Genomic DNA, 144179 nt, shown 5'->3' with positions numbered 1-144179 from the left:
GGCGAGCAGGGACTTTGGGGTTTGGATGGGGGGTCGGTGAGGGATCAGGGTCTTTGGGGTTTGGATGGGGGGTCGGTGAGAGATCAGGGTCTTTGGGGTTTGGATGGGGGGGGTCGATGAGAGATCAGAGCCTTCGGGGTTTGGATGTGGGGGCGATCGAGGGAGAGGGTTGGGGCGAATCAGAAATCATGAGGGGGCTTGGCCAATCGCGGGGTGTTTAAAGGTAAGCTTGGTTAACCCCGGGAAGCACTCCTGCCCCTCCTGGCCCACAAGCAGTGCAATAAAGGCACTTACTTCATGAATCCGTCCCGTCCCGTCTCCTTTTACCTGCCGTGATTCCCGCGGCCCAGGATTCCCATGATGGAGGCGTTAAATTCAATTTAAAATCGCCTCATTAACGTGCTGATGAGGTAAATTGCTCTGCTATGTTCCCACCTGCCAATACTAATTTTTTTTTATTAAAAATTATACTTCATTCATAAAATTTGCAGCAATACATACAGTACAGTTGTCATTTCACATTCCAAACATACACAATACAGATTATACAATTTGCAGGTTACATCAAGTACAGTTCAAATGATTCCAACAATACAGTTACACATTGTACATAATTACAGTTCATGACACTCTAGGGCACCTCATTGCATTACAATCAATACAGATTATTGATTACAGGTACGTTTAAGATTCATTACAGGTACATTACAGATTCATTACAGGTATCCTACATCAATTTGAATTTTACATTCTGCCTGAGGGGGTTTCTTCCTGATTGCGGCCCCTCGGTATACAATGGCGGGAAGGCTCTAAACGGTTGCCTTTCCCCACAGAGCCTTTGCGGCGGCCGCACCCAGCTTCAGTGCGTCCCTGAGCACGTGTTCCTGGACCTTGGAATGTGCCAGTCTGCAACACTCGGTCGAGGACAGCTCCTTGCACTGGAAGATCAGCAAGTTTCAGGCAGACCAAAGGGCATCTTTCACCGAGTTAATGGTCTTCCAGCAGCAGTTGATGTCTGTCTTGGTGTGCGTCCCCGGGAACAGCCCGTAGAGCACAGAGTCCTGTGTTACGGAACTACTTGGGACGAACCTGGACAGACACCACTGCATCTCTCTCCAGACCTTCTTTACAAAGGCACATTCCAGAAAGAGATGGATGACAGTCTCATCCACACCGCAGCCTTCTCGGGGACAGCGCGCGGTGGCGCTGAGAGTCCGGGAGTGCATGACGGATCTGACAGGAAGGGCCCTTCTCACCACCAGCCAAGCTAGGTCTTGGTGCTTGTTTGAAAGCTCTAGCGATGAGGCATTCTGCCAAATGACTTTGACAGTCTGCTCGGGGAACGAACTGACAGGATCCACCATCTCCTTTTCCCGCAGGGTTTCGAGGACGTTACGTGCGGATCACTTACTGATCGCCTTGTGATCAAAGGTGTTTTTTTGCACAAACTTTTCCACGAACAACAGGTGGGGCGGAACGGTCCAACTGGACGGAGCGTTCCGTGGCAGCGTGGCCAGGCCCATCCTTCGCAACACCGGGGACAGGTAGAACCTCAGCACGTAGTGACACTTTGTGTTTGCGTACCAAGGGTCCACGCAAAGCTTGATGCAGCCGCTCACAAAGGTGGCCACCAGGATGAGGGCCACGTTGGGCACTCCTTTCCTCCCTTTCTCTGGAGATTTGTACATCGTGTCCCTGCGGACACGGTCCATTTTTGATCTCCAGATAAAGTGGAAGATGGCTCGGGTGAATGTCACGGCATAGGAACAAGGTATGGGCCAGACTTGTGCCAAGTACAGCAACACCGAAAGCACCTGATGAACAGGTTCTTGCCCACGTTGATCCCACAGTCCCAGTTTCTGCTTCACCTTGGTAATACGCTCCTCCCAGTTTTTGGTGCACGCCTCGGCCCCCCCGAACCAGATCCCCAGCACCTTCAGGTAATTCGACCTGATGGTGAAGGAGACAAAGGATCGGTCGGTCCAGTTCATAGAATCATAGAATCATAGAAGTTACAACATGGAAACAGGCCCTTCGGCCCAACATGTCCATGTCGCCCAGTTTATACCACTAAGCTAGTCCCAATTGCCTGCACTTGGCCCATATCCCTCGATACCCATCTTACCCATGTAACTGTCCAAATGCTTTTTAAAAGACAAAATTGTACCCGCCTCTACTACTGCCTCTGGCAGCTCGTTCCAGACACTCACCACCCTTTGAGTGAAAAAATTGCCCCTCTGGACCCTTTTGTATCTCTCCCCTCTCACCTTAAATCTGTGCCCCCTCGTTATAGACTCCCCTACCTTTGGGAAAAGATTTTGACTATCGACCTTATCTATGCCCCTCATTATTTTATAGACTTCTATAAGATCACCCCTTAACCTCCTACTCTCCAGGGAAAAAAGTCCCAGTCTGTCTAACCTCTCCCTGTAAGTCAAACCATCAAGTCCCGGTAGCATCCTAGTAAATCTTTTCTGCACTCTTTCTAGTTTAATAATATCCTTTCTATAATAGGGTGACCAGAACTGTACACAGTACTCCAAGTGTGGCCTCACCAATGCCCTGTACAACTTCAACAAGACATCCCAACTCCTGCATTCAATGTTCTGACCAATGAAACCAAGCATGCCGAATGCCTTCTTCACCACCCTATCCACCTGTGACTCCACTTTCAAGGAGCTATGAATCTGTACTCCTAGATCTCTTTGTTCTATAACTCTCCCCAACGCCCTACCATTAACGGAGTAGGTCCTGGCCCGATTCGATCTACCAAAATGCATCACCTCACATTTATCTAAATTAAACTCCATCTGCCATTCATCGGCCCACTGGCCCAATTTATCAAGATCCCGTTGCAATCCTAGATAACCTTCTTCACTGTCCACAATGCCACCAATCTTGGTGTCATCTGCAAACTTACTAACCATGCCTCCTAAATTCTCATCCAAATCATTAATATAAATAACAAATAACAGCGGACCCAGCACCGATCCCTGAGGCACACCGCTGGACACAGGCATCCAGTTTGAAAAACAACCCTCTACAACCACCCTCTGTCTTCTGTCGTCAAGCCAATTTTGTATCCAATTGGCTACCTCACCTAGGATCCCATGAGATTTAACCTTATGTAACAACCTACCATGCGGTATCTTGTCAAATGCTTTGCTGAAGTCCATGTAGACCACGTCTACTGCACAGCCCTCATCTATCTTCTTGGTTACCCCTTCAAAAAACTCAATCAAATTCGTGAGACATGATTTTCCTCTCACAAAACCATGCTGACTGTTCCTAATTAGTCCTGCCTCTCCAAATGCCTGTAGATCCTGTCCCTCAGAATACCCTCTAATAACTTACCCACTACAGATGTCAGGCTCACTGGTCTGTAGTTCCCAGGCTTTTCCCTGCCGCCCTTCTTAAACAAAGGCACAACATTTGCTACCCTCCAATCTTCAGGCACCTCACCTGTAGCTGTCAATGATTCAAATATCTCTGCTAGGGGACCCGCAATTTCCTCCCTAACCTCCCATAACGTCCTGGGATACATTTCATCAGGTCCCGGAGATTTATCTACCTTGATGCGCGTTAAGACTTCCAGCACCTCCCTCTCTGTAATATGTACACTCCTCAAGACATCACTATTTATTTCCCCAAGTTCCCTAACATCCATGCCTTTCTCAACCGTAAATACCGATGTGAAATATTCATTCAGGATCTCACCCATCTCTTGTGGTTCCGCACATAGATGACCTTGTTGATCCTTAAGAGGCCCTACTCTCTCCCTAGTTACCCTTTTGCCCTTTATGTATTTGTAGAAGCTCTTTGGATTCACCTTTGCCTGATCTGCCAAAGCAATCTCATATCCCCTTTTTGCCCTCCTGATTTCTCTCTTAACTCTACTCCGGCAATCTCTATACTCTTCAAGGGATCCACTTGATCCCAGCTGCCTATGCATGTCATATGCCTCCTTCTTCTTTTTGACTAGTGCCTCAATCTCCCGAGTCATCCAAGGTTCCCTACTTCTACCAGCCTTGCCCTTCACTTTATAAGGAATGTGCTTACCCTGAACCCTGGTTAACACACTTTTGAAAGCCTCCCACTTACCAGACGTCCCTTTGCCTGCCAACAGACTCTCCCAATCAACTTCTGAAAGTTCCTGTCTAATACCATCAAAATTGGCCTTTCCCCAATTTAGAATTTTAACTTTTGGGCCAGACCTATCCTTCTCCATAGCTATCTTAAAACTAATGGAATTATGATCACTGGTCCCAAAGTGATCCCTCACTAACACTTCTGTCACCTGCCCTTCCTTATTTCCCAAGAGGAGGTCAAGTTTTGCCCCCTCTCTAGTCGGGCCATCCACATACTGAATGAGAACATGGCCTCGCTCTTGATATGATTTAGCCTGGCCCCGAGGCCAGTTCGAACTGGTCCCAGAAGCTCATCAATCTGCGGACCGACAGCTGATCCGAGCAAAAGACGGCGAGGTCATCCATGTACATGGAGGCCTTGACCTGAGAGCCTCCGCTGCCAGGGATCGTCACCCCTCTTATGCCCGCATCCCTCCTGATGGACTCGGCAAAGGGTTCGATGCAACACACGAACAAAACAGAGAGAGGACAGCCCTGCCTGACTCCAGATTTGACCAGAAAGCTTTCTGATTCCCACCCGTTGATTGAAACTGCGCTACTGATGTCTGTAGAGCAATTGGATCCAATTGCGGATTCCCTCCCCAAACCCCATTTTGGAGAGCACGTCCATCATGTCAGTGTGGGCCTTCTCCTGTTCCAGGCTGATCAGGCAGGTGTTCACCCCCTGTCCTGTACGTAGGCGATTGTATCCCTGAGTAGCGCCAGGCTATCAGGGATCTTCCAGCGGGTACAACGCAGGTCTGATCGGGGTGAATTACCACCTCCAGGGCTGACTTGACCCGATTGGCGATGACCTTGGACAGAATTTTGTAGTCCACGTTAAGTAGCGAGATAGGTCGCCAATTTTTGATTTCTTCCCGTTCCCCCTTCTGCTTGTAGATGAGGGTGATGATGTCTTTCGTCATGGAGTCTGATATGCTGCCTGCCAGAAGCATACCCCCGTACACTTCCAGCAGGTCTGGGCCTATCCAGTCCCACAGAGCTGAGTACAACTCCAGTGGTAAGCCGTCGCTTCCGGGAGTTAGTAATTACCGACCCGCCTCCAGCGAATAGGTTACTCCCACGCAGCCAAACCCACCTCTGTTAAACCCGGAAGTGGGTGCGTTGGAGCTGAGTTGAGGTCACGCTGCAAAATTCTATTATTTTAACATCCCACCCGCCCCCAACCCATCTGTTCTTGGGGGTTAAAACTCCCCCCATGGTCTCTGACTCATTCTGTAATTTCTCACCTGCCTCCTCCAATTCCTCTGTACCTACTAGTTTGGTATCATCTGCAAATGTAACTATTTTGCAATATGTTTCTGAATTAAAGTCATTTATGTCAATTAGAAACTGCAGTGGTTCCAACACCGATCCCTGAAACCCCCCCCCACCCAAGTATGTCAAGTCCACCACCCTGACAGAACTCTCCTAACGAGTACTCATTGTTTTATACCCTTCAGCTAATTTCCTATCCATTCCCAGGCTTTAACTTGAATCCCTAATGATTTGAGTTTGATTAATAGCTTTTCATGTGAACTCTGTCAAAAGCCTGTTGTAAATCTATTTACAACACATCATAGGGCTTCCCACAGTTCACTTGGGTTGTCATTTCCTCAAAGAAGTCAAGGAGGTGAGTCAACAGGATCTTCCTCAACGGAATCCAGGTTGACTGCTGTTTATTAGGTTATTGTGTTTACATAATCTTCAAGTTTACGCCTGATTACCAATTCCATTATTCTACACAAATAGAAGACTGCAGCTGTGTTAGTTTTGTCCTCCTTTTTGAATTCAAGCACCTGTTACCAATCTACTGGTACCGCCCGACTTTCCAGTGACTCTCTCATAATGATTGTCAATGCTTCATCCATCTCCTCCCTAGTCTCTCAGCACTCTGGGATAGGTACCATGGGGTCAAAAATTTGCAGAGCCATTAATGCTGTAGTAACACTGACAGGTGAGACTTCTGCCCACTAGTGAAGTGTGCCACTGACCCTGCTCGAATTCACAGCGTTTGCTCATTGCCATATTTATTGGCAGGCCAGGAGTGCAATTCCCATGTAATAAGTGAGTAAATTGCTGGGGAAGCAGAGAAGAAAACTTGTTGCTGTAGGATTTAAAAATCTACAGCCAGGAGAGAAAATGAGAGACAGAGAGAGAGAAATGGACAGGGGAGATAGAGGAAGCACATGAGGGATTAGAGGGGACAGATGATGAAGAGGGAGAGAGAAACGGGCAAAGAGAGAAATGGGGAGAGACAGCAAGAGAAATAGGGAGAAAGCAAGAGAGGGGAAAGAGAGCCAGGGGAAGATAAAGAGGTAGCAGAGAAAGATAGAGAGGGCAAAGAGAAGAAGATCAAAAGAGATATAGAGAATGTCTCTGTGTTTCACATTCTGAGGTAGGAAGAGTGAAAGAGCCAGAGAAGGAGTCAAAGAGCACTGTATGTTGACACACACACACACACACACACACACACAGAGTTTGTAATAGGGAATGTAACATAGAGACAGTTAGACCATCAGGCAGAGGCACAAAGACAGAGAAAGTGGCCTCTACAGATTCCAAATGCCTGTCAATTCTGATCTTGTAATGACTGGTTTAATTTCAATCCGTGCCCATGCTCTAGTCGCTGGTTCATTATCCTGAAGATGGATTAATATTTTTATTTTAAAAAATCAATGTGATCTCTGCAGAGTTTGTCCTGTGGCTGTAAACCAATCTGTAATTTTATTTGATTTTGCTCAACTGGTTCCAGATTGTGCTATATCAAATCCATTCCCTTTCCCTCCACTCTCCTCCTCCTCTACCACCACCCCCACCCCCAAACACACAGTCCAGAAATATGAATGCTTCAGTTTAATGTTGCACTGAAGCAATAACTGAGGTTGGGACTGGGGAAGGGCTGGGCTTCCCCCTATAGTTCATTGAGGCCCCAACACAATAACTAGGAGAGGAACATGCTGATTGTTTTTATCACTACCAACATAAAGCACCACCCAATGTGTAACTGAGCCCTACAGGCTAGAAGGCCCCAGATTTGATCCTGATTGATGCTGAGTTAGCTGATCTGCACCAGGCAGCTATGAGGGTGCTATGCTTGGCTTCAGTACCACTTAGCTATGGATTAGAAAAATCTTCCAGTGTTTCCACTCCTGATCGCTGTCTAGTGACCCCTGCTGGAAAGTTTGAGCATTTTGACGTTGGGTGAGAATGGGATTGGACTCAGCTGTGATACCTCCACAATTGAATAACCTACCAACATTCACCTTCTGCACTCACACATTAAGAAAGGCCACCTGATTGGGGTGAGGTACTGGAGGCTGGCCAGTTGAACTATAATGCAGTAACCTTCAACAACGGGCAAAAACTGTGGGAGAATAACTGAAGGCCTTATTAATTAACTAACCCTGTCCTTTTCCCTGTCTGTGACCCTAATTTAATATTTAGAAACCTGGTTTGGTTTCAGTTAGTATACTTTGAATTGGCTCAGTGTGGGTGTCACAAATTTCACATTAAATCTTAAACCGCTGTCCCTGCCTCCTCCACCTTCACCTCCAACAACAAGTGCGAGGAGTTCACGGATTACTTTGTCACTAAGATTGAGACCGTCCGTTCAGCTGCCTCTGCCTCTTCCCTCCCTTCTCCAGCCCACCAAGCCAAACTTCCCCTATGGCTCCCCCCAGCCCCAACCCTGAACTCGCATCTTTCGCTAGTTTCTCTCCTATCTTCCCTCGTGCCCTCTCCGAGCACATCTTGACCATGAGACCCACCACCTGTTCCCTCGACCCTAATCCCACCAAACTGTTGACCACCCAACTTCCCTTCCTGGCCCCCATGTTAGCTGACATTGTTAACTGTTGCCTCTCCTCGAGTACTGTCCCCCTCCCCTTCAAATCTGCTGCCATTACCCCCCTCCTAAAAAAACCTACCTTTGACCCATCTGTCCTTGCAAACTACCACCCCATCTCCAACCTTCATTCCTCTCCAAAGTCCTTGAACGTGTTGTTGCCTCCCAAATCCATGCCCAATTTTCCCGCAACTCCGTGCTTGAATCCCTCCAATCAGGCTTCCGCCCCTGCCACAGTACTGAAGGGGACCTGATCAATGTCACAAATGACATCCTATGTGACTCTGACTGTAGGGGTGAATTTCCACGAGGGTTCTACAGCTCATCCATCATAACTTTGGCAGAGGAGGCAATAGAAACTCTGGAAAAATCATGTAATCACTATTTAGCGATGTCTGATTGGCTGCACCTGCCAAGATGCCACCAACTATTTCTGTAGACCCTGGCACATCTACCTGGAAATGACTGCGGTGAGCAGTCTTCTCAGTAGGGGTCAGCAGACAGGCAGATGTAGTGTTGCACCATCTGCTGCAAAGACTCCAGCAAATGGAGCACAGGGCTAGTACATGCAATGACAGTAGTGGTCAGCTGTGGCCCAAAGTTTGGCTCCCCCTCCTTGCAGACATGCCATCCTATGGGAATGGTACCATGCAGTGACACAGAGGGCAACCACCTTGCACCCATCTCATGCAGCACCATGCCCACTTCACCTGCCATCAAACAGGTAGTGGGCTGCTCCGTAACTCGCCTATACACTCATGCGTGCATTTTGGGTTTTCTTTCCCTTCTGTCAATGGTTTGAGTTGCCTCCTGAGGCACATCAAAGGCTTTCACAATTTTTGTCACTTTATTGTAACATTCAGTAACCCAGGATTCGCAACACATTTTAAAATGTCACTCAGGGCTGCAGAACATACTTGTGATTTGTTTTATTAATTTTTTATTTAACATTTCATAATTATTTGAAAATTTACAGTTGAAGACATATTAACAAATTTATTTTAACCTCATTTTTAAAATTATTTCAGTTACCTTTTTAAGCTTCATCCCTTTCTTCCCAACAACATGACATGTTCCCACCCCACTCCCATTGCTGCTTGTGAACAGATCTGCTACCCCAAGTTAGCACTATGTCTCCATGCTGGAATTTCAGTTTTCCTCAACAGAAATTCCTAATATCTGTGTATCTTAAGACCCACATGCCCACTCAGAGTGTAAGCTGAATGGTTGGAAGTATTATCCATTCAAGAATAGTCAGTCAAATATTTAGTCTCTCCGAGCTCTGAACGACAGTCTTGTCATGGTGGCTGTTGGTAAAGAATCCCAGGATATGGATTTCTGTCCGAGAGTGTTCAGTGTTGAGAAATACAGTGGCTTTATTAATATTCTGATAGACAGTACTAGCCTCTGGCAATCCACGCCATGCATTTCACAGACAATCTGTATTCCCTTGTTTTTATATCAACATAAAATATGGATCTAAATTCAATATGATACATTGTACAGGCACACAGCCACAGGCAGTAATGCATGGCGAAGTACTCCCAGCTTTTAGCGCCAGTTTTGTGTTAGTTCTTCACCCAGCTAGCCACGTGGCCTGTTCAGGCTCGAATGGCTGATAGTCCCATGGCATCAAATTAAATGGCAGTATCCCATTGCTGGTCGTCCATTTTCTTCATCAGGATATCAGTTTTAAATTTTACTAAGACAGGCTGGACAGCAAAAGTCCAGTTTTGTGGTATATTTTTGCAGTGCCTACACAAAAATATCGAAAGTAGACCAATTCAAACTATTCCAAAATAAAGTTCAGTACTACCAGCAAAAAAGAGAAGTAACTGGACCAGGCTATACAAAAATATAAAAATGTAAACTGAGAAAGAGTCCAACTAAATACCATCGTAGCTCAGAACCAGGGGAATGAATCCAAATATATATTGAAATTAGTAAAAAGCTGAGCACAAAACTTAATACAAAATATAACAAAAGCATATCGAGCAATAATAAGCCAGAGGCACTGCTTTTAAATCGGCAGCTTCTAAACAAAAATCATCCTAAAAGGCATGAGGCAGGAAATCCTGCCAGAGAGACAGTGAGAGATTCTGCGTTGAAGTATATGTTCTAAAAGTTGAATTTTGAGATGACACAATAGCTGAAAAAAATGGTCTTAATACAATGTTTTATTTGAAATTGTCCCCTAAGCCATGCCCCTAGCCCAATCTTCTCACATTTTGGACTTGACAAAAGTTGGGCAACCCTACCCAGAAGTGTAGAAAATTAGAATCATAGAATCATAGAATGATACAGCACAGAAGGAGGCCATTCGGCCCATCGTTCCTGTGCCGGCTCTTTTAAAGAGCTATTCAATGAGTCCCACTCCCCTGCTCTTTCCCCGTAGCCCTGCAAATTTTTCCACTTCAAGTATTTATCCAATTCCCTTTTGAAAGTTATTATTGAATCTGCTTCCTCCACCCTTTCAGGCAGCACATTCCAGATCATAAAAACTCACTAACAACACTTAAATCTGTGTCCTCTGGTTACCAACCTTTCTGCTACTGGAAACAGTTTTTCCTCATTTACCCTATCAAAACCCTTCATGATTTTGAGTACCTCTATCAAATCTCCCCTTAACCTTCTCTGCTCTAAGGAGAAAAACCCCAGTTTCTCTAGACTCTCCATATAACTGAAGTCTTTCATCCTTGGTGCAATTCTAGTAAATCTCTTCTGCACCCTCTCTAAGGCCTTGACATCCTTCCTAATGTGCTGTACCCTGAATTGGACACAATACTCCAGCTGGGGCGACCAGTGTTTTATAAAGGTCTAGCATAACTTCCTTGCTTTTGTACTCTGTGCTTCTAATTATAAAGCCAAGGATCCTGTATGCCTTTTTAACAGCCTTCTCAACTTGTCCTGCCACCTTCAAAGATTTGTGAATGTATACCCCCAGGTCTCTCTGTTCCTGCACCCCCTTTAAAATTGTACCATTTAGTTTATATTGCCTCTCCTCATTCTTCCTACCAAAATGCATCACTTCGCACTTCTCTGCATTAGATTTGATCTGCCATGGGTCTGCCCATTTCACCAGTCTCTCTATATCCTCCTGAAGTTTGTTACTATCCTTGTCGCCGTTTACAACATTTCCGAGTTTCATGTCATCTGCAAACTTTGAAATTATGCCCTGTATACCCAAGTCCAGGTCATTAATATATATCAAAAAGAGCAGTGGTCCCAACACCAACCCCTGGGGGACACCACTGCACACTACCTCCAGTCTAAAAATCGACAGCTCTCCACTACTCTCTGCTTTCTATCCCTTAGCCAATTTTGTATCCACGCAGCAACTGCCCCTTTAATCCCATGGGCTTCAATTTTGCTAACAAGTCTATTATGTGCTACATTATCAAACACTTTTTGAAAGTCCATATACACATCAACCGCACCACCATCATCAACCCCCTCCGTTACTTCATCAAAGAACTCAATCAAGTTAGTCAAACACAATTTGCCTTTATCAAATCTGTGCTGGCTTTCATTTATTAACCCATATTTTCCCAAATGCCTATTAATTTTGTTCTAGATTAATGTCTATAAAGTTTCCCACCTGAAGTTAGGCTGACTGGCCTGTAGTTGTCAGGTTTTATCCCTTTCTCCTTTTTTGAACAGAGGTGTAACATTTGCAATCCTCCAGTTCTCTGGCACCACTCCCGTATCCATGGAGGATTGGAAAATTGTGGCCAGAGCCTCCACAATTTCCACCCTTTCTTCCCTCAGCAACCTAGGATGTGTCCCATCCGGACCAGGTGACTTTTCTACTTTGAGCGCGGCTAACCTTTTTAGTACCTCCTCTTTATCTATATTTGTCTTATCCAATTTCTCTTATTTGGTTCAAATGCAAAGACTGGAGTAGGATTTGGTGGCACTGATTTGCATTCCTCAGCTGTACAGTTTATTGTTTGGCTATGTTTGTCTCTAGTCACTTCAGTTGGTGAGGTTTGGTTTGGTCCATCACAGATTTGGTCTGAACATCAATGGTACCCAGAACCCATTACTCTGCATTGGTGGTGGAACTTCTATTTAGTTCCTGCACCGATCATTGTGGGTCCATCTAACTGTCAATATTGGATCATTAGACTAAAAATGCAGAGAATTCCTTGATATTTGCATCTGATTCAGCCTCACCTTTGGCCCTGGGTCAAGGAATAGGCACTGCCAGTGCCAACCACTGATCACCCATTCATTTAACGTCACATAATGTGCTTGGTACCGATCGCCGAACACAAGGTTTTCTCCTCAGCACCACATGCACAAGTTTTCCTCGATAATTGTCTCCAGCTAGGAAGTACAGGATAGGGTCAATACAGCTGTTGACACTGGCCAGTGGTCTCGTGATTTTGTATGTAAAATTCACAATGTTAAGTGCATAACAGTTCTTCTTGAGTATCCTGAAGGTGTAGTACATTGTCCTTGTGATGTGGAAAGGTACGAAACACAGGGAAAAGACAAACAACACAATGATGATCATTTTAATGGACTTCTTCTTGACATTGGATGAGGATCTGTTGGAGCCAGACACGTGGGTTTTGTTCAACTCTCTGGTCATTAAGCTGTAACAGAAGATAATGATGAGGAAGGGGATGATGAAGAGAATCACCATGGTAGCAGAACTGTATAAAACATATCGGGGAAAATCTTCCCTACGGGTCGTGTCGTGGCAGAGTGTGTCGTCATCCCGACTGCTTGTTGTGACGAAGAACAAATTGGGAATGAGGCAGATGATGACGGCTACCCAGACCAGCATGCACACAGCCCAGGCCTGCTTCACATTGATCCACTTGAGCGATCGGATGGGGTAGCACACACCCATGTACCTGTGCACACTGATGCAGGTGAGAAACAGGATGCTGGAGTAGAGGTTAGCATAGAAGAGGAAGCGGGTGAACTTACACAGGACCACACCGAATGGCCAATCATTCCGATTGGCATAGTAATATGTTAGGAGTGGCAGAGATAGCACATATAAAAGGTCTGACACGGCCAAGTTAAACATATAGATCACAGTGGCGTTCCATGGCCGCAGCTTACACAGAAACATCCACAGTGCTATGACATTGAGAACCAGGCCCACCACACATACTATCCCATAGGACACTGGCAATAAGATGTATTTGAACTCCTCATCAAAACGGCAACTGTTATTGGTGCCACCAGAACCACTGGCATCATCAGAACCAGTTACCAGGGGTGCAGACTCACTATATCCAGAGGTTAAGGACATTGATACAGTCGGGGCCAGATGATAGCTCAATATAATTCTCGCTGCCATTTGATACGGTCCAAGGTCAGGGACACACCTGGAAAAAGAACAACAAATATTGCTCAGAGATGCTTTATGAGGAATACAATAGCATCTGAACCCCTTTAGAAGCCCCACAATAAAAATAAGCTGTACTACAGTACTACAACACTCAGGCCTAAAAGGAATCAATCTTATAATAGACTTGTGCCCTGTCCAAGTGTGTAAGTGACATTGGTAATAGCTGGTATATCTCATCTACATCCTGTCACAGAGAGAGTTCTGTCATACTTCAAATCAAATGAAAGACTTTATAGGACCTTCAGAATTTGTTCCACCTGACCTGCACCCAGGCAAAGGTTGGGGAGGACGATCTACCCCAACATTTTATAAATATATGCGATTTTGATAGTTGCTTTAATTTTGCTTACTTACAGGCTTAGGTTCCCTGACTGGAAGAGAACCTACATTCCTCATGTGTGGTTAGAAATGCCATAGGACATTTTTCTGCCTTTTGTTAGGGAAGGTGACTGTAAGCAATCTCCTCATCTGTTTTGTTTGTTAATTCAATCATTTCAGGCATATTTCAGAATGTAACAGGCTTGGAGACCACAAACACATATCATTATCACTAATAGCTGAGCCATCAGAGTCAGATTTGATCTGTTTAAAGGTCAGCCAGATGCCATTGTGCCTTTTGACTGTTGCTTGGCACACCCAATTGCCTGCCTTGAGCTCAAGTAATCCAGTTCTCGTGACACAGGAATGCCACACAAGGTATCTCTGGGGGTGAGGCTATGCCCTGGCATAGAAATATATTTGGCAGCCTTGTTCCAATTCATGGTTCTTCCTTTTCTACTTTTCTACACCTCATGTAGAAGCGAGCACATAAAGGCTCTGTGAGAGCAGACTAAACCTCACATATAACTTTGTGTTATGGATGCTGATCAAGGTTCAATAGTATTAGGAGAGTTAGCAAAGTGTTGCATTTTTATTATTTTTGTATCCAAGGAAGTGCAAAATATTCTGTATACAAACAAAATCTGCTGTGTTAATCTCTTGCTACTGTTTAATTTTCTTACTTCTTTAATAAACATTTAACAGTTTGTACCCTAAATCATGTGGTCTGATTGAGCAATCATTCTTCCATTATCTAACCTATACTGTACCTGTCCTGGGAGTGCTTGATGGGACAGTGTAGAAGGAGCTTTACTCTGCATCTGACCTATGCTGTTTCTGACTGGAAGTGTTGATGCTGATAATGGATACTAAACTAATAATGTTTCATTCCCCTGACATCCCTCACCAATTTGAGCAAAAAAAGAAATCCACCATAAGAATTTTGAAACTTTTTTTCCTGAAATGTTTCAGATTAATGCTGGAACTTGGTTTGAATTAATTATATGTCCATTGACAAGGATGGATTCTGTGAGAGATCACGGATGGGGTGATGATGGTCACTCTACCTCACTCTGTTGTATTCAGATTAACTAGCAGTAAATTTGCATTCTGTCAGCACTCAGAGGAAAACTAAGCAAATTTATCGCATGAAATTGGATCATTGAGCACAACTGCATTGGCTGTAAAGTACAACCAGTAGAGAATTAGTCTTTCCAAATATGTCTGTCCGTCCATTTGTTGTGTTCTACCCTACAGCAGGACCTAACTCAAGCCTCACATTCATGATATTCTTCAGCCACTTACTAGGGAAAAGTTGCTGAAATGGCTTCCCGTGGCCTTCCTCACAGTTTTTATCTTCGGACTACCTTTTCCTACATGGACTACAATCAAGGCTAAAGAGCCCACCCTCACCCACCGGAAGCAAGTACCTCCACTGGATGTCAACCCAGTATTCAGAGCTGGCGTTCCAGTCTCTGCTCGCCAGGCCTATCTGGAACGGGGCCCAAACCCAACTCTTTTGTCTCAGATTCGGGTTCCAAGTATGTAGCAATTTAAAATTCCAAGCTCATTCTAAAAGTGCAAAATATCTCATGTGGCCGTGGTTCACTCTCTAATTCTACTTTACAATATTTGGTATTGAGAAGGTTAAAGAAGTAATGTCTGTTTATTTAAACTGCACATGGAGAGCATGATAAATGTGAAAGATATTAGGAGTGAGTTCATGTGGGGGTTGGTTTCAGGGCTAATATTGAGGTCAGAGTTAATGTCAAGCTTAGCCTTGAGGTTAGTGTCAGGATTAATGTTGAGGTTGCAGTTAGTACCATTATTAGAGTTCATGATTAAAATTGATACAAGTAATGTTAAACTGGAAAAAAATTCAGAATTTGGCCTGGGATCTGTACCACATGATAGGTTATCCAGCTCATGTGCTGTAAATCTCTTGTTTGTAGTGGTTTTTATTGGCATAATTAAGACAGTAAAGAATTATAAAATACAATACAGTTAGGCATAAAGCTAGGGACAAAGATCATCCTCTGTTAATGTTAATCCAAAGTGAGGTAAACAAGACTGTACAAGTGAGACATCTGTTAAATAATCATCATAAAATGCGCACTACTCCCCCACACCAGTACCTTGAGTGCTGAACTAGGAATTTATGAATGAAACCTGCCCAACACCTGGGAAGAGGGCAGTGACAATGATCCATCAGGTATGAATTTGCCTGTTTAGAGGATTTTTCTCACAGCAGGATTATTGTGTTAGGTTTGAACAGTTGGAGTTAGAGGACCAGGAGGTGTAGTCAACCTTTGGAGGAGGAGGAGGTAGAAATGGTTGAAAGTGAAATGCAGTCAATCATTGATTGACAGAGTGTTCACCTAAGTCTATAAGTTGACTCATGCATAAACAGTCCTATTTTATTGAGCATAATCTATGAGCATCATGTTGCCCATTCCTCCTCATAACCCCAATGCTAATGCCCAGGATTTCTACCTTTGTAAACTGTGGGCAGAACTCTCACAAAAACAGGGAGAGAAATTTGACCCATCTGTTGCTGAAATTCAACCCAGAGAAACAAACAGTACAAGCAGTTCAGAGTTATGGCCATCTGAAATTAACTTCATTTATCAGGATTTTTGCAAATTGGTCTCGAAAACTTTTATTTATACAGCGTTCCTCATGTTGAACGTTGTATAATGTCTCAGTCCCATTGAGCTTTCCCATCATAGCTGTGCATTGATTCTATTTTTGATGTTGACAACATTTACAGTTGTGTATTTCTGAAAAGGAGAAGCAAGATCTGACCCTCAGATTGGAGAATGGAAACAACCTGCAAGTTAATCCCAGGCACAAACAATTCCCCTAATGGCTCAATTGTTAAACTCATCAGGGCCGATTTTCCTTTCAGCTTTCTCCAGCTGTCATAAATACCTTTGATTGAAGCTTGTCCATTTAGGGGTGGGAAATGGTGTGCTACTGCAAGACTTAAATATTGCTGCAACTAAAAGCGACAGACATCATCATTACCATTTCTATACAGGGAAAGAAGTTTTGAGATTTCATAATGGCTGCTAAGTCTGCAGGAGGGCAGAAAGATTCCATGTTCCCTAATGGGACATTGGAAATATTGCTACAGGAAATGATGGCAGAAGAGTGATACAATTTTTGGTACCAAGCACTGTGGGAGGCCCAAGAAGAAATATCAAGGGGCAATGGTGGAAGGTGGCCAGGACAGTAATTACCAATGCCACCACCTCCACTCAGCCAGACAGTGCCAGAAAAAGTTTAATGACCTTACCAGGTCACTAAGGAAAGAAAAACAACTGCACCTTCCAAGAATGCACTGTATTAAGCATGCCAGCCATTTACAATGACCCCCTAGCCGCACCCCCCTCCCACCATCACACTATGTTAAAGTGTTTAAGGAGCTTACCATTAAAGCGTGTAAGATTGCACATGCCCTGAACTCATAGCTTTCACCTACAGCTGTTCCTTTACTCATTTGTTATATGCATTTATCCCTCAAAAGCCTTCTGTGGAATGTAAATGCTTGTTATGTGCACCAATCACTGGACCCATTGGGGGTTAAATTTGATAAAGCCCAATATAAGGCTCGGGGGTCGTGGTGCGCGGTTAACCCGTGCCCGGTGTTACCGATGCAGGCAGCATGCGAGATTCGTGCTGCATCCTCATTTCCATGATTTCCACATGCAGCCAGCGCTATCCGCGCTGTTGAATGGCTGAACGCACCAGCAGAAGGCCCGATATGGGGCGTGGCCACCATTAAGTAAAGGCAGCTTGCACCTCTTAAAGGGAGGTGCATTGTCAATTGATGACAGGCAGAATGGTTGGAGCGGCAAGACAGCGTGCCCCGAGGTTCTCCGACAGTGCACTGGAGACCTTAGTGGAGAAAGTGCAGGAACTGACAGCCATCCTGTACCCGTAGGGTGGCAGCAGACCCTCCAGACACCTGCTGCGGAAGCAGTGGGAGGAAGTGGCCGTGGAGGTGGATGGCAGGAGCATAGCAGAACGCACGAGGATACAGTGCCGGAAAAAGTTCAATGATTTGACACGAGTGGTCACGGTGAGTGAATGCAAGTGTCAAGTGGCACATCCTACCAACCACAGCACTGCTCCACGCACAAAACCCCCCCTCACCCACCGACCACCAACAGTGCCCATCCGTACAAAACGCTGCACTTCGGATGTGGAATCTCACCCTCACAGAGTACCACACTGGCAATCCACACACCCACCACTCACAGGTCGCACACACTGGCAGCTAATCAACCATGAGAGGCACATCCCCCAAACACATTGCAGGACACTCACTGACACACATCCCTCTGTCTTGCAGGAAAAGGTGGCACATCTCAGCCAGCAGATCGAGAGACCTGAGGGAGGACAGGCACGCCTATACGTCCTCACCCTCATGGAGGAGACTGTGCTACACATCACTGGGCGGAACATCGCTGCGGCCGTGGCCACTGGCGGCGCTGGAGGTCCCGACGAAGGGGGTCTCTGCATACCTAATCCTCCTTCTCGCTTCCCACAGCTCCCTTAGCCCACAATCTTTTCTGATGCACATGGTGAAGATGGTGGCAGCAGCCACGCCTTACTCACCCCTATCCCCACTCCACAACCCAACCCGTCTCCCTTTGTCATTGTAGGTGCCCAAGAACTGGAGCCGGCACCGTCCGAGGAGGAGGCGAACGAGGACACTGATAACAAAGCCCCACCGTCACTTGATCTTACACTCGCATCCACCAGAGACTGACACTGTGTGTCCTTTAGAGACTAGGTTAGAGGAGGGCACTGCATGTGGTGAGACACCGGGCACAAGTGCACAGGAGCCAGGACGGGGGGAACGGATACCACAGGTAATATATGGGTATGGTAGCATAGTGGTTATGATACTGGACTAGTAATCCAGAGTCATGAGTTCAAATCCCACCATGGCAGCTGGTGAATTTAAATTCAATTAATTAAATAAAATTCTGGAATAAAAAAAAACTAGTATCAGTAATGGTGGCTATGAAACTACTGGAATGTCATATAAAACCCATCTGGTTCACTGATGACCTTTAGGGAAGGAAACCTGCCGTCCTTACCCAGTCTGGCCTATATGTGACTCCAGACCTACAGCAATGTGGTTGATTCTTAATCGCCCTCTGACATGGCCTAGCAAGCCACTGAGTTGTAAAATCTCACTACGAAAAGTCATAATAAGAATAAAACCAGACGGACCACCTGGCATCGGACCACTAGGCACCGGACACGACAACGGCAAACCAAGCCCAGTCAACCCTGCAAAGTCCTCCTCATTAACATCTGGGGACTTGTGCCAAAATTGGGAGAGCTGTCCCACAGACGAGTCAAGCAACAGCCTGACATAGCCGTACTCACAGAATCATACCTTGCAGCCAACATCCCAGAGGGCGTGGCTCTGCGACCACAACATTGACTCCGGACCCCATGATATCTCATGGCATCAGGCCAAACATGGGCAAGGAAACCTCCTGCTGATTACCACCTACCGCCCTCCCTCAGCTGATGAATCAGTCCTCCTCCATGTTGAACACCACTTGGAGGAAGCACTGAGGGTAGCAAGAGCACAGAATGTACTCTCGGTAGGGGACTTCAATGTCCATCACCAAGAGTGGCTCGGTAGCACCACGGCTGACCGAGTTGGCCGAGTCCTGAAGGACATAGCTGCCAGACGGAGCCTGCGGCAGGTGGTGAGCGAACCAACACAAGGGAAAAACCTTCTTCACCTCGTCCTCGCCAATCTACCTGTCACAGATGCATCTGTCCATGACAGTATTGGTAAGAGTGACCACCGCACAGTCCTTGTGAAGACGAAGTCCTGTCTTCACACTGAGGACACCATCCAATGTGTTGTGTGGCACTACCATTGTGCTAAATGGGATAGATTCAGAACAGATCTAACAGCTCAAAAGTGGGCCATCAGCAGCAGCAGATTTGTACTCCAACACAATCTGTAGCCTCATGGCCTCGCATATTCCTCATTCTACCATTACCAACAAGCCAGGGGATCAACCCTGGTTCAATGAGGAGTGTAGAAGAGCATGCCCAGGAGCAGCACCAGGCGTACCTAAAAATGAGATGCCAACCTGGTGAAGCTACAACACAGAACTACATGCAAGCTAAACAGCGGAAGCAACATGCGATAGACAGAGCTACGTGATTCCACAACCAATAGATCAGATCAAAGCTCTGCAGTCCTGCCACATCCAGTTGTGAATGGTGGTGGACAGTTAAACAACGAACAGGAGCAGGAGGCTCTGTAAACATTCCCATCCTCAATGATGGCGGAGTCCAGCACGTGAGTGCAAAAGACAAGGCTGAAGCGTTTGCAACCATCTTCAGCCAGAAGTGCCGAGTAGATGATCCGTCTCGGCCTCCTCCCGATATCCCCACAGAAGCCAGTCTTCAGCCAATTCGATTCACTCCACGTGATATCAAGAAACGGCTGAGTGCACTGGGTACAGCAAAGGCTATGGGCCCCGACAACATCCCGGCTGTAGTGCTGAAGACTTGTGCTCCAGAACTAGCCACGCCTCCAGCCAAACTGTTCCAGTACAGCTACAACACTGGCATTTACCCGACAATGTGGGAAATTGCCCAGGTATGTCCTGTCCACAAGAAGCAGGACAAATCCAAGCCGGCCAATTACCGCCCCATCAGTCTACTCTCAATCATCAGCAAACTGATGGAAGGTGTCGTCGACAGTGCTATCAAGCAGCACTTAGTCACCAATAACCTGCTCACCGATGCTCAGTTTGGGTTCCGCCAGGACCACTCGGCCCCAGACCTCATTACAGCCTTGGTCCAAACATGGACAAAAGAGCTGAATTCCAGAGGTGGGGTGAGAGTGACTGCCCTTGACATCAAGGCAGCATTTGATCGAGTGTGGCACCAAGGAGCCCTAGTAAAATTGAAGTCAATGGGAATCAGGAGGAAAACTCTCCAGTGGCTGGAGTCATACCTAGCACAAAGGAAGATGTTAGTGGTTGTTGGAGGCCAATCATCTCAGCCCCAGGACATTGCTGCAGGAGTTCCTCAGGGCAGTGTCCTTGGCCCAACCATCTTCAGCTGCTTCATCAATGACCTTCCCTCCATCATAAGGTCAGAAATGAGGATGTTCACTGATGATTGCACAGTGTTCAGTTCCATTCGCAACCCCTCAGATAATGAAGCAGTCCGAGCCCGCATGCAGCAAGACCTGGATAACATCCAGGCTTGGGCTCATAAGTGGCAAGTAACATTCGCGCCACACAAGTGCCAGGCAATGACCATCTCCAACAAGAGAGAGTCTAACCACTTCCCCTTGACATTCAACGGCATTACCATCGCCAAATCCCCCACCATCAACATCCTGGGGGTCACCATTGACCAGAAACTTAATTGGACCAGCCACATAAATACTGTGGCTACAAGAGCAGGTCAGAGGCTGGGTATTCTGTGGCGAGTGACTCACCTCCTGACTCCCCAAAGCCTTTCCACCATCTACAATGCACAAGTCAGGAGTGTGATGGAATACTCTCCACTTGCCTGGATGAGTGCAGCTCCAACAACGCTCAAGAAGTTCGACACCATCCAGGACAAAGCAGCCTGCTTGATTGGTACCCCATCCACCACCCTAAACATTCACTCCCTCCACCACCAGCGCACAGTGGCTGCAGTGTGTACCATCCACAGGATACACTGCAGCAACTCGCCAAGGCTTCTTCGACAGCACCTCCCAAACCCACGACCTCTACCACCTAGAAGGACAAGGGCAGCAAGCACATGGGTACAAAACCACCTGCACGTTCCCCTCCAAGTCACACACCATCCTGACTTGGAAATATATCACCGCTTCTTCATTGTCACTGGGTCAAAATCCTGGAACTCCCTACCAAACAGCATTGTGGGAGACCCTTCACCACATGGACTGCAGAGGTTCAAGGAGGCAGCTCACCACCACCTTCTCAAGGGTAATTAGGGATGGGCAATAAATGCTGGCCTTGCCAGCGATGCCCACATCCCATGAACGAATAAAAAAAAAAGGTGCCAGCTCGCCGGAGGGCGAGGTCACACAATGGTTCTGCTGCAGAGTAGTCAGAAGACGCTGATGGGCTTACGCAACCAAATGCTTGGTGCACTGGAAAGCCTGCCAGAAAGCCTACACACAATATCATGCGGCATGGAGGAGTCCACCTCGGACTTGGCACAGGGCTTTGCGCAGAGCTTGGAGCCCATCCTTACCCACACGGAAGGGGTGGTCACCTCCATCAGTACACCTGTGGAACCCACCATGATACAGTGTCTGATAGCCGATGTCACGGCTTCCATTGCAGCACAAACCAATGACATCAAAGGTCTGCAAGCTTCAGTAGAAGCTCAGACATCTGTTATCGCAGCTCAGACTGATGCCATGGAAGGTCAGACTGCTGCTATCATGAGTCTGGGGACCACTGTTGCACGGGGCTTCCAGAGCGTCACAGCACTCCAACAATCCTTCTCCAGCTGATCACCAGGAGTGCTGAGGCACCGCCCCATGTGAGTGGCAGTGGCACCATGGCAGTCGAACCTGCTGTCCTCTCCTGATGAAAGCATTCCTGCTCCCACCCCTGCCACTCTGCCAGTGCCCTTGCTGTTGCCTGTCAGCCAACCAGGCCAGACTGCTGCAGCCCATGCCGAGATGGTGTAGTCTGAAGCTGGGTCTTCCCGGCCCAGAGCTGCTCAAGGTCATCCTCCAAGGCCATCTGCACGATCCTTAATTGAAAGCCAGTAGCCTTCCACCACCCATACTCCAGCCACTGGGGATGCATCTTGTAGGAGCACTAGGAAAGGCAAAGGCACACGAACGACAGGCACTAAGGGAATACACAAGGGTGAATAGTGTAATGTTTGATACTTGAGTTAATGTGTTACATTATAAATTTGGATTTGAAGTCACAGTTGGTGTTGGTTTTTATTTATGCGAAGAGCTGCGGGCGGAAGCAATGTGTAATCATATGGAGGGCAATTTGATGATCTTGTGGGAGAGGACAGGAGGCGAGTGTAGGACTGTTGTTGACTTTGGAGGTGTCGTTGAGGTTACTGATAAGGGGAGCCTGCAGAGCCCTGGCAGACAGGGCCTGTGCACCTTGTTGTTTCCTTGTGCCTTCCTCCACTTTCTACTCTGTCTCCTCTCCCTCCTCCTTAGCCTCTTCCTCCGCCTCAGCCTTGTCCTCCTCCACAGCCTCTTCCTACTCCTCCGTCTCTTCTTCCTCCTCCTCCTCCTCCGCCTCTTCCTCCTCCTCCTCCGCCTCTTCCTCCTTGTCCTCCTCTTCCTCTGCCTCTGGCTCAGGGTCTTGCCGGATAGGCGGTGACTCGGGCTGTTTCAGCGTAAGAGCGAGGTTGTGCAGCGTGCAGCATACCACAACGAATCTCGACACTCGCTCAGCAACCTTGCAAGGGATCTTGTGAGTGAATGAGTCAAGCTGGCACCATTATATTGCGTGGAAAAACAACCTCATAAATCTATAAGAGTTTTATGAATAACAACACCATGTATGGTGTGAGGTTCTTGCCATGGAGCTTTAAAAACCCAATGCCTCTTGAGCTCAGGGCAGAGGACGGGGCAGAGGATGATGCAGAGGAATCCATGAAGTACACCCAGCTGTCAGAAGACTACAACCTCTGCACAGAGATCGACCAAGCTGTAAGAAGACTACGAAACTGTCAGAAGATTTGAAATGATTATGCCGCCAACTTAATTAGGAACTCTGCCCAGAGATCAAACGGGATAATAATGTTTTAACCTCTGTATTATAATTGTCTTCACACTGTAATATTACCGTCTTATAATATTGGATACTTTTAGGTTTGTTTTGACTGTTAACAAATAAACAATGATTACCATTTGACTTCACGTCCAAATCTGTTACACCAGAGATGTATTTATAGTGGAAGACTTAAAATCTAGGGCTGTATTCAATGAAGTAGAGAAGATTAAGAGAGGATCTAGTAGAAGTGTTTGAAACTCTGAGAGGTAAATGGTTATGATAATTTCCAATGTTCAGTGAATCAGAAACAATTACATAGAATTATATAGAATGTACAGCACAGAAACAGGTTCATGCCAGTGTTTTTGCTCCACACAAGCTTCCTCCCTTCCTACTTCATCTAACCCTATCAACATATCCTTCTATTCCTTTCTCCCTCATGTGTTTATCTAGCTTCCCCTTAAATGTATCTATGCCAGTCGCCTCAACTACTCCCTGTGGTAGCGAGTTCCACATTCTAACCACCCTCTGGGTAAAGAAGTTTCTCCTGAGTTCCGTATTGGATTTATTAGTGACTATCTTATATTTATGGCCTCTAGTTCTGGTCTCCCCCGCAAGTAGAAACATCTTCACTACGTCTACTCTATCAAACCCTTTCGTAATCTTAAAGACCTCTATCAGGTGATCCCTCAGTTTTCTCTTTTCTACAGAAAAGAGCCCCAGCCTGTTCAATCTTTCCTGATAGGTATAATCTCTCAGTTCTGGTATCATCCTAATAAATCTTTTTTGCACCCTCTCAAAAGCATCTATATCCTTTCTATAATATGGAGACCAGAACTGTGCACAGTAGTGTGGTCTAACCAAGGTTCTATACAAGTTTAACATAACTTCTCTGCTTTTCAATTCTATCCCTCTAAAAATGAACCCCAGTAATTGGTTTGCTTTTTTATGGCCTTATTAACCTGCATCACTACTTTTAATGATTTGTGTACCCGCACCCCTAGATCCCTCTGCTCCCCTACCCCATTTAGACTCTTATTATCCAAGCAGTAAGTGGCCCCTTTATTCTTCCTACCAAAATGTAATACCTCACACTCATCTATATTGAAATTCATTTGCTAATTACATACCCATTCTGCAAGTTTATTAATATCTTCCTGTATTTTGTCGCAGTCCTCGGTATTAACTATACCCCAAATTTGGTGTTGTCCACAAATTTTGAAATTGTATTTCCAATTCCTAAGTCCAAATTGTTTATGTAAATGGTGAACAACAGTGGTCTCAGCACCGATCCTTGTGGCACACCACTTCCCACCTTTTGCCAGTCTGAGTAATTACCTTTAACCCCTACTCTCTGTTTATTGTTTTGTAGCCAGCTTGCTATCCATTCTATTATTTGTCCCCTGACTCCACATGCTCTGACCTTAATCATGAGTCTACTCTGTGGTACCTTATCGAAGGCCTTTTGAAAATACAAATATATTACATCTACTACATTATCCTTGTCTCGGTTGGTCAAGCATGACCTTCCCTTTTGAAATCTGTGCTGACTATTCTTATATTTTCAGTTTCTAGATATTTTTCTATTCCATCATTGAGTAAGGATTCCATTATCTTTTCGACCATCGATGTTAAGCTAATTGATCTATTGTTCCCTGGACTGGTTCTAATTCCCTTTTCATATATCGGAATCATATTAGCCATCTCCCAGTCCTTTAGCACTATTCCCTTTTCTAATGATTATTTATATACATGTAACAGTGCCTCTTCTATCTCTTCCCTAACTTCTTTTAATATGCACGGATGCAGTCCATGCGGGCCAGGGGTTTTATCCTCTCTAAGTTTGATTAGTTTATCAATTACCTCTCCCCTTTCTATCTTAAATGTCTTTATATCTTTTTTGATCTCTTCTTCTAATGTCATGCCCACCTTGTTAGTCTCCCTGGTAAATACTGAGGCAAAGTCATTATTTAATATTTCTGCCATTTTGCTGTTGTTACCTGTGAGTTTACCGTGTTTATCCCTTGGTGGCCCTATCCCTATCCTGACTTCTCTTTTGTTATTTATGTATCTTTAGAATACTTTACTACTTCTTTTTATATTCATTGATAATTTAATTTCGTAGTTTCTTTTTGCCTTCCTAATTGTTTTTTTTAACTTTTTGTATTCCCTTTTGTCAACCTCTCCTTTGTTGTCTATGTACTTAGTGTATGCCTTTTTTTAGTTTCAATGCTGCCCTTATTTCTTTATTCATCCATCGTTTATCATTACTGGTTAGTTTGTTCTTGCTTTTTAGTGGGATATATTTCTCCTGGTCTCTGTTGATCACCATTTTAAAGGTTTCCCACTGCTGTTCTATTTCTTTGTTTATCAGTTAATTTTTCCAGTTTATTTTCCCTCGTTCCATTCTCATCCCCTGAAAATCAGCTTTTTTCCAATTTATAACTTTTGTCCTTGTCTTACTTATGTACTTCTCAATTTTTATCTTAAACCTTATTATGTTATGATCACTATTACCTAGATGTTCCTCTATGCTTACTTCTCTTATCTGTTCTGGTTCTTTTCCCATTACTAGATTCAGCAGTACTTCCTCTCTTGTTGGGCTTTTTACATACTGAGTAAGAAAGGAGTCATACACACATTGTAAAAACTCCATTCCCTGTACCCCTTTACCTACCTCTTCTTGCCAGTTTATTTGGGGTTAGTTAAAATCTCCCATGATTATTATTCTATGTCCTTTACTCATTTCACATATTTGCTCGCATATTTCTTCCCCCACCTCCTTTCCACTATTAGGTGGTCTGTAGTATACCCCCATTAACGTGATCAATCTCTTCTTATCTTTTATTTCAATCAATATGAATTCTGTTTTTAACCTTCCGTTAGTTATGTCCCTTTTTTCTACGGCCATTATATTATCTCTAATTAGTTCAGCTACTCCACCCTCCCCCCACCCCCGTAAGAAATATGATTTCTAGACCAAATCATAGACATGTATCCCATCCTGCAAAGCTTTAGGTGCTTGGCTAAAAAGCGAAACGCAGGCCTTGCATCTGTGAGAATACAAACGGAGCCAGCATTCCACAGGAAATGATATACCCGACATCAGGAAAAGTGATTGGGAATATTGCAGAGACAAAAGAAGTGTGAAACAGACACACTGAAGACCAATTGTCAGAAACAGAAAACAAAATGTCCCAAGGCATAATCAAAGACTCAGGACCTGGTCACAGACTAATCCTGTTATGTTAATTGCAGGAGTTTTGTTCAGATAATTGGGTAACCTTTGTGATTGGCATATACAGGATGGGACATCTTAAATGTCTGCATCAAAATATACAGAAAGATAAGGGCACATCCCCCGCCCCCCCCCATAAGACAAATAGAATTGACAACAGTTAACACCATAGAATGGATATCTGAAAGCTGTCTGGAACAACGGGCATCCTGGGGCGAAGAAGTCCAGGACGGATAAGATCATGGAACTAATGTTGTTAAGCTACCAGAAGCAAATATGCTTCAGATAGATGGATAAACTGGGACACTATCCCACTAAAGTAAGAAGCAGCTTCCCGGGACGGCGGAGGCCCACACACCCTACGAACCAGGCCTGATTAGCTTGAAACTTCCTAGGGACAGGTTGTACCATCCTTGTTTATTTGATATAACTGTATTAGAACGTTGTTGTATGAATACTTGTTGTTTGGTATAACCGCATTAGAACGTTGTTCTTGTTTCTATAATAAATCTTGCATTTTCAGTCACACTCGGGCCCGAATCATTGTGGAAGTTATTATTAAGAAGGATAACAACCCTTGGTAGCATTAATAATAGCATATTTCCAAAACCCTCCTTCTACCTTCCCTATCTTTTCTGATTATGTTATAGCCTGCAATATTTAGTTGCCAGTCCTGTTCTTCATGTAGCCATGTTTCAGTTATTCCTACTACATCTAGTTCCTCATTACAGATTATTGCCTCCAGTTTCCCCGTTTTATTTTGGACGCTATATACATTGCTGAACAGGTAGTTTAATTCATCTTTAAAAATTATTTTTAACAGTCCTTTTATACTTCTATTTTATAACTGTATTAGTTCCTTGAACATTTATGTTATCTTTAATCCTTACCCTGGTCTGACCTTTATACTCATCTCCTGTTTCTTTTATCTTTAAGCTTTTGTCATTGCTACCGGATCCCTCCCCCTATCTTGCTAGTTTATGCACCATCTGGTCCCATTCCAGTTCCGGTGGAGCCCATCCCAGCGGTACAGCTCCTTCCAGTCTCAGTACTAATGCTAGTATTCCATGAAATGGAACCCCTCCTTCCCACACTACTCTCTCAGCCACACATTCACCTTTTTGATCTGCCTATCCCTATGCCAATCAGTAAACCTGAGATTACAACCCATGCAGTCCTGCTTTTTAATTTAGTTCCTAGCTTCTGATATTCCCTTAGCAGGACTTTCTCCTTGTTCTTCCTTATGTCATTGGTGTCGACATGGACCACAACAACTGGATCCTCCCCCTCCCTTTCCAAGCTCCTCTCCATTTGCTCCGAGATATCTTTTACCCTTACACCGAGTAGGCAACACACCCTCCTGGACTCTCGGTCGAGGCTGCAGAGGATGCTATCTATCCTCCTGATTATAGAATCCCCCATGACGACAACCTTTCTATTCTGATCCTCACTGCCACCACCCCCCCCACCCCACCCCCCCCCCCACCATCCTGCCTTGGACTGCCTCATGCTCCATGGTGCCATGGTTAGCATTCTGCGCACCCTCCCTGCAGCCTTCATCCTTATCCTCACATGTATCAAGTACCTCGTACCTGTTGGATAGGACCAGTGTCTGTGGGATTTCCTTCTCTACCTCCCACTCCCTTATGTGTCAGAGTGCCTCTAACTCACAATCCAGCTCAAAATTTCTGAGCCGGAGTGTCTCAAGCCAGAGACATTTACTGCATATGGGCTAGTCTCGCTGCCCACAAACTCCCACGTATTACAGTCCCGACACACAGCATGTACTGCCATTTTTAGTTTTTATTTATTTAATCGGTAGTTTATTTCTAGGACTAATAGGATCACTTGAGATCTAGATTATATTTAGTAAACGGATTTAGCTTGATTTCAAAATAATTAGTAATTAGTTATTCTTTTTTTTCATTTTATGTATTTTTTATTTAAGTTTAAAAATTTTAAAACAAAAGGGCATAAATTTAGTATTAATACAAGAAGCCTAAAGGGGAGGGGGTTAGAATTTTTTTTCACACGAAAAGATATAAGAATATGCAATACATTACCACAAGTGGCTATTGATATCAAATAATCCACAACATTTTAAAAGGAAATTAGATAAACACCTGAAAAAAAATACAGGGAAAGAATCAGATAGGGATTAAAGTAGGTAACTTAGGTGGGAGAGCTAGCACTGGCATGTTGGGCCAAAAGACTTCCTTCTTGACTGACATTTCTATTATTTTATGAACATATTCACGTTGGTGTTTGAGCTTTTGCTACCCACCTCCATCTATACAGGATCAAAGATATATGTTATTGTTAACAATCTGAACTAAATGGGAAACTCAGCAATTAGCAGTGAATAGAATTTGATTTCTGATCAGGCCTCTTATTGTTGACATATCATTTTGGCCCCAAGATCTGAATAATATGAGATAAAGATTAATCAAACCTGCTTATCTGGGAATCCTCTGATTTTTTCAGAAACAAATAGTGTCCATAGATATATTCCTATGGAGCCCTATTCATCTGTATCTTGATCTCAACTACTTTCATTCCTAACTCTGCAGCTTGAAGTCATCCACAGTCACTCATTGTCCTCAGGGACATTCACTGCCCAAGCACACTTTAAAATCTAATATTAATAATAGGCTGACACATCAGTGCAGTACTATGGGAGTACTGTGCTGTCAGAGGAGCCACCAATCAGATGAGACATTGAACCAGGGCTCAGTCTGACCTCTCGGCTGTACATAAAAGATCCCCTGGCATTATTCAGAGAGGAGTAATGGAGTTCTCTAAGTGTCCTGGCTAACATCTATCCCTCATCCAACGTCACCAAAAACAGATTCTCTGATCATTTTTCTCATTGCAGTTTGTGGGACCTTGTGTGCAAATTAATTGCCATATTTCCCTACATTACAATGACTACATTTAAAAGTAATTAATTGGCTGTAAAGAGCTTTGGAACGTCCTGAGGTTCTTTCTTCCTTTGTTTCGTAAGTAAGATAGTCACCGATTAATCAAAAATAGTTTAAATTAGTTCAGTTCTAATTTTCACAGAAGGAACAAGTACATTTGAAAACTGCACTCACCAAACTGTAGCTTCTCCTGAATTGTGAAGTGGTTTTACTGCCAGTCTTGGAACTTTTCACAGATAACACCTGTATTCCACATATTGTACTGACTGAGAAGGATTGCAGTCCCTCACGCACCGCAGCTGTTAATTACCTCACACAGTACCATAGCAGAGTAAGCTGGAAGTGTGTAGTCCAGACCTATACTGCACCCCACAGGAGTCATTCTAGAAATTTCCCAAAACGGTAAAATGAGGAATTAGTGAAATGTGGTTTGTTGTTTTGATGTAAAATTGTGGATTCAGTCAATGAAATTAGAGGAAGGTGCCAAAAGGGGGATTCTGCAGGCTTGGCTGCTTCTGTAGTTTAATTGCACAAGTGTAGATTTCAGTTTAAGACAGACCTATCGCTCATCCAATCAAGTGCTGGAGGTTAGAGATTCCAGCATATTCTACCTGTGCTTTGAGTGCTGAGCATAGTTTCACTCTCAACACAAAGGTCAGTCTCATCACAAAGTGACAAGTCAGAGCAAAATTAATAACCCAGCTCACCCTCTATGCCAGAAAGGAAACCCTGTAGATGTGGGGGAGGTGGCGATTGCATGCTGTATATTTTATTTGTAGTTACCAAATGAGATGATACGGTTATTGCCAGTATAAAATTGGGAGGAGAGAGGGGAAATTGCCATCCTAATCCTTTGGTGGGTAATAAGCAACAGTAGTTCTGATAACAAGCCAGTCACATTCTTCCCGGGGACACGTACCTGACCGGCTTGTCAACAGACTGATGGGGCCCGATATTAGGAGGGAGGCGGGTTGGCAGCGGGGGGGTTGGCTGGGTGTGTGGGTAACCCGCCCAGTAAAATCGGTGGCTGTCGGGTTTCGCGCTGGAAAGCTGCGCAGCTGGCGGACTGCACACCTGCATCACAGGCTGTCAGCTGGAGGAGCCCTATTTAAAGGGGCAGTCCTCCACTGACTCATGCTGCAGAAAGGAGCCAAAATTACAGCATTGAGCAGCCCAGGGGGAAGGCTGCTCCCAGGTTTAATGATGCCTCACTCCAGGTATCATTGGATGGGGTGAGGAGGAGGGGGAGGACAGAGATCTTCTCCCCGACAGACGGGAGGAAGTGGCTTGCCTCTGCCACCACGAAGGCCTGGCTCGAGGTGGCAGAGGAGGTCACCTGCACCACCAACTTATCACGCACCTGCATACAGTGCAGGAGGCGCTTCAATGACCTAAGTAGGTCAGCCGAAGTTACTCATTCCCCTACACTCCATCTGCCACATCACCGCCCCCACCCCACATCTCCTTCTGCACTGCCAACACTACTCTATCACATCACTCCTCACACCCACTCAAAGCCCATCCTCATCTTACCTGCACTTACTCACCTCGCCAGTACTCATCCCGCCACTACCACTCAACCCAATCCTCATACAATCTCATGGCTCTATCTCATACTCACCCTCTCATGCATCTCTTTCACGGTCAGCCTCACCCAACCTGCCACTACCTGTGCTGCAGCCACAGGGCATGCATCACATATGTGTAGTAGGCAGCGTAAGGCAAACGTGTCGTGAGCATGAAGGGGATGCACAAGGGTGTTTGAGGGTTTGTCATGGTTTTTACTTATATTTGATTAGTGATCAACTCACATTACATATTATATTGTCACCACTACTGCCACGTCTTGGCCATTCTTGACTGGCTTGTGCAATAATGCCCTTTCATGAGGTTCTCCATGAACACCCTTGAAGCCACCCATTGGGTCACCCTACAGCGGGTGTATGTATAGTTGCACGACTACTTTGTGCAGGTGCCTGTTGCGCAGCACTGTGTTGTGTAGCTCCACGTGGCGGAAGTGGACGGCGTGCCTGGCGAGGCTGATGATGTTGGTCGTCCTCCAATGGAGTGATGAATGCAGCAATGGAACGCCCCCCCACCCCCCGCATCCTGACAGTGTGAGTGTGAGGGGGTCCACAAAGTAGGTAAATGTGTTTGGACAGCAGAGTTTGGGGTCTGATTTAATAATTTGGAGTGTGGAGACAACGGTGTGGCAGGCAAAACTTTGTCTGAGGTGACAAAGTGCCCTGCTGCAATGAATGAGGGTTTACCCCGCACCTGTTAAATGTACCTTTGCAGCTGCCACTGGCTGCTGGCTGCAACACGCCTGTTTAAACAGGGAGTGTTTCCCCCAGCATGGGAAACACGCTCTGGGCAGTCCAAAATCCGAATCCTCCTAAAATCTCCAACTAATGAGGTCTGTAAAAAGGAAATTCAGTTTGCTTGCTACTGACAGGAAGTAGCAGGGGGAAGTGCTTCAAGATTCAGTGACAGAAACGGGTTGCTGTGGTTAGAAGGAGACTTATTGGCACAGTAACCAGAGCTCTGTGTTTCCAGCATTTGTTTTACCAGTGCACGTAGATAGAAGACTAACATGAGAAACACTACTCAGGTCATGCCTATTGAGAAGTCAGTTTTAACAAATAAATAATTCAGTGACATGTGAACAGCAACCTTTAGCTCTTTAACCACTTCACTGCTATCTCCCAGCTCCTGGAGAAATTCAGAATTCAAGAAAAATGGTGTTGTTATAAAAATTACAGGTGCTAACAGCAATATCTGAAAAGCTGAAAAGCGTATCCCAGAAAGACTGACAGTAGTGACTGGGTAAAATTTTTTATCGTAGGTGCAATGATTTCAGTCTTAGATCCTCATTCTTGCAGGTAAGTGTGCAGCACACTGTCTTGTTACATAAGAACATAAGAAATAGGAGCAGGAGTAGTCCATACGGCTCCTCGAGCCTGCAACATCATTCAATAAAATCATGGCTGATCTTCGATCTTAATTCCACTTTCATGCCTTTCATCCCCATATCCCTTGATTCCCTTAGGATCCAAAAATCTATCTAACTTAGCCTTGAATATACTCAACAAATCAGCATCCATAGCCCTCCGGGGTTCCAAAGATTCACAGCCCTCTGAGTGAAGAAATTGGTGCTCATCTCAGTCCTAAGTGGCCGACCCCTTATCCTGAGACTATGCCCCCTAGTTCTAGACTCTCCAGCCAGGGGAAACAACCTCTCAGCATCTACCCTATCAAGCCCCCTCAGAATCTTATATGTTTCAATGAGATCACCTCTCATTCTTCTAAACTCCAGAGAGTATAGCACATTCTACTCAATCTCTCCTCATAGGACAACCCTCTCATCCCAGGAATCAATGTAGAAAGAAAGAAAGAAAGAATTCATAAAGCACCTTTCACGACTTCAGGATGTCCCAAAGCACTTTATAACCAGTGAAGTACTTTTGAAGTGTAGTCAATGTTGGAATGTAGGAAACGCGGAAGCCAATTTGCGCACAGCAAGTCCCACAAACAGCAGTGTGATAATAACCAGATAAACTGTTCTACAGTTGAGGGATAGATATTGCCCAGGAACCCAGGCGAACACCCATGTGCTTCTGCGAATAGTGCCATGGGATCTTTCACATCCACCTGAGAGGGCAGACAGAGCCTCGGTTTAGCGTCTCATCCGAAAGATGGCACCTCCGACAGTGCAGCACTCCTCAGCATTGTACTGAAGTGTCAGCCTAGATTATGTGCTTGATTCTCTGGAGTGGGGCTTGCACCTACAATTGTCTGACTCAAAGGCGAGAGTGCTCACTGGAACATCTGCCAGTCTATTGTGTCAAAAAGGATATTTATGTATTTTTTAAAATATAAGGGGAAAAATTTGATATTGGGCGCAGCTGACGTGATCCATTATTAACACGCGCCCAATGGCCCCTATGCAGGCAGGACGAGGCTTGAAGACTTACCTGCAAGTTGTATTGGAAATCAGCACCACGAACATGGATGCAGTGCAGGAAGACGATCAATGCTTTGAGCATGCGCTAATACCCTAACCAAGATGGCGTCCAGCGCACATCACACTGGAAACGTGCGTGCGCAGCCAAGACGCCATCGTGGATGTTCGGGAAGCCGCATAGCGCTGAAACAATGGGCGCTACACGGCCCAACTTCTAGCCCATAATTTTAGTGACACAAGCTAAATGTATTTTAACTAAAGTTAAGATGGAAGCTGTCTTTCCTTATTTAACTACAAGATGAAGCCCAGAGTCAAGGCCCTCGAATTTCACAAGGGGGCGGGAAGAGTGCGCAGGAGCCCGGTAGTGGGCGATGAACATGGCAAGGTTGGGGATGTGGAGGCCCTGCCGATCTTAATGGCAGGGCCTCATTTGAATAAACATTTGCAGAGGTCCGACACCCGACCAAATTGACAATCTGGTGGCAGAAGGCGGTCCCCGGCAGTTAGTGGGTGAAGGGGATTCTCTGGCTTAACAGTGGGAGAGGTAGGCCAGGGTTTCCTCTTGCAGAGAGACTGGGGGCTTGGGTTTCCTCTTGCATAGAGATCGGTGGATGCCGGTGCTTAGGAGGCCCAAGGACTCCTTGAGGGGCCTCGGGGGAGCACTCCTGCTCATCCTGGCCTATGCAGAATTCAAAGATAGGCAAAGTTTTTAAACTTACCAGGGCCTCTTCTGGCCAGTCAGCTCCTCCCACCGTGTTGCTGCTGCTGGGCAGCAGACAGTGCGGGACTCCCCCTGCGTGGGCCTTAAAATTCCATCGTGGCGCCAATGACATCATCGGGCTGCAACTTTTGAATCTTAAGTAGGCCCCCGCTTACTTTTGGCGGGAGCCTCATCCAGGGCGTGAATCGCTGCCGTAAATATTACTGCAGCCGGGAATGCGGCGGCTTCATGGTGGGATCTCGATTTTTAAGGTTTTAACCCCTCACCCACCCCTTTTCTGCCTGCCGGGGGGTTGAGGGGGGGGCAAGAGGGGGTTAAAATCAAGTCCTAGCTGTCTGCAAGAATGCAGACAGGTTCTTTGATCTGTAGATGAGCCAGGATGTGGCAGCTCTATCTTAGATGCTAATCTAATTGTACATAGTCAAAAAATTAGTAAATATGCAAGTGCTGGACGAGGTGTGAATTGTTCCTTGTTAAGTGATTGACATTTTTATTCTTTTGGACTGGGATATATACTGCAATTTTTTCTCAATATCTTCAGTTCATTTTGATCCAGTATCCAGAACTGACATTTGGAATTTTGCCTCAACTATTACGAGAATTACATCAGGAAGTCCATAAATATCCGCCAAAACTCTGTCACATTATCAGAGTTTGTAAAATAAAATCTTCCAAATATATTGGCATAGATTTCCTGCTTTTCCATTCCATCAGTGGAAGTGCAGCAGACTTGCAGTTCCATCCATCCCTTGATCAAGCAACTGATTTTGACAAATTTCCAAGGGTCAGCCAATTTACATAATTGTCAGTAGGCTCCCACTGCAGACCCAGCAGGAATTGGCTATATTGGCCCCTGGGGATGAAAACTGACATGTTGCTGCAGTACTTAAAGTGCTGTAGCAGCTTAAAGGGGGTATGTGAGCAATTGGAGCTTAGGAGAAGAACTGAAAATCATGGTGGCCAGAAGACCTGCAGAAAGAAGGGCCATCAACTTATCTGAAGCAGAAATTGAGGTACTTTTGGAAGAAATGAAGACAAGGTGGACAGGATTATTTGGCATCCAGGGGAAGAGACCATCTCATGCCATGAGGGCATAGTGGAGGGAGGTGGCTGAAGTAGTGAGTCCCACCTCCACAAACCCCAGATCAGCAATTCAGTGCCCAAAAAATTAATGATGTGGAGATGCCGGTGATGGACTGGGGTTGACAATTGTAAACAATTTTACAACACCAAGTTATAGTCCAGCAATTTTATTTTAAATTCACAAGCTTTCGGAGGCTACCTCCTTCCTCAGGTGAACGAGGAGGAAGGAGGTAGCCTCCGAAAGCTGAGGAAGGAGGTAGCCTCCGAAAGCTTGTGAATTTAAAATAAAATTGCTGGACTATAACTTGGTGTTGTAAAATTGTTTACAAAAAATTAATGATTGACCAGAATGGGCATGGTAAGTCCACCACCCACCCCAACGAAGGTCTTAGCAATACTGCCTTGTATGTTGTCCTTTTGACACAATCAATGTCTCAGTGTTGCAAGTACTGCCAGTTCGGATATTGTGAAGCACCAATGCTCACACACACAGCTATGAGTCCATCGACGCCACTGCAAGAGATTCCATCACACTGCATGCTCCCAACTGAAACTTTCAGCCCTCTCTGTTAGAGTCATAAGTCTTCTATTATGCATACAGTTACTCAGTCCTCTTCCAAATTCACACGTGAGCAGAAAGCAACAGAAATGTAACATTGCCTACATTTGTTTTGAAGAAAAAAACCATGCATAATGCAGGGAGAGAAAGTCCACAGGGGTTGGATTGGCTAGTAGGTGAAGATAGATAGGTTAAGTGAGTGGACAAAAATTTGGCAGATGGAGTATAATGTGGGAAAATATGAACTTGTCCACTTTGGCAGGAGGAATAGAAAGGCAGTATATTATTTAAATGGAGAGAGATTGCAGAACTCTGAGGTACAGAGGGATCTGGGTGTCCTAGTAAATGAATCACAAAAGGTTAGTATGCAAATACAGCAAATGATTAGGAAGGCAAATGGAATGTTGTCATTTATTGAAAGGGAAATTAAATATAAAAGTAGAGATGTTTTGCTACAGTTGTACAGGGCATTGGTGAGACCACATCTAGAAAACTGTGTGCAGTTTTGGTCTCCTTATTTAAGAAAGGACATAATTGCTTTGGAGGCGGTTCAGAGAAGGTTCACTCCACTGATTCCTGGGATGAGGGGGTTATCTTATGAGGAAAAGTTGGACAAGTTGAGCCTGTATACACTGGAGTTTAGAAGAATGAGAGGTGATCTTATTAAAACATATAAGATCCTGAGGGGACTAGAAGGGGTAGATGCTGAGAGGATGTTTCCCCTTGTGGGAGAGACTAGAACTAGGGGCCACAGTTTAAAAATATGGGGTCTCCCATTTAAGACGGAGATGAGGAGAAATTTTTTCTCTCAGAGGGTCATGAGTCTGTGGAACTCGCTTCCTCAGTGAGCGGTGAAAGCAGGGTCATTGAATATTTTTAAGGCTGAGTTAGATAGATTCCTGATTAACAAGGGAGTCAAAGGTAGATGGGAAAGTAGGTTGAGGTCACAATCAGATCAGCCATGATCTTATCAAATGGCAGAGCAGGCTCGAGGGGTCGAATGGCCTACTCCTGCTCTTAACTTGTGTGTTCATTTGTAAGTTCGTACTATTAGCGCACTGATCCCTTACAAAAAGAGGCACTCAGCATCTTGCATTGTCTGGTGGCAGAAGGCATTGGAGATGGAGAAATGCTCTTTGGGCAGACAAGCAGGCAGTATTCTTAGACCATTTTAACCTTTTGCAGACTAACTCAATCCTTAGTGTATTCTAATCATTCATGCCATTGGTAACCACCTTTGGAGCAAACAAGAGAGCACGATGGGCATCTGATGAGTTATTCCGTAATTAATGGATAATTTAGGCCTGTAGCATGCCATCCCCTTTCACCGCATGCATAAGGGTGAAGGTTTCAGTTCATAGAAAACTTTGTTTGCCTTTTTGCTGTGCACACAAATTAAAAGTGCTGGAAGGAAGCCTGAATTGCAGTCAACCATTTCCCCTTGACCTCCATTTTCAGATTGATTTCAGATAAGCAGCGCTGCTTTTAGTTTGTGCTTCTAAGTCCACCGGAGATTTCAATTTGCTGCTCTCCTGAGTGGCTGGAGACTGGGGTATGTTAAAGAGTCTTTGATTTCAAATCTTTCCTTTTCTTTCTTCAGTAACTTAGACAGAGTCTGACGATAGCAAACTGGTCAAAACTGTTATCGGGTAAAATTACTCTGTTAATAAGTAAGACGACAGAAGATCAGTAGGAGTTGTTCAAAAAAGAATTTAGCTTAATACAAGACCAGTATATACCCCTAAGGGGCAAGAGCTCTCCTTACCAAATAAAACAGCAATGGTCGACAAAAGAGGTGAGAGATAACATAAAACTAAAAGAAAGAGCATACAAAAATGCAGAGTAGTGTAGATCCAGGGGACTGAGAGAGGTATAAAGAACAGCAAAGGAAGTCAAAAAAGATAGTAAGAGTTGCAAAAGGGGAATATGAAAAGAAACTTGTGAGGGATATCAAGATTATTCACAAAAAGTTTTTACAATTATATTAGAAGAAAAAGGGTAGTCAAGGGTAATGTGGGTCCTTTAAAAACAAATGTGGGTAATTGCAAATGAAAATAAAGAAATGGCAGACTTGTTGAATAATTACTTTGTGTCAGTCTTCACAGTAGAAGAAGAGGAAATATACATGACATTCCAAGGAAACTATTAATGAATCAAGGACTGGAACTCACTAAAGTTAACGTGAGCAAGACAACAGTATTAGAAAAAGTAATAGCACTAAAGTCTGACAAATCCCCAGCAACTGATGGTTTCCACCCCAGGGTTTTAAAGGAAGTAGATGAGGAAATTGTAGACGGTTTAACCATAATCTTCCAAAGCTCTCTCGATTCAGGAATTGTCCCTTTAGGTTGGAAAATTGCAAATGTAACTCCATTATTTAAGAAAGGTTAAGAGAGAGAAACCTGGAAATTATAGACCTGTTAGTCTAACATCTGTTGTGGGGAAGATATTGGAATCTATAATTAAAGACAGGTTGACTGAGCACTTAGAGAAATCTGAGTTGATTAGAGAGCCAACATGGATTTGTAAAGGGTAGATCATGTCTAATGAACCTAATTGAATTCTTTGAGGAAACAACTAAAGTTTATGGATGTAATTTATATGGACTTCCAGAAGGCATTTGATAAGGTTCCACTTAAGAGATTGTTAGCTAAAATTAAAGCTCATGGAATTGAAGGCAAATTATTGACCTAGTTAGGAGATTGGTTAGGCAGTAGAAGACAGAGAGTAAGGATAATGGGTATATACTCGAATTGGAAGGAAGTAACTAGTGGTGTCCCAGAAGGATCTGTGCTGGGGCCTTAACTATTCACTGTATTTATTAATAACTTAGATAACACAATAGAGAGCCATATATCCATGTTTGCCGATGACACAAAGATTGGCGGCAAAGTAAGTAGTGTAGACGGGAGCATAAAATTACAAAGAGACATTGATAGATTAAATGAGTGGGCAAAACTGTGGCAGATGGATTTCAACGCAGGTAAGTGTGAGGTCATCCATTTTGGAACATAAAAGGATAGATCCGAGTATTTTTTGAATGGTGAAAAGCTAGAAACAGTGGAAGCCAAAGAGCTCAATGTTCCAGGGTACAGATGCTATAGGAAAGATAGAGCAGGAGGTAAGAGAGGAGGGGGAGTTGCGTTCTTGATTAGGGAGAACATCACGGCAGTAGTGAGAGGGGATATATCCGAGGGTTCGCCCACTGAGTCTATATGGGTAGAACTGAAAAATAAGAAGGGAGAGATCACTTTGATCGGATTGTACTACAGACCCCCAAATAGTCAACGGGAAATTGAGGAGCAAATATGTAAGGAGATTACAGACAGCTGCAAGAAAAATAGGGTGGTAATAGTAGGGGACTTTAACTTTCCCAACATTGACTGGGACAGCCATAGCATTAGGGGCTTGGATGGAGAGAAATTTGTTGAGTGTATTCAGGAGGAATTTCTCATTCAGTATGTGGATGGCCTGACTAGAGAGGGGGCAAAACTTGACCTCCTCTTGGGAAATAAGGAAGGGCAGGTGACAGAAGTGTTAGTGAGGGATCACTTTGGGACCAGTGATCATAATTCCATTAGTTTTAAGATAGCTATGGAGAAGGATAGGTCTGGCCCAAAAGTTAAAATTCTAAATTGGGGAAAGGCCAATTTTGATGGTATTAGACAGGAACTTTCAGAAGTTGATTGGGAGAGTCTGTTGGCAGGCAAAGGGACGTCTGGTAAGTGGGAGGCTTTCAAAAGTGTGTTAACCATGGTTCAGAGTAAGCACATTCCTTATAAAGTGAAGGGTAAGGCTGGTAGAAGTAGGGAACCTTGGATGACTCGGGAGATTGAGGCACTAGTCAAAAAGAAGAAGGAGGCATATGACATGCATAGGCAGCTGGGATCAAGTGGATCCCTTGAAGAGTATAGAGATTGCCGGAGTAGAGTTAAGAGAGAAATCAGGAGGGCAAAAAGGGGATATGAGATTGCTTTGGCAGATCAGGCAAAGGTGAATCCAAAGAGCTTCTACAAATACATAAAGGGCAAAAGGGTAACTAGGGAGAGAGTAGGGCCTCTTAAGGATCAACAAGGTCATCTATGTGCGGAACCACAAGAGATGGGTGAGATCCTGAATGAATATTTCACATCGGTATTTACGGTTGAGAAAGGCATGGATGTTAGGGAACTTGGGGAAATAAATAGTGATGTCTTGAGGAGTGTACATATTACAGAGAGGGAGGTGCTGGAAGTCTTAACGCGCATCAAGGTAGATAAATCTCCGGGACCTGATGAAATGTATCCCAGGACGTTATGGGAGGTTAGGGAGGAAATTGCGGGTCCCCTAGCAGAGATATTTGAATCATCCACCGCTACAGGTGAGGTGCCTGAAGATTGGAGGGTAGCAAATGTTGTGCCTTTGTTTAAGAAGGGCGGCAGGGAAAAGCCTGGGAACTACAGACCAGTGAGCCTGACATCTGTAGTGGGTAAGTTGTTAGAGGGTATTCTGAGGGACAGGATCTACAGGCATTTGGAGAGGCAGGGACTAATTAGGAACAGTCAGCATGGTTTTGTGAGAGGAAAATCATGTCTCACGAATTTGATTGAGTTTTTTGAAGGGGTAACCAAGAAGATAGATGAGGGCTGTGCAGTAGACGTGGTCTACATGGACTTCAGCAAAGCATTTGACAAGGTACCGCATGGTAGGTTGTTCCATAAGGTTAAATCTCATGGGATCCAAGGTGAGGTAGCCAATTGGATACAAAATTGGCTTGACGACAGAAGACAGAGGGTGGTTGTAGAGGGTTGTTTTTCAAACTGGATGCCTGTGTCCAGCGGTGTGCCTCAGGGATCGGTGCTGGGTCCGCTGTTATTTGTTATTTATATTAATGATTTGGATGAGAATTTAGGAGGCATGGTTAGTAAGTTTGCAGATGACACCAAGATTGGTGGCATTGTGGACAGTGAAGAAGGTTATCTAGGATTGCAACGGGATCTTGATAAATTGGGCCAGTGGGCCGATGAATGGCAGATGGAGTTTAATTTAGATAAATGTGAGGTGATGCATTTTGGTAGATCGAATCGGGCCAGGACCTACTCCGTTAATGGTAGGGCGTTGGGGAGAGTTATAGAACAAAGAGATCTGGGAGTACAGATTCATAGCTCCTTGAAAGTGGAGTCACAGGTGGATAGGGTGGTGAAGAAGGCATTCAGCATGCTTGGTTTCATTGGTCAGAACATTGAATGCAGGAGTTGGGATGTCTTGTTGAAGTTGTACAGGGCATTGGTGAGGCCACACTTGGAGTACTGTGTACAGTTCTGGTCACCCTATAATAGAAAGGATATTATTAAACTAGAAAGAGTGCAGAAAAGATTTACTAGGATGCTACCGGGACTTGATGGTTTGACTTACAGGGAGAGGTTAGACAGACTGGGACTTTTTTCCCTGGAGAGTAGAAGGTTAAGGGGTGATCTTATAGAAGTCTATAAAATAATGAGGGGCATAGATAAGGTCGATAGTCAAAATCTTTTCCCAAAGGTAGGGGAGTCTATAACGAGGGGGCATAGATTTAAGGTGAGAGGGGAGAGATACAAAAGGGTCCAGAAGGGCAATTTTTTCACTCAAAGGGTGGTGAGTGTCTGGAACGAGCTGCCAGAGGCAGTAGTAGAGGCGGGTACAATTTTGTCTTTTAAAAAGCATTTGGACAGTTACATGGGTAAGATGGGTAAGATGGGTATAGAGGGATATGGGCCAAGTGCAGGCAATTGGGACTAGCTTAGTGGTATAAACTGGGCGACATGGACATGTTGGGCCAAAGGGCCTGTTTCCATGTTGTAACTTCTATGATTCTATGATTCTATGATTTAGGGGTCCATGCACACAGATCACTAAAATGTAGTAGTCAGGTACAAAAAGTAATCAAAAAGCCTTTACAACTAGAGGGCTAGAATATAAATGGGAGGAGGTTTTGCTACAGCTATACAAAGCCCTGGTCAGACCACATCTGGAGTACTGTGTACAGTTATGGACACCGCACCTTAGAAAGGATATATTGGCCTTGGAAGGAGTGCAGCGCAGATTCACCAAAATATTACCAGGGCTCCAAAGGGTAGATTACGAGGAGAGATTACATAAACTAGGTTTATATTCCCTGGAATATAGAAGGTGATGTGATTGAGGTTTTTAAGACTTTGAAAGGAATTGATAGAGTAGATAGGGAGAAACTTTTTCTGCTGGTTGGGGAGTCTGGGAAAAGGGGATATAATCTTAAAATCAGAGCCAGGCCATTCAGGAGAGAAGTTAGGAAGTTTCATGCAAAGTGTGGTAGAAATATGGAATTCTCTCCCACAAAAAGCAGTGGATGCTAGCTCAATTAATAATTTTAAATCTGAGATCAATAGATTTTTGCTAGCCGAGGGTATTAAGGGGTATGGAGCCAACGTGGGTGGAAGGAGTTAGGATTCAGATCAGCCATGATCTCATTGAATGGCGGAACAGGCTTGAGGGCTGAATGGCCTACCCTTGTTCCTATGTTCCTATGTAATGGTCTGGTTGAATTCTGCAAATAAAACCAAATCTTCAAGAAAGGGTGAAAGGTGAAAGGATGTCGAGATTTTGTGAGTTACTCCGAACTTGGTGTAGTCTTCTAGTCAGGTTCAGGGCCCCTCAGCTCTGTGATTGAAGCACACAGCAGTAGGCACGTAGATACGATGCAGGAGGACGGATCAGTCCCAACGTGTGGATACAGAACATAAACAGTAATCAACAGCCCGACGGGTGAAAAGGGTGAATGAGGAGTGATTATTCCCTCAGCATGTAGATACAGTGCCAAGTAATTAGTCCTGATATGTGGGTATGGAGCGTAAGGAAAAATTAGCCTCTGGCATGTGGATATAGTGTGAAAGGAATGACTAGTCTTGCTATTTGGATATGGTCCTTGAGAATCCCTGCCGAAGTTCTCCTAGAGTAGAGATACAGTGCATGAGAAATAAATAGTCCCCCAATATGTAGGTGCAGTGCATGATAGTGATTAATGCTTGGTGTGTGGATATAAGTGAAGATTGATTAGTCCATGGTTTGTCGATACACTGCAAAAGTTGCAGCCATTCCCCAGGATCCATAAACTCAGCCGTGCAATGCCCATGTTTTGGGCAATAACCGGCCTATTAAGCTCGCAATATGGCAAGCACGAAGTGGGCACACATTTCTGGCCGGAAGCACAAAAAATCATCATCCAGTGCCCACGCCTAAAACAGGCGTTAGACCCTTTGCATATGCAAATAAGGGGCCTAATGCCTGTTAGAGGCCCCCACTGCAAGATTGGCTTATCTTGAACAGCGGCCTGATGTTCGTTGACTCTTCGCCGACGAGCTCATTGCGCATTGCCAGCTTCATGGAAATGAGGCCCAACATCGAGTCGCCTCGGGCCTCATCATTCATCCCTGCGCCCTCATTAATGGGTGCACTTGAATTTTTGCCCACTGGTGTCTGGATGCAGTACATGAGGAGAAACTAATCCTGGGGTGTGTGTGTGTGTGTGTGTGGTGGGGGGGGGGTGTTCTGAAGACTGTGGATGTAAGGAGCGTTTACTTCCTGCATATAGATGCAGTGAGTAAAGAATAATTAGTCTTGATGTGCGAATTGGGTGTCTGAAAACTTACTACTTCAAGCTAGTGGATGTGGTGTGTAAGAATGATTAGACTGTGAAGAGCCATTAGTCCCTACCATGTGGAAATATACTTTAGAAGTGATTAGACCTCGGTGTATGGATATGATGCATGAAGAATCATTAGTTCGTGGCATATAAATACAGTGCATAAGTAGTGATTAGCTCTTGGTATGTGGAAACAGTGCATGAGGAGCGATTAGTTCTCCAGCATTTGGATATAGTGCATCAGGGGTGATTAGTCCTAACATGTGGATATGGTGCATGAGGAACAATTAGTCCAGGCATTGTGAATCATTATTCCTAGTGTGTAGATAGGGAGGGCAAATTCAGTGGTCCTGTGCATTGGAAGAGAAGTTGAGCAACTGGCACAAGGGCCACATAATTGGGAGGCAAGTACCATACTAAATTCTTTCTAGGCTACAATTCACACATCTCCTGTATTAATTAAGCTTAAAGTGCATGAGCTTACTTCATGTCTCATTAAAGCCTCAGATGAGATGCAAAAAATATTTAAGTGAACACGTAAGACAATTTAACAATGTTTGTGCAGGGTTCACTCTTTTTTCCTTGGAATGGAAACAAGGAAAGCCCCATGGGCCAAGCAGCTCTTAAATGTATTCTTTTTTTTTACAATGTTTTTAGTACAGTGTTGTTTTATTAGATATTTTCTATATTTCTGACATTTTTATTAAAATTTAGTTTTCCAAAAAAAAATCCAGGCCAGTTTTTTTTCACTCTTTAAAGTAAGTTTCTTGTTCAAGTGTATCAAATAGAGTATTTCTTACCTCAGGTGCTACAAGATGAAAGAAGGCATGCCAGGAAGGTCAAGAGGCCTCAGACTCTGTCTGCAGACCTTGGCATACCTACCCGCCAATGACCAAAGCCAAATGTGTCCGTTTGCTCAGGGTCACAGCTTTGCCTCCTGCAGCAAGGACACCTACAGCCAACCTGAACATAACAATGGCACTGTCAGTGTTTGGCAAGCACACCACTGCCCTCAACTATTATGCTTATGGCACTGCAATATCGGGTAAATGTGCTGACCATACAGGGACCCAACAGGTGACCTGTGCGTTGGTCATATGGCCAGCACTTTCAAATCATCTCCCGTTAAATGAAGCTTGGCATAGGTAAGCAGTAAAAGAAAACATGCATTTAAATAGTGTCTTTCATGTCCTGAGAATGCACCAAAGTGCGTCACAATGAAGTGCAGGCTCTGTTATTTTATAGGCAAATTCAGCAGCTAATTTGCATATAGCAAGGTACCGCAAACAGCAATGAGATGAATGACCAGTTGATTTGTTTTGTTGGTTGGGGGATGAATGTTGGCCAGGACTTCGACAGAACTTCCTGCTTGTCTTTGAAAAAAATGCCATGAGATTCACCTGAAAAGGCATATGAGGCCTCCATTGAACATCTCATCTGAAGGACAGCACTTCTGACAATGCAGCATTCTCTCAGTACTGCACTGAAGTGTCAGCCTAGATTATGTATTGAAGTCCTGGTGTGGGGCTTGAACCTACAACCTTCTGTCTCAGAGGCAAGAGTGCTACCACTGAGCCTATCATGGAACTGCTTAGCCAATTCAAGTTATCACACAACCTTACAGCTCCTTCATTGCGTCTCCTACACAGTCATACTTCAGCAGACCACACATTCAAGCTGAACTTACAATTGAAAGCCTTGGCACATTCACATCTTTCAAGGGATTCACATATCAAATCATTGTAACACAACCTAGCCGCATAATGCATAGTCATTTATTGACACCCAGGGTGGCATATGAGAATAGATTCAACCTGGAGAAAGACTCAGAAGTCCTAAGCCTTTCCTCACTTGGAGAAGACCTAGTGAGTATATAAAAGCAGAGAAGGAATAGGGGAAGGTGAAGCTTCGGGCTAGTATCATCCTGCTCTTATGTATTCTTTTTCTCAATCATTCCCACATTAACATCACACGCAAGCCTGGATTTATGACTGGGTCAGCTGATTTTCTTTTATTATTCATTCTCAGGATATGGGCATTGTTGGCAAAGGTGGCATTTATTGCTCATCCCTAGTTGCCCTTGGGAAGGTGGCAATGTGCCTTCTTCTTAAATCACTGCAGTCCTTATGGTGAAGGTACTCCTACAATGCTGTGAGGTGGGATGTTCCAGCAACGATGACCCAGCAATGATGAAGGAACAGTGAAATGTATCCAAGTCCGGATAGTGTGTGACTTGGAGGGGAACTTCAAGGTTATGGTGTTCCCATGCATCTGTTTCCCTTCTAAGTGGTGGAGATCATGGGTTAAGGAAGTGCTGCCAAAGAAGTCTTGGTGACTTGCTGCAGTGCATCCTGTAGATAGTACACACTGTAGCCACTTTACACCAGAGATGGAGGGAGTGGTTGTTTAAGCTGGTGGATGGATTGCCAATCAAGTGGACTGCTTTGTCCTGGATGGTGTTGAACTTCTTGAGTGTTGTTGCAGCTACACCCATCCAGGCTAGTGGAGAGTATTCCATCACACTCCTGACTTGTGCCTTGTAGGTGTTGGAGAGGCTTTGGAGAGTCAGGAGGTGAGCCACTCACTGGAGAATACCCAGCCTCTGACCTGCTCTAGTAGCCACGGCATTTATGTGGCTGGTCCAGTTGAGTTTCTGATCAATGGTGACCCCCGGATGTTGGAGGATTTGACAATTGTAATGCTGTTGAATGTCTGAGCATAAATCAAGCAGGAAATTTGGCAGAGTTCCATGACTCTGGATCTCCACCCACTCTGTGCCATACATAATTTCCATGGGTGATGAACGTTGATGTAGGAATTACCCACCTGAAAAAAAGACAGGAGCTTAATTTATGTATTATTTGGTGATGGGCATGAGTTCCACACCATTTGCTGGCAATTGTGCAGGGTGTCAATTTATTATCACACCCAACTGAAATGGGCATCCTAGATAATGGTAGGTATACAGAAGGCATGGAATGGAGATCATAATGTTAAGATGTAAGTATACTTCAGCCATTTCTTGACCATTTTTCCTCATTTTTAATTTATTTACTGCTGGTTCTTAGGTTCTTATGAACCTTTGTGCTAACTGTTCCAGCTTTTTTTTGCACCAGGCACCATTACTGGCATCAATCTTGAACTAAGATATATGATTGCCTGACTAATCATAATGTTGGATGCCTCCTCAAAAGCATCCCAATCACAGTATCTCCTGCTTTCAGTGGCACTGCTTGAAAGAAGGCATGTCAGGCTGATCAACGGCCAGCCGAAATGCCACCAACCATATTTGCAGGCCTTGACAAACATATCTGGTGAAAAGTGTGGGGAACTGTCCACACAAGGCACTAGTCATCAAAAAGGCAGAAGCAGAGCTGTGCCTTCTGCTACAAGGACACCTGAAGTTATCATGCAGCATATGGCTGGCACATCCAGTGGTAGTATCAGTCAGTTGTGGACTGAAACTTGTTCCATCTCCTTGCAGGCATGCTGCAATGCCAACCTATGGAGATGGTGTCACAGGGTGCCACAGAGGGCAGTCTTCCTCACAACCAGCTCCGGGTGCAGCACCACCTTCACTTCTGCAGCCATCTAACAGGGGGGAGTGTTTTGAATTGCTCTCTTGCTTGCCTGCAGACTCAAACCTACATCTTGGGTTTTCTTTTACTTTATTTTTACCTATTACTTTTTAGTCTGCTTCATTCTTGGCAAAGATTACTAATGATTTGAAATGCTTTTTGAGCTACCACCTACCCCTCTGAGGTAGTTACCCTGCCTTAGCTAACCTCATCCCCTTCTCACATTCCCTCTTCCCCTCCTTTCCCCCATTCCTCTTTCCTTCTTTCCTCCTAACTTCTCTCTGCTGCCCATCATTTCACATCCCCATTCCCCAACATCCATTAGGAGAGGGGAAATACAGCCAGTGTGGGTGGGGGTGGAAGGAAGGATGCTGTGGATGGGAAATGCAGCCAGGAGGTTACTATAAAAGGAGAAATGAAGTGGGGAAGGGGCAGCCTGTGAGGGGGAACTGCAGCAACTGAGAAGTGGCGGGGTAAGGGATTAGCTGCCCACGGGTGGGTTGGAACAGGTAATGCAGCCAGCAGGGCGTGGGGTTGGGAAGGGCTTGAAATCTTGTTCATTCAGGATAAGGGGCCAAGATCTTGCTCTGTAGGGGGAGGTCAATACATCTGCTCAGTGACAGATTTCTCCTGCTCACTTGGAGAATTCATGGATTCCCAATGCTATAATTTTTACCTGAAAGCTGTTGCTTGAGATTCCCATGTGTTCAGTGAGGGGCTGCCACATATCGTTGGTTCTGGCCTCATCATAATCCATTGGTCATGTAACGTTGTGTTTATAGTTCCTCCTAGAAGTGCAATACCTTGAGAATCTTATGAACATTCACCATTTTAAATATATAATACTGTAGATAGATAGATAGATAGATAGATAGATAGATAGACAGACAGACAAACTGATATTGAAGTAGTACTAAAAAAAAGAAAATGCTGGAAAAGCTCAGCAACCCAGGCAGCATCTGTGAAGAAAGAAACAGAGTTAACATTTCAGGCTGAAGACCAGAGTTCTGACAAAGGTCTGACTTGCTGAGCTTCTCCAACATTTTCTTTTTTTTTCTTTTTTTATTTCAGATTTCCAGCATCTGCAATATTTTGCTTTTGAAATAGATTCTAATTTTGAGAATGAATGTTCCTTTCACTTTGGTAGGTACATCGGCATCCATGACCACATATAAAACACCAAAAAAAATGGATTTATTCAGGAATATAAAGGTAATATAAAACTATATCTTCTTTCTGCTGCAGGATTTCAGTCTTTTGCCTTTTACACCAAGTTGCTCCAGTTGACAGGCTCCTCCTAGGTCCAGACATCTAAGCCCCAATTTTAATTCGGAATGGCAGTTGGGCAGACAGGGCTATGGCAGGCAGCAAATTGTCCTGACCTCGGCAGCCTAAGGCCTGGGAGATTTTAACTCCTGGGCCTCATCTGCATAGGCCTAGTCAGGTTCCTGCCCGAAACCAGTGGGAAGCAGGAGGGCCTCGCGATCAGTGGATGGGGGAAAGCCAGGTGCAGGTGAGGCCTAAACTTTCCTTGTGGGAAAGTAGATGTTGTCATCAGAGCCCGATCTGCATGTTTAAAGAAAGACCCCACCAGTTTCCGGTTAGTGTCCTTTCCGCCTGCTCAGAAGACCAGGTTAAAATCAGAACCTGTGAGAAAAGAGTGGGACCTCAGCAGTTAAATCCCATCAGCAATTTTAACTGCCCATCTGCCCGGAACCGTCGGGTGGGCATGGTTGAAATCGTCCTATATTTTGCTCAGAGATGTTGCACATGCAGTCCCACTAGTGAGCCTCCAGCGTCTTTCATGCCTCACAGCTCTAGTTCCAAGTTGAAAAAGGGAATATTACACAACTGATGGGATCATGGATTTAAACCTACCACCCAGTATGAACTTCAGGTACAGGTACCATACATTGCAATGGTCACGTAAAGGAAGAAAATTAATTTAATTCAGTCTGACTAGTCGCCTCTACTGTCCCAGCAACATTTCTTTTGTGTCACACCACATGCAGCAGCAGAAGGAAACCTTTTTCATTTATTGCGGAGATGGTGGCAACAAAATTTTGTTAAGGCGGTACAGTCCGGTGCAAATGCCATACCACATAATTCTGTATGCAGTGCCCACTATGAAATGAAACATTCCACTGTGGAACACACCTTGACATAAGACCTTCCACTGTGAGGCTGACACTGTGAAAAGAGATCTTTGATCTCGGAAGTGGGACCTCCATTTTGGAGTTGTACATTTGACTTGAGACTCTCCACTATGGGGGCATGAATCCTGAAACAAGACATTAAGACCTTCAACTGCAGGGCACCCACTCAGAAGCAAATTCTCTGAAATGAGACCCTTAGAGATGAAGTTATACACTCTGAAACAAGAATCTCCACTATGAACACACACGATCTTAACCCAGCCCCTTTTTAGTGAGATCCTACACTCTAAAGCAAAAACATTCCACTGTGAGTTTACACACTCTGAAACGAGACATCCCCAAAAGATTGCAAACAAAACAGTTGCACACTTTTTAAATTAAGAATTGGAAATGTTTGGCTTTATTGGTTAACTCTATAAAGACATCTATAATTTGTTTGTATAGTTTTTTGTCATCTGCCATGGGATGTTGCATCTATCCATGCTGCTTATCTCCATCTTCCTCAAAACCAGCATTACTACTATTGAGAAGCGTTTCGGCTTCTCCAGCAAGATGTCAGGGATCCTAACAGCAGTACATGAGGTAAGGAACTCACTGCTTCTTCTGAGCTGACATACTGTAATTACATCAGCTTTAATATAATTATCAATTATATATATAAAAAAATTGGTCAGAACAATTGTCAAAATGTAGAGGGAACAATTCAAAGCTATACGTCCTCTATTATGTTCTGATTTCTGTACACACAGGTCTATCACAGGGTTCTTTTTGTAATTGAGAAGCCCTAGGTGATGCGCCAAGTCTCAGTGCAGAATATCAAAAAAATTGAAAAGAGTAGGAGAAAAACAAGACAAATCAGGAAGCACTGATTAGGTGATGGCAAGCTTAGATTTTTAAAGCTTTAAGACTGTAGGGAAAGGAAGGCTGAAAATATGTAATTCCACAGTTTTAGGTGCTGAGAAAGAATGAGTTAGGCTGAGAAGTAGTGCAATTAATTGATTTCAACATAGCAAGAATTTAGGGAGGGTGAAAAAATGTATGATGGCATACTTGGAGCTTGGAAGGAACAAGGCAAACTTTAGAGGAGCAATAGCCATAGTGATATGTGTCAACAAGTGAGACAAGAAAGATAGAATACAGAGACAGCAAGATTGGAAACTAATGGTTGGAAATTACGGTTAGTGACAATAACATAAGAACATAAGAAATAAGAGCAGGAGTAGGCCATACAGCCCGCCATTCAATAAGATCATGGTTGATCTTCTACCTCAACTCCCTTATGAAACTGTATCTCTATCCAGCTGCTTAATGGAGAATATGTGATAACCTGCACTTCCAAAGAAATTGTAGCTGTTAGGTAGATGTGTGGAATTGACCCTGTGGGTCCTCTCCTCATTACCTCTTTGGAGACTAAGAAGGCCTTTTTATGGCTACACTCTGATTACCCTGCATTAAACATTCTGTGCCTGTGTACCCCGAGATGGATATGCTAATATCTTGTTGAAAGGGATCAAGGGCAGAAACATTCACATAGAACTAGTGACTAGAGAAATTGTTATGGCCCCATATTTCACTCCCAACCTGTAGCTGGTTACAGCCAGAGTAGCAGTTATTGTACCCCAAGTGACTTCACTGTTGCTGGGGTAAGGAAAGAAAGAAAAATCAAGCACGGTTTCTGTCCTTAATTGCTTTCTAGAGACAGTTGCTGCAAAGTGCATATGTGTGGATGATGGGTGAAGTCAAGATTGAGCTCAACTGTAATGCTCCCCCATGGTGGAATAGTCTACCAGTACTCAATGGCCCACATGAGGATCACTAATGTGAGGTATCAGAAGGCAACTTGTGCCTTTGGAACCATATCACTGCAGCAGTCAATGCCTTGAGAGCAGGAGAGAAAACTGGACAAAAAAAAGCAAATTATGAAAAAGAAAAAAAGTTTGCAAAATTGATAAGTTTTACCATCTCACTAACTGATCTCATTATTATCTCACTTACCAGGCTCCTTGATGTCTCACTACCAGTCTTGTTACTGTCTCACTAACTAGTCTCTTTACTGTCTCATTAATTGGGGTCCACCCAATCTCACTAACCAGGATTCCTTAGTATGCCACTAATAACGTTCTTCCCATGTTACTAATCGGGCTCCTTATTATTTCACTAACCAAACTCCTGGGCATCTCATTAACCAGGATTTTTTATTGTCTCACTAAAAATGTTCATCACCATTTCACTAATCAGGCTTCTTGTTGTTTCATCTACCAGGCTCCTCAGCATCTCACTAAACAGGCCGCTAAACTTTATGTTAAACAGGTCTTCACCATTTTACTAACCAGTCTTTTCAGCATGTTATTAATCAGGTTTCTCAGCATTTCCCTAACCAGGCTCATCATCATCTAACCACAGGTTGGCAGCATGGTGCTAGTGGTGTTTGTCAGTTTCTTTGGGAGCAAGGTGCATCGTCCTCGTGTGGTTACCCTTGGAGGCATACTGGTGGCAATGTCCGGATTCCTCACCACCTTGCCGCATTTCATTATGGGACCATATGTTTACGACCAAACCATTATTAGTAAGTAGATCATAGAGACACCAGACTTGTGATTCTACATCTTTAGTATCACAGCAACACAATAAGTTAGAACTATGAGATATGACCAAATTTTCTTTCTGTGTAACAATATAAACAGTGTTGATGGGATGTCAATGCAGCATGCATTACATACTGATCTATCATGATTTGTTAAAATGCAGCAGATTACATTATGATGCCACTTTTAGCTTTTGGTCATAAAATAGAAGGTAACCCTTAGCTATTCCTTTATCTGAAAACTGACTCTAAACCAGATTTGTCCAGCTCTGCACTATATCACTTGGCTAATATCTGACAAAACATTAGACAGGAGGCCCCATCTCATCTCTTATTCAGGGTTACTTCTTCTTGTTTTACTCAGTACTTTTCCACTAAACTTAGAACTTATACACTCCTAAAAACATGTGATATAAGTTTCATCTAAGTGTCTATTGTCTAAACCCAGTTATACAGGAATACAGTTCATTACTTCTACACCAGCAGCCTTATCTTGATCAGGCTGACTGTTCTGCACAGAGATGTCTCTAGCACTTGCTGTACTCTCTCTATACCAATACGGTGATTGCCTTGGCAACGGGCAGTTGCAGTGGCAGTCTGTAAACACCATGTATTGTTCTGTGATGTTTAAATGCGTAGGCTTCAAGGAGCTCCTGAACATTTACCTGAGGAAGGAGGAAGCCTCCGAAAGCTTGTAGATTTCAAATAAAAATCGTTGGACTATAACTTGGTGTTGTAAAATTGTTTACAATATACCAATTAACACATGATACCCACATCAAGCTGCTAACCTGTTATATTACACACTATCCTACCATGACATTAATGAACCAATTGGGTTTCTATGACAATCCGACAGCTTCACGGTCACTTTTACTGATGCTAGCTTTTTATTTAAACTGAATTCAAATTCTCAAACTGCCATGGTGGGATTTGAACTCACGTTCTCTGGATTATTAGTTCAGGCCACTGGATTATTAGCCCAGTAACATTCCACTACACAAGAGTACCCCACAGATGAATCAAATCGAATGGCCCATCACCCAAGCCCTGTTCAGTGTGTTTGGCTCTTATATACAGTTGAGAGCCAATCACACAGGCCCAGGCCCATTCAGAGTCCTGCACTTCTTAAAAATTAATTATGACCATGTGGTGTTATTTGACCTGTCATATATAACACTTGAGTCAATCACAGTAATGAAATTCAAGCATACTTATCCGTGAAGCATTGGTAAACGTGGTGCCAACACTTTTAATGTCTAAGTTAGAAATTACTGTTGGTGAAATTAGTGGATGACTGCACAATATGTTCATATGACATGCCTCTGCTATTTAATGGAGGTATTTTTTTAAATGGGTTAATCCTTCCATTAAAATAGTGGACAGAGGAATATCATACAATGCTAACAGCAATTTCTAGCTTTCTCTCTACTTTTTGTAGATTTGACAGACTCCAACCTCTGTCAGGTCAAAGAATCCAAGACCCCTTCCTCCCCAACAGATTTGGAGTGCACACAAGACAGAAGCACTGGCAGCAATGTGGTCGCTATCTTCATATTCACCCAGCTGCTGCGAGGAATCGGGATGGTCCCTATCCAGCCCTTCGGAATTTCATACATAGACGATTTTGGCAGTGAGAAAAACATTCCAATATATATGGGTATGTTTAATGCCCCAAAAATCTCTGCAATACCAACCCAATAACTACAACACCCCAACTACACTGCTGTAACCCACAACCCCACTATTGCAACAACTTACACTTGCATACTGTCTTTATTGCAGTAAAACATTCCAATATTCTTTTCAGGAGGAATGGAGGTAATGGACACCAAGCAAGGAGTTAGGAATAGGAGGTTGGGGTGGCAACTCAAGGCACAGTTGAAGAGGTAGATTCTGAGAAGACTTTTGATGGTGAGGAGACATATAACAAGGTGGAGAGTTTCTGATGAGTGTTGGACAGGATGGCTTTGGTCTTGCCTATGTTTAACTGGAAGAAGTTCTGGCTCATTCATGTATTGATGCTGGATGGGCAATCAAACAGCACACCCGAAGTCATGGAATCTTGAATGATAGTCGTACACCTTTATAGGTATTGCCGCCAAGAAGCAGCATGAAAATGAGGTCTAGAAGAAGACCTTGGATGGAATCTTGGGGCATGCAGGAGGATAACCATGAGGGGACTGGAGGAGAAACCATTGCAGAAGATGTGAGCCATAATTTTATAATAATGACAAAAATGAGATAGAAATAGCCCATGGCACAGGTAAGCCTGCCACTCAGAAGGTAGACCATGCCGAATTTTGCCATCAGAGTCCCTCCCCCTAATTTGAAAATGCTATAGGCAAATAAAAGACTTGCATAGATAACTTGGCCTAGAGCACACTTGGCTGGGAATCATAAGATCTTGCAAAGATAACATGTTGCTGCAGGATTTAAAGGCCTTCAGCAGCTTAAAGGGGCAGGCATCATTAGAATTAATTTTGGTACACAGAAGAAATTTCATCTCAAAAAGATTTCTGTCAGGTCAGGAGGTTGTCTGATTGAACTTTGGACGTGCTGCTAGAGGGAGTCAGGCAGAGGAGGGAGGCTGTGCTTGCCCCCAAGGATAACTTACCAAAAGCAATAGAAGGAGGTAGACAGATCCTCATCCCCCCAAGGGTTGAATTTTCTCATCTCTCACCCTTTAATGGATCCAGGGACATTTCCAACAAGTTCAGCACTCAAATCCAATAATGTAGCATAGTGTGATCGTACATTGTCTACAGAACTGATTCCATTAATGCACAACTCACAGGTCAGTACAGGGTCATAACCAGAACAGGCCCGTAGTTAATACAGGCAATACACAGGCACGGATTTGAATCACAGTAAGTTCCAATAGCTCTGACTAGATGCAACTCCTACACTATTCAGTTTCACACCAGACTTTTTTTTACACTGTATTTTCATCCCTCACTCTCCACTTCTCTTATTCCTTCAGGGATACTTTACACCATCGCTTTTGTAGGTCCAGCTTTGGCTTTCATGCTCAGTTCAGCAGTGCTGCAATTCTACGTGGATATCGATAAATCTCTAAAGTGTAAGTATCCCACCAATGAATAATTCCAGTATCCCATTAGTCAATAGTGTGGTGTCCCATTGGTAAATGGCATTGGTTTCCCATTGGTAAATAGTGTTTCTGTCTCACTAGCAATATTGCACTGGTGTCTGTTGGGGATTGGTGTTAGTGTCTATTTGATGGTACTGTTTTCTTTTTGGTAGATGGCATTGATTTCTCATTGGTAAATAGTTTGAAAATCCCATTAATGAACAGTGCTGGTTTCCCAGTGGTAAATGATACCATTGGTGAACCATGCTAATGTTCTGTTGTTCAATGATGCTGGTGTCCTATGGTGTCACAGCATACTGCCGGTCATGATTCATATTGCCATATGTTCCAAACACTTGGCATTGTGCTGCGTTTGGTGCTGGTTTGTTTTTACTGCCTTTTTGGGCCATTTTGCAGTTTACTGCTGATTTTTCCTTTTTTTTCACCACCTATATCATCCAAGTCCGCTGGAATTCATTTTGCCCTCAGGGAGCTTAGACTAAGGAGGAGTTGCAGAGAAATAATCAAAAGAAGCTCTGCCTGCACCTGAATCAGATTGCACAGTCCCGTCAAGAATACATATCCACAGACCCTGATAGAGCTACATTGACATATCAGAGAGAGAATATATGTTTTCCTCACTTATGTTTCACTAGAGATGCCTTATGCCTTTAGGATTGGGCCGCCATTGTGCCATCTTGCTGTACAATGTGAAAAGTAAGGCCCAGAAATGCTTGGAACTGCTCCACCAGCATAAGTGCAGTGAAGTGGCTATCAATGACCTCCACTGCTCATCCTATTGAAATGTTTGGGGTCAGGAGAAGATCATGTCATCAGCATATGGTTGGCAGGTTCCTATGCCACTCTAGGTGCATCTTAGGCATATACAATTAGAGGAGGGGACAGAAAAGGTAGCACTGACCAGCCACTCAATTAGAAGCCGGATGAGTTGTATAAGCAGGAAGATGCAACAAATAGAGCTGGCAATTTTTATGGGGGTCCAGGCCAGGACCTAGATCTGGAATGCCACTCAAAGTGCTGGCATGCCGGTTCATTCAGGCATACAGGGCGCTCAGCACTAAGGAGGCTGGAGTTGAGGATATTTCCAGAATGGGAATCGCCTCCCCCAGTCCCATGACCTCCAATATCATGGGCCATGATTGGACTGGACGTACACCAAAAGTGCACCTCTAGGCCCCATGAAATTTGGAGCCGTGGTCATGAGATGCTGAAAGTTAAAAGAGGACATGCACATTGACAGGCCATTCATAACCTGCATGCTCACCTGGGTTTCAGTAGGTTACACTGCATTATACAGCTGGGTTGTTTTACAATAACTTAAGGTGTGATGCCCTTGGAAGATGTGTGTAGTAAGGCTTTGCACTATACATTGCATCTTGAAGCTGTACCCTACTGAGGTATGAAAGGGCTGTAAGCTTGTGTGAGAGCTTGCCTTAGGCAAGCAGTAAGTGTGGAAAAAGTTGACATGCAACAATTGTTGGCATACAATCTTGGACCATCTACTTGATATATGGTGCTGTCAGGTTATCTTATCTTTCCAGATGCTTTACATAGAATTACAAAGCAATAGTGGAAGGCAGAGAAAACAAGGGCGAAAAACAAATAGGGCCACAGTGCAAAATAAAACTGAGATGACTAGCAATCTTAAAAAGACAAGTCTAAAGGCATTGTGTCTAAATGCGCGGAGCATTCGCAATAAGGTAAATGAATTAACAGCGCAGATAGATATTTATGGGTTATGATATAGTTGCAATTACGGAGACATGGCTGCAGGCTGACCAAGGATGGGAACTGAACATCCAGGGGTATTCAATATTTAGGAAGGACAGGCAAAAAGGGAAAGGAGGTGGTGTAGCATTGTTAGTAAAGGAGGAATTCAATGCAATAGTGAGGAAGGATATTGGCTCGGAAAATCACGATGTGGAATCTGTATGGTGGAGCTAAGAAACACCAAGGGGCAGAAAACATTGGTGGGCCCCCAAACAGTAGTGGAGATGTAGGGGAGGGCATTAAACAGGAAATTAGAGACGCATGCAAGAAGGGTACAACTATAATCATGGGTGACTTTAATCTACATATAGATTGGTCAAACCAAATTAGCAATAATATTGTGGGGGAGGAATTCCTGGAATGTGTACGTGATGGTTTTCTAGACCAATATGTTGAGGAACCAACTAGAGAATAGGCGATCCTAGACTGGGTATTGTGCAATGAGAAGGGATTAATTAACAATCTTGTTGTGCGTGTTCCCTTAGGGAAGAGCGACCATAACATGATAGAATTCCTCATTAAGATGGAGATTGAAGTAGTTGAATTAGAAACTAGGGTCCTGAATCTAAATAAAGGAAATTACAAAAGTATGAGGTACAAGTTGGTTCTGATAGATTGGGGAAATTTACTAAAAGGGATGACAGTGGATAGGCAATGGCTAATATTTAAAGAACGTGTGCAGGAATTACAAAAATTATTCATTCCTGTCTGGCACAAAAAATAAAACAGGAAAGGTGGCTCAAAGAAATTAGGGATAGTATTAGATCCAAAGATGAGACATATAGAATTGCCAGAAAAAACAGCAAGCCTGAGGATTGGGAGCAGTTTAGAATTCAGTAAAGGAGGACAAAGAGATTGATTAAGAGGGGAAAAATAGAGTATGAGAGTAAACTAGCAGGGAACATAAAAACTGACTGTAAAAGCTTCTATAAATATGTCAAGAGAAAAAGATTAGTGAAGACAAATGTAGGTCCCTTGCAGTCAGAAATGGGGGAAATTATAATGGGGAACTAAGAAATGGCAGAACAATTAAACACATACTTTGGTTCTGTCTTCACAAAGGAGGACACAAATAACCTGCCAGAAATGTTAGGGAACCAAGGGTCTAGTGAGAGGGAGGAACTGAAGGAAACCAGTACTAGTAAAAAAAATAGTCCTAGGGAAATTAATGGAGCTAAAGGCTGACAAATCCCCAGAGCCTGATAATCTACATCCCAGAGTACTAAAGGAAGTGGCCCTGGAAATAGTGGATGCATTGGTGATCATCTTCCAAAATTCTATAGACTCTGGAACAGTTCCTACAGATTGGAGAGTAGCAAATGTAACCCCACTATTTAAAAAAGGAGGGAGAGAAAAAGCAGGGAATTACAGACCAGTTAGCCTAACATCAGTAGTGGGGAAAATGTTTGAGTCTATTATAAAAGATAGGATAACAGAACACTTGGAGGGCATTAACGGGATTGGACAAAGTCAGCATGGGTTTATGAAAGGGTGCTTAACAAATCTTCTGGAGTTTTTTGAGAATGTAACTAGTAGAATAGATAGGGGAGAACCAGTGGATGTGGTGTACTTGGATTTTCAGAAGGCTTTTGAAAAGGTCCCACACAAGAGGTTAGTGTGCAAAATTAAAGCACATGGGATTGGGGGGCATATACTGGCATGGAATGAGAATTGGTTGACGGACAGGAAACAGAGAGTAGGAATAAACGGGTCTTTTTCCGGGTGGCAGACAGTGACTAGTGGGGTACCACAGGGATCAGTACTTGGGCCCCAGCTATTCACAATATATCAGTGATTTGGATGAGGGAACTAAATGTAACATTTCCAAGTTTGCAGACGACACAAAGCTCGGGTGGAATTGAATGGTGAGGAGGATGCAAAGAGACTCCAATGTGATTTAGACAAGTTAGGTGAGTGGGCAAGAACATGGAAGATGCAGTATAACGTGGATAAATATGAGGTTATCCACTTTGGTTGTAAAAACAGAAATGCAGATTATTATCTGAATGGTGATAGATTGGGAAAAGGGGAGGTGCAACGAGACCTGGGTGTCCTTGTACACCAGTCTCTGAAAGCGAGCATTCAGGTGCAGCAAGCAGTTAGGAAGGTGAGTGGTACGTTGGCCTTCATTGCAAGAGGATTTGAGTACAGGAGCAGGGATGTCTTACTGCAGCTATACAGGGCCTTGGTGAGACCACATCTGGAGTATTGTGTGCCGTTTTGGGCTCCTTCTCTGAGGAAGGATGTTCTTGCCATGGAGGGAGTGCAACGAAGGTTTACCAGACTGATTCCTGGGACGGCAGGACTGACGTATGAGGAGAGATTGGGTCGACTAGGCCTATATTCACTAGAGTTTAGAAGAATAAGAGGTGATCTCATCGAAACATACAAAATTCTAACACGACTAGACGCAGGGAGGATGTTCCCGATGGCTGGGGAGTCCAGAACCAGGGGTCACAGTCTCAGGATACGGAGTATACCATTTAGAACCGAGATGAGGAGAAATTTCTTCACACAGAGCGTGGTGAACCTGTGGAATTTTCTACCACAGAAGGCAATGGAGGCCAAGTCATTAGATGTATTCAAGAAAGAGATAGATATATTTCTTAATGCTAAAGGGATCAAGGGATGTGGGGAAAAAGCGGGAACAGGGTACTGAGTTAGACAATCAGCCATGATTATTTTGAATGGCGGAGCAGGCCTGAAGGGCCGAATGGCCTACTCTTGCTCCTATTTTCTATGTTTCTATGTTTCTACTTAGAATGTACAGCACAGAAACAGGCCATTCGGCCCAACAGGTCCATGCCCGTGTTTATACTCCACACAAGCCTTTCGCACCCTTCTTCATCTAACCCCATCAACATATCCTTCTATTCCTTTCTCTCTCATGTGTTTATCTAGCTTCCCCTTAAATGCATCCAAGCTTGTTGTCTCAACTACTCCTTGTGGTAGCGAGTTCCACATTCTTACCACTCTCTGGGTAAAGAAGTTTCTGCGGGTAAAGAATTCCCTATTGGATTTATTAATAACTATCTTATATTTATGGCCCCTAGTTCTGGCTTGCCCCGCAAGTGGAAACATCTTCACTACGTCTACCCTATCAAACCCTTTCTTAATCTTAAAGACCTCTATCAGGTCACCGCTCAGTCTTCTGTTTTCCAGAAAAAAGAGCCCCAGCCTGTTCAATTTTTCCTGATAGGTTTAACCTTTCAGTTCTGGTATCATCCTAGTAAATCTTTTTTGCACCTTCTACGGTGCCTCTATATCCTTTTTACAATATGGAGACCAGAATTGTTCACAGTATTCCAAGTGTGGTCTAACCAAGGTTCTATACAAGTTTAACATAACTTCCCTGCTTTTCAATTCTATACCTCTAGAAATGAACCCCAGTGCTTTGTTTCCTTTTTTTATGGCCTTATTAACCTACATCACTACTTGTGGTGATTTGTGTATCTGTACCCTCAGATCCCTCTGTTCCTCTACCCCACTTAGACTCTTATTTTCCAAGGAGTATGTGGTCTCCTTATCCTTCCTACCAAAATGCATCGCCTCACACTTAACTATATTGAAATTCATTTGCAAATTACACACCCATTCTGCAAGTTTATTAATGTCTTCCTGCATTTTGTCGCAGTCCTCCTCGGTATTAACTACATCCCCAATTAGGTATCGTCCGCAAATTTTGAAATTGTACTTCCGATTCCTAAGTCCATATCATTTATGTAAATGGTGAACAACAGTGGTCCCAGCACCGATCCTTGTGGAACACCACTTCCCACCTTTTGCCAGTCTGAGTAGATACCTTTAACCCCTACTTTCTGTTTTCTGTTTTGTAGCCAGCTTGCTAGCCATTCTGTTACTTGTCCCCTGACTCCACATGCTCTGACCTTAGTGTGCTTATGCATCTGTTCCCAGATCCTGCCGGTGGTGTACACAGCATTGAGCCTGGTCACCACCTGATGACAGGAATGTTGTATTGCTGTTTTCTGGTGGGTGCCCTGGAGTGCCAAACAGGGAAACCCTCCTTGCACCATCTCATGCAACTGCATAATCATTTCTTCAACCATCGAACAGGAGATTGGATTTTGTATCAGTTTGTCATTTGCTCACAGAATCTGTTTTGTGCTTCCACTTTGGGTTTGCTTTCATTTCATTTATGCCTGGCATTTTTACCCCCCTCCCCCATTCTTGGCAAAGGCTGACAAATATTGGTCACTATGTCGGCACTTACCTTCAAATGCACACATCCATTTAATTTGGACACTGGCCAGAGTTCCACATCACCCACTAGGTTTGCTCCCCTGCACAAGGCGAAAACTGCACAAGTAATATGAATAATTATTCAAATGAGCTGACAATAGAAAATTTGGGGCAGTCAGTTCACAGCACTGCAGCCAAGTACCCAGGTAAAAATGTCTAAATTGGCACCAATAGCGGAAAATCTCCCCTTAACTAGAAATGGGACCGAACAGGTTCAAATAAACAGCAGCAATGTGTCACTCAGCAAGGTTAAAGACCTCAATCCATGTGTCCAAGAAACTTCTACAGAACATTTTGAGCTGAGGGTTACAGACTGTCTTTTCACCTCTGGGACCTGTGTTTAAATCCAGCTCAGATGGGATGGAGATTTCCTGTCTATCTTAGGCAGCTGGTTAAGATCAATGATTTTTCACCTGTTCAGTGAGAATGAAGATCTCCTCCCTTGTGTCATTGTAAGGGTCCTATGTGAAGTGAGTTTAGACACGAGACCATAGCAAAAGCCTGTATGTCACTGCTAAAGCTCTTTGTATTTTGTGATATGTTCTCCTGGTGCTGATCATTGGATTTCTGTGGCTGGGACCAATGAAATAGGTTTTGTGAAGGTAAAAGAACTTGTGGAACAAAATAAAGGAAAATACGGAAAAATATTTAATTGAATAAAAACACTTACTTGACTGTGCCTTTAACTGCAGCTGAGTTGACGCCTTCAGACCCAAGGTGGGTTGGTGCCTGGTGGCTTGGGTTCCTTCTCATTGCTTCACTGGTGGCTCTCAGTTCCATTCCGTACTTCTTCTTTCCGAGAACAATGTCCAAGGAAGGGGTAAGTGGCAATTTGTAGTTTGCACGTGCCCAACTTGAAGTTTGTTGAACCTGGCTGTATTACTGCGTTCTGCTAATTTGCATGATGTGGGCGAGCACTAAGCGTAATTCACACCCCTTACTTCTTGCTTGCCCATTGTGGGGTGGAATTTTGTGTACTACTACAGGTCTTACAGGTCTCCTGGAGCTTAGGGGCGTGGGGGCAGCAATAGTGCTCTTTGTATTTTGCTGCTGCTATCCTGGAAGCAGCCCAGAAAAATGTCTTTAAGCAATTAGTAGCAGAAGCAAGGTAGCACAATTTTAGAAGGAGCCTATAAAAATCTTGCTGTGCAGCAGAGAAGGGATGTCCTCTTTCACTGTGATGACTGTCAGGTCAGCCAAAGGGTAGATAGGGGCATTTGGCAAGAGGTCATTAATTGTATCAATGCCATACGGTGCATGAGAGGTGGAAAAGTTCAAGGCTGAAGTGACCTTGAGTGGAAATTTCAACATAAGCAGGGATGTAAAGCAGGCAGTAGTGGAATGACCTCCCATTATACTACTCTGCCTGATTTTCCTTCCCATTGCTATTTTTTTGGATGCAATATCACCGTTGGTGCTCCATGCATTCCATGGGTTAGAATTGTACAGCTATGCATGAACCAGGTCCCATTTTTGGAGGAACAGAATGAAAATGTAGCATGAGAAAATTGCTGGCACTGTGTTACACAAGGAACATGAGGGAGCTTTGTGAGTACCCAAGAACAGGGTTTGTATCATTATTTCATGGTTAACACCTTTAATTTCACAATAAGAACATTCAACCAAGAGAATGCTCCAGATTATGTCTTCTAGTTACGTACAAGTGTGTTGGGGATTTACAGATAACTACTTTTTAACATCTTTGATTCTAGTTAGAAGAAGTGAAAGGACAAGAATCCAAACAGACACATCTCCTGAAATCTGAGACAATGGAATCAGGACTTCAAAATACCTCTCTGGTGGAGTTTATTAAGAGTAATGCTTAACTGTTTGTCCTTTTCTAAATGTCATCAATTGAGAGTAAGAGTTGTGTGTGAATGGCAGCTCCCCAATTAACAAAAGGCAGCTGTTTGCACCATTCCTCTAGGCAAGAGCTTTCCTTGGTCCTGCAGCTATTAACTTCATCTGCGCACAAAGCTTTAACTGGACTTGGAACCTACCTGTGCATGTTCTTGTATGCATATAATGATTGATTCCTATGTCCTTCCTGTATATCAATGTACAAGTCTATAATATTATTGATGAAAAGTATCTTACCTACTGTGATGAAATTCAGTGACATACAGGCTTTGATATTTACAGGGAGTCGTGGAGAGTGTGAGGGAGGCCGAAAACAGCCAAAGAACCTGGCAAGGCTGGAGACATGAAGGTTCTGCCGATCTTAAGGACTTGTAGCTCTGTCTCCTGCCTGACAGCTGGCCAAATGGACAGCCTGGCCGGCGGGCAGGAGGGAACACTAGCAGCAGAAGGCCACAACCGGGGACCCTTAGCGGATTGGGGTTGCGTTCCGCACATTTCACTTTTTAACAATCCCCTCTGTAATGGGGGTGGGGGGGAGGGAGGTTAATATCGAGGTCATTAAATTTGTTTCAGAGACATTGAATAACACTAAGAGTAACAATCCATTTTATTGCTGACTCTAGTTTCTTGCCTCTCAGGAATAACAAACTATCACATCGTAAAAGGAAATCTTTACAGTGTCATTAGTTTACCATAATTGCACTATTACTATCAGTGCGCTGTGAGACCCAGCAACACCACCGCAATTTACGTAACATGACTGACTGACACCACTATCAGTGGAGCTTCAGTTGATTCTGCATGCCCCACGGAACTGCCCCTCACCCTGGCCCACTTTTCAGAATAAGGGCCATTTATATACTTTGAATGAATGCCCATGCCAGTCACCGAGTAAGGAGGGCATTCGTATGAGTGGCCCAATCCGATATTTAAAACGCTAAAAAAATCCCCAGTTTTCAAGAGGCTGGTTTCCGTACTGTAATTGATCGCTGACAGACAGGAAGTCAAAGGGACGGAACTCAGCGTAATTGGATCCAGCCCAGATTCTTCCCTTGCCTGCCCAGAACCCCATGGAAATGCCAGGGGGGTTCTCCCAGTCTCCTGCTGTAACTCTGGTGGGAGACCGGTGGACCCTCCCCCCAAAAAAGAAATGGCGTTTACAGCTATTTATATGTTTCTCTGGGGATTCCCGCAACCTCATGCCAAAATTAGAGTGGTACAGCCGTAAATGTAACAACCCTCACTGATTTTCAGGACCTCTATTTACAATCCCAGGGCCACAGAAATTTGGGGCCTTTATGTTTACTATTTCAAGTAAAATCACATACATATTTTGAAAGAAAGCATTTGCAATTTTTCCAGAAATAGAGAATAAACAAAATTTTCCTGCGTTTACAATATTGCTAGATAGAGTGACCAAAGGAAATCATTTCCCTCTGTTTTCAAAATAAATCTAATTTAATAAATACATTTAATTTAATTCCTCCCTGATTAACCATAAATGGTTTTTATAAATATCAGCTTCATGCTCACAGTTGGGAAATAGCAAGGGTATAATTTGTTTAGTTTGCAGAGATGGCTTCTGATGTAACAATTCTGCCATTTAAAAATTTCTGTTTCCTCTGGCAATTATAGTGATGCCATGTGTAGGACAGTCTATAATACCCAATGCTGTTAGAACCAAGACACCAGCTGGGTAAAGGTCTCTGCAACCCTGAGTCAGAATGTACAGCTAATTGCTCCAAGCGACTCAGCTTCAATTTGAAGCAGGGATATAGTCATTCTTCAATCTGCTTAGCTTTAACCTGGGATGGAGTATACAGGCCCTAATCTTCAAGCTGCTCAGCTTTTCATGGAATTGAGATAATCTGACTTCACATCAGGTAGTTTAGAAATATAAATTTCTGTTTTACAAGCCAGAAAACAGTAATGGCACAGTACCTTATAAAGGGCACTCTCTAATCTTCTTAATTATGGTTGCAGTGAAGGGTCAGTTAACGTTATGGGCAGTATTGTCCCCGTCCAATTTTACCATGATGCTAATACTGCTCCCATATCTGGCATGAAGGGTTGATCTTCTAAGATATCTTTCACACTCCTGCACAGAATACAAGCAACACCTTGTCATTTGATGGCAATCCCTCTCACCATCAGCTTTGATCCTCTCTATTGTAACCTTCCTTGTCTTTTTTATTCTATCATTATTACTGTTCTTCCCTTATCAGTTCAAATCTGCAGTCAATTTTCTGTTAGGAGTCCAGTGACTGTGCAATTGGAAATGATCGAGTGCATCTTGTGTTGCAGGAGCAGAGATGGGAAACTCCCGTTTTTTCCAAGATCTTCTCATTTAAATAATCATCCAGTGCTCGGAATGCTGATTGGGCCATGCACTGGGAGCATGGCTGGGGGTGGGGTAAGGGGCAGGTCCAGTGCTGCACCATAAAAGAACAGCTACTACATCTTAAAGGGGGACTTGAGCTTTTTGTGACATTGTTTGCAAATTGTTTTTTGTCGGATTTTTGAGCATGACCCAGGAGATAGATTACAAGGGCCCAGAGAGGAGGGAGACCTGAAGGTTATGCTCAGAGAGGTAAGGCAAGGGAGAGTGCAATCTTTGCGTTGGAGGGACGTCATGCTCAGAAGTCAACTGTCCGGACAGCATGGGAAGAGGTGACAGAGCAGGTCAACAGAATGTCTTCAATCACAAGTTTGACATCTTGAAGAAGTTTGCTAAGGTTAATGCCTGCTGAATGTACCTCTTTCAATGCTATTGTATGACATGGCAGCAAATATTCAGGTAGGAATGTTGACTAGTGTAGCTTCCAGGATACCTGCTGTCTACCTTCATAGTCACACACAACCTGCACTTTGATGAAATGGAAGGCCTTCTTATTCAGAAATGCTATCGCACTGGTGAAAGGATGACCACATTGATTCCATCAATGAGAACCTGTACTCTTAAGAAGCCAGTTGCTCTTATAAAGTGAAGAATTGTCACACTTCTTAGGAAAAGTGATGAAGTCCTTTTCCATAACAAACAATGCATGAGTGACCTGCTGTATGCAGCGGTGCACTACAGACTCGCTGATCTGGTAGATGTCACCTGAGGCAGTTTGAAAGAAGCTAATGGCATAGATGTTGAACAAATGTAAGGAATCTTACAACACCAAGTTATAGTCCAACTGTTTTATTTGAAAATCACTAGCTTTCGGAGGCTTTCTCCTTCGTCAGGTGAGCAAGTGACGAAGGAGAAAGCCTCCGAAAGCTTGTGATTTTCAAATAAAACAGTTGGACTATAACCTGGTGTTGTAAGATTCCTTACATTTGTCAACCCCAGTCCAGCACCGGCATCTCCACATCATAGATGTTGAAGGCAGTAGTGATTTTCAACAGCAGAGAGAGTGCTGTTCCAGTCAGGGAGGAGGTTTGGAGGTCTGATTGAAGAAGGTAGCACAGAAGATGGTACGACTGCCTCTCCGGTGAAATGTAGGTGGTGAAGACAGCTCCTTGAGCATGACCAAGTAACTGTGGCATTGTCTATATATCCACCGCCTTGGGTAGGAGCGGGTCAGCTGAACCCTCCTCCTATGCAGGGTCAGGAAAAGTGAGTACAGTTGCTGATTCACCCACATCCTGTATTGTTCAACACCAGCCCCCTCCTCCATCACTCTGTCCGCTTGCCTACCCCATCACGTCACTCCTCACACCCACTTAAGTGTCAACGGCATCAAACATCCTTCACTTTCCATGCACTTCCTCAATAGCCCATTTATTCACCCGCCACTGCCACTCACCCCAATCCTGATGCAATGTGGTGTATCTGTCTGATAGTCACCCTCTGATGCATATGTTTCATGGTCAGCCTCACCCAAAGCAATGCATTCATAGGGTGAATACGTCACCTTCAGTCACTCACAGACCTGTTCTTTCTCCCCTTGTAGGAGAAGAGAGCACAAAACGCATAGGAGAGGAGCTGAACTAGAGGTAGCCCACCACATAGTGGAGGTGACTGATGTGGAGGAGAAGACCACGAAAATAAGTCGGACTGTCTTATGCCTATCCATCGGAGATGGAGAGACTGGCGATCCACAGATGGCTGGTGACAGAACTTTAATATCTTTCACACACATAATGAATTGATTATGTCAATGATATAGCTGTGCCTGACCTCAGTTTGGTCACTGGAATTATTGTCACTTTTGCAATAAATCATTAATATCGCTTTTTGTTTTCTACCAGAGCCTTCACGCCTTCACGAGGAATCAGCAGAAATGGAAGGCAGCGATTGCTCAGAGGAGTTCATTCCTTCTGAGGGTGCACCGTCACAGGACATACAGCCACGCACCAGCACTGATACTCGCACTTCGGTGGGCCCAGTTAGACAGTTAGTTGGGTTGTCACCTGGTGATTCACCACTCACAAGTGAGCACAAGCAGATACTGATGGCAGCGGCTGCTGTGGAGAGTCCGAGTCAGGAGGCACACTGCACTCCAAGCTCTGCTCAGCTGGGCATTGATGCTGAACCCCGGGGGCCATCGATGAGGAGGAGAACGATGCAGGATAGAGATGCAGCAGCACCTATGTGAATAGAAAACGTGCCACGCACACTCTCCATAATAGCGGAGAGGATGGAGGAGTCCAACTCCATCGCTACTGGATTGGTGGTGCAGGTAAGTGCAAGAATGTCTGCGATGCAGAGAATGGTAGCCTCCATTGAACTCCAAGCACGTCTCTCTAATGAGTCCATGCAGGCCATGACAACGGCTGTGTGGACTCTGGATGCCAAAATGTCTGCCGCCTTAAAAGGCAGACAAGTACTTTAGCCATGGCCTTAGAACGTAGCACATCTGCTCACCAATCTGCTGGCCAGCAGGGTGGTAGGAGTGATGTTGCACTGGCCCAGGAAAGGGATGATGGCAAAAGGGGACATGGAAGTGGGGACTCCACTCAAAGCACTCCCACGTCTCATCTGTTGCCCCCCTCCCCCCCCCACAACCAGTACCCGCAATGCTGCCTCCTCTCCCGTTGGCCGAGTCTGCCCCTGCACAGGTGCAGGCGGAGCAGTCTTTCGCGGTGCCCTCACAGGTTCCAAAACCCAGAGATCATAGGCCGAGAGCATCTCAGCAGTCAGGACAGGGACCTGAGCAACCTGCCACTATCTCTGCTGAAATCACAGGGGATGCACCACGTAGAAGCGGTAGAAAGAGCAAGGCTAAGTAATTGTAATTCACCAAGGGTATGCACAAGGGTGTTTGACAAGCGGTCATGTTGTTAATTTATGTTTTTTTTTGTTATGGCACTTTAAATTGAATCATTATCACCACCACGGCCATTATTGAGTCCCTTTTGTGAATTTGCTCTTTCATGTGTTTCATCATGAATGCCAAAACATGATGCCATCCATTGGGCTCATGTGCAATAGGCGTATGCGTGGTTGAAGGACTGTTTTATACAAAGTGGGGGGGTGGTTTGATAGTGGTGGCGATGGTTGTTCCAGGCGGCCGGAGTATTTCAAAGTCTTCAATTTGCACATCTCATTATGAGAACCTGTTGAAGATGAGGGCATCCCTGGCATCACGGGCACCAATGTATGCAGCTGCTCTGGCAATGGGTTCCCCATTTTCATTTTCCTCCACCTCCGATGTACTGTGGATTAGATCCATTGTGCCCCCACCGTCCTGATCTTGTCAGTTTGAGGGGCTCCAAAATGTAGGTAAATTTGTCTGAACACAAGAATCCTCAGTCTCAACAAAGAAATCTCAGTCTAAACACAAAGAACTCCCAGCCAAACATTTGTCTGAAAGAACTGAGTGCCCAGATGCAATACCTCACCTTTTATTGAGATGCATCAATCACTGGTTTAAAGGGTCAAATGACTCTCAGCTGCAACTCGCCTCCATTCCAATGGCGTGTTTCAGAAGCCACAGGAGACAAGTTCAGGAGTAGATAAATCTGTTTCTGTTGCAGAATCCACAAAAAGTTAAGTACCTAAAGTGTTTCAGCTACCTGAATTGGCCCTTTAAATGTCGGCCCGCCGGCTTTAAGTGAGGACGGGACTTCTGGATTTCTGTTCTGCGTGCACATCTAAACATGCCTGGATTAAACCTGGAATTGGGTGCGTTGGAGCCGGGATGTGGCCCTGCTCCAAAAAGCTGCTACTTTAACCTCCCACCTGCCCCCAGCCTACCCGTTCTTGGGGGTTAAAATTAACCCCTCTGTGTCTGTTGTACACCTGCTGCCCTGGTGCACGGCAGCACAGGCTCTACCCTTTAATCTTTTGAACATTGATGGTTTCCTGACTATGGATCCTATCCTTCACCTGGGTTTCTCAATTTAGAACTCAGAAACACTCTGTCCTGAAAACTGGGTTGTACCATATGATCATCATCTTAATTTTCTGTTTTTCCTAATTTCCAGCATTCACAGTTCTTTTTTTAATCTCTCCTGAAGGTAAGTGACTTTATTCTGACAGGAAGCAATGGGAAGCCAGACACTGTACCTAATCCTGAATTTAAGGCTTGGACAGCCAAATATTATTCCTGGCCCTGGCTTCAACTGCTCACCTTACCAAGTTAACAAAAGCTTAGGTTGAGATGTTATTGGATGCCTTTCCTCCTTACATGAATATGTGTGTTTGCTTTGCAGGTTTCCCAGTCACCTTGCTTGGAATGCTCAGGAATCCTATTTTTCTCTTCACTGTGATTGCAAAATGCAGCTTTTCCATTATGATTTCTGGGCAAGCAACATTCCTAGCCAAATATATGGAAAGGCAGTTCTCAATAACTGCTCCATTTGCAAACATCCTGATAGGTGAGGGTTTGGAAGGAGACACATTTGTTGCAGCATGTGCACAAGGGTTATATGTTCATGAATAGAGAGATAAAGGACAGTGCTGTTTGATTGAAAACTATTATAAAGCCCATGATGGCTTGGAGTGTCCAAGCCTTTCTCTAACTTGCATCATAGATGCTGTGGTGAAGTCAGGAGGCTCACAGGCAGCAACGGGAATAAAAATAACATTTTGGCAGAAATACTTTAAATCAGTAAATGCACCTTTTGTTGATCTAATTACCGTATTGAACTCAAAAATACTAATAAGTGACCCACCTCCAAACCCAAATTTTGAGCCTGGATATTGGGGTGCAACCTAACAAGAGCTAGCATCCTCAGAAGATGGATCAGGAAAACTGAGTGAAAAATAATCAGAGACATAGATAGGATGTCATTTAGCCAGGAATGTGAACAGAGAATCAGAACATAAGGCTTGATTGTTGTTAGCAATTACCAGACTTCCAGCAAAAGAAGCTGATCTTGTGTCAATTAATTCCCTTAAAAATGAATAAGTAACTGTTTAAGAAGGGATTGCAGGATATAAAGATAAGGGCAGATATAGATGATCAAAGGACACTGATTGCTTTTCAGGGACAGGCAGAAAGCTTACAACTGCGGCTGGTGCCTCCCTCAGGAAATTGAGTGATGGAGCAGACTCCATTATGAGGCACATTGTGCACACTCAACAAACAGAAAAGGCTTGATGGGTCAAAAGGCCGTTTCTTGTTTCATACTTTCTTATGTTCTTTTAATGAGCAGCCCATGTGGCATGGTCATGGAGACAATGTGGTAGGGGAACACCTTGGTTTCGTCAGTGGTTGAATTTGGTTTGGTGAAGATAATGAATTATATTTACCTGAATCCCTATTCCTGTTTTCCAGGTAGCTTTATTGTTCCCATTTCCACAATTGGAATTCTCCTTGGTAGTGTTGTGGTGAAGAAATTTGAGATCTCAGATAAGAATTCTGCTTGCTTCTGTTGTGTCGTTGTCTTCATTTCCATCATTGTGTCTATCCCCACATTATTTCTGGGCTGTTCAACACAAAGAATTGCAGGCATCAACGATCACGCCACTAACAGGTAATATTGTGCATGGTAATGATACCAACTGGACTATATATCACATATTATCAGTATCACCACATGCTGTATATCATAAGCTACCTATATTGCCATACTGTATGTGACATTTTATCCATACTACCAGCACCACATATCACATGCTAGTTAGACAGCCCACACTGTATATTTTCTATCTGTATGATACAATATTTGATGGACTGTAGTACAAGGCTTGCTGAGTGATCCAATTAATTGCATCAGTTAAAAAACTGACTCGAAGAATAAACATCGGAATGATGCATCTCTTCACTTCCAGTTAATGAGTTGAATGCAGTATCCACACTGCCAGCATTGTATATCACACAATATTCATACTGGCCAAACTATATATCATGCTGTATCCACATAACGCATTTATATCACATGGCATAGACAGCTCACAATGCACATCACACGGTAATCATACCACCAGACATGTACCTCACATATATTCATTGAGCCTGCATTGTATATTAGGGGTTCAGGTACATAGATCATTGAAGTGTCATGAACAGGTGCAGAAAATAATCAATAAGGCTAATGGAATGCTGGCCTTTATATCTGGAGGACTGGAGTACAAGGGGGCAGAAGTTATGCTGCAGCTATACAAAACCCTGGTTAGACCGCACCTGGAGTACTGTGAGCTGTTCTGGGCACCGCACCTTTGGAAGGACATTTGGCCTTGGAGGGAGTGCAGCGTAGGTTTACTAGAATGATACCCGGACTTCAAGGGTTAAGTTACGAGGAGAGATTACACAAATTGGGGTTGTATTCTCTAGAGTTTCGAAGGTTAAGGGGTGATCTGATCGAAGTTCATAAGATATTAAGGGGAACAGATAGGGTGGATAGAGAGAAACTATTTCCGCTGGTTGGGGGAGTAGGGGGCACAGTCTAAAAATTAGAGCCAGACCTTTCAGAAGCGAGATTAGAAAACATTTCTACACACAAAGGGTGGTAGAAGTTTGGAACTCTCTTCCGCAAACGGCAATTGATACTAGCTCAATTGCTAAATTTAAATCTGAGATAGATAGCTTTTTGGCAACCAAAGGTATTAAGGGATATGGGCCAAAGGCAGGTATATGGAGTTAGATCACAGATCAGCCATGATCTTATCAAATGGCTGAATGGCCTACTCCTGTTCCTATGTTCCTATATTACACGGTATCCATATATCCTGTAACATGTATGACACGGTATCCATACAGCCTAAATGGTATATCACACAATATCCATATTGCCAGCACTGTATATCATACCTTATTCATATCGCCCTCATTGTATATTACATGTAATCCAGACATCCCACACCGAATATCACATGATCTCCTTACCACGTATTCCCCTACTGTATGCTAGTGCCTCCCACTCTGATTACCATGTCTTTGGTATCAGCACACTGTTTATTTCAATCAATTCTGACATTCTTAGCACAAATAAAATGGTTACTAGCCTTGATTTTCCACGGAGGTTGTCCTTATATCCTACCATAACTTAGGCAGGAGACTGGCAGTACATGTGGAGAAACAACGTAAATGGCTGTTGTTTCTCTGGGGGTTCCACCGATCTCCTGCCGAAGTTACGGTGGGACATTGGGGCAATCCCCATGGAAATTCAGAGAGCAGGAGAAATGTTTTTTTACACAAAGGGTTACATCGAGTTACATCAAAACTGCAGCACAGTAACAGGCCCACCTGGCCTATGCCGGCGTTTATGCTCCACTCCAGCCTCCTCCCTCCTTCGTTCATCTAACCCTGTCAGTATACCCTTATATTCCTTTATCCCTCATGTGCTTATCTAGTTTCTCCTTAAGTGCATCTAAGCTATTTGCCTCAACTACTCCTTGTGGTAGCGCGTTCCACATTCTTACCATTCTTTGGGTAAAAACGTTTTTCCTGAATTCCCTACTGGATTTATTAGCGACTATTTTATATTTATGACCTCTAGTTTTGGACTCACCTAAAAGTAGAAACATTTTCTCTACATCTACCCTATCAAACCCTTTCATTATCTTAAAGACCTCTATCAGGTTACCCCTCAGCCTTCTCTTTTCTAGAGAGAAAAGCCCCAGCCTGTTCAGCCTTTCCTGATATCCTCTCAGTTCTGGTATCATCCTTGTGAATCTTTTTTTGCACCCTCTCGAATGCATCTATATCCTTTCTAGAATATTGAGACCAGAACTGTGCACAGTACTCCAAGTCTGGTCTAACCGAGATTCTATACAAGTTTAACATGACTTCTCTGCTTTTCAATTCTATCCCTCTAGAAATGAACCCCAGTGCTTGATTTGCCTTTTTTTAAGGCCTTGATAATCTGCATTGCTACTTTTAGTGATTTGTGTACCCGCACCCCTAGATCCGTCTGCTCCTCTACCCCATTTAGGCTCTTATTATCCAAGCAGTATGTGGCCCCCTTATTCTTCCTACCAAAATGTAATGCCTCACACTCATCTATATTATTATTAACTTGCAGAATGGGCATGTAATTGGCAAATGAATTTCAATATAGATAGGTGTGAGGTGATGCATTTTGGTAGGAAGAATAAGGAGGCCCATACTACTTAGATAATAAGAGTCTGAAGGGGATAGAGGAGCAAAGGGATCTAGAGGTACAGATACACAAATCTTGCATTTTGACGCATTCTTCTTTTGTATTAACTACACCCCCCAATTTGGTGTGGTCCTCAATTTTGAAATTGTACTTCCAATTCCTGAATCCAAATCATTAACATAAATTGCGAACAGTGGTCCCAGCACTGATCCCTGTGAATCATCACTTCCTACCTTTTGCCAGTCTGACTACATACCCTTAGCCTCTACTCTCTGTTTTCTGTTTCGTAGCCAACTTGCTATCCATTCTGCTACGAGTCCCCTGACTCCACAAGCTCTGACCTTAGTCATGAGTCTACAATGTAGTACCTTATCAAAGGCCTTTTGAAAATCCAAATATATTACATCTTCTACATTACCCTTATCTACTCTTTCTGTTACTTCTTCAAAGAAATCAATAAGGTTGGTCAAGCATAACTTTCCCTTCTGAAATCTGTGCTCACAATTCTTTATTATATTTTTATTCTCTAGATGTTTTTCTATTACATCTTTGAGTAAAGATTCCATTATCTTTCCTACCACCAATGTTAAGCTAACTGGTCTATAGTTCCCTGGTCTTGTTCTATCTCCCTTTTTAAATATAGGAATAACAATAGCTATCCTCTGGCACTATTCCCATTTCTAATGAATTTATATATATATATATATATATATATATATGTAATAGTGCCTCTGCTACCTCCTCCCTAACTTCTTTTTAATATTCATGGATGCAATCCATCTGGACCAGGGGTTTTATCCTCTCTAAGTTTGATTAGTTTATCAATTATCTCCCCCCTTTCCATCTTAAATGTTTTTATGTCTTTTTTGATCTCTTCTAATGTCATGCACATCTTCTTAGTCTCCCTGGTAAATACTGAGGCAAAGTAACTATTCAATATTTCTGCCTTTTCGCTGCCATTACCTGTGAGTTTATCTTGTGCATCCCTTAGTGGCCCTATCCCTTTTCTGATTTTACTTTTGTTATTTATGTGTCTGTAGAATACTTTACTATTTCTTTTTATATTCCTTGACAATTTAATTTTATAGTTCCTCTTTGATTTCCTATTTTTTTTACTTCTTTCCTAACCTCTTCATATTCCCTTTTGTCATCCTCTCCCTTATTGTTTATGTACTCAGAGTATGCCTTTTTCTTTAGTTTCAATTTTACCATTATTTCTTTATTCATCCATGGTGTTTCATTATTGGCTAGTTTATTCTTGCTTTCTAGAGGAATATATTTCTCCTGAACTCTATTGAACACTGTTTTAAATATTTCCCACTGCTGTTCTATATGTTTGTCTGACAATTTTTTTTTCCAGTTTACCTTCCTTAGTTCCATTCTCATCCCCTGAAAATTAGCTTTTTTCCGATCTGTTACTTTGGTCTTTGTCTTATTTATGTCTTTCTCAATCATTATTTTAAACCTTATTGTATTATGATCGCTATTACCTATATGTTCCTCTACGCTTACTTTTCTTATCTGCTCTGGTTCATTTTCCATGACTAGATCCAGCAGTGATTCCTCTCTTGTTGGGCTTCTCACATACTGGGTTAGAAAGGAGTCCTGTACACACTGTAAAAAGTCCATTCCTCTTTCCCTACCTTTTCTTGCCAGTTTATTTGGGGGGTAATTGAAATTGCCCATGATTATTATTCGATGCTTTTTATTCATTTCATAGATTTGTCTACATATTTCATCCTCCACTTCCCTCCCACTATTAGGTGATCTGTAGAATATACCTATCCCTTCTTATCCTTTGTCTCACTCCATATGGATTCTGTTTCTATCTTAATGTTACTTATGTCCCTTTTCTCTATTGTCATTATGTTGGCACTGATTAGTACAGCTACCCCATCCACCCCCACCCCCCCTTCTTCCTTCCCTATCCTTTCTAAATATGTTATATCTTGCAATATTTAACCACCAATCCTGTTCCTTATGTAGCCATGTTTCAGTTATCCCTACCACACCTGGATCCTCGCTATGAATTATTGCCTCCAGTTTCCCCCCTTTTCTTTTGGATGCTGTGCACATTGCTGTACAGGCAATTTAATTTGTTTTTAGTAATTGTTTCCCTCACTTTATTTTTAACAGTCATTTTGTACTTATTTTCTATGACTCTAATTGTTCCCTGACAGTTCATGTTAACCTTATTCCTTACCTTGGTCTGACCTTTACTCTCATTTCCTATTTCTTTTTTGTTTAGACTTATGTTATGTTCACCAGATCCCTCCCTCTGTCTTACTAATTTAAAATCCTTTCAACAGCTCTATTTAGCCTCTCCGCTGGGCCACTGGTCCCATTCTGCTTCAGGTGGAGCCCATCCCAATGGTACAACTCCTTCTTGTCCAAGTACTGGTGCCAGTGTCCCATGAAATGGAACCCCTCCTTCTTGCACCAGTTTTTCAGCCAGAAGGTTGTTAGATTGCGGAATGCATTATCTGGGTTACTGATTGAAGTAGACACAATGTTAACACTTAAGAATAGATTAGATGAGTGGTTGAAGGAAAAGGGAATAAAGAGTTATGGGATCAGGCGAACACATGGGATTAGGACTATGGCTCGTGTAGGGGATAAACACCCAACATGGACTGGTTGGGCCGACAGCCTGTTCCAATGTTGTAATTTCTATGTCATTCTATGTAACTCACATTTCTGTGTTCCAGAAATACTGCCTCAGGCCTTGTTTCCTCCTGTAACATGAACTGCCAGTGTCTGGCCACAGCCTTTAACCCAGTGTGTGGTGCAGATGGAGTTGAATATGTAACGCCTTGCCATGCTGGCTGTAAAAAACGTTTATTCAACATGACTGCTAACAAAATCCAGGTAAAAGTTAAACCTTCAGACAGACATATACATACATTCATAAATGCATGGCCTTCAAGGTAAATGGATCACTATGGTGGAATTCTTGACAGATGAAAGCACCAACTAACATAGGTCATTGTGTTAGTTAATCACAACCATGTGCTTTGTGAATGGGTTGTCCTTTCCAGATCTCAGTGACAACAAACCTGGATGTAGATTCCTTTGTGTAGAGCTAATCAGTTAATCAATTTTCCTGTTCACTTTGCAGACTACCAAAATGGGTTTTACCTAACAGAACTGACTAAAATATAGGGTTCACATGTAAATTGGGGCTGAGTTTCTCACATTAGCAGCAGGGTCTATTCAGCAAATCAGTGTGATCTTTGGGATACCAAACTAGCCTGAAGTCATTGGTTAAAAACCAGCAATTGTCTAAGGGGTTGTCGGAGATAGAGTTGGCGCAACTGTGCCAACACAGTTCAATAGATAATTTAATCATTTATTGTGAAATATGTAATTTTTTATTTTTATTTTGTTTAAACCCTTTATTCAGTTATTGAGAAAAAAAAAGTGGATTGAAAATTTTCAGATGGAAAATGTTCTTCTGAAAATTTTTCGGAAAGCATTTTGGGCAATTTGTCAGTGTCTCTCGGTGGCCGGTTTGTACAATCACAAGTGATGAGTTTACATAAGTGATTTCCATTATAAATGTGGACATAGAATTTTAAAATAAAAATAAGTTGGCAGAAAAGTCTGATGAAAATAGTGACAACAGGAAGTAAGGTTTGTAGCCAGGAAGTGTGGCAGATCTAAGATTTTTAAAAAGATATAGATATGGACATCAAATTTATTAAAATAATCCTTAAATGCACTTGAATATAGATAAACTTGCGCCATTTTTATCTCATTGGCTAATTCTTCTTAAGTGACTGACTTCCAGCCATATTTCCCAATCCTGATTCACCACTAGCTGCAGCACACCAAGGAGAAATGAGGTGGTATGTTTGAACCACAACTTAATATACTAAGTTCAGTAATTTACTAAAGGCATTGCAGTAATTTTAAAAATGCTTCAAATACTGCATCTCCCCCCACCCAACCCTCCTACCACTTGCCCAGCACTAAACAATGAACTGTAACCTGGCCACCCCCGAGTATTGGCTCTCCAGCCATCATCATGTCTTCCATCACAATTCTGCTTCCCATCTCCAACCCCTTCCCCAACGCCCTCCCCCCAATTCCTGCCACTGACGGGGGAATCAGCTCTCCTCTATTTACCCTCTTTAGAAAGTGTGCATTCAACTGTATCATTTGGCACATTGCTAAAGAACAGCTCACAAGGAATGATATCAGAAGCAAATGGCTGACATTGTAATAAAACAGCTGATTCAAAATCTTCCACCACATTTGAGCATGTACATGGCCAGCCTTGTGTTCCAGCTCCAACCACTCTTAGGAGAGCACACTTCAAATAAAATTAGTACTATTAAAAAAAATCAACCTACATGACTCCTCAATCATTTTGCGTTCAGAAAAACACAGAAATCTCCTTTATGTAGAGGCTGACTTCCTATATAATAATGGCACTGACATGGCTGTACTCTTCCATTAACTCAGATTTTATCTTGAATGGCATGATACACAGTATTAAACTTTTTATCTTCTCTAATAACAATTCCTAATAAAACTGAACAAACAAAACAAATTATTTTACTTATCAACATTCATCTCAACACATTTATTGTAAAATACTCCCATAAGCTTCCCCTTTACAATTGCCACACTTCAGGCCCTCACAATTTCTCCCAATTCCAAAACCTCTTTCATTCCTCTCAAATTGACACCCACCAAATTCCCAATAGCCACTTCTCCCACAAAACACCTTGCCAATACATGCCAATTTTAACATCTAAACATCACAACCGTACTCCAAATTCCAGACTACATGAGAAACCACAGGAGAGCCACTAATATCATTAACATTTTACATCTGCATGTTCTGTTCCAAATATCCTCCGCCCTCTAACCCCATTCACCTGAAGACTACATTTGGTCTTGATTCCCTGTGTGCAACACCATGGGAGATTGACTAGTAACTTTTATTTTTAGGAGATTAGAGAGGTTGAGTGGAGAATCAACATGGCCACTGAAAGAACTTTGAACTTTTTTTTTCAGAGACCTTGGGAGTTTTTTGTGAATTCAGTGAATGGGAGCATTTGCAAAGTACAGTATGAGCAGCTCTATTTCATTCAATATCATAAGAGACCACTGCATGAATAAACAGCATGAAGACAGAAGGACTTAGGCAGCATCTGACCCAGGTGCAAGACAAGTAATCAGCATTAACATTCTAATATTTCTCTCTTCTCCACAACAGAATTACACAGATTGTGTATGCAGTGACTATGCAGAGCCAGGGCCATGCCACGTTCCGTGCTTTCACCTTTTTATTTCATTCCTCTTCCTCCTTGGAGTCCTCATGCTGATCTGCTGTCTGTGTTATACTCCATCATTAATGCTGATTCTCAGGTAACATACATACCATATGACCCCACTTATCCTGCTACAGCATCCTGTACCACATAATACTGCATCCTATTCTGAGTGATGTTGCATCCTATACACCATGTTACTATTCCTCATATTGTTAGTGTTACTATACTTTCTGCCATATTTGCGACTACTTTCCAAAAGTAGCTGGATAAACATCTAGTTAGGAACAGAACTAAAGGCAGTAATGATAGAAATAATCAAATACTCTATGGAATTCTATGAATGCTGTTTTGCTACTGCTGCATGCATGCAATTACTGCAATTACGAAGATTTGAGTAGGATAAATTGTAATCTATATTATTTTTTTTAAATATCCTTTTTGCCCATCTGTTATTTTGGGTGTTACTTTTCCTGCTCAAGTTAGAAACAGGCTACCAAAATTTCTTGTGCACTGATGCTAGCTACAGTGGGGTTGTGGAGGGGTGTGTGTCATCATACAGTTTTAAGTAGGTCTGCCCTATGGCTCCTCATAGTGCTCTGATTTTCCATTTTAGTGTCTCAGAACTGGGGAGAGAGGGAGAGAGAGAGAGAGAGAGAGAGAAAGAGATGGTCAGACAGACAGAAAGTCAAAGAAAAAGAAATCCAGAAAGAGCAGAAACGGATAGTGGGAGACAAATAACTAGAGAATGGGCAGATGAGCAGAGAGACAGGTACATGAAGAGAACGACAATTTTTTTAAATTTTTGTCCGCAAGCAATACTATGGGAGATCAGCTAGTGTTAGAATGATATTCTGGAGTTTCACTACATGACTTTCAGTTCCACAGCAACAACTTGCATTTATATAGCACCTTTAACATACTAAAGCGTCCCAGGCGCTTCACAGGAACGTAATCAGACAAAAATTGTCAGTGAGCCATAGAAAGAGATATTAAGACTGGGAACCAAAATCTTAGTCAAAGAGAGTTTTAAGGAGGGTCTACAAAGAGGAGAGAAAGGTGGAAAGGCGGAGGGATTTAGGTAGGGAATTCCAGAGCGTAGGGCCTAGACTGTTGAAGGCACGTACCCAATGGGTGGGGTGAAGGAAGTGGGGGATCGACAAGAGGTCAGAGTTGGAGGAATGCAGAGTTCTCAGAGGATTGTATGGCTGGATGTGGTTACAGAGATGGGGAGGGGTGAGACCATGGAGGGATTTAAACAAGAGGATAAGAATTTTAAATTGGAGGCTTTGGTGGATCGGAGTGATGGGTGAATGAGACTTTGTGTGAGTTAGGATACAGGTAACAGAATTTTGGATGAGCTTAAGTTTATGGACCAGGGAGAAATTTCACAGAATTTTATGTTCTTCCTAGTTTTCCCAATAGTTATTTACCTCCCTCAGGTGATTAGATAAATTGAGGAAAGAGCAGGATAATGAAGATTAATAGAGTCAGTTGAAAGGAGAATGCCTAATGGGCCGTGGTTCCTAAATTCTCAGTACATTGTTACCAATGATAATATAACTGTATCCACAAAAGGATTGTTGAAGCACCTTGTTGAAGTAATTGGGGCATTCTGATGAATCCTTGACCTCACCAACAATGCCATTCCACCATTTGCTGTTTCCAGTGGGGTTCTGCAGGGCTCAATTCTGGGTTCCTTGCTTTTTGTGATATAAAATAATGATTTGGACTTGAATGTAGGGGGCGTGATTAAGAAGTTTGCAGATGATACAAAAATTATGTGGTTGATAGTGAGGAGGAAAGCTGTAGACCGCAGGAAGATATTAATGGACTGGTCAGGTGGACAGAAAAGTGGCGAATGGAATTCAATCCGGAGAAGAGTGAGGTAATGCTTTTGGGAAGGGCAAACAAGGCAAGGGAATACACAATAAATGGGAGGATACTGAGAGGTGTAGAGGAAGTGAGGGACCTTAGAGTGCATGTCCACAGATTCCTGAAGGTAGCAGAACAGGTAGATAAGGTAGTTAAGAAAGCATATGGAATAATTCCTTTTATTAGCTGATGCATAGAATATAAGAGCAGGGAGGTTATGCTAGAACTGTATAAAACACTAGTTAGGCCACAGCTTGAGTTCTTTGTACAGTTCTGGTCACCACAGTTAAGGAAGGATGTAATTGCACTAGAGAGGGTACAAAGGAGATTTACGAGGATGTTGCCAGGACTGGAGAATTTTAGCTATGAGGAAAGATGGGATAGGCTGGGGTTGTTTTCTTTGGAACAGAGGAGGCTGAGGGATGATTTAATTGAGGTGTACAAAATTATGAGAGGCCTAGATAGCGTGGACAGGAAGGACCTATTTCCCTTAGCAGAGATGTCAATACCTAGGGGGCATAGATTTAACGTGATTGGTAGAAGGATTAGAGGGGAGCGGAGGAAAACATTTTTCACGCAGAGGGAAATGGGCCAAATAGTCTTTTCTCATCCCTAGTTTTTCTTGCATTCATTTCCCCTCAAAGAAAACTTGTGTTCCATGATTCCCATACCTCTGTTGAACCAGAATTGACTTACAATAGCTGTCACTTTACAGACAGGGGTCTGGAACTCACTGCCTGAAAAGGTGGTAGAGGAAGAACCCTCATCACATTTAAAAAGTACCTGGACATGCACCTGAAGTGCCGTGACCTACAAGGCTACGGACCAAGTGCTGGAAAGTGGGATTAGGCTGGGTGGCTCATTTTCGGCCGGCACGGACACGATAGGCCAAATGGCCTCCTTCTGTACTGTAAATTTTCTATGATTCTGCCACAGTAGTCATGGCAAAAACATTGGTGTTGTTCCAAATACATCTGGAAGCTACAATCGGACACAGGATACTAGAGGCAGAAGTTTTAATGGGCCAAATAGCCTTTTCTCATCCCTAGTTGTTCTTGCACTCATTTCCCCTCAAAGAAGACTTGTGTTCCATGATTCCCTTACCTCTGTTGAACCAGAAGTGATACTCAATAGCTGTCACTTTAAATTATTCTGTTGTTTTGTTTTTTTAAGACAATGAAGACATAAAGCAATTCAAGAAAGATTTTTGATCAGCTTAGTGGAGTTTCTAGTTTCTAACTTAATAGAAGCACCTTTATAAGAGTACAAAAAAGCATTCAACAAGAAAGAGCCATTCATTTCATCAAGCCCATTTCTTCCATAGATGATGTACAATCTACCCAACTCTAACCAAACCACAACATTTCTCCCTACTCCTGGTTTATGTGCAATGTAAGCACAAGGGGACCCACTCATTGAAGTCAATTCTCCTGTTCATTCTTTTAAGTGCCAATAGGACAGGAAGCAACCCAATTATCACCACCTTTGCCATAAACTAACCAATTTATATAACTTACATAGTGTCTCATATTTATATAAAAAAAGGATCATTAATGACTCTAAAGCCACTTGGCTTCTTAGTTATTGCAAAAATTGTTTGTCCAACATACAGCTATGCTACCCAAGCTTATTCAAGTAAGAAAAGTCTTTCTTCTGGCACCTTCCATTATGAAAGTAATTCATTTTTTTCTCTGATTCAGTTTAAAGCCACACAATTTTTGTCCTTATTTTACTAACTTCCACTTATTAGCAGCAAGCTCAAGGATATTTGTAGTAAAAATACATATATCTTTACAAAGGATGATGTTATGGAGTGTCTATGGATGTTATTTATATGGACTTCCAGAAGGCATTCGACAAGGCTCCACATAAGAGACTGTTAACTAAAATGAGAGCACAAGGAATTAGTGGCAGCCTACTGGCTTCAATAGGGAATTAGTTAGGAGGTAGGAGTTAGACAGTAGGGATAACGGCACTTAAATTGGCAAGATGTGACTAGTGGTGTCCCCCGGGCATCTGTATTGGAGCCATAGCTTTTCATTATATTATAAATGACTTGGATGAAGGAATAGATAACTGTATATCTAAGTTTGCTGACCACACTAAGTTGGGTGGCACAGTAGATAGTGTAGATGGGAGCAGAAAGTTGCAAAGGGACATTGTTAAATTAAGTGAGTGGGCAAAACTGTGGCAGATGAAGTTTAATGTGGGAAAGTGTAGGGTCATCCACTTTGCACCTAAGACAGATAGATCAAAGTATTTTCTAAATGGCGAGAAGTTAGGAACTGTAGATGAGCAGAGAGATTATGGGGTCCAAATACAGAAATCACCAAAAGCTAATGGACAGGTACAAAAAATAATTAAAAAGACTAATCGAATGTTGACCTTTATCACAAGAAGGCTGGAATACAATGGGGTGGAAATTATGTTATAGCTGTATAGCTCTGGTTAGACCCCATCTGGAGTACTGCATTCAGTTCTGGGCACCGCACCTCAGGAAGGACATATTGGTCTTGGAGCACAGATTCACCAGAATGATACCGGGGCCAAAAGGGTTAAATTATGAGGACAGGTTGCACAGACTGGGCTTGTATTCCCTCCAATATAGAAGATTAAGGGGTGATCTAATTCAGGTGCTAAAGATGATTAATGGATTTGATAGGGTAAATAGAGAGAAACTATTTCCTCTGGTGGGAGAGTCCAGAACAAAGGGGCATAATCTTAACATTAGAGCTAGGCCATTTAGGGGTAATGTCAGAAAGCACTTCTTCACACAAATGGTAGTTGAAATCTGGAACTCTCCCCCAAAAAGCTGTTGAGGCTAGGTCAATTGAAAATTTCCAAAACTGAGATTGATATTAGGTAAGGGTATTAAGGATTACAGAACCAAGGTGGGTAGATAGAGTTAAGATACAGATCAGCCATGATCTAATTGCATAGTAGAACAGGCTCAGTGGGGAGCTAAATGGCCTACTCCTGTTCCTATGTTCCTAAGAGTTGGTATTGCATAGCTCTTCACTGTACATGCAGTGCTAGTCCATTAATTATAATAATCAGTGAGAAGTAGGAAATATCTCAGTCCTAAATAATAAACATTCAGAGTTTAAAACTTGTGAATGAGTGACTGGAGACTGATCAGGCACCTATTCAACATCATCTGTTTTCTCTTCAACTTTAGGGCAGTATCCAAGGAAACCACATCATTTGCGGTCGGAATTCAATCCGTCTTACTCCAAGTACTGGGTAACCATTGTTTATTTATGTCTGTTCAGAATGTTACTCGGATGGGAAGTAGTACAGCATTTTCCAATAAAGTTTCACTCTTGCCTCCTCATTTCTATAGCAACTGTTATTTTGACATACTCTCATCTATATTTAGACAGATTCTGTCAGTTTAGATTCTTCTTTTAATGAAGAACAGGAGAATGCCTATTTCTCTCCATAATTGACAACCAACTCATGAAATTGTGGGACTGTGTAGCTTTGAAACAGGCATTTAACAGTTTTGTTAATAAGCTGATAATTACAGAGAAAGCAGGCAGTCTTCCAATTTAATTGAGAGATTTCACACCAGAATTGTTGAATTTCATTCTTCTATGCTGTTCACTCTCGTCATTATTCATCTCTCTTAGATATCACTGGACTGAAAGGTCCTTGCCCCACCCCGATAACCATCTGCTGATTGTATTGATTGTACAGCTCCCCTGCTGAGCTCCTTTTGAGAGCAGCCAGTCTGCCTTTTTTGCTTTGTCGAGCAGGAAGAAGAGTATAAAGAGAGAAAAAACCTTCAATGACTCATCCCCATTTTTTCTTTTTCTCTTTGAATTTTTCTTCATGACATACTGCTTCAGACTACTTCGAACAAATTAGCCTTGTGCATAGCTCTTGGCCATGGGTAATCTGAGGGCAGATTATTCCAAAATTCTCCTCCTTGCTTTCAAGGCTCACCGTGGCCACACCCCACCCTACCTCAGTGATCTTTTCCATATTTATATTAACACACTCACCTTCCACCACTCTTGTCATCGCCATCCCTGCTTTCCAAAATCTCTGGAATATAAATCCTTCTCTTTTGACTCTGCTTTCTGCACTCCAGTCTAACTCTCTACGTTTTCCCTTTCTTGTTCCTGCTGGTATCCACCATTTGTTCCCTCTCAATATAAAGATATTTTCCACCACATGAGAAGTACTATAGAAATGCAAGTTGTTGTTATTGCTATGATATCATGTAAAAAAATTACTGGGTCAAAAATATTAAGGAAATACAATGTCCCCAGTTAGTTTGGTCATATGGTTAAAAGGTATAATATCAAACAGTCATTGTTTGTAACATGAGAAATGTTATGCAGTGTTATATAAGAGTCTACAGCACAGAAACAGGCCATTCGACTCAACTGGTCTATGCCAGCATTTATTCTCCACATGAGCCGCCGCCGCCTCCTCCTCCCACCCCTTTCCATCTAACCCTATCAGCATAACCTTCTATTCCTTTCTCTCTCATGTGCTTATCTATTTTCCCCTTAAATGCATCTATGCTGTTCACCTCAACGACCCCTTGTGGTGGCGAGTTCATACAACAGGAAGCAATTAGCACCATGCCGCAGCCTATGATTGCTCTGCTAATGTTTATGTCATTGCTCTTTTGCAGGTTGGCTTCCTGGTCCTATCCTGTTTGGAATTATTATTGACAGCACCTGTATCCAGTGGGAGTACAAATGTGGACACACTGCCTCTTGCCAATATTATGACAATGACCTTTTCCGCATAAGGTATTGAGAAAATACATTATTCTTTATACTGGATTATCTCACTGTCCAATTCACATCTGAGCAACAGCGCAAAAGATGCAGAATAAATGAGTACAGGACCTCTTCACAGTATAAACTGTTCACAAATCAGACACGTTAGCCCAAATTTTCCAATTGGGACATTCAATTTGTATGTTCAAAGTGGGCAATCACAATTGGAAAAGTGGGTGGAATCTGTTACACTGGATCTCTGCTCACTTTACGTCATGTGAGCAGCAATGAAACAAAAAATGTAGTCAGTAATGGTTGCTGGATAGAGATTTGGCAGCAGCTTGTAAGTTGGCTTCAAAATCACTTTCAAATGCCTTTGCCATTATGCCTAGGAACGGTAGATGCCTTCATTAAAATCTCTCTCCACAAAAGAGGGTGGGTACTTCTGGGGCCCACAGTTACTTCTGGGGACCTGGTGGAGCAGGTCCCCAACCCATTTTCCACCCCTACTGCCTCTGAACATGGAGCAGACTGTCCCTTTAGGCTCTCGTGAGCCTTTCTGCCGATTGCTCCAGTAACATTATTGGTACCAATCGGATTTGCAATGAGAATCCCCTCTTTGACGTTTTTGGAAGAATAGGAGGACCTATAGAGGGATGCCAGCCAGGTTGTACTACACAAGTGGTACTCTGTGCCCAACTGCCACAACCCACAAACCTACATCCACAGTCGTCGACAACAACAACAACTTGCATTTATATAGCACATTTAACGTAGTAAAATATCCCAAGGCGCTTCACAGGAGCATTATTAAACAAAATTTGACACTGAGCCACATAAGGAGATACTGGGACAGTTGGTCAAAGAGGTAGGTTTTAAGTAGCATCTTAAAAGTGGAGAGTAGAGACTGAGAGGTTTAGGGAGGGATTTCCAGAGCTTAGGGTGTGGGCAGCTGAAGGCATAGCCGACAATGGTGGAGCAATTAAAATCAGGGATGCGCAGGAGGCAAGAATTGGAAGAGCGCAGAGATCTTGAGGATTGTAGGGCTGGAGGAGGTTACAGAGAAAGGGAGGGGCGAGGCCATGGACGGATTTGAAAACAAGGATGAGCATTTTAAAATCGAGGCGTTCCCAGATCGGGAGCCAATGTAGGTCAGCAAGCACAGGGGTAATAGGAGAACGCGACTTGGTGCAAATTAGGATACAGGCAGCAGGGTTTTAGATGAGCTCAAGTTTATGGAGGGTGGAAGATGGGAGGCCGACTAGGACAGCATTGAAATAGTTGAGTCCAGAGGTAACAAAGGAATGGATGAGGGTTTCAGCAGCAGATGAGGTGAGGTGGGGTGGAGACGGGCAATGTTACAGATGTGGAAGTAGGTGTTCTTGGTGATGGAGTGGATGTGTGGTCGGAAGCTCATCTCAGGGTCAAATAGGATGCCGAGGTTGCGAACGGTCTGGCTCAGCCTCAGACAGTGGCCAGGGAGAAGGATGGAGTTGGTGGCTAGGGAACTGAGTTTGCGGCGGGGACCAAAGACAATGGCTTCGGTCTTCCCCATATTTAGTTGGAGGAAATTTGTCAAACAAGCAGTGTGACAAATGAGAGACAGTGGAGGAGTCGAGAGAGGTGGCGGTGAGGTAGAGCTGGGTGTCGTCAGCGTACATGAGGAATCTGATGTGTTTTCGGATGATGTCAAAGGTGAACATACATCACTTTGGCAGATGATTGGTGCATATGAAAACTCCTTTTCCCAAAGAAAATTGCGACGGCTAATCCAATGGCACTGCTAAGATATGTGAATGCCTGACTAACTGTAATGTTGGATGCCTCCTCAGAAGCACCCCAATTACAGTATGTCATGTTTTCTGTGGCACTATTTGAAAGAAGGCATTCCAGAGTGATCAAAAGACAGCAATGCTTCACTGACTGCACCTGCCAAAATGCCACCAACCAGACGGTCGATTTTCCTAACTCTTGCAGATGGGTAATGTTCACTTCTCCGAGCACAAAGGACATGAAAAAGGGATGGAGACCTCTTTCGCTGTGTCTCGGATGGAGACCTCTTTCGCTGTGTCTCGGATGGAGACCTCTTTCGCTGTGTCTCTTCCCCTTTAGTGTTGCCCCAAGGTTTCCAGGCTTTCTTGTTGGGGCACAGCTGGATCATGGAGAACTGTCTTAACAACAACAGCTGCTGCTACTTGCATTTATGTAGTGCCTTTAACATAGAAAAATGTCCCAGAGTTCAGGTCATCAGAGAGCTAGATGCAGAGCCATGCCATCTGCAAAGATACCTGCACCTACCATGCAGCATAAAGTCGGCACATCCAACAACTGTAACAGTAAGTTGTAGCCTGAAACTTGGTTCCACCTGCTGCAGGCATGCTACAGTACTGATCTATGGGGATGGTGTCATTAAGTGGCACAGCGGGCTACTCTCCTCCCAGTCATTTCATGCAGCACAACCTAGACTTTAGCAAATGTAAGGAATCTTACAACACCAGGTTATAGTCCAACAATTTTATTTTAAAATCACAAGCTTTCGGAGATTATCCCCTTCGTCAGGTCGATTCACCTGACGAAGGGGATAATCTCCGAAAGCTTGCGATTTTAAAATAAAATTGTTGGACTATAACCTGGTGTTGTAAGATTCCTTACATTTGTCCACCCCAGTCCATCACCGGCATCTCCACATCATAGACTTTAGCAGCCATCAAACAAGATGCTGGATTACTCAGTTACTCACCTGCAGACTCATGCGTGCATCTTGGGTTTTCTTTCCCTTCATTTCTGCTGGTCACTTTTTTGGTTATCTTTCCCTTCAGCCTTGGTAAAGGTTGCTCATGGACTGAGAGGCCTTCAGAGCCTTTCCAAAGGCTTTCAGAATTCTTGTCACCCTGTTGCAACAGTCCCCAATAATTGTCTCGGTTTGTTTAAATTTCACATATGTGCAGTTTTCTGCTCCCACTATTAGGGTGCAACCTGAACTCATCCAAATCTGCACCTGGTGCTGTGGGTAATTATGATAGTGAACTGACCTCTGAAAATTGGATGAAAATAGCACAGTTCCATTTGTGTCAGTGAAAATTCCACTTATAACCATTTGGGCATAAACTATGCTCACATTGGAATATTTAGGCTACTTTAAATAAAGAAAGCAAAACAGATCAACATATCTACATGAGTACATCTCCCCACTGTAATCTTTTACAGTTTAGTCTAATACACAGTACATTTCCCACTATAATCCTGTATGGTTTTGTGTATTTACACAAGTACATTTTCCCCACAGTAATGCTGTACTATTTATTATATTTACAAAAGCACATTTTCCCATAATCCTATATTGTTTACTACATTTCACTGCAGTAATAATGTATTGTTTAGTATGTTTACATGAAACTAATTTCCATTCTGTATTCCTGCACTGTTTAGTACATTTAGTGATACATTTCCCTACTGAATTCTTACACAATTTAGTATATTTATATCAGTACATATTCCTGTAGTCCTGCACTGTTTAATGTATTTATGAGTACATTTCCCCAGAAAAATCCTGTACTGTTTGATATATTTCCAACAGTAATGATATAAGGAAATATACTGTCTGGTATAATTTCCCTACAGTAATCCTATACTGTTCAGTACATTTACTCGACTACATTTGTCCATAACCAGTAATATTTCTTTTATTTACACAAGTATATTTCCTCTTAGTAATTATGCGTTATTTATTTACACAACTACATTCCCCCACGCTAATCCTTTACTACTGATTTCATGCTGCTAGCTGCCATTTTTCATGTAATCGGTACATTATGATAGCGTAGGAGGTTAAACCAAGCGGATCTTGGATGATTTAATGTTCTCTCTGTTCTTGCTCAGGTTCATGGGCTTCCAGATTCTTTCCCTAGTGGTCACTCTCATGTGCTTTCTTGTCGTTTACTATGTAATGCGACAAAATCCACCCAAGATTACGGACACAACAGCAAAAGAGATATGTGCAGAGTCTGTGGAGTTATAAGAAAGCAGAATTCTACTGAGTGTAAAGCAATTAATGAAGCTCCATTTGATGAAGTACAAAATAAAGGTTGCAAGAGAATGCAGTTAGCCCACACACACAGCTATTACATTTATGTATACACACTGACATATACATATGTGTTGATATTTTCTACTATACGTACATATACATTCAGAATATATTTGGATAGCTAATGCACACATATAGATACATAGATATAAAGAGGTCTCTCTGTATTTGGGGGGTGTCTACTGAGGTTTCTCTGTATTATGGTCTCCCTGTGTTTGAGAGGAGTCTCTATTGGGGTAGATAAAAAATTTTAAAATACTAAATGCTGGAAATCTGAAATAAAAATAAAAGGAGCATAAGAAAATCCAGAGAAAGATTAGGTCATCTGGCCCATCAAATCATCAAACAGGTGAGCGGGACTAATTGATTAGCACTTTCAAAGAACTGGCACAGGCACGTTGCGCCAAATGGCCGCCTCCTATGCTGTATGATTCTATGAAATCCACACCATTTGGAGTCCATGTATGATTCTTCTATCGTGTTCTACCCTTCCACACTGCATATTGACCCTCTACTTTAGTAAAAACTAAAGGGCTGGTTCCTTCATTGAGTGCTCTTCGAGAGTGCAGGTTTGGAAATTATGGGCCTGCAGCTCATAAATCCCTTCCTCTACTTCCCTGAAAAAAAATCAAGCAGTGCTGTTAATATCTCAAAAAGCCTCTATCCCCTTCTTAACAGATATTGATCCATTCCCTTTTTAAAGATACCAACTGACCACAAATTAACTACCTTCTCTGGGAGTTTCTCTCACACATACACTCTCCTGTGGGAGAAAACAGCTTTTTTCTAATCTTTAACCTTACTTGAGGCTTGTTAATTTTGTGCTTGTATCCTCTGGGTCATGCTCATTGTCCAAGTTAAACAGCTTGCTTATTTCAACCTCATCAATATTTTTTTATTATCTTTTATTATTTTGAAGATCTGTATCATGTCTCCTCCAGGTCTTTTGCCCAGCAATATAAGTTTAGATGCATGAGTCTTTCTTCATAACATAACACCTAAAGCCTGGAATAATCATGGTTACTCTTTTCTAAACCCTTTCCAATGAATCTATATCCTTTCTGAGGTACCTCACATTGATCAGATGCTTTCAGAGAATGATCAACGATCATGCCTTAGACATTTTTCTTTTCAGCTCTGCAAACCATTGAGGTTAACTTCCATGGCCACTCAATTTCCTACTAAAATAGGACCCTATAATGATGTTTAAATTAGTTTAGGTAGCCTAACCCCTGCTTGAAATTTTAGTGATGTTGCTCTTTAGGGGAGGTGCTTGATTGCATTCCACTGGGAATAGGTTTGCCTGGCCCCATAATGAAACTGGCCTCTCTAAAATAAGATCTCTTCAGGGGGATTTTATTTTAGCTTCTTTTGTTTATACCTAGTTTGGGTGAAATTTCAATGGTATTACTCCTTTGGGGAGGCACCTATTGAATTCAGGTGGGTTTGGGTTTAGCCCAATCCCAGTATTCGTATATGCGCCTATCTTAATAAAGGAGCCTTTCATGTTATTTCAAGTTATGATTTTCTTATTTTAGTAACTCATGTTATTTGCTTTGTTTGAAAACAGTTTGGGTTAGTCATGCCCCAGGAATTTTAATGGTAACATCCCTTTAAGGGGCAGCACCTGTTGCATCCCGGTGGGATTGGACTTTGCTTAATCCCATTGTTCCAATGTAAAATATTCATGTTATATATGTTTATTGTTCCTGTATGAATTACTCTACATTTATCCACATTAAAATCTATTTTCTATATGTCCTTATATGATGTGTCCAAGTTACTCTGAAGATAATCAATCTGCTTTCTACTTATTACCTGCTCAAAGAGCTTTGTATCATCAGCAAATTTAATAATCGACACTTTGTTCCATATCTTTCACAAATAGTGTAAACATCAAGGGTCCTAGAACAGATCCCCATAGAACTCTACTTCCCAGAAAAAACATTTTCCATTGATCACCATCCTCTTGCCAAGCCAGTTCTCCACACATCTAGACAACAGGGGGAATTTTAACTTGACAGAGAGTGGGCACAGAGGCATTAAAAATGGAATGGGTGAATTACCCACTCTGTCGCCAATCCGTTGCGATTTTAAAATGCCTGATTTTTCAGGTGTATGAAGTGTCCACCTAAGTTAGGCAGGAGCATCACACATTAATGCAAATCAGAGGCATATTATACCAATAGGACCCCGGCGCCATTTTAACCAGGATGTCAGCGGGCCACCTGCAGTGGCTACCCCGACAGCAAGAACCTGGTCAGACCGTCGAACAGGTAAGTTTAAAACCTTCATTTGAAGGAGCAGGAGTGCTCTTGTGGCCCACAAAGGTAGTGTAGGCCTCCCCTGTCCGGACTCCCCTCTTCCTCCTGAACCGTCGACCACACCGGAACCCCTGCCCCACATTTACCTTAGGCCTGACGGGGGGCCTCTGAACTTTCCACCGCCTCCCACCGACCTCCCAGCGTTTTGGTCAGGTAGTTGGCCAGCAGCAAGTTGATGAGGCCTGGCCATTAAAATTGGTTGGGCCTCTCGCTGCCTCTCCTGGATGGGCAGGAGACTCATTAGGTCACTTTTTCACCTAGGTGTTAAAATTCCCACCAATGGATCAACTAATCCAAGAGCCTTAAGCTTCCTTACCAGTATCACATGAGCAAAGTTGTCTAATGCCTTTTGAAAATCAAAGTAAATTATATCTACTGGACTCAAAGAATTCCAGGTTTGTAAGGTATTACCTATAACCACTAAAACCATGCTGCCTATTCCTTTCATTGGTCATTTATGGCATCCAAAGCCCACAAGCTTTTTTTTCCCTATGGATGTTAGGCTAACTGACCTGTAATTGCCAGGTTCCTGCCTTACTTTTTTGAATATTGGTTCTATATTTGCTATCTTCCAGTACTCAGGTAGTTATCCAGAATTTATAGAGCACTGAAAAATATCAAGCATTACTAAATTCTTCCTTTATTTTGAGGTGTAGAAACCTTTCATCAGAACTGACAAACATCTGTATCTGAAATGTTAACCTAAAGTTTCAGATGATGATCGACATGTTTTGTTTTTTCTATTTGGGGATATTGTTCTTATGGAGCCTCTATTATGGGGAAGTCTATATTTTGTGGATTCTCCCTGTATTAAAAATCTCTCTGCATTGGAGGAGGTCTTTATATTTGGAGGCTTTTGGTATATTTGGAACAATCTCTCTTAGACAGTTCACAACCTGCAGATGTTTTCAAGTGATATTTCATTCCTATTTCCACCTGATTGTTTAATAGTAGGACAGAGTGAAGAATATTAGAGTACTTGACACAGCACCCCTGTGACCACAGCATCTCCCTCCCACAGCCACCACTGAGCAAAAGGGATAGCCTGGTCTTTGTTGTGGCATGACTAACTTGAAGGTGAAACTTGCAAGTACTAAATGAAAGGTGTTAAGGTGCTCCACTGCGAACATGCCTTGCACTTTCTATTGCTTGCAAAAGTGTAGGGGAAAGATTAAAAAAAAATTGTTGGCCCCAGCCTATATTCCTATGGGGGAACAGAAGCCCCAAATCATGGCTGGCCCACTCAATGCCTTGAAGCTTTATTTATTTATTTAATTTACGGCTGCCCTTGACTCCTGATTTCATCAGTTGAGGCCACACTTGTTTCATTAATTTGCAACTGCTTCCAAAATTAAAAGTTCAATTTATCTTTAAAACAATAAAAAAAATTACCTTACACTTAGTGTCAGGAGATCCAATTATGAAAATACGGTGCCATTGTAACAATTTAATTTTGTCTGTGTTGCTTGAGATGGATTTTTTTTTTACCATACATACTTCTTTAATGTTAATTTCAGTATTTCTTCCCATCAGTAAGCCAGAGACCTGAAACAAGGCCAGTTACCCTAGTGATTTGGAGTGTAAATTAGTATATGATGATTGTGCACAATCTCAAACATTTCAGGCCATTGTGAATGAAGCACTCTTTGTGATTCTTTGAGGGGTCAGGCATCATTGTATTCCTTTTGCACAGCCTAGGCTGATAATTCGGAGGCTCCGCTCACAGGTAAAACAGTGATTGATAGCTCACAATTACATTGAGCCCCTCCCCATCTTATAGACCTACAGGGGAGGGTTTTTCTATGTATATCTACTTTCTCAGAGACAAGGGGGGTAATTTTAACCCTAAAGAACGGGTAGGTTGGGGGTGGGTGGGAGGTAAAAATGACTAGTTTTTGAAGTGAGACAGCAACCAGGCTCCAAAGCACCCACTTCCGGGTTTAACCCACATGCATCAGAAAGCTGAAAGTCCCGTCCTCACTTAATGCCAGAGGGCTGATTGTTAAAGCGGCAATGCACCTCATTGCGATAGTTGATGCACTTAATTTTTTGTAAGTTATGACTTGCACGGGTTTCCCATGGCTTCTGATTCCCATCAGGTGAAAGCAGGCGAGAAAGGTTGGATCCATGAGGTGAGTGCCATTATTGTGGGCCATGAGGAGCAGGAGTGCTTCATCTAGGCCCAACAAGCTCACCTGGCGCGATCGGACTCCTGTGATCAGCTGCCACCCCCCACCAATGGTAGATGCTCCCCCCCACCGACACTTCACCTGGCCTCCAAACTCTTCTCCCAAACTGCGACCTCTTCACCCGACCTCTGACCTCCTCTCCCGAACTGCGACCTCTTACTCTTCTCCTAAAGATTTGGCAACAGGTTTGACTGGGAGGATTTTTGTGATTATGGGATGGAACTATTATATAGAAAGGTTGAGATAGGAGTTCTGCCATTTTATAGCAGCTCTGGAGAGAGCTAGGCAAATATCTTCATTGGCTGTCAAGAGAGCTTATAGTGGTTGCGCTTCATCTGCCTTTCAAATTCCTCCATAGCCTTGCCCCTCCTTACCTCTGTAACCTCCTTACAACCAGCCTTACAACCCTCCGAGATTTCTGCGCTCCTCCAATTTTGGCCTTTTGTGCATCCATGATTTTAATCACTCCACCATTGGTGGCCGTGCCTTCAGCTGCCTAGGCCCTAAGCTCTGGAATACCCTCCCTAAACCTCTCCGCCTCTCTACCTCACTTGTTTCGCCTTACCCTTCAACCCCATCCCATCACTTATCCTTCATCTTCCCACTACCCTGCCCCTTCCTACCAGCCCCTCACTCCAATCATGACCCCACCTTTTCCCATTTGAAATACCTGCTCAACCCTTGTATTCTCCTGTCCCCCTTTCTCCACCGTCACTCAGCTCACCTATCTGTTTGATCAAGTTTTTGGTCACCTGTCCTAATATGTGGCTCGATGTCAAATTTTGTTTGATAACGCTCCTGTGAAGCGCCTTGGGACATTTTGCTACGTTAAAGGCACTATATAAATGCAAGTTGTTGTTTTGTGTTTCACTCTCTCTCTTTTTCTACTCCTTCTCTGCTACTTCTCCCCATCTAACTCTTCTTTTTACCTCACTCTATTTTCTTCTACTTCTCTATGTATTTTCTTCTTTCTTTTCAGGTGGGAAGTGATGGGAGGCTTGACATGGTGTGGCAGAGAAAGGAGCTGTCAAAGGCTGCAAGCCGCATTAGGGGTGAAAAATGTGACCCTCAGTGACTCCTTTCCTACCCCCTCTCCCAATCACTTGTTTCGCCTTACTCTTCAACCCCATCCCATCACTTATCCTTCATCTTCCCACTACCCTGCCCCTTCCTACCAGCCCCTCACTCCAATCATGACCCCACCTTTTCCCATTTGAAATACCTGCTCAACCCTTGTATTCTCCTGTCCCCCTTTCTCCACCGTCACTCAGCTCACCTTTAATCCTCTATTCACTGCCCCCCCCCCCCCATTTCCACTCACCACCTCCAAGGGCAAGTGACAAGAGGCCAGAAGCATCCTCCCACCTTCTATTCTCCCTTTTCATCTGTTTCCTTCAAAGAGGCTGTGCTTGCTTTCAAAATTCAACTTAATTTTTGTTGAAAATCAAATTAGGCGGAAAGACATGGGGGGTGATTTTAAACCCCAAGAACGGGTAGGTTGGGGGCTGGTGGGAGTTGAAAATAGTTGTTTTTTGGGTTGCGACTACAGGCTTTATTTCCGGGTTTAACGTTGGTGCAGAAAAGTACAGGCTTTGCATTGGGAATGCAAAGTCCGAAAATTTTGCAGTTGTGATCCAAAAAAATAACATTTTAACTCCAACCCGTCCCCAACCCACCCGTTCTTGGGGTTTAAAATCACCCCCATGATCCATCTACCTTTTTCTATCTGTGTGAGTCCCTCTCCCCATCTGACTATGTCTCATAGATGTTAGCAATTAGAATCTGTCACAGAGGTGTAAGCAATTAGCATTTACCATTTTTGACTATCAGCAAAACAGATGAGATGATTAATTGGTTTCAAACTTCAACTATTTTTGATAATTGAACTACCATTAACATGAACAAAGACACACTCACTCTGATCCCCTTTCTCACCCTCTCTGACACGAGTCTGTTCCTCTCTTTATCAGCTTAATACACTTTCTAAAGTTTATAGAGCACAAAGCAAAAGCAACAACAGGTGTATAATTAGTACTCAGTCACTTTTTTCTCACTCATTTTTTAAAAAAAAACTCAATATAAATTTCATCTCAATAGAGTTTTTGAAACTTGACTTGTCATGTTTATTTGAACAAGAATTAGTATCCAACTTTGCAGACATTAATAGGAGGTATAGCAAGTAATTCTGATGACTAAAGGAAGCTGCAAGATGGTGGATTGGGCAAAAAAATGGTTGAAGGAATTTGATGTGTGAGGTGGTACATTTTGATTTTAAAAAGTTAAAATTATACTTTGAATGGGAGGTTTGATGATGTGGAAGAACAGAGTAGGTGTGCATGTTTCGAGGATTAGTCTTATTATTGAAGATTAATACAGCAGATATGCCTTTATGACACTGAGAAAATCAGTAAACATTTGTAATTACTGTATACATGTTAGCACTCAGTACTGTTATTTTACTTTTTACGTTTAATAAATTTATCTATTAGTTTATAGCCTAAGCTACTGATAATGTTATTCTTCCACCTAATGAAGACAACGTGGCAGTATATGCTACATTCCAGTAAATCGAAGTACAGATATAAGGGTTCCCTGTTCAATTCCTGGCCGTTATTGCGCTGACCTAGATCCTCTCTGCTTCGCAGGCCCCCCTATGGGAGTGGTCACTCCTCCCTCATCCCAACAAAACATAACTTGCATTTATATAGCGCCTTTGCTGTAGAAGTATGTCTATACAGATGTGAATTCAGACAAAAATTCCTTTCCCTCCCTCACGTTGCTTTCCTCTTCTTGAACACCAGCCCAACCCCTTTCCTCCCCTGAAAAAATGGGGGGGGTCAAGTCGACAGCGTAACCTAGTATGATCGCCATAGCAACGTGGGGGTAGTCACACCTTTATCGTGAACGTACAGGGGTGGGGTTACCAGGCGCTGGCGGAAGTGACGCACTTGTTGCTGCGGTGACGGGCTTGCCTTGGTGTTCGGACGGTTTCGCTCGCCTTGTTTCGCATTTAGCACGATCATTATGTCCGGCGGCGGTGGAGAGTTCGGCAATCCTTTGCGCAAGTTTAAGCTCGTCTTCCTGGGCGAACAGAGCGGTGAGTGAGCGGCGCTAGGCCCTGGAGATGAGCCTCGGACTGTAGTGAGCTAAACAGGTTTGCCGCAAGCGAGGGCAGAGCGGCGGGTGGTAGCATCCGGGCCTTTCATTTGGCTTCAGTCTGGTACTGAGGCAGTGGTCTTTCCTGTGACTGCAAGGCCCTGTTCTTAATGAGCTAGTTCGCATAGAGGCCCGGGAACCCGCCCAGTTGAGCCTCGGGTCTGGGATCGATGACCTCGCTGAAGGAGACTTTCCCCCCCCCCCCCCCCCCCACCTTTCACAATTGTAAACAATTTTACAACACCAAGTTATAGTCCAGCAATTTTATTTTAAATTCACAAGCTTTCGGAGATTTCCTCCTTCCTCAGGCAAATGTTTTCACAATGATCAACCTGATGGAGAGATGTCTGGAGCTCTTTCCCTTTCCTTCCTCTTCGCTGCTCATTTTTAGTGGCTAGTATTCTCCCTCATTCTTTCACTCCACTTCCAGTTGTTGGGACCTTTTGTCTTTTACCCTTCAGGTCTGTGATAAAGGGAAAAAAGGGTACTTTAGTCTTTTTGAAATTTCTTTAATGACAGCAAAGTCCTAATGCAGGATAAGTGTATGCCTTATAAGGCATGTCTCCAAAGTATAGAACATCCAGGCTTACAACAGACCCAGGACCCAACTGAGGGAATTGTGGCAGAGGAAAAAAGTTGCAGGAATGGCTAGCATACACTGACCTGGCATTTAGTACTAGCAGTGTTAGCTGTGGCTCAGTGGGTAGTCAGAGTTATGGGTTCAAGTCCCACTCCAGAGTCTTGGGCACAAAATTTAGGCTGACACTTCAGTGCAGTGAGTGCTGCACTGTTGGAGGGTGCTGCTTTTCGGATGAGACATTAAACCTGTCTGCCTTAGGTGGATGCAAAAGATCCCACGGCACTATGGAGTTCTCCCTCAACCAACATCACTAAAACAGATTATCTGGTCATTCTCATTGCTGTTTGTGGGACCTTGCTGTGTGCAAATAGGCTGCATTTCCCTACATTACAGTAGTGACTGCACTTCAAAAATACTTCATTGGCTGTAAAGCGCTTAGGTTTTGATGGGTGCTATATAAATGCAAGTCTTTCTTTATTATTGAGGAGGAGTTAGCCTCACAGCACACATCTCTGCCAAAGTTCTTCCAAGGAGAACCTGGATTAAGCTGTTTCTGTCTAGTAAGTATGAAGGATTGGATTTGGATGTCTAGGACATCAAAGTGTATCGCAATCTGTCTCGAGTAGATTTCTCCACATTGGGACAACCGGTTGTGTGCCAATTTCCCCTCTCCTGGATGAAGAGCTGACACAAAAACAGAAAATGCTGGAAATACACAGCAGGTCAGGCAGCATTCGTCGAGAAAATATGGGAGAGTTGACCTTTTCGGTATAATTTTTTTTCTCTGAACTGATATTTGACATTTCTGGTTTCAATGTTCAGTGGTAGAAACTAGAGGATTTGCAACTCAACAACAACGACTCGCATTTATATAGCACCTTTAACGGAATAAAATGTCCCAAGGTGCTTCACAGGAGCATTATCAAATAAAATTTGACACTGAGCCATGTAAGGAGATATTAGAGGTGACCAAAAGCTTGGTCAAAGGGAGAGGTTTTAAGAAGTGTCTTAAAGGAGGAGTGAGAGACGGAGAGGTTTAGGGAGGGAATTCCAGGGCTTATGGTCTAGGCAGCTGAAGGCACGGCAGCCAGGGGAGGAATGATTAAAATCAGGGATGTGCGAGAGGCAAGAATTGGAGGAGCGTAGAGATCTTGGAGGGTTGTAGGGCTGGAGGAGGTTGCAGAGATAGGGAGGAGTGAGACCATGGAGGGATTTGAAAACAAGGATGAGAATTTTAAAATCAAGGCGTTCTCGGACTGGGATCCAATGTAGGTCAGCAAGCACAGGGGTGATGGGAGAACGGGACTTTGTGCGAGTTATGATACGGGCAGCAGAGTTTTGGATGAGCTCAAGTTTATGGTGGGTGGAAGATGGGAGGCCAGCCAGGAGAGCATTGGAATAGTCAAGTCTAGAGGTAACTAAGGCATGGATGAGGGTTTCAGCAGCAGATGAGCTCAGGCAGGGGCGATGTTACGGAGGTGGAAGTAGGCGTTCTTGATGATGGAGCAGATACGTGGTCATAAGCTCACCTCAGGGTCAGATAGGACGCCGAGGTTCAGCCTCAGACAGTGACCAGGGAGAGGGATGGTGTTGGGAACGGAGTTTGCCGCAGGGACCAAAGACAATGGCTTCGATCAGCCCAATATTTAGTTGTAGGAAAGTTTTGCTCATCTAGTACTGTGGTGGATAAGCAGTGTGACAATGAGAGACAGTGGAGGGGTGGAGAGAGGTGGTGGTGAGGTAGAGCTGGGTGTCGTCAGCATACATGAGTAATGCATTTTGGTTTTCTGCCAGTTGAGCTCAAAGCCTAATGGTGCAGCCTCATCTTTGAGGATACTCTGTGCCAGATTTACTATCTCTAGCATTACCACAAGAATGGCAATGTTGTCCGCATAGTTAAAGGCAGTGAATGTTTCCAAACCTAGTTCAGCGCCTTTCATGCTTTGACCAATAGTGTGCTCCAAGATGCAGTCTCCGGGTAGCAGAAACAGCTCAAGGCCGATTTAATATATCCATGTCAAACTCCAGATCCTGTTTCAAAGAAGGTGCTGGTATCACTGTTTACGCACACGCAACTTGTTGTACCATTGTCTGTACCATAGGAGTTGAATGAGTTGGACCAATTTATCGGAGTACCTCGTCGCTTTAGAAGTAACCAAATTGAGTTCCTGTCTGTCAGATCAAACGCTGCCTTCAAATTGATGTCGGCCACCCATGCTAAGCATGAATCCACTTTGCCGTAGTAGTTTCTTACTTAAGAGTAGATTTTAAAGTCCTTCCAAGAATTGTGTGTGCAAAGGCTTTTCCAGGAATGACAGGTGGGTCATTCCTCTAGTAGTTTCTGCATATGGTTTTGCTGCCTTTGCATTTACAGGTTGGATTTTTACTCCACCCTTCCAATCTTCAGAAATGACCTCTTGCTTCCAGGCATCAAGTATCAACTCGTGTAGGGCTTTAGTGCATGCCTTTCCACCTCCTTTCAGCATTTCAGCAGATATTCTATGTACCGATTTCCTTTGTTGCATCTTTTAACGGAAGATAGACAAATATTAGAAGCTGAGGAAAATACAGGGCTATGGGGGGAGATTAGGGCAGTGCGATTAATTTTGGATTGCTTTAGCAAAGACATGGCACAGACACAATGGGTCGTATGGTTCATAAGCACTGTTTTGAGGCTGTAAACCCAATCCATGGGGTTTTCTCTGTCCTGAACTGCAGAGACATGATTTTAGCAGATTCTTTTCCCTTATTGAGCACAACTCTGAGGTTATGTTCAGTCCTTCAGACTTCATAGGGTTGATTTTAACCCTGCCCGCCCGTCTGGAACGCCGTGGGTGGGGGTCCCGCGCATCCTCAATGCGTTCACATGCCCCCACCATCTTAACTGACCTCAGAACAGTCATTGGAGGGCTGCCCACCCTAGACCTACTTCACATGTAAAACTCATGGCCTGATGATGAAATCGAAACCACAGTGCCATTTTAACTCAAAATCTCAGGAGCCCAAACCTGACAGCAACCCTGGCAGGAGACAACGAAGCGGCCAAGATAAGCAAGAGGAGCAGAAGTAATTCTCCGAGCCCCACAAAGAGCCCTTGGGCCTCCAGCACCAGCCTGGTCTCTCCCTCTTAGCACCAGCACCTAGGGAAACCCCCCTCTGCAGCACTAACTTCATGCTGCGGATAGGCCCTTGGGCTCCCGACCCAATTTCCGCTCCCGTCTGTCGGTCCTGTCGTCGCTCTCATGGATATGGGCAAGAGACAGTGGTGGAATATTTAAGTGAGGCCTGGGAGTATTTAAGTGAGGCCTCTGAGTTAGTGGCCTGCACTCCAGGGGGATTTCCCTCCCGCCCTGCATCCAAAGTTAAAATCAACTCTTGTAACTCCAGGTTATTCTTTTATAAATTGTGTGCACTGGTTTTTGGATAATGCTGATACTAATGGTCCTGAATCACATATGCAAAATACATATTATGCTTCATGTCACATGCACTGAGTACTGTTAGACGAATATTGCAATTGACATCCACCGCTGCTGCATTGCCAGCAGTGTTTCTACTCTAGAGAGTAGAACAGTGACTGACTGCAGTGGGAGCTCTGGGACTGATTTTAGTAGCGTGTTCCTGGAAAGATTGGGTTTACTTTTGTGGAAGTAATATTTGAAATAGGTATTTTTTGATATCTGGATGAATTAATTGATTGTGGCAATCTTGGTTGAGGTAATAAGACTTCCTCATGTCTGCACTGTGACGTCAGTCGCTGGTTGGGGATAGTGTGCTTGTGTCCAGTCTTCACAAACTCTTCTGTCCACGTGCCTGATGAAAGGTCAGTCTTTTTTGATCTGAGAATGGGAAAACTGCTTCACGTTAAAAACATGTTTTTTTAAGGAATTCATTATTTAGGTCAGTACTTCATGAAATAAAAATAGTAGGGTCGTGAACAGCAGGGCAGTATATTATGTTTGTGCTTCTGGTAACAGGACAGACTGACATGCAGGTTAATACCGCAAAGGTAGAACTAGATTAGAGCTATCAATGCTATTTATTAAAGCCTAGGGTCCTATACACTTTTTAAACAGCTTCAAATTGTCCTTGCACTTTTAAGGATTTTTGTATCTGAATCCCTTAGTTTCTCTGCTCTAATACTCTTTTAAAAGTTTTACCATTTCGTATATATTTTCTCTCCTTATTCTTCCTCCCAAAATGTATAATCTCACCTTTTTCCGCATTACATTTTATTTCACATCCAACCGCCCAATATGCTAACTTTCTGCCTGAAATCATTTTCAATTCTTTCTACAGTTAATCACATTACCTATTTTTATTGTGCCCCTGTACCCAAGTCCATACCATTTATTTTTAGTTTGTAGATTCACACAGTGGTTCCCGGAGAAACGTGGCCTTGCTGCATAGCGTTCTCAATCAGAAACATAATTTTAATAGTTAGATCATGGGGTCACTAAAATGGGCTGTGAGATTAAATTCTGATCTGCCAGTGCACAACAGCACTGCAGTCAGAGGTCAGTGCTGCCTATTGCTAATTTCCTATTTGTTGCTTATTGACCTAAACGTAATATTTCCTGTTGATCAATAATTCTGCATCTGAACATTTTCCAAACAATTGAGTTAGACCATCAATGCTGTCGCTAGACTTATTCAGTGCATTATCGATACGCTATTGGAAAAATCCCTCTTAAACTTTTAATGTGCGAAATGCATACATGATATTCGTCCTGCCATGACCAGTACTTCACCTTAGTGTTAGTCTTAACCTTCTCTCCAGAGACAACCCCAAATTGGTAATTGATTCTTTTCATAGTTCAAGTGGCCATAGTATGAAATTCCCCCCCCCCCATTAATTTTACTGAAATTTACGGACCAGATATGCGGAGATTCTCCTTAGATCCTTTCTTCAGGATAATTTCACTTCCATTTCAGATTTTCAGGTCAAATGTTAACACCATGAAGGCAATGGATTCTTTCATAGGTGATTATTTGCTAACCTGCTCAACACTGCTGTACTGTACAGGTTAGGGAGTTGCATTAATGAGCCTCAGACTTCTCTGTAATTATCTAAAGGAGCTGTAATTATCTAAAGGAGCAATTTGCATCAATTTTAGCTTGAGGCTTTTTAATTTAAAATGGTGTTAAATGTATAGCTGGAATGCTGGCCCACAGAATTTTACAGCAGTAAAGATCCATTTTTCAGCCACCTGCTAAAACATTGGCATCTACCCGACAATGTGGAAAATTGCCCAGGTATGTCCTGCCCACAAAAAGGACAAATCCAATCCGGCCAATTACCGCCGCATCAGACTACTCTCAATCATCAGCAAAGCGATGGAAGGTGTCGACTAAGTGCTATCAAGCAGCACTTACTCACCAATAACCTGCTCACCGATGCTCAGTTTGAGTTCCGCCACGACCACTCGCTCCAGACCTCTTTACAGCCTTGGTCCAAACATGGACAAAAGAGCTGAATTCCAGAGGTGAGGTGAGAGTGACTGCCCTTGACATCAAGGCAGCATTTGACCGAGTGTGGCACCAAGGAGCCCTAGTAAAATTGAAGTCAGTGGGAATCGGGGAAAACTCTCCAGTGGCTGGAGTCATACCTAGCACAAAGGAAGATGGTAGTGATTGTTGGAGGCCAATCATCTCAACCCCAGGACATTGCTGCAGGAGTTCCTCAGGGTAGTGTCCTAGGCCCAACCATCTTCAACTGCTTCATCAATGACCTTCCCTCCATCATAAGGTCAGAAATGGGGATGTTCACCGATGATTGCACAGTGTTCAGTTCCATTCGCAACCCCTCAAATAATGAAGCAGTCCATGCCTGCATGCAGCAAGACCTGGACAACATCCAGGCTTGGGCTGATAAGTGGCAAGTAACATTCGCGCCAGACAAGTGCCAGGCAATAACCATCTCCAACAAGAGAGAGTCTAACCACTTCCCCATGACATTCAACGGCAATACCATCGCTGAATTCCCCCACCTCCTGGGGGTCACCATTGACCAGAAACTTAACTAGACCAGCCACATAAATAATGTGGCTACAAGAGCAGGTCAGAGGCTGGGTATTCTGGGGCGAGTGACTCACCTCCAGACTCCCCAAAGCCTTTTCATCATCTACAAGGCACAAATCAGGAGTGTGATTGAATACTCTCCATTTGCCTGGATGAGTGTAGCTCCAACAACACTCAAGAAGCTCGACACCATCCAAGACAAAGCAGCCCGCTTGATTGACACCCCATCTACCACCCTAAACATTCACTCCCTTCACCACCGGCGCACCGTGGCTGCAGTGTGTACCATTCACAGGATGCACTGCAGCAACTCGCCAAGGCTTCTTCGACAGCACCTCCCAAATCCGAGACCTCTACCACCTAAAAGGACAAGGGCAGCAGGCACGTGGGAACAACACCACCTGCACGTTCCCCTCCAAGTCACACACCATCCTGACTTGGAAATATATCGCCGTTCCTTCATCGTCGCTGGGTCAAAATCCTGGAACTCCCTACCTAATAGCACTGTGAGAGAACCTTCATCACAAGGGCTGCACGGGCTCACCACCACCTTCTGAAGGGCAATTAGGGATGGGCAATAAATGCTGGCCTTGCCAGCAACGCCCACATCCCATGAACGAATTTTTAAAAAAAAGTTGTATTTGTTTTCCCAAACTAGTAATTTCAATGATACTGCATTAAGTGCATACTGGTGTAGCCTCATGGTTTGGATTCAGAATGGCAACGATGATGTACAGCATGATCCCTTCAAAAAAGTCTCCCCCTTTCTCCCACCTGAAAGAAGTAACTTGCGTTGGGTTGTGGTTCCATGGAAATGGCAGCCTTCCACAGGTCAAGTCTCTGTGTATGTTCATAGAATGGTTACAGCACAGAAGGAGGCTATTCGACCCATCGAGTCCATGCCGACTCTTTGTAAGAGCAATCCAATTAGCCCCATTTCCCCCTCTCTTTCCCCTTAGCCCTGTAAATTTTTCCCCCCTTCAAGTATTTATCCAATTCCTTTTTAAAAGCCACGATTGAATCTGCTTTCACCGCCCTTTCAGGCATCGCATTGCAGATCATAACTACTCGCTGCATAAAAAAGTTTTTCCTCATGTCGCCTTTGGTTCTTTTGCCAATCACCTTAAATCTGTGTCGTCTGGTTCTCCGCCCTTCCGCCAATGGGAACAGTTTCTCTTTATCTAAATCTTTCATGATTTTGAACACCTCTGTCAAATCTATTCTTAACCACCTCTGCTCTGAGGAGAACAACCCCAGCCTCTCCGTCTATCCACGTAACTGAAGTCCCTCATCCCTGATACCATTCTAGTAAATCTTTTCTGCACCCTCCTTAAGGCCTTCACAACCTTCCTCAAGTGCGATGCCCAAAATTGGACACAATACTCCAGTTGTGGCTGAACCAGTTTCATATGTAACTTCCTTGCTTTTGTACTCTATGCTTCTATCTATAAAGCCCAGGATCCCATATGCTTTTTTAACCACTTGTTCAACCTGTCCTGCCACCTTCAAAGAATTGTGCAGATATACCCCTAGGTCTCTCTGCTCCTGCATCCTCTTTAGAATTGTACCCTTTAGTTTATTTTGCCCCTCCTTGTTCATCCTGTCAAAATGTATCACTTTGCACTTCTCTGCGTTAAAATTAATCTGCCATGTGTCGGCCCATTCCACCAGCCTGTCTATGTCCTCTTGAAGTCTATTACTATCCTCCTCACTGTTTGCTACACTTCCAAGTTTTGTTTCATCTGCAAACTTTGAAATTGTGCCCTGTACACCCAAGTCTAAGTCATTAATATATATCAAAAAAAGCAGTGGTTCCAGTACTGACCCCTGGGGAACACCACTGTATATACCTTTCTCCAGTCCGAAAAACAACCTTTCACCTCTACTGTTTCTTGTCACTTAGCCAATTTCGTATCCATACTGCCACTGCCCCTTTTATTCCATGGGCTTCAGTTTTGCTGACAAGCCTATTATGTGGCACTTCATCAAACGCCTTTTGATAGTCCATATACACCACATCAACCGCATTGCTGTCATCAACCCTCTCTTACCTCATCAAAAAACTCAATCAAGTTAGTTAAACACGATTTGCCTTTGAACAAATCCGTGCTGGCTTTCCTTTTATTAGTCCACACTTGTCCAAGTGACTATTAACTTTGCCCTGGATTATCATTTCTAAAAGCTTCCCCACCACTGAGGTTAAACTGACTGGCTTGTAGTTGTCGGGTTTATTATTACACCCTTTTTTGAACAAGGGTGTAACATTTGTAATTGTCCAGTCCTCTGGCACAACCCCCATATCTAAGGAGGATTGGAGGATTATGGCCAGCACCTCTCCAATTTCCACCCTTACCTCCCTCTGCTACCTAGGATGCATCCCATCCGAACTGGGTGATTTATCTACTTTACAGCTAGCCTTTCTAGTACCTCTTTCAATTTTTAGTCCATCCAGTATCTCAACCTATCTCTTCTGTTACTGTGACTTTGGCAGCATCTTCTTCCTTGGTAAAGACAGATGCAAAGTACTCATTTAGTACCTCAGCCATGCCCTCTGCCTCCAAGCGTAGATCTCCTTTTTGGTCCCTAATCAGCTTCACCCTTCCTCTTACTACCCGTTTACTATTTATATGCATGTAGAAGACTTTTGGATTCCCTCTTATGTTAGCCACCAGTTTATTCTCATACCCTCTTTGCCCCTCTTGTTTCCTTTTTCACTTCTCTGTACTTTCTATATTCAACCTGGCTCTCACTTGTATTATCAACTTGACATCTCTCATACGCTCCCTTTTTCTGCTTCATCTTTCACTCTTTTTCGTCATCCCAGGGAGCTGTGGCTTTGGATGCTCTACCTTTCCCCCTCATGAGAATGCACCTAGACTGTACCTGAGCTATCTTCTTTTTAAAAGCCACCTATTGTTTAATTATGGTTTTGCCTGCCAATCTTTGATTCCAATTTACCCGGGCCAGATCCTTTCTCAACTCACTGAAAGTGGTCCTCCTCCAATTGAGTATTTTTACTCTAGATTGCTCCTTGTCCTTTTCCATAACTAATCTAAACCGTATGATATTATGATCACTGTTCCCTAGATGTTACCCCACTGACACTTGACCCACTTCATTCCCCAGAACGAGATCCAGCAATGCCTCCTTCCTCGTTGGGCCGGAAACATACCGATCAAGAAAGTTCTCCTGAACACACTTCAGAAATTCCTCCGCCTCTTTGTCCTTTACACTATTACTATCCCAGTCTATATTAGGATATTTGAAGTTCCCCATTATCACTACTCTATAGTTCTTACAACTCTCTGTAATTTCCCTGCAAATTTGCACTTCTATATTCTTCCCACTAGTTTGTAGCCTATAGAATACTCAGTAGTGTAATGGCACCTCTATTGTTTCTTAACTCTAACCAAATAGATTCTATCCTTGACCCTTCAAGGACATTGTCACTCTCCAGTACTGCAATATTCTCATTAATCAATACTGCCACACCCACCCCCTCTTTTTTCCTTCCCTATCTTTCCTGAACACCTTGTGTCCAGGAATATTTATTACCCAGTCCTGCCCTTTTTTGAGCCAGGTCTCCGTTATCACCACTACATCATATTCCCATGTGGCTATTAGCGCCTGCAACTCACCAAACTTACTTACCACGCTTTGTGCGTTTACACACATGCACTCTAAACCTCTTACACCATCTCCTATTTTCTTAGTCTGATCCCACCTAATACTTTACTATTTCTTACACTAGTGGTGTCTGTCTCTACCAACCCTTTGTGCACCTTGTTTCTCCTTTCTAATGCTACATCCTGGTGCTCATCCCCTCCCAAATTAGTTCAAACCCTCCTCCACAGACTTGCAATTATATAGCACCTTTCACGACCTCAGGACATCCAAATGCACTTTACAGCCAATGAAGTACTTTTGAGATGTAGTCGTTGTTGTAATGTAGGAAACGCAGCAGCCAAGTTGCTCACAGCTAGGTCCCAAAAACAGCAATGTGATAATGACCAGATCATGTGTTTTTTAGTGATGTTGGCCAAGACACCAGGAAGAACTCCCCTGCTCTTCGAAATGGTGGCATTTCGTCCACCTGAGAGGGCAGTGGGGTCTCGGTTTAACGTCTCCTCCAATAGATGGCACCTCCAACAGTGCAGCACTCCCTCAGCACTGCACTGTGTGTGAGGCTAGATTTTTTGCTCAAATTTCACCGAGCCACAGCTGACACCTAGCAGTTTCAGGGAGGGCCCTGTGCAAGTTGCAACAGATCTATTGCAGACAGATTGGGGGGGGTGGCTTCACATCATGTGTCGGAGAGATGCTTCAGAAGCGCCTGACCTCAGGAAGCCACACTGCGGGCTTGGAAACACACTGGTCTGAAACCTCGTCCTCCAGTTATTTGCATTTGGAGAGACCATGTTCACATGGTCTCCGTGGCAGTGATATAATTGGCACTTCTATTTAAAGAAATGTTTGGTAAGATTTTCTTCTATTAAAAAGGGGAATACAAGAAATACTCCCTGCAGACTTTCCTTTTCCTCTAAGGTACAGTTAACTGCTCCTTATACTGATGAGGCCACTATGGTCTTTTTAAAATAGAAACAAGGACCTTTTTTTTAAAAAAGCAGTATCAATTTTGACCGATTAATACAACATCGATTGCTTCACTTTTCTGAGCTAGAATCAACTGTTTCTTGCTGGTACAAATAAAAAGTAAAATACTGCGGATATGTGAAATCTGAAATAAAAACAAAAATTGCTGGAAACACATAGGTCAGAGAACAGCCGATATTTCGGGATCATAACCTTCTCCAGAACAAGGGTCGACTGGCTGTGCTCTCCACAGGTGTCTTCTGACCGATCTGCGCGTTTCAACAGCAACACTTGCATTTATGTAGCACCTTTTACATAGTAAAACACCCCAAGACGCTTCACCACCCCAAGACGCTTCACAGGAACATTATCAAACAAAATTTGACACTGAGCCACGTAAGGAGATATTATGACAGGTGAAAGAGGTAGGTTTTAAGGAGCGTCTTAAAGGAGGAGAGATAGGTAGAGAGGTTTAGGGAGGGAATTCCAGCGCTTCGGGCCTAGGCAGCTGAAGGAATGGTCGTCGGTGGCGGAGCAGTGAAAATCAGGGATGCACAAGGCCAAAATTGGGGGAGTGTAGAGATCTTGGAGGGTTGTAGGGCTGGAGGAGGTTACAAAGATAGGGAGGGGGCTAGGCCATGGAGGGATTTGAACGCAATGATAGTTTTTAAAATCGAGTCGCCGCCGGACCGGGAGGCAATGTAGGTCAGTGAGCACAGTGGTGATGGGTGAATGGGACTTGGTGCGAGTTAGGATACGGGCAGCAGAGCTGAAGTTTTTATGGAGGGTGCAAGATGTGAGAAATTTCCTGCCTTTTCTGTTACTCGCTGGTTCAGTATGGCTGGTCATCAACGGGGATGTGAAAGAACTGATAACGTGTTCTGTTATCTGTAGCATTGCCCAGTGGAAATGATTCTACCATATGGTGAGTTTTGCTGCTGATCTGAATTCATTCAGCCACACTGAAGACCATTGACTTGGACTTTCCGACCACAGACCCTCCTAACTTTGTAAAGACTGCACTTGCTGGCTTGTACTGATGGGCTGGTCACATGTCATTGCCTCGTTTATACTACTGAGAATCATAGAATATTAACAGCACAGAAAGAGGCTATTCGGCCCATCAGGCCTCTGCCGGCTCTTTGCAAGAACTATCCAATAAGTTCCACTTCCCCTGCTCTTTCCCCACAGATCTGCAAATCTTTCCTTTTCAAGTTGGTTTGAGCAATGAGCAGGAAAAAAAATTATAAATATCCTAAAGTCCACTATCAAGCTTAACCTATAAACCCCACTGTTGAGATAAACTGGAGTGGGTTCAGTGATCAAATCAAGACCTAAGTATTTTCTAAAAATAAAGCCCATGCAGATTAGGGATATTTTTCTTTTGCTAATGTCACTTCATGCAAATACCCGTGCTGGAGTGTCCCTTCAGTCCATGTGGAAATTGTAAAACAGTGCATTTAATTTTGACCATGCCAGTTGGTTGTTGAACTGATTGTGCAAAACCAGCTTGGCAGTTTTCAGAATCATCGCTATGATCTTTCATCCGGGGCCTGGGTTTGAATCCAGCCTAGGCCAATGGCTCTCCTCGGCAGGGGACAGGGTAACACACAGGAAGGGCATACCTAAAGTGTTGTGTATGGAACAGAATGGGGAGAGTTGCCCTGAGAGCTGAGAATTGCTGTACACTTGTAACTATTTTAAGATATTACAATTTTAGAATCATACTTTCCTACCTAACAAAGGCTAAATGCTAACATTACCACAATATGAAGACAAATCAGTAGTGGTTTTAGATTAGGACACTTTGTCAGCCTTATTAACCATTTCCTTACAGCTGGTTGTTGAGCATTGTCCACAGTAGTGAAGACTGATGCAAAATAATCATTTAACACTACTGCCATACCTTGGGAGTCCATATAAATGTATCCTAAGGTGTCTTTCAATGGCACTATGCATTCTTTAATGATCCTCCAACTCCTAACGTAGCTTAAAAAAAATGCTTCAGCCATTGCTACTGCAATTGTCTACTATCTTCTTCTCCATTAATCTCTTAGCTGTTCTGATAGCTATTTTTAATTGTGCATTATATTTGTCTCTATTCTCTTGTGAATTATATTCCTTTTAATCTGTAAAAGTATGTTTGCTAATTTGAGGAATGTTGTTTCTGTTGCAGTTGGAAAGACATCGCTGATAACAAGGTTTATGTATGACAGTTTCGACAACACTTACCAGGTGAGTGACACTGTAGATTAGTATCTCTTAATCAGAAAACTTTTAAGTGTCTGAGCTCCATGTTTTGCAATGCTTCTCTGCCCACATGCTGAGTTCCTGCTCTTAGCCGCAGTGTCTAGGGAAAGGGTATGACAAAGCCCAAATCCTTCATGCACAGGCCATTAGGATAATGGAGGCTGTATTGTCCCTTGAGATGGTTGTTGCACTGCAACAACCAACAGAGGTCTGAGTAGATTGTATACCGTCTCCGCTAGAGAACAGTGCTTGCGCCTTCTGCAGGATATTCTTGTTTCCACTTCCAAAAGTTTAATGTGATTAATTTATATCCAGAGGCTAGTGCCACAGAGAGCTTTAACCTGTTGACTTGGGAGCTAGAGAGAGAGAGAGAGAGAGAGAATTATCTCCAATGGATTGGAAAATAGTCACTGGTGTTAGCTGGCATGAACAGTCCAAGCATTTGTTGTGCCAGTTGTCTACTGTCCCTGTTTGATACAAAAGGGTGAATCTTAAGCTTAAACTGTGACAAGCAGAGTGCTATAGTTAATCTAGACAAATTGGCCACATTGACAAAGGGTTAAAAAACTGGGGAACATCAAGAACTTGTATTTATATAGCACCTTTAACATAGTAAAACGTCCCAAGGCGCTTAACATTAGCATTATCAGACAAAATCTGACACGAGCCACCTAATGAGATATTAGGGTGGTGACCAAAAGCTTGGTCAGAGGTAGGTTTTAGGGAGCGCCTTAAAGGAGGAGAGAGGCGGAGAGGCTTAGGGAGGAAATTTCAGGGCTTGGGGCCTAGACAGCTGAAGGCACAGCCGCCAATGAGGGGGGTGAAGGAAATCAGGGTTGCACAAGAGACCAGAATTGGATGAACGCAGAGTTCTCGGAAGGGTGGAGGAGGTTAGAGATGGGGAGGGACAAACACATACCGTGACAAACCTATGTCCTTGATTAACCGTGAGAATTTTCCACCGGGCTGTTGAGATCGGTGGGGAAGGAGGTGGGGGGGGGTGGGTAAACATTACAGGCTGTGTGATGGTCAACTGATTACACTGCTCCCTCAGACATAGAGTGAAGGGCCATTTTTTAAACACATCTTCAAAGGAAATTTAAAATGGGAAATTCAACTGCTGTAAGTACCTCTTCTTGCTCAGTAGAGAACTGTAATTACTTTTGAAGTCTTTTAAAATCACAAGGCTTTTTCTCTAACCTTGGTGCTCTGGAGTTAATTGTTCATGAATTTTATGAAAACTCTTTATTGCTACTGAGCTTTTTACTAGATGAATTTCTGGAGAAGGGGGCATTGATGGGATTAAGGTCAACCAAAAAAGGGATGAGCTTGTTGGCCTTATCCTGGTCCTAAAGTCTCCTGTGTTTTGAAATGGATGGGGGTCTGGGTCAGTGTCTTCTGTCCAAGTAGGCATTGGTTGGTAACAGAGTTTGTCAGTCAGTCCATATTAGAGGGAGTTGCTAATAGTTAGAAAAGTCAGCAACTTAGGGACAGATGGTTGGAAGTTTGGGGGGGGTGGGGTTGCTGAATGTTTAGAGGTATCGGACCATGTGGAGGGAAGCAGTTGCTGATGGTTTGTTGGAAGCTGTCAGCCGACGCACAGGTTTCAGCTGCTTGATTTTTAAAGACCTAAGTGGGAAAAGGCCATGTGTCCCTTCAACCCTGTTAGAATTACACATGGTTTGTGGATCTATCATGCACCCTTCTATCCCCTACTATAAAAAACATTAAGTTCCTTTTCTAGGGGGGGATAAAATCAAGCAGTCCTATTATTATCTCTGTATCCTCAAGCTGACTTGTCAACAGATAGCCGTCCAGCTCACTTTTTAAATGTGCCAATCGACTCCAAATCAAGTACTTTTGCTGGGAGTTTGTCCTGTGAGGAAAAGTTTTTCTAAATCTAACCATTCTCTAGCCTTGTGAATTTTGTACTTGTGACCTCTTGTCCTGTGATCAGTGTCGATGTTTTTTGCTTCCTCTAATCTGGTGTTTTGTTCCCAGGCAACAATTGGAATTGATTTCCTGTCTAAAACAATGTATTTGGAAGATCGGACGGTGAGTATGATCACATTTACAGCCAATGAAAGAGTTTTTGTGTCTCAAACCACTTTATCCTTGCTGAAGTTTGGTTGGAAGGTATTGGTTGCTGTGTGGGGGATGCTTATCGATGGAAGATTCCAGGTTTGTTATTCAGCACAACCGGTCAGCAGAGTGACAAATGAAATTAAAATGTGTCCGACCTTTCATCTTGCAGATCGTAGCAACTGCCTCATGCTGAAAATCTCCACCTGAGTTGAGATAGAAATATTTTCTTTTTGGTTGTTCTGTAATATAGTGCTGAATTATTCCAGAACCAGTATAACAAAAATAATCAAAATAATAAATTGAAACCACCTACAGGTTGTGATCTGGTGTTCGGTGCAAGTGAGTTTTCTTGCTGCATTACGAATTGATTGTCAAGAAGTACTGCATGAATTGGGTTAATTCTGCAGCATGAGAACTGAACCACTGCACTGGAGGGAAATGATCTGTTTTCAAGTCCTATCTCTGTTAAGGTTTCTGGTTATCAGAGCAGTAAAAAAGTTGCTGCAATTATTGGGTTAATTCTGCAGGCTGCCTGTGTGTCACAAAATCCAAATGTCCTTGGCCTTTATTTTTCTCCTGAAGATGTTAACCTATACTGGTATGTGGTTTCATGGGCACTTGTGCTCTTCCAGTATCTTGTCCAATTAGCCTGTTCAATATATAAGTGTAAATGGTGAGTAATGGTAGGCTATTCACCCGAAGTGGGAATCGTAAGAGTCTGATCCTGTCTTTGCCTAATTTTGAGACATACTTTCATGCACTGGTCATCTTATAAGAATTGGGAACATAGGCTCTACCTGATTTGGTATATTTCCCCCTCTTTCCTCCCCGCCCCCCCCCCAAACAATCTGGGAATACTAACCACTGAGGCCAGTTGTAGCATTCACCATGATCCTGACTGAGATCAGTTAACATTGAACAGATTGAACCTAGGGTCATTGTCCCTCGGTGTCATACCACGTGGTGCATCTACCAACTAACCAAGCCTCCAAAACATCCTAACTACATTTCTCCTGATTTTTAATAAAGTGACCAGCAGATAGCTGTTTGAGGAATGTAAGGAGTTACACTGAAAATGCTCCAGTCCTGTTACTTTTCTCCATGATACCTGGTATCATCTGCAGTCCAAGAAGCTAGTGTAGACATAGTGTAGATAAAAGGTATTAAAAATGATCAGTGATGTTGTTCCTGATAATTTTTTGTAAATGCAAATACTTACAAGTGAGGCTGGAGCTGGTAACTCCAAGCAGAAGCTGAGTGTTTGTTTAAAGCAGCTCCATTCACTCCTCTCTCCCCAGGCCATGTTTCAAATCTATTTATTAATCTGGATATATGACCTCATTGGACATGGGATCAGTGGCTCAGATTGGAGGAGACTGAGGGAAGCCCTTTGGGTGCACTTGAAATTGTCTGCTTAGGTGACGGTGTGTTCTGAGCTGACTTCATGTTCTTTCAGTGACACAACTGAAACTTGGTGCTGCATACAGCACAGTGGAACATTGATTAGCTACCAATAATGGAGAAGGGAAACCTTACCATCCTATCACTCCAATGGAAATCGGTAGATCATTGAGTTTTTAGCTTCTGAATAATCTTTTTAGATTACTTAATCAAATTCCCAGGGTGTGAAGGTAAGTTTTCCATTTTAAAAATGAAAAATTCCTGGGGAAAAATCGCTGTTGGCCCAACTGCTTTTGGGCATGGAACCCAAACCTCTGACTCCCACTGGTCTTCTGACCTGAGGCTATGTATCAGAGTGAAAAATGTCCCAATTTTTTGAGCCTTCCTTTGACTGTAACCTTTGTGCTTTTATTCACCTCATTTATGTAAATGGAAAACAAGAGTTCCCAGCAGAGATCCCTGAGGCACATCACATTCTGTCAATCTAAAGTACATTTGTTTAACCCTACAGTCTGCGTTTGTCCCCTAGTGTATCTGTCCATATTACTGCATTTCCTTTTAATATCTTAATTTTCATAGAAGTCTTGTGACATCTTAATATGTCTTCTGAAAATCCATATATACAACATCCATCACATTACATTTATCTATACACTCCGCTTTTCTCAAAAAACTTCAATTGAGTTAATAAAACACAGCCTGCATTTTATAAATCCATGATGAATATCCCTGATTAGTCCGTTCCTTTCTAAGTGTTCGTTAATTTTGGCCCATACTATGGGTTCAAGGGCAGTAATTGCAAGTCTCTGATGCTGATGCAAAACCTCACTTAATGTAAGCGTGGGTCAGGGATAGGGCTACAACACTAGCAAAGATTCTGCAGTCTACATTTGCAACTAGCAGTAATTTCTACCCTTAGAAGTTTGCCCACAATCGAAATTAAGACAAATTGGCTTATCCATTTTTCCCTTTCTTGAATAGGGGTCTAAAATTTACCACACTTCAGTGCTTTGGCACAACCCCCATTTAACTTTGATCATTGCTTCCGCTATCTCATCCCCAACTTGTTCAAAATTCTGGGATGCATACCAACTAGGGCTGGTGACTTTCCTGATTTTATAGGCAGGAACCTTCAGTTCCCAGTCTTGCTTAGGGTTGAACCAAGTTTCTGTCAACTTCAGGAGGACATAGTCTGGTGAAATGGGCAGACGCATGGCAGATGCAATTTAACGCAGAGAAGTGTGAAGTGATGCATTTTGATAGGAAGAATAAACTAAATGGTACAATTTTAAAGGGGGTGCAGATATACAAATCTTTGAAGGTGGCAGGACAAGTTGAGAAGGCTGTTAAAAAGCATATGGGATCCTGGGCTTTATAAATAGAGGCTTAAGTACAAAAGCAAGGAAGTTATGCTAAACCTTTATAAAACACTGGTTAGGCCTCAGCTGGAGTATTGTGTTCAATTCTGGGCACCACACTTTAGGAGGGATGTGAAGGCCTTGGAGAGAGTGCAGAAGAGTTTTACTAGAATGGTACTAGGAATGAGGGACTTCAGTTATGTGGAGAGATTGGAGAAGCTGGGGTTGTTCTCCATTAGAACAGAGAAGGTTAAGAGGAGATTTGATAGTGTTCAAAATCATAAACAATTTTGACATAGTAAGTAAGGAGAAACTATTTCCAGTGGCAGAAGAGTCGGTAACCAGAGGACACAGATTTAAGGTGAACGGCAAGAGTCAGGAGCGACATGAGGTAACATTTATTTACACAGTGAGTTGTAATAATCTGGAATGCAATGCCTGAGAGTGGTGGAAGCAGATTCAGTAGTAACTTTCAAAAGGGAATTGGATAAATACTTGAAGGGAAGAAATATGCAGGGCTATGGGGAAAGAGCAGGGGAATGGGATAATTGGATAGCTCTTTCAAAGTGTGGGCACAGGCATGATGGGCTGAATGGCCTCCTACTGTGGATGCTATGTCTCTAAGTAGTACCTCCAGTTCCCCAATAAGCCCAGCAGCATTGATCCATTCATACTCCTGAAACTCCTTTTCCATTTTTTTCTTAAACTTTCCTTCACTATACGTCTTAGCTTTTCTCCACTTACCCTAATTTACTTCTCTTCAAACCCCCAGCTTATTATTTCTGCCCCCTTATACTTATTCTTAGCTCTGCTCCTTTTTACTCTTAAGACTTGCACCTTTCCCTGCCTCACCAGATTACATCTGCCCTAACTGCTCTATGTATCCTCTGAGGATATTGGTACTGGTTTGGTTTAGATTTGTACGGCATTGTCCTGCTCTAGAAATCTGAAGGTCCTCCCTTCTATACCATGCCAAGCCTTGCTTTGATGCCCAGCAGATGCTCACAAATTCTCTTCCTCTGCATCATTATTCCTCATGAGCTCTGGATTGACTATCACCTGCAGTGTGTATTCCAAGAACCTTTTCTCCTCCCTTATATAATTATTAAAAAATGTGTTCTCTAGATGTGAGCAACTATGGCAAGACCATATTTATTGCACCTCCCTAGTGCTCTGAGAAGTTGATGGTGGGTCTTTTCCTTGAACTGCTGTAGTCTTTGTGGTGATCCTGCTCCCACAATGGCTTTAGGTGGGGAATTCCCTCTGAAATAACATTCTAAGTTCCAAGATGCACATTTTACACAACCTCTCAATACTTAACTCCCTCTGCTGCCTTTATTTTTCTTTAATCCAATATTTTCTTACCTGTTGGTGTTCTCTCTCATTCCAGCTCTACTGTTTGAGTTCAGCTTCAGCCCATGATGTGCCACACTCAGCTTGCATGTCAGCTGCCCAGGCCCTACAAGGTGCTCTTAAGTGCAGACCTAAAAACTGCCTGGAAGTGTGTGATCTCAAAAGCTGGTAACAAAACTTCCCAATGTCACACACTCTTCCTCACATTGTACAAAATTAGTTGAGGTGTTTGGGTTTAGAGTAATTGTAAACATTTGAGAGGGTCTGCAGTGAAATTAGACACCCTTATCTAATAAGTTAATGTTACCCTCCCATTAGCCCTACCTAAGACCTTTCCAAAAACTGTCATCAAATTGGCCAGCATTGAGAAATTTGAAGCCACCTTGATGGCACTTGGCTCTTCAGCTATCTATTACATTAATTACTGAAGGTAAATTTTGCAGACTATCGGTGACCTCACTGAAGCATTATACTCCATATTAGTTGCCTCGGCTTTGTCACAGCTGTTCCTTTTCTCGCCAACACGCAAGACTCTTGATTGATGTATATGGCCCTTTGCAGCCTCTGGGCCAAACATGCAGGCCTGCAGCTCAAGAGGCAGATATGACTGCCTGGATGCATGCTGCTGTGTGGCCAGCTGGTAGAATCTGTTATGGCTGGCACAAGATGTAATCCATGGAGACCTAATTTCTTGTTCTGACAGCTAGGACAACTAATCTCCACTCTGTACTCAAGGTTCCTATTCAAGGGAACCATGAGTTCAAGAGCCAGCACAGGCTGTAATCGAAATAGCCACCGCCCCCCCCACCCCAAAGCACAGTTTGCTGACTCTGATTCAACAATCATCTTTCTGCCAAAGTTAATGAAATATGAGCTGCTTGTCATCTGTTGCAGGCTGCAGCATTTGAGTTTTCCTAGATGAGAAGGATTGGTCATCCAGGCAGCCATCTAGAGTGTAGAGCCTTCCAGGTGGGATTGTAATATAGGTCCATTACAAGAACATCCTCCCTGTCCAAGAATGGGAACCTATCAGCAAGACTGTCTTGTGAGTTTCTGCCAAAATCCTAGTGTTTGAGGTGTTATCAGTGGTTGCTAGTTATAGTAACTGTCTTAGCACCGTTATTAAAAAAAAATGAGCTAAACTGGGAATAAGCACTTTTAACAAGTGGTGTGGTAATGCTGCGTGTTGCTGCGCTGATGTTTAGCACCATGGATGGTAGGATACAGGTTTGACTTCTTCCACTTCAGTTCCCAACCTGAGCCATGCCAAGAAAGGATGCTATAGTAAGAAAATATTAGCAATACTTCTTTATTGTGTTGCCAACCACTAGACAGTGAGCAATAGCAAAAAGAGAGCAATAGCAGAGGTCTGTAAGCACCAATCAGCTGTTTTGGTGGCAGAGCTTATAGGGCTTAATAAAATATATCTGAGTAAAAATTGGAGGTGAGTACTCCTCATTGGCCTTCACACTCTCCAAAAAAGGTGGAGTTTTTTTGTTTTTCCAATTCGAGGCCCATTTGTGGCATAAAGAGAAAAGTTATAAGCCTTGTCGTTGGTCTCTTCCAAAGAACCATGCAACTGTTCCCTGACAGGAGAGCTAAAATCAGCCAAAGTTCCTGCTCCTGGTTGCTATCTAGTGATCTCTGCTGGCGAGTTTCTATGTGGACATCAAGTGAGGACAGAATTAGGCTCAGCTTTGATTACTTTATGGTTGAATAGCCTTTCAGCATTCATGATCTAGGATCACATACTAAGAATGTCACTTGGGTGAGGTACCAAAGGGCAACCAGCATCCGTGGAACTATACCCCAGCACGAGCCAGCATTTTCAGGTGAGGATGCGAGAAAACTGCCAAAACACCAGTGATTTTCCTACTGAATGACTGGATGCCTGAGCTGAGATTTATCTTCATTGCAAAGACTCATTGACTGGGTGTATATGGCAGAATTGGTTCCAATTCTGCTTCAGCACATTCATGAGATGAGTAAGCACAAGACATCCATTTATTTCATTGTTCATGGTTTGTATCTGCATCTGAGATGTGATTAATGCAATGGTTGTGAAATTTCTGGTGGGTTTGAAAGGCACCAATCTGCTTCTCAGGTTCTTAGGTTCCCTGCATTCTTCATTTGTTTACTTTGCCGTTCAGTGTATTTTTCCTGTGTTGTTTTCCCATTTGGTTTTTCCCCTCTGCTCCTCCACCCCCAGATCAGACTCCAGCTGTGGGACACCGCAGGCCAGGAGCGATTCCGCAGCCTCATTCCCAGCTACATCCGTGACTCGGCTGCTGCTGTTGTAGTGTTTGATATTACAAGTAGGTATTCGGTGTACGTGCGTTTCGATTCCAGTGCAATCAGTGCTCTTTATAAACAATATATGGACTATCTGGCAATTAACGCACTATTTTGTTCAAAACAACTGCTCAGGTTCATAGGTTTTGAGGCATCATTAATAAAATGCCTTTTTGCTGGGGCTACATGCTGGTGTAAATTACTGGACAACTTTTCCTTTGTTATTAAGGTGAAGGTTAACGCACCTGGGAATGGAACATGTTTCACTTGCACCCATTGACAGCATCAGGCAGCCTCTGGTAACCCATAGCACATGTCAGTGCAAAGCTTTCTCTGAATTCCTTCAGGGGCTGAATCTAGTTTGATGTAGTTTTACCCCCTACCCACTCTTGTACAGCCCTGGTAACGTACCTGTTGCAGTAACTAAGAGAACACTCTCTATTATACAAATGGTATATCTTCATCTCCCAACCTCTGAGCGAGATTGTTGAGTTTATCCTGAATTGAAGGTTTTTTTGTGTGCTTATGGCTTCAGCTCCACTGTGTTCTAGAATTGCAGAGCCCTTATCTATTACTCAGACAACCCTTACCAGGTACTAGAGAGAAAGGAGACAGTCTTTTCTTCTGTCTGGAATGAACTTCACATTGGATTACTGCTCCAGCACGTGCATCCAGATCCCCTGTCCCATGTACCACATTACTGGAGGACTTTTCTCTCTGACACCTGCTGACTGAACTTCTGTTTTTGATCTTTTTCTTGCTCTGGTAATTACATCCAGAACTGTCTTAATTCAGCAATCTCCGAGGTCTGGGATAGAAACGGTTGAACCTGAGATCGTCTCATTTGAATTATCAAATGAGACAGCTGAGTATGGGGTCACTTACATAGGAAATTTTTCATATAATGCAACTCAGATAGGATGAATTTCAGTCATCCTAAAGAAAATTGACAGGAATGTGATCTTATCAGGTGAACCATTTAAAGTATATAGTAACAGACACATACAAGGGAGTTCCACAGCACTTACACAATCGAGAGGTTCAAAGGGTGGTGTATCTGAGCCTTTAAAATGTGTAATGTGTATTGAACTAGCTTGTGACCGTTACTTTACCTGCACTCTCCACACTTATATAAGCCACAGCTGTGACTGAAGGAGATTAAAGTTCTGTTTACAAGACAAATATAATACTATTAAATTTTGTGGCTGGTGTCACAAGGGTGCACGCAGAATTAAGCTCCCTTACTGTATAATTGTATATTTGACACCTGATAAGTCAATTCCTTGTGTTTAGGAAAGTTATCAATGATCTTACAAAACTTTACTGAATTGTCATGGGACGCAGACACAAGTTTCATTCTGCAGGCCTGAGATGAGATTGATGTAAAATGCTTGTTGTTCAGCTTTTCAGTCTTTCTAACTGTTTTAATTTGCAACTAAACCCAATTATCATGAAACACAATAGTGGAGACTCTGACCTGCTCCCAGTGAGTGGCGTTCTGCTGTGCTGATTGAGATTGGTCCTTGATCCTGTCGTTTTCCCCTTGCCTTTTCTCTTTCTCTGCTGTCCTGGACCTGGTCTCTGCAGGTTCGACTGCAGCTCTGGGATACAGCCGGCCAGGAGCGATTCCGCAGTCTGATTCCCAGCTACATCCGTGACTCCACTATTGCTGTTGTAGTCTATGATATTACAAGTGAGTGCAAATTCCTGCTAATTCTTTCTATTACTCCACTATGTTCCTGTGCATGACACACTTCTATTTATCACACAACTGGTTAATATCCATGAGAGAGTGTTACTAGTAGCTCCACAGAGTTCCCTAGAATGTAGTGGTGCAGTTGCTGCAAGTGATGCCGCAGTGCCGAGTATGGCAGTGCATTCAGTGTACCTTCCCCTTCCTCCTTGATCCCTAAATATAATAGTACAGTCATGATTGGTGACCTTGCAGTGGCCCTCTAAAATGTGACACTGTTTTTGCAAGAAGAAACCCTGCAGCACACTCTGTTCTAACCCCTACACCAAAGGAGTTCAATGTTTGGAAGCAGGTATCCTGAAAATAAAACGAGGTGTGTACAATACAGATTAACAATCTATTGATAATAGGTTTGGAGCATTGTGGACAGACCTTCCTTCAGTCCATTGTGTCCTTGATCCCAAATCAGAATATTATCTTGCATTTCTTGGATGTCTGAGTTGTTGCTCAGGGTCAAGAATTACTAAGAACAGGCAAATAAATGTCATTACACCCAACAAGCCCATTCCTTTTTGATGCAATCCTACTATGCCTCTCAACCCCATCTTTCTGAAGAAACATGTCTTAATTGCCTCTTGAAACCACTTGGTGTCTATTTCAGTGTCTTCCCTGGTATCATTCTACAATGCTTATTTCCCTTTTGGTGAAAAGGTTCTACCCAATTTCCTATCTTACTCCTAACTTCTTTTATGCTATGTCCCCTGTACGTGAGCCATTTACTGTGGTAAAGAATGTGCCTGGATCAGTGTTGTTTTCTTTCCTAATCTCAAAAGCTTCCTTTCTTCGCTATCCAGATGCTACTAGCAGGGACTGATCAAGTCATTGCTGCACACTGAGCTCAATCTACCAGTGCTACACAGGCCACTTCATCTGGTTTTCAGCATTTATTTGGCAAGGACAGTGTTGTTCAGCTATGGATTTAAGGGTGTTTCAGAACTAGATTCATAACATGAAAGCACTTTCTGATTAACCGTTTCACATTCTGCTGTAAAATGAGTCAGCACAGGGAGGGTAGAGGTCCTGTGAATAGATAGAGAAGAAGTGGTGGTGCGGGGAAAGAGAGACCCACACATTCTTGGTAGTTAAGGAGGACAGGAGAGAGTAATTGATCTGGTATTGAAAGGAATGGGAGAGATCAGTACCAAGGAGATCCCAACTATAAAAACATTGTTGTGGAAAACTCAATGGCAGAAACAGTTAGTGTGCGCGGTCGCGCAGCAGTCTGTTGCGTGCCGCGCACTTAAACATTCCGTCTGCGCACCAAACCAGTACTTTCTACCCCTCTCCCACACTGAGCAGTCCCCAGGCCCCTCTCCCACACTGACCAGTGTCCTGACCCCCAGGTCCTTCTCCAGCTCTGCCTCCCCAGATCCCAGTGCTTCAGCCCCAGGCGGGCTGCTCTGTCTGTGGTGCTGGGGAGTGTCCGGAGGTCCAAGTTTCCAATCCAGCGGCTCCGGCCCCAGCCGCCGCGTTGTTTACCGCGTTGCTAGGAAATGCAGTCAGTGAGCAGCTGATTGGCTGCGCGGAAACCAGACAAGGAAGTAAAATTGAAACTGATGCAATTATCCGCCTCACCACCCAATCAATCAATCACTCAGACGAGGGGCCCATGACCAAATTGCTCCCTGCCTTACATAGAGGCAGCCAAAACTAATGAGACCTGCAAGATGTACAATTGTAATGCAATAATTTTTTTAACTCTGCTGAGGACTCAATGGGGAAGGGGGGGAGGGAAGGGAAGGGGGGCTTTAATTAAACTATTCTCTATCCCCCAATTCACACTGACTGACTTGATAGCTCGTTTGTATTTCTGACTCAATTTAAAAATTCTGATTGCACACAATTTATTTCTGTTTGAATCAGTGTCATTAAGCTGATTCAATGAAAAGCTGATGGGAACGATTCCAATCAGACTTTTTAATAAAATATAACGAGACTTGTCTGCTCAATCCTAGTGCAACTTAAGAAACCCATTTCATAAATTATATAAATTTATCAGCCAATATAACATTAAATTGTTACAATTATCCATTATTTTGCACATTTGTTCTGTTTGTTATTTACCCTGAATAATGTTTCCTGAAAATGTTCTATTTAAAGTTGTTTTTTTTTACGGTGGCGCACACAGCCTTTATATCGGTGCACAAACCCAAGTTCATTCTGCACCTGGCCGAAAAAAATTAGAAGGAACATTGGTGGAGTGTGCAGTAGGTTTACATTCACCTTCCAATTCCATCAGTGCTGCTTTCCTCCAGTGTTGTAGATTGCTGAGGCAATTCCTGGTTGATTCATTCCCCACTAGCAGATTGGTTGTTTCTGTTGTCTCCTTTTTTGAGATGAGTGCTTTTTATGCATATCGCTCACCTTGCTCAATGTGGCTTTTTAATTAAATGGGAGGGATGATTGCAGTCAGAGCTTGGTAAGTTCACCTTGGAGTAACCCAACGTGGCTCCTAAGATGGGATACAATGCTGTTAAGCCTGAGTGCCCCCAACAGAATATGAAAAGTCAGCAACCAGGAGACTGAGCCTACCCCCCTCCCACCCCATCATTTTGAGCAGCTCTTCTCACCAAGCCTTGAAGCATTGTCAACCATTCTGCTGCCTTTTGCCTGCCCACCTGAGTCCAGATGCTGCTGCTGCTAACTTGTCTGAGTCCCAATGCCAGTGCCTCACCCCACCCGTGGTTGCAGAAACAAATTGCAAAAGGTAAAAAGAGAAAAGTGAGAAGTAAAGGAATAGGGGTAGAGGGGAGGAGTGAAGAGGAGGTTCGGGGTTAGAAATGAAGGTTGTGAAGAAAGGAGAGGGGGATAGAAATGAAGGAAAGGGAAGAAAAGTAAAGAAGGGAGAGATACATGAAGGAATGAGGGAAAATGAAAGGGACAGAGAAGTGGCGAAAGAGAGGTGAATGAGAAAAAGGGGCCAGAACAGAGAAATGCAGGGGGAAAAAAATTAATAACGTCAAGCCCTCATGATGTCCCAAAGGGCTTCACACCCAATTAACAATGTAATCACTCTTGTTTTGTAGGCAAACACAGCAGCCAATTTGTGTATAGTCCATGAATGAACAGTCATAATTCTGGTGCCTTTTGTTGAGATGATTGTCAGGACATCTAGGAGAACTCCCTTCTCTTCTTTGAAAAGTGCCATGGGACCTTTTATATCTATCTGAACAAGTTGACTGAGTCTCAGTTATCTTATCAAAAAATGTTACCACTGACAATGCGGTACTCCCTCAGCCTAGATTATGTAATGCAATCTTGCAGTGAGGCTTGAATCTACAATATTCTGACTCAAATATTCTACTACTGACCAAACTGATACTTGGGGAGCACGAGAGAGAAGGGGAAGGGAGAGCAAAGGAGGAGCGGGACAGACTGGGGGAGAAGGGGGGTGGTGAGTGAGACATGGGAAAAGAGGAGTGAAGGAGAGAGCTGACAATATCTGTTCCTGTTATAGCAGTAATTTTTGGTCACATTTTGCCCTTTTGAGTTGGCAAAAACATCTGAAGTCTAGAGGCACTAAATGTAAAATCAGCCTTTGAAATCAAATCAGTAGCTGCTTAAAACATTTTTTTTTACATGGAAGGTGAAGTCCTCGTGCATGAACAGAGAAACAATTGGGAAAAACCCTTTAGCCACTAAGATGGTTGTAAGCAACACAGTTGGATCTAAAACAGCTATGATTATATCAGTCTCTGAGGCATTGCTGCCAGATGTCCTGTGCCTATTACTTGATCATTGGGGAAACTAATTTCTTCAATAAAATCTTCAATTTTGTAAATGGTGGTTTAATCCAGCTCAGGCAGAAAGTGAATGTCATTGCATGAAGTTTGGACAGAATGGAGATGAGTCCCACACAAAGCTGCACAGACTTTGTACCTGCTGTTAATTTAAACTAACAACCTGTTGCATTGAAAATGACTATTTAAGCTGTGTTGCTATATTCTTAAACTAGCTCTGTTTCTCTTCACCCTTTCCCTGTCACCTCCAGACTTGAACTCTTTCCAACAGACTTCAAAATGGATTGATGATGTCCGGACAGAAAGAGGAAGTGATGTCATCATTATGCTGGTTGGGAACAAAACCGACCTGGCAGACAAAAGGTAATAAGCCTAAATGAGTAAGCTCAAATGGGGACCACACATGTGCATGAAATGTATTGGTGTTGATAACTGCAATGTTAGCCATTTGATGGCTAGCACTGAAACCTAATTGTCATATTTGAAGTTTGATATAAATCCAGGAATGTAATCTCTGAAAGCTACTGCATGTTGATGTTTTCATATAATTTACAGACCAATAAATGTTCAAAATGTTATTTGGCATTTGGGCAATTAACATTTTTCAGTAATGCTGTTCTTAATGTGGATCTTGTTGGCAAGGCTCAGATCCAATTGGTTTCTCTGCTAGAAACAGTGGTTCAGTCAAACTTTTCCCAACTCCCAGCCTCTTTTTATAAAAAATTTGCTGTCAGGTGGAACATTGGCTCAAATTCGTCACCTCTCCCACAATACTCCCAGTGCAAGATTGGGTTGTCTGCTGGAGGCAGTGGTTCAGTTTCTTTCCTTCCCCATATTCCTCCTCCTCCACCCGCCCCACCACTGCGTATGAGGTCAAGTAGCCTGCTGGAAACAGTAGTTCAGTCACTCCCTCTGGTGATTGTCTTCTCCCTTCCACCTGCTCCACTATGTGAAGCAGATTTCATTCTCTATGGGTGCATTTTCACTAATTTATTTTGACAAATTGACCCTCCTGTATTTGTAGTGGAAGATGCCGTGCAACTGGGGTGAAAAATGAAAACATTCAGCCTGGTTAGTGATGTGCTGCTCTCAGTAATGCAGGGCTTTAGTCAATATTCATTCAGTGCGAAGGTCCTTCACTTCCATTAAAAGGATTTGTTTTATCACATGTAATCTTTTTCTTTTGATGTGTATTTCACTCACCTGTTCTTTTTATTTAACTGATGTTAGTGCTAAGTTTATTTGGTGTGAACTATGTTTTAGTAAATTGCTTATAATTCTCCTGTTCAACCAAGTGATTAATGAATTATAACCTGGGTGTCACAGGTATGCTTCTCATGAGATCTGCACCAGATGCCTGTGATTTGTCACCAATTTTGGGATCTCATTTGTGACAGTTCAGATCTTTGGGATAAAGTCTCCAAAAGCAAGCTTAAGTGGGGCCTGATCTACATGCTGCATTCTTGGACTTTTAGCAGGCTTCACTGGTTAAAAATTGACAGGGATTATGCAGTGGATTATAACAGGTCACTTCTGTGGCTACAGGTTTGATTTGTAGTAGAAGCTTAATTTGTTCTGCATGCCAGTTGAAGGGTGAGAGCATAGACTGCTTTAGAATAATGAAAGATCCTGTACTCCAGGATGAGACTCTAGGAATATTGAGAGATCCTGCATTGTAGGACGAACCTTCAAGAATAGTGAAGTGAGTGATTCTGCACTCCAGGGTGAGATTCCAGGAATACTAAACAAGCCTAGACTCCAGGACAAGTTTCCAGCTATAATGAGATACTGTCCTGCAGAGTGTGTTTTCATGCTCCTCTGAAATTGCAATTGCACTTAGCATTTCTTGATAGTCAGATTGTGTCGATATTGCAGAATAATTTCCACTTACCAGTTTCTGAGGACGATGATACTTCTTCTGTTTTGTCTTTAATCTTGAGGTAGCTGAGAGGAATAAATAAACTGTATATGGCCTTTAGAAAGTAGTAGGTTCAAGGGGTTGAATGGCCATTTCTCATTCCAGGCTTGTATGGTGTGAATGAAGTGGGAAAAGGGTTATTTAGTGATTTTGGAACTGTTAAAAGTCCAAACTGTTGCTGTTCCTTTTATTATTTCTAGACTAGAATACGTTACCATGTCACAGTTCTTGGTTTTGCTTTTGATCATGTGCTGACGTTGTTGCATTTCCATTGTTGTAGGCAGGTTTCTATGGAGGAGGGCGAGAGGAAAGCCAGGGAGCTGAATGTAATGTATATTGAAACCAGCGCTAAAGCGGGATATAATGTCAAGCAGGTATGTGCATGTATGTAAAAGTAGGAATGGGGTGTGAGGTCCACCTGGGACTTGTACTGAGAACTGATGCTGCCCTGAATTTACAAATTGATTTCTGTAAAGTAGGCAAAGTTAATCTGCGGAATTAGTCTTTGGGAGAGTTTTGCCTTTATTTAAAAAGATTTATTTGTAGTTATTATTACAATTGGCTCTTGTTAATTAGTTCCATTGTACCTCTTTCTTACACTCCTCACCCCCCCCCCCCCCCAATAAAAATGGAAAACAGTGCAGCTCAGGGGTGTCCACGCTTTTTACCTATGTGCAGCATACAGTGGAGCTTCAGGGCCAGATAAAGTTTAAATCCATGTTCCCATTAATTTGTATATATCTCAAGCTGCCAGTACAAACAGATCTTGGTACACTGATTTAGGGTTTATCCACTAATGAGGCAACACTACTGAGACTAGGCCTTACCAAACCACCAGGCCCACAAAATTCACACAGGACAAACCAGCTTTTAAGAAATGTAAGCACAAATAAGACTGAATTACCTGAGTTTCGAAGGCCAGATTGCCAAGTCTTAAAGGCTGCAGTTTGGACACCCCTGATCTAGCTTATCCTGCTCCTCTCTCAAGACAAAGTTAATTGATTTGGTTCTCGTGTATAACAAGCCAGTTCTCTGTTCCATGGGTGGATGTTGCAGCTTTCTAATGTTCGATGTGCACTTTGAATCAGCTCTTTGTCTTTGCTTTCTTGCTGTCTATCCAGGCAAATCTCCATTGAAGGAGAACAGAAGGCCAAAGAATTGAATGTAATGTTTATTGAGACCAAAGACAGGATACAATGTGAAGCAGGTAGAGCTTGCATTGCAATGAAGCCTTTGGAGGCTCCTTTAGTTGGGTTTAAATAAGATGGAGTTCTTTGGAACCTCCTGTGTTTAGTTTTCCTGTGTTTAGTTTTCCTGTGTTTAGTTTTCAATGTGAGAGTTTATATTGTTACATTTGGAGACCCAATTTGGAGAATTTTAATTCTGCTGCTTTTTTAAAATTGCAGGATTTTCATTAATACCAGGATTGGAATAAGCTCATTAGCATGACATTATAATATATATTGCACATAATACTATTTTCTGATGGAACTGGCACTTAGTGGAACAGTGCTGGGTCCATTCTGTCTCCTTCCACAGTTAGAGAAAGCACTTTGGAAAGGGGTGCATTCCTGGATGATTACTACTTGCTGCCTCATGTGCAGCAGTGGGACAGGACAAAAATTCCATGCACTCAACTCTGAGCAAGTTCATTACCTAGAAATTAAGGAAAGTTTAAGTAAAGGTCATTGTTGCATAGTATCAGGGAAGAGGAGCATTCTCCAGAAGCACCTTACCTTTTGTTGTCCAGCAGAAAAAACTAAAATGTTAAATCAATTTTTGTAGTAAAATATGTTAACAGATGGAAATAACATTGATAAATAACCAGTGAGATGAAGCTCCTTTAAATTCTAAATGAAGGGTAGGATGAGGAACGGTGTTACATTTTTCAGTTTTATACTAGATATTCTACTGGGGTTCAATGTCATTGACCACTCCTAGGAACATAGGAACAGGAGTGGGCCATTTAGCCCTCGAGCCTGTTCTGCCATTCAGTGAGATCATGGCTGATCTGTGATCTAACTCCATATACCCACCTTAACTCCACATCCCTTAATATCTTTGTTTCACAAAAATCTATCAATCTCAGATTTAAAATTAACAATTGCGTTAGTATCAACTACTGTTTCCGGAAGAGAGTTCCAAAGTTCTACCATCCTTTGCATGTAGAAGTGTTTCCTAACTTCACTCCTGAAAGTCCTGGCTCTAATTTTTAGGCTATGCTCCCTAGTCCTAGACTTACCAACCAACGGAAATAGTTTCTCTCTCTCTACCCTCTCAGTTCCCCTTACACCTTGAAAACTTCAATCAAATCACCCCTTAATCTTCTAAATTCCAGGGAATACAACCCTAGTTTGTGTAATTTCTCCTCTTAATTTAACCCTTGGAGTCCAGATATCATTCTAGTAAATCTACACTACACTCCCTCCAAGGCCAATATATCCTTCCTAACTTGCAGTGCCCAGAACTGACCACAGTACTCCAGGTGCGGTCTAACCAGGGCTTTGTATAGCTGTAGCATAACTTCTACCCTCTTGTATTCTAGTCCTCTGGATATAAAGGCCAGCATTCCATTAGCCTTTTTGATTATTTTCTGTACCTATCCATGACATTTTAATGATCTGTATACATGGACCCCTAAAGTCTCTTTGGACCTCCACTGTTTTGAGTTTTTCACCATTTAGAAAGTACTCTGATCTATGCTTTTTAGGTCCAAAGTGGATGACCTCACACTTGCCTACATTGAAATCCATTTGCCACAGTTTTGCCCATTCATTTAATCTATTAATATCTCTCTGTAATTTTATGCTTCCATCTACACTGCCTGCAATGCTGCCTATCGGCAAACTTGGATATGTGGTTCTCTATCCTGTCATCTGTGTTATAAATTGGAAAGCCACGTGGTGAAGGATAGAATACTAGAGCCTGGTCTTCAGTTACTTCCAAGCCTTTATAACATCTCACACTCCACGCCCTAGATAAGCTCTCATATAAATGGATACACGAGAGTCCCCAATTGATACGAACCACCTGAATACAATTAACATTAATTGATATAAATCATATGGATACAATTAACAATCTTAAGTTGTTAATAAATAGTGAGTAGTTGAGGCCCCAACACGGATCCCGGTGGGACACCACAAATCACATCCTGCCAATTTGAATACCTGACCATTATCCCTACTCTCTGTCTCCTGTCACTCATCCAATTTCCTAACCAGGTCAATAATTTGCCCGTAGTTCCATGAGCTTCAACTTTAACTAACAGTCTCTTATTGGGGCCTTTATCAAATGACTTCTGGAAGTCCAAATAAACAATATCTATAGACATTGCCCTGTCCACTACTTTAGTCACCTCTTCAAAAAATTCAATCCGGTTCGTCAGGCGTGACCTATCCTTTACAAATCCATACTGGCTCTCTCATAAGCTGAAAATTTTCAAGGTGTTCAGTCATTCTATCCTTAATTATAGATTCTAGTAATTTCCCGACAACAGATGTTAGGCTAACTAATCTATAATTCCCTGGTTTCCCCCTTTCACCTTTCTTAAATAGCGGAGTGACATATGCAATTTTCCAATCTAAAGGAACAGTTCCTGAATCGAGAGAACTTTGGAAGACTCTAGTTCGGGCATTTGCAATGTTCTTGCCTACTTCCTTTCAAAACCCTGGGATGGGAACAAATCTTGGGATTTGTCACTCTTTAGTGCCATTATTTACTTTATTACTGTTAATTTGCTTATGTTAATTATAGTGAGTCCCCGTCCCTGATTCAAAATTAGTTACCTTGGGGTGTCCGGTATCTATCCTCTTCCTCTACTGTAAATACTGACGCAAAGTAATTATTTAACATGTCTGCCCTTCCCTTATTTTCATTTACAATATCACCATTATCAGTTTTTAAGGGGCCCATGTAGCTCTTGACCACTCTCTTTTTCCTAATATAATTGTGAAATGTTTTTGTGTTGATTTTGATAGGCCTTGCAAGTTTTTTTTCTTACTCTTTTTGTAGCTCTTACTATCTGTTTAGTCACTCTTTGCTGTTCTTTGTATCGCTGCCAGTCGCCAGGATCTGTGCTATTTTTAAAAATTTTTCTATGCTTTTTCTTTTAGTTTTTTGTTGTCCCTTACTCTTTTGTCGTCCATGGCTGCTTTTTTTTGGCAAGTAGAGCTCTTGTCCCTTAGGGTATAAACTGGTTCTGTATCATGTTAAATTCTTTTTTGAACACCTCCCACTGATCTTCTGTTGTTTTACCCATTAACAGATTTGTCCAGTTTACTGTGGACAGTCTCCGTCTCATCCTGTTGAAGTTGGCTTTGCGTAAATTTAGAATCTTAATAGCTGATACAAATTTCTCTCTTTCAAACACTACATTGAACTCGATCATATTATGATCGCCATTACTTAAATGTGCACTCACTGTTCGGCTATTAACTAAATCTGGCTCATTACTCATTATTAAATCTAATATGGCACTGCCCCCTTGTTGGCTCTAGGACATATTGTTGCAGAAAGCTGTCCTAAACACCCAAGAAATTCGCTACCTTTTTGACATGAGTTCATCTGTGTATCCCAATCCACATGAAAGTTAAAATCCCCCATTAAAACCACTCTGCCGTTGCTACATGCTTGTCTAATCTCTGCATTTGTATACTCTGCCACTTCACAGCTGCTAAGAGGGGGCCTATACACAATTCCCATTATAGTCTTAAATCCTTTTCTATTTCTTAGTTCTACCCATAAAGTCTCCACTGCCTGCTTACCTCTTGTTATATCCTCTCTTATCATTGAAGTAATTTCATCCTTAATCATTCCTGTTAATGTACCTCATGTCCCCTACAATCTGGAGTATGCCTTTACCTGTCCAATATTAAGGCAAATGACAGCAAGATCCATGGATTGAACAGAGAACCTTTGCCACTGTATGCTGGCTTACTGGAGTGCACCATGTGCTGCCATTTGATGCTCTTCAACTTCAATGGGTGGATTAAATATGCACTCTATCAGACTGAGAGTTCAGCAGACAGTTTATTTAATGTGTTACAAATTTCACCTCTAAATTAGTAATTATCATGGGTTCAATGTCACTGTACATCTTCATATATAAACCCCGCATCCCCTACATCAGGAGTTTACCTTTACCGTTACTGCTTAATGTCTAGTCATGCAATAGCGTAACCTGGATATTGTATTTTCCTATGTGGGCCATGCGCACCAAATCTCTGTCATCACTCTTTTGTGTTCTGCTTTGCTGTACCAACACGGGCTCACAGCATGTAGGCTGAAATGCTGGTTCACCAGTTGGATAGTGGGGGCATCGGATGCCCCCCATGATGATTTTGTCTGCACTGGTGAGGCCGTAAAATGGCTGGAGCATTCACTCAACTGCGTCAGTGTTTTGCACTCCTAATCAAACAGCCCTACATTCTTTCAATTATGGTGGATTGACAATAATTCAAACGTTCGTTTAAAAAAAATCCATCTCTATTGGTTCCCACTTTAAAATAGGTATAAGAGTGGATTTAACAAAATGATTCCATCCCAAGATCAACTGTACCCTCGCTGATGCTGTGCCTTTCTCTGCCAATTCAACTATTATGTTTTTGGGTTCTGTGCTAGATATCTACATGGGTTCAGCGTCATTGACCATTCATGTAAATGGACCTCACGTCCACTTACCAGCGTGTGCCTTAACCTACCCAATATCTAGATAAACAATGTGAAACCAAAGGAATGAGCAGAGAACCCTTGCCCTGGTGAATGAGATGAGAATAGGTTCCTTAGATTCTAAGCACAGGTGAGTAATGATTAAAGTGAATGAGGCTGTTTGGGTTGTAAACTCTAGAGCAGTGTTTATTTCTTTCTAAATCTATTTCAGTCATAATTGGAGTTGGGTCAAAACTGAGGTAAGACATGCAGTGAGATGTATCTTCTAGTTTCTACAAGTGATATCTGAATATGTATTGATCTTTCCTGTCTAGAAGCAGGTGTTGGACTCCAGCACAGACTCCTGTGGGGTTGAGGGGGCGGGGAGAGGGAGTTTGTGTCGATGCCAGTGTCATGCCCCAGCAGAAACTCTTACTGGGGGGTCAGGAAAAGAGAGAGGCCCATTGAGTCTGCTCTGCCATTTGGTTAGCTCTTTATCTTTTTCATCTCAATTCCTGGCCCTTTCTTCAATTTCATTAATACTCTTATTTCCAAAGTATCTAACTCCTTTTTAAACCCATCAATTCATCCTATATTTCTGGGCTTCTACAGCAGTGCTTTCCTATTGCTCACAGCACTTTTGTGTGAAGACATTTTTTTCTGGTTCACTTTCAACTAGTATAATTCTCATTTTAAGAGTGTTCCTTTCTTCTGGATTCCCCTACTAGAAGGAAGTCGTTCTCTTCATTATTTTAAATACCTCAATCCGATCACTCCTTAACCTTCTCATCACCAGCGTTATAACCCAAGTTTACCCAATCCCCGTTTTGTTTTTGACATAGCCCAGATCTTTTTTCTTGTGCCCACCACAAAGGACCACTTATACAGGCAAGCCTGTGCTTCCTATGAGCCAAAATGTAACTTTACGTATGCTGTAATCTGGGTAGTAGGGTGTTTGGAACAATAACCCCACTTACCATTGATATGTACATTAGAAATAGTAACTCTGGACTCGCTGACAAATAATTAAACAGGTCATATATCAAGTCCTGGTATAGACCTCTATTTTGGGTTTATTTTCAGTTTGGGGTTCCACATTTAAACTGTTGATTGATTCTCCCTGAGGTATCTATCTCTGATAGAGTATTTGTGAATTTCTGTAGATAATCAACAAGGTGCATTGTTGTGTAATTATCCAAATTGCTAAATGGTGATGGTCCCAATATTTATAAAACAAAGTAATTCTAATCAAAGTATTTGGTTAAAAATTCACAGTTAAGAGGATGCTAGCAGGGAGGAGTTACTGAGACAGACAAAGCAAGGTAGCAGGATTAAAATCCGTGAATATGGTCAGTAACATAGGGTGCAGGCTGTGAGAAGATACTAAGCTCAGTCAGTTGCGTGAGGAAACTAGATTAACATCAGTGGAAATATATTGCAGAGCTACAACTCTGACAGTGACTTATTTTTTATCTGTTTACTGACTCCTCCCAGACATTTTCCCTGATTTTATTTATTTTCTACTCAGTTGAAAATGTAGACACTGATTTTGAACATAATGTTCCTCTTAAATGGAAGAAAAAGCCCCTCTCCCACATGTCCTAGGTCCTCTGAATCCAGTTGATCCAGTAATGGAGGGGGCATGTGTATTCCACCCTGAGCAGCTGAGATCAGTGTGGTGCTGTGCACATTCATCCTAAATGGTTAAACTCGTTATCAGTTGAGTAATCTTAGTGGAAAAATCTTCCAGAAAGTGACTACTCTTGTTATGCCAAGTGGGTTGTCCAGTGTGTGACCTGATCTCCAGTGATGCTGAGCTAATTGGAGGGGGTTGCGATAATTATACTTCTGGATGATCTCTCTTTGCAAGTGTGTCAGAATGTTCTTCTGAATTCATGGGTTTGGAGTTTCCTGATGTGGAATTCACTGTTAAAATTTGGTCTTTTTCCCAAAACTGCTTCTGTTCACAGCTAGACTAAGAACAGGTCAGTAAACAGACCAAGTCTCCAGCTTTATTCTCTGCTATTGAATAGCATAATAGGTCTAATCATTAGCCACAAAAATTTTTTTCCAGTTGAACATAGGAAAGACCAAAGTCATGGTTTCAGGCTCCAGCCAAAACTCTGCCCCCATACCATCAACTTAATTTCTCTTTCTCTTTCTCCCCCCCCCCCCCCCCCCTGCTGCTCAGTTAGGCTGCATGTAGCCTCAGTGTTCTATTCAACCCAGAGTAAACCCCATATCCTATCCATAAACAAAGCAGTTTACTCCACCTCCACAACATTGCCTATCTCTGTCCCATATTATTCCTACCATTGCTATCCACGCCATTGTTAGCTTCAGACTCTTCTTCAATGCCTTCTTGCCAGCGTTTCACTCTCCCAAAAACTCCAAGTCATCGCAAATGCTATCATTTGTAACCAGCCCTGCACTAAAACCTGCAAGTCCATCACCCAGACCTTGTGAACCTACACTGTCTCCCAGTGAATTGAATCAAAAATCTTCCTCTCCATGGCCTTGCCACAATATATTTCTGAAAACTTATCCAGCCTCTAGTCATCTGACTCTGGCATTTTGTACATTCCCACTCCCTGCATTCCTCCTTTCTCCACACCTTTAAAAGTCTTCTCAAAACCCACCTCTTAGCCAGGCCTTTAGACACATTTTCAAATCCTACTGCAAAGATTTGGCATCCACTCCTTTCTCCTCTGTGGAGCAGGTGGAATGTTGGTTCAAGAAAGATGCTAATTTTGATTTTGCCTGTGAGTAGGAAATAATCTTTGTACTTTAATCACTACTTAGGACACCTCCCTAATGTGCATGGTCTTCCTTTTCAGGGGGGGACAATAACAAGCTTGGCTCAACTCATCTTGGCACTAGACATGACTCTTGCCAGCTGTTACTGAGCTGCATTATCATTCATAGGATGGTCCCAAATCGGCTTGTTCCCTTTCAACTAGTGCAAGCCTGTTGATAGGGAGCAAAAGAGTAAAATTTAGGGAAAATTGGCAATTTAGAACTGGTTACCACAAGCGTAGGTTGTAAACCCTACACGTGTATTCTACAGAGCGAGTCTGTTCTGTTTTGGATAGCTTGTCTTCTATTGCCCTTGAACCGGTCTCAAGCCAGCAGCCTCTGATTCTTATCTTTCAGCTTTTCCGACGTGTAGCAGCTGCTCTGCCTGGTATGGACAATGCACCTGAAAAGAGTAAAGAAGACAGTATCCTTCACTGCACTTTCCCATGGCTTATTAAAGAGTATCTAGCTGTAGGTCAGAACAAAACAACAGAGTTGTAGTAAAGTTGTTAATTTTGGGTTTTACTATCTGTTAGGATAACGCTCAGAATAACCACCTCAGGCATGATCTGGGAAAGTAGAATGCCAATTTAAAACATCAGTAAACCTCACAGTATATGAATTACTAGATCAGTTTTTTTTCTCATTCTGAACAAGATGTTGACCTGTTGCTTAGTTACTTTCTTCCTCTGAAGCAAATTGGGATATTTTTCTAAGCTAAAGATGCTGCACAAGTGCAATTTCTTTTACTGTGTACAGCTCAGGGACTAACTGGAATGAAGTTATGTAGTTATGACACTTTCCCTTCATATTCATGAAGTGTTAGAGCTGTGGAGGGTTCCATTCCCAGTTTTAGGGAGGTTAATCCCACTCCTCACTGAGGGGTAGGGCTGGGATATGCAATATTAATTCTGGGGCGGTAAACAAAGACTATGCCAATGGCTCAATTGGTAGCTGAGCCCAAAAAAAACAAGCAAGTCTCAGTTGCGGAGCTAGCTGATGTCAGCCAGGATATGGGTGCTACACATAGCATCTGTACCTTGTAAGGTTTGTCTACACAATTCAAACATGTCCAATTACATAGTGCAAAAAAGGAGCTCAAATTGCATAGCCCCTTTTTCAGGGATGGGAAAATTCACCAGGATTCCTGATGACTATCCAGCAACCCTCTCCCGAAAGGTGCACCTCTTTGTAGACACTGAATGAGAAAAGGTTCAGCTCCTGGCAGACATGTAGCTTGATAACACTGCCTGAATTCACAGAGAGAGTGGGCATTTGGGTGATATACCAGAGAGTAAGTGACACACGCAGAACTGCGCCCCAACAAGGAGTCAACGTGTTCAGGAAAGAAGAATGGATGGGAAAAAATTGGTGGAAAAGGATTGAGGGGGGGGGGCGAGGGAGGTGAACAAGTGGATAATACTGTGTTATGTTGTCATTTGGGACAGATAGAAAGGCAATGAGACTGCTTTCTTTGTTTCCATGCTGCTTATTTGAGTCCACCTAGTGGCTGCTGCTCATTTTTGTCAGTTGTTTTCATTGATAACTTCTCTACTTTTGAGGGTGAGGCATCTGGCCTTGCAGAAAATCAGATGTTCATTCTCTTACTTGTGGCCCATGCTCCTCCAAATAAACAATGTGACATTGAGGTTTCTGGGTTTTCCCAACTGATGTTAACTGGAAGTTTGCTAGTTTATAAGGGGATGTGAAAACAAAAGCGAAAGTAAGGGGGGAAAAAATACAAGTTCTACAAAGAGCTGATGATTCTGTGCATGTTGTCCTTCAGTAACCTCACTCAATCGGCTCACTGGCATTGTTGCATTTTCTGATTGGCTGGGGCATTAAGTTTCTAATGTAGAATTCATTCAAACAGTGGATAATTCACTATACTCAAGTGCTTATAAAAATTACATATTGAGGCCTGATCTTTATGCAGAATGCACTGGATTACACTAGAGGGTCATTGAACTGGATATGAAGTTGATAGTTAATGTTGAGTGCTTGGCTGGTTTCCCAAGAGGTGATCTGTGTTTGACACACAGCAAGAATAATGGAAACCAATACAAAGAAATGTTACACAGCACAAGATTGAGCAGATTCAGAATGTTTCTTTCACTAGTATGTACATTTGGGGAAGGGGGCTGCAATGGGTTTGGCTTCCCCTATTTCTTTGCTCATTTCTGCTTGCTCTGCCCCAGATAGAGTTGAAACTGGCACCAGTTTTCTATCCAGTTGAGTGTCGTATTAGAGTTAACCCTGAACAGCATAGCTGAACTGATTTGGATCTGTGTGCCAGTAATTGAAATTGTGGTGCTTTCTATACTAGGTGTAAATTTAAAATACATCTCTCTTAAATCTAGTATTGTACAGTTTATTTGTGCTTTACTCTTCAGGCTACTTTTCCTCATCTGCCTTTTGTGTAAATGCAACTGCAATAAGTGAAACTTCCTTAACTCCATCTGCACAGTGATTGATATCAAGCTGGAGAAACCACCAGAACCACCAATCAACGAGGGTGGCTGCTCCTGCTAATACTGGCACAATCAAACTGTTCCCTATTGGTCAGCATCACCAACTGCATTACAGTCATTGACTAGCCACCTTGCTCCCTCTTGGTTGTGTGCTGGCTCAGTAATGTGTGAGCGTGCTGCTGTCCGAGGTGTCAAACACACCAGGAGCTCCTTCATTCAGAAAATTCAATTTCATTTCCTTCAGCTGCATGGTTTATTTAAGATCAGAGATCGAGTTTGATTTTATTATGTTATGTATTGCACTCTAACACTGAGCGATGCAGTCCTCTACATTGTACAGAAATGTGTGCACGATGTAAAATGTTTGTGTGAATATGCAAAGATGTTGCTGTCAGATTTTCAAAAAAGGAAAAATTGTCTATGATGAGGTCCTGATGTGGGCATGAGCTGAGGTGCTGATGCTACTTTGACCAGAAAGAATGTTTTTATGATGGGAGGGAGGGGATGCAACATATGTGTCCTGCAAGACTCCTGGTGTCTCTGAATGATGTCCTATTTTGCTGCCTTGGGTGATTTATGAAGAGGTGGAGCAGCCTTCTTGCTACTATGCGGTGCTGGAACAGGATTGATTTTCTACCATTGAGGAAAGCCACTAATGTTGCACTACTTTTGCCCTCTTTAGATGGGTGTGTCAGCTCAAAAGCCTATATGCACAGCCACATAGAGTTCAAGTGTAGGAGAGCAAATGCAGTGGTGCAATATCTGTTTATTTATAGTCTGAGGTCAGTGATCATCATGGGGCAAAGTATCTGAAGATTTTCCTCTGAGTAGCCTCAGAGTCTCCTTCCCAAGTAGACAATGATTATGGCATTGCACAAATAGACAGCATTCTTCAATATCGCTGAAATAACTAAAAATCATGCTTTGTAATTTAAGTCTGTGGAGCAGGATGTGATGACTGATAAGTACAGTGTCACATCTTGGTTGCTGTTTACTGAATCTATTTGGCCAAGAGTTTCCCCACAGGCTTCAGGTTCAAAATTAATTGATGCTTTTTGATTCTGCATCTTTCTAAATTATGCTAACTGTAAAATGCTGTCCCTTTGCAGACTGTCATGAGGAAAGTAATATCCATTTTCTGGTTAGTCTTAGCATTAAATGCCTAGGAAATGTTTTTTGATTGGGACCTCTGTGAAAGGGTACATTAGAATTTTATTCATAGATCAGGATGTCCACGTAACTGAGGAATGCTTGATTGCAGTTTTGTAGATTTAGCCACACTGCTGACTGTTTGAGACTGAGTGGAGTGTTTTTGGATAGTTTTGCTACAGCTAAAAGGAAGGTGCAGTACCAGACCTGTGAATAAACAATGAGCTTAAATTAGTAGTAGGTACAGCTTATTACATCAGGCTCCTTCGGGAGCTAGCAGTTTACTTGGAAACTGTTCTGTAGGTGAGCCACAGCTACTTACAGTTTTCAAAGCCTCTGGGCATTGTGCTGGTCTGCACAGTCTTTGTAATGTGTAACAGGGGCTTTGGATTTAGCAGGGGTTGAAGTTTGTTGCTTCACAAGCACCTGAAATCCATGGTCATTAGCAAGCTCAATTCTGCCATTAGCAAGCTCAATTCCACAGCAACATATTTACGTGAAGGCCTGGAATCCTGTTGTTTCATTGGAATACTTGAAATTTTAAATGGATTTTTTAGGAACAGCCTTTTGATGCATTTACAATTTTGAAATGACAACTTAAATCACAAACATTGGCTGGATGACCACGCCCTATAAAATTATGTTTGCTATAAAATCTTGATGTGACCGTATTCCTGCCAGAACAAATGTTTTTCATGTGATATAGTGCATAAGAACATCAGTACACATTGATTTGCTGTGTTCCTGCTGATTGTAGAAGCTTATGGTAGTATTTTTGCACCGGAGGTCTGCCCAGAAGTGCAGATTAAGCAGACTGGCCAATGTTGTTTGACTTCATTTGAACTGCTGTTTAGTGTGAAATTTTTAACCAAATGGGGAGGTATGCAACTAAATGCGATGGATGGTGCTAACTCATCTGCAGACATAAAATTCACTCTTTATTCAGCAGTATACTTTTTTTGTACCTATAATTTGAGGAGAGTACAAGTGATATCACTGTATCTTTTGGAAAAGCCTATAATATTTAATAGGAATTGACTAGAATGGAAGAAACTGATCCTAAATCCTTTAGATAGCTGGACTGTAGATTTCTAGGAATGGTGGTGTGCTGTGCTCCTACATTGTTACTGGATCCTCTCAGAAACAACAGCAATCTCACTAAAATATAGTAGGGATTCACTGTAGCTCACATTAAACATACCCTGCATTTCTAATCACGCTTTTAAAATACAGTTTACCCTGGTTCGTCGCTCAGTGAAATACTCCATTTGAACTTTTCCACGTCTAATCAGTTTCATTTGGGGATGAGGGTATACAAGGTTGAAGTTGCAACTGTTACTGAGAGTGGCTTTCCTGTTTGTGATTACAATAATTGTTGGTATTTTAAATGCTGCCTGCGGAGGCCAGTGATGAAGGATACTGTCTAGAATAATTCGAAAACCGCCTATTACAGTGGAAATATCTGCAGACAAGTGGCCGAACTTCCTCCATCAGTTGTGTATGTTTTTGTTTTTGAATATTTGGAAAAGTTGTCTTTTTGTTGTAAATACTTAAAGGTTGTAATGTTCTCATGTCTGTGTATGCATTTGCTAGTTTGAGATCTTTGGAAAGGCAGTAAGACACTAACCCCACTCTCCTGTACTGAAGTTTCTGCCCTTTATCACTTAGATTAGCTCAGCCTGTGTACCTGTGTCTGAAGTCTTTTGCAAAGATAAATGTCCTGTCAACCAAACAGTTCACTGACACATAACTGTGTAATAAAGAAAATATTTGTCTTCATATTCCAGTAATAAAGTGGTCTCATTACAGCTAGTTATTAGAGTATTTGTGTTAAGGTAACACCTCCTGTTGTAAAATCACATCCTTGTATCTCACACAATAAAATGAGCCATTTCACCATTTGTTCAGTTTGTGAAGGGTTTGTGTGTGTGTTCATGTGCGCGTGCCAAGGTGAGGGACAATCATGCTGGGTACGGAGTGCTTGTGCCCTTTGGATTACACTGAGTACCCATAGATCAGATTTGTCGAGATGAGAAAAAAAACTGCAAATGCTGCAAATCTGAAATCTATGCAGATGACATGAAACTTGGAAATGTAGTAAACATGAGGTGGATAGTAACAGACTTCAGAAGGACATAGACTGGTGAAATGGGGAGACACATGACCGATTAAATTTAATGCTGAGAAGTATAAAGTGATGCATTTTGGTAGGAAGAATGAGGAGAGGCAATATAAACTAAATGGTACAATTTTAAAGGGGGTGCAGGATCTGAGTGACCTGGGGATGTAAGTACACAAATCTTAGGTGGCAGGACAAGTTGATAAGGCTGTATAAAAAAGCATACAGGATCCTTGGCTTTACAAATGGAGACATGAGTACAAAAGCAAGGATGTTCTGCTAAAGCCCCAGCTGGAGTATTGTGTCCAATTCTGTGCACCACACTTTAGGAAGGATGTCAAGGCGTTAGGGTGCAGAGGAGATTTCCTGGAATGGTACCAGGGATGCGGGACTTCAATTACGTGGAGAAGCTGGGGTTGTTCTCTTTAGAGCAGAGAAGGTTAAGAGGAGATTTAATAGAGGTGTTCAAAATCATGAAGGGTTTTGATAAAGTAAATGAGAAACTGTTTCCAATGGCAGAAGGGTCGGTAACCAGAGGACACAAATTTAAGATAATTGGCAAAAGACCGAGGTGAAAGGAGAATTTTTTTTAATGCAGCGAGTTATGATCTGGAATGCACTGCCTGAAAAGGTGGTGGAAGCCGATTCAATAATAACTTTCAAAAGGGAATTGGATAAATACTTGAAAGGGAAAAATTGGCAGGGTTATGGGGACAGAGCAGGGGAGTGGGACTAATTGGATAGTTCTTTCAAATGGCCGGCAAAGGCATGATGGGCTGAATGGCCTCCCTCTAAGCTGTATCATTCTATGATTAAGCAAAAAATGCTGATAATACGCAGCATGTCTCAATATTTGTAAAGAAAAATGCAATTTAATGCTTTAACAAAGCATCTCCACCTGAAACTTTAGCCGGCTTTTTCTCTTGCGGATGCTGGTTAACTTGCTGTCTACTACCAGTAATTTCTATTTCAGATTTGCAGCTATTTCTTTTCAAAACATACAACTGCTTTCATGACATAAAACTTGTTGCCATGTGAGATGGCCTTTAGGCAGGACCTAAGAACTCTCCATTACATTGTTCAACAAAAACTTCTTTTTAAGGAAAAAAATTAATTAACTAGGTGGACAAAATAAGGGAGAACTAATTCAGAATTTGAAGAAATCATTCACAGTAGTGAAAATGAGAAAAGTAAAAAATGGGACAAATGCTTTCATGCTGGAGTTTACCTCTTTATCCGATCTGACTGGTGACTAGTCATTTGGTTGCCTCTGCCCAATTGGCAACATCTACTCTAGTTAAAGAGTACATACAAATATAACTTATAAAGAGAAACAGTAGGCTAATTATGTTGATGTGGACCCTTTTTCAGAATCCTGAAATCAGATGCACTGCACAATCCAAATTCAGCATTGAACAAAAAGATCAAATCCAAGCCCAGGCATTTGGGAAAGGCTGAGGTCTTCAACTAAAAGCTTTAATGAAGGTCATAAAAGACAATTCAATGGATAAATTTAGTTATGTGCTTGTGAAATGTTTTTTTTGTTATTTTAAGCCCTTATTTCGGATGTTAAAAATTTGTTGCTGAGGGGATAAAATGAAGGATGCAAAAAAAATTTCAGAAAGCATTTTGAGCAATTTGTGGGAACTAGACTGCACAATTAGAGTGAAGTGCTCTTTCTATAAAATAGCAGGCTATTGTGTCACATATCACTAAAAGATACAAAAGTCCAATTCAATAGATAAATCTAATGTTATTGTGAATGTTTTAAATTTTCTACTTTGCTTAAGCCCTTAATTGACATTAGAAATCTCACAGGAAAAAAATGGAGGATGAGAAAACAATTTCAAAGCATTTTGAGACAATTGTGGGATCACAGTGGCCTGATTGCCAAAATGATGAGTTTACATAGCCATTTTCGATTATAAATATGGACATAGGAATTTGTAATGGAAAAAGTTGACACAAAAAGTGTGACAAAAATCTAAAGGGAAGTCAGGTAGTGTAGACAAGAAATGCACACACATGCATAACTTTTAATAATCTTAGATATATAATAGTCAATCTGTGGCGTTGCCCGTGGTGAGTCCGAGGATACAGTTAGTCATTCACACATGGCTGATGTCATGTTGACGTTAATGACGTTCACCGCATCGTGTTTCGTCTGAGACGAACAGTGCTCTTCATCTGACATGCTCCCACGTTGCCTCGTAATCTCAAATGTCAACTTACCCATAATTAAAAACATTCTAAAATAGAAATAATGAAAGATATGATACAGTAAAGAATAAGTAAAAAATTGAAATGATTTACATAATCTGACCACACCATTATTTTTAATTTATTGAGTAAAATAGGGAAATGATTTTTGAAATTACAAAAATATAGAACTGATCAATCATTTAATGCAACTAAGGAATATGTTAAAATGATCTTATTAATTTACATTGCTGTTAATTTTAATGTATGAGAACATAAGAAATAGGAACAGGAGTAGACCATACGGGCCCCTCAAGCCGCCTCCGCCATTCAGTAAGATCATGGCTGATCATCTACCTCAACTCCACTTTCCTGCCCTATGCCATATCCCTTGATTCCCTTAGTGTCCAAAGATCTATCGATCTCAGTCTTGAATCTACTCAGTGATTGAGCATCCACAGCCCTCTGGGGTAGAGAATTCCAAAGATTCACAACCTTCTGAGTGAAGATATTTTTCCTCATCTTGGTCCTAAATGGCCAACCCCTTATCTTGAGACTATGACCCCTAGTTCTAGACTCTCCAGCCAGGAGAAACAGCCCCTCAGCATCTACCCTATCAAGCCCTCTTAAGAATTGTATGCGTTTCAATGAGATCACCTCTCATTTTTCTAAACTCCAGAGAATATATGCACATTCAACTCAATCTCTCCTCATAGGACAACCCTCTCATCCCAGGAATCAATCTAGTGAACCTTCGTTGCACCCCCTCTAGGGCAAGTATATCCTTCCTTAGGTAAGGAGACCAAAACTGTACACAGTACTCCAGATGTGGTCTCACCAGAGTCCTATATAATTGCAGCAAGCCCTCCTTACTCTTATACTCCAACCCAATTGCAATAAAGACTAACATACCATGTGCCTTCCTAATTGTTTGCTGTAGCTGCATGTTAACTTTCTGTGATTTGTGTACAACAACACCCAAATCCCTCTGACTACTAACATTTCTTAGTCTCTCACCTTTTTAAAAAATATTTTGCTTTTCTATTCTTCCTACCAAAATTGATAATTTCACATTTCCCCACATTATACTCCATCTTCCATCTTCCACCTTCTCGCCCACTCATTTAACCTGTCTATATCCCTTTGCATCCTCTTGCATCCTTTCCCACCTAGCTTTGTAGCACTAGCAAACTTGGATACATTACGCTCGGTCCCCTCATCTAAGTCATTGATATATATTGTAAACAGCTGAGGCCCAAGCATCAATCCTTGCGGCACCCCACTAGATACAAACTGCCAACCCGAAAATGATCCGTTTATTCCTACTCTCTGTTTTCTATCTGTTAACCAATCCTCAATCCATACTAATATATTACCTCCAATCCCATGAGCCCTAATCTTGTGTAACAACCTCTTATGTGGCACCTTATCGAATGCCTT

At 42.8% G+C, this 144179-nt stretch overlaps 3 protein-coding genes across 4 annotated transcripts; 2 read left to right on the top strand and 1 right to left on the bottom strand.

The window, feature by feature from the left end:
• Positions 1–12075: 12075 nt before the first annotated feature.
• LOC137332797 (P2Y purinoceptor 4-like) lies at positions 12076–22500 on the bottom strand. Its single transcript, XM_067996734.1, has 3 exons — positions 22342–22500; positions 15094–15155; positions 12076–13322 (listed from the first exon to the last, which is right to left on the bottom strand). Exons 1-3 carry the CDS (start codon positions 22498–22500, stop codon positions 12206–12208), a joined length of 1338 nt encoding a protein of 445 aa, XP_067852835.1. The 3' UTR covers positions 12076–12205.
• Positions 22501–44449: 21949 nt separating this feature from the next.
• LOC137332796 (solute carrier organic anion transporter family member 2A1-like) lies at positions 44450–91108 on the top strand. The gene is made up of 14 exons (XM_067996733.1): positions 44450–44638; positions 49740–49877; positions 51699–51861; positions 53321–53539; positions 54863–54961; positions 61714–61841; positions 62734–62836; positions 69527–69691; positions 70594–70792; positions 76069–76228; positions 78588–78739; positions 83696–83760; positions 85166–85286; positions 89136–91108. The coding sequence occupies exons 1-14, from the start codon at positions 44450–44452 to the stop codon at positions 89272–89274; spliced, it is 2040 nt and encodes a 679-aa protein (XP_067852834.1). The 3' UTR covers positions 89275–91108.
• A 5676-nt stretch (positions 91109–96784) lies between these two features.
• rab41 (RAB41, member RAS oncogene family) lies at positions 96785–140322 on the top strand. 2 transcript variants are annotated; one of them, XM_067997059.1, is made up of 8 exons: positions 96785–96953; positions 110383–110441; positions 112458–112511; positions 120533–120638; positions 124690–124801; positions 126637–126730; positions 135159–135225; positions 137269–140322. In XM_067997059.1, exons 1-8 carry the CDS (start codon positions 96881–96883, stop codon positions 137331–137333), a joined length of 630 nt encoding a protein of 209 aa, XP_067853160.1. In that variant the 5' UTR covers positions 96785–96880; the 3' UTR covers positions 137334–140322. The 2 variants fall into 2 exon arrangements, with proteins under 2 accessions (XP_067853160.1, XP_067853159.1); XM_067997058.1 differs by lacking the exon at positions 120533–120638 and adding an exon at positions 118863–118968.
• The last annotated feature ends 3857 nt before the right edge of the window (positions 140323–144179 follow it).

This window comes from Heptranchias perlo, chromosome 15 (assembly GCF_035084215.1).
Source record: "Heptranchias perlo isolate sHepPer1 chromosome 15, sHepPer1.hap1, whole genome shotgun sequence".
Classification (NCBI taxonomy): Eukaryota; Metazoa; Chordata; class Chondrichthyes; order Hexanchiformes; family Hexanchidae; genus Heptranchias; species Heptranchias perlo.
This window is presented reverse-complemented; position numbering and strand designations above follow the sequence as displayed.

Excerpts from the sequence above, each read along its gene's own strand:
- LOC137332797 (XM_067996734.1), bottom strand. The coding sequence starts at position 22,500 with ATGCATCCCCAGTGGCTGGAGTATGGGTGGTGGAAGGCTACTGGCTTT. Across the intron at positions 15,156-22,341 it reads GGCTGCAGCAGTCTGGCCTG|ATAGGCCTGGCGAGCAGAGA; the intron begins GTTGGCTGACAG and ends GCCCCGTTCCAG. Across the intron at positions 13,323-15,093 it reads TGGGTTGACATCCAGTGGAG|GTGTGTCCCTGACCTTGGAC; the intron begins GTACTTGCTTCC and ends TTCTTTTTCCAG.
- LOC137332796 (XM_067996733.1), top strand. The coding sequence starts at position 44,450 with ATGACCAAAGCCAAATGTGTCCGTTTGCTCAGGGTCACAGCTTTGCCT. Across the intron at positions 49,878-51,698 it reads TCCTAACAGCAGTACATGAG|GTTGGCAGCATGGTGCTAGT; the intron begins GTAAGGAACTCA and ends ATCTAACCACAG. Across the intron at positions 61,842-62,733 it reads GAACAATGTCCAAGGAAGGG|TTAGAAGAAGTGAAAGGACA; the intron begins GTAAGTGGCAAT and ends CTTTGATTCTAG.
- rab41 (XM_067997059.1), top strand. The coding sequence starts at position 96,881 with ATGTCCGGCGGCGGTGGAGAGTTCGGCAATCCTTTGCGCAAGTTTAAG. Across the intron at positions 110,442-112,457 it reads GTTTCGACAACACTTACCAG|GCAACAATTGGAATTGATTT; the intron begins GTGAGTGACACT and ends TTTTGTTCCCAG. Across the intron at positions 135,226-137,268 it reads TGAAAAGAGTAAAGAAGACA|TGATTGATATCAAGCTGGAG; the intron begins GTATCCTTCACT and ends CCATCTGCACAG.